We start from the raw sequence: 112,772 nt of genomic DNA on the forward strand, positions 1-112,772 counted from the left end.
ATGCCCATTCCTAACCACGTCAACCAACACAATCTACTCTCAGGAGACCATACGGTACCAATCGTGCATGACCAACTTACTTATGCTATGAATAGATTACAGAAAGCTTGGATGAAGGATTTGGAGTGGACGACATAAATCTTGACTATACGCAATAGCATTCGACAGTCTCGTATGGCTTATCTCCAAAGCATATGGGATTTCTGGCAAGATCTTAGTGGATCAAAGACTTTCTTCAGAACGGAAAACAACTAGTATGAGTGAGGAAAAAAGACAAATTCTGCCTGACCTTTGCCGCTAAATTTCAGCTTGCCTGCGCAGGAGAATCTGCCCTTGAACTTGAAGTTCAGCATTCAGCAACGTGCTCAATGGAAAAGATAGCCTTCAAGATCAAAGATGTTAGAAAACTTCTCAGGAATCTGCAACCAAATAAAACTACTGATCCTGATGAAATCCTAGCAAGAGTCCTAAAAAATTGCAGCACAGAACTTGCAAGACCAATCGGCCTGCTGTTTGAGCTTTGAGGGAGTTTTCTCAAGCCAATGGAAGACTGCATCTGTCATCCCTATTCACAAGAGGGATTCGAAATCTAATCCATCTATGTACTGCTCATCTCTCTGCATGCTCTGCACCATCAGCAAGGTCATAGAGGCTGTTGAACAGAACCAACATCAGAAATACCTCCATGGACATGATGGAAACCAATTTATATCGGATAGACAGTTTAGATTTAGGCCACAGCATAGCACAGCTTATATACCCTTACAAAACTGACACAACGGTGGCCCAGCTCCATGGAAGAGGCAACGAAGTGCGCCTGATTGCACTAGACATCAAAGGAGCATTTGACAAGGTCTGGCATAATGGCCTTTGCTTGAAACTCATGGCATAAGGAGTATCCGGCAAACTGTTCACCTGGATTAGTTGGCAATGTTGCCTCTACAAGAGGAGATTCTGCTGACGACGACAGATATTATAGATACAGGAGCTTTCAGACAGACCGTTCCATCAAAGTTGTCTTATCTGGCCAGGGCTCACCGACTTGGAGATTTGCTGCCTAGTGCCGATTGGCCGTTGGCCGTTGCCGGCGGGGTGGAATAGCGTCAAGTACTTCCTTCATCAATGCATCAGTGACCCAGTGGTCAATATTGGGTCCACTTTTGTTCTCTGTCTTCACTGATGACCTGGGCAATGAGTGTGAAAACCAACTTTACCTCTATGCAGATCCACATTGTTCTGTGAGATTACATCCAGACACAACCCTGAACTTGAAGCTGTTACTGCAAGCCTGAACAGAGACCTGAAGAAAATGAGGATCTGCGCAGACAGCATGATGACAGATGGAAGACCTTCAAGCCATCGAAAATATAAACTAGTACCGGTAAGTAAAAACTCCATTCGGATTATAATACCACTATTACTTATTGGACTAACCAACATTTCCAGGCTTACCTTCATTTTTGCCAATTTCCTCGTGACTGTCACCGATATGAACAGCTGCTTCTTGGTCAATTGTCGATGTCGTAAAGAATGTTTTGCCAATATCTGGTAAGCATGGTAAGAGAAGACGCCGTTCGTCGGCCATGACGACTTTAAAAAGTCGTCTTACGGGAATATTTAGTCGTTTCTCAACTTTTTATTATCAGGTTTGGCTTGTTTGGCTTAGATTGATGTATTTTATGCCAACTGAGTTAAGTCGTTGACGCGGCAACACACATGCACAGAAACGCAGACGCGTAACTCTGATGCGTACATGGCATGCGTAGCATTAGTGACCTCACAAAATCTCGCATTTGACGCGTCGACGCGATGGATTCATACTACAGGTACGCGAAGATGCGGTGCCTGGAAAAGTGCATGGCGGGATATAGGGAAAAGAGAAAGTTCACCAGGGTCATAATGTTGGATTTGCCCGAAATTGTCAGAAACCACTGTTCAAGGCATAGGCCTACTAACAGTTGAGTAGGGCCCTATATATATATACGGGGGGGGGCACAAAGGGCAACCCACCGTACGCGTATCTGCGTCTGAAAGCTTGTAAAGGCAGTCACAATATTTATCATGTTCATGATATTTTTACATTTATAGGATAGGCCCTATACATTAGTGTTACAGCGATACCGTATTTTGTTAGGAAACCCGGTGCGTGGAAAGCTAACGTTACTGACATTTTTATATCCACAGATGCAGATTTCAGCATACAAATCTCAGCTTCAATATGTCTACCTTTTTGAATTTGCATTTTGGTTAAAGTAAAACGGAAAGTAGAATTCAAGATTGCTGTAAAGGAAAACTTAGACTCCATTATAAGAAATGGACCATTCATTGCATTGATCTTTATGCCCCTTCGTATTTTCCCCTTACTTTTTATTGAATTAAATTAAATTTCTCAAGCCAGTTATATGAATTCTGTTCATGGCAGTGGTTGTGGTTGTGGTTTGTGTGTGTAGTGTCTGGGTGTTTTGTTTGTCCTCGTCTCTGTCTTCCTGTTCCACTGTCTTGTGTGTTTTGCTTTGTTGAAAAAATAAAAAGACGAAAAAAAAAGACACCAAAAACCAAACTTAGCTTAAGTAGGCTCTTCACTCCAGAACGGACCAGTCATGCATGACTGGCAGAATATCATGCAGTTGAGTACGATATAGACATTGGAGCTGGAGGTCCGTCCGGAGGGAAGAAAGTTACATCAGGAGCCCCCTGGCAAAGAGTAAAAGAGCAAAATGTCCCTCTGACAAAACGTGAAAGAGAAAATCGGGAAGGTAAAGGAAAAAGAAATGGGGCAAGGGGCCCGTTTTTTACTCCAAACTCACCCCAATAATGGGCAAAAATGAAAAATATAACATTTTTGCGCTCTATGCGTGCACATTGTCCCAATCAGGGTCGTCGCCAGACCACTTTTTCAGGGGTGTGGAAAAATAATTTTTGCTGTTAATAAGATGTGTCGACATGGTCATGATGGTCGAGCGCGGTGTGAGCTCAAACAGTCCAGGGCCCGTCTTGGCCCCCTCACGGTATAGCTTCCAGGGACGTACCGGAAGCACCGAGGCAGGGGGGGGCAAAATTTCTAAATCGTCACATCGATCTTCTACTCTACTGAAACTTTCCTATGACAAAAGCGTAAATGTTACAATTTCGGTGCTATGATGGTCCAAATTAGCTCAAATTGAAGACATAACTGTATCCTAAAATCGGGCCATAGGAAGATCATTTGAGGACTCGTATTTATGATTTACATGACTTTAATAGAAAGGAAAGAATTAAAGCTCTGATTTTAGCCATCGAGATAAAAAACGAATTTTCTAAGGGCCGTCTTGCTGACCTGCTCTCAAAATGAGTTTACTGGGAAAAATACGGAAATTTGGCATGTTAATGCTAAATGGGCCAAAAGGGGGTTAATTTTGGGCCAATAGACCAAAAGGAAGATACAAATCGTAAACTTTTTTTCCCAATATATCTGTCAACTGAACAGGGGAGGGGAACTTGCCACCCTGCCCCAGGGGCCAGGGCGATACTCCATTGGTGCTGATAAAGCGGTGCGGAGGGGGTGATGGGACATACTGCATATATTTTGCCAATTACAAACTCATTAGTTCTTTACCTCTTTCGTACAATAAAGAAGACGGATGCACCTTTCATGGACCACCTAAACGCACCTCCCCCCCCTGAACATTGTAGGCAATCCCGGGGCCCAATATGACCAACCAAATCAAATTGTGGTTGATTGAACTCTTTCTCCCTCTCCTCTCTTCCTTCTACCCCCTTTCTTTCTCTCGCTTCCTTTTCTCTCTTTTTTTAAGGATGGGGGGAGGGGTCGCGTCGTTTTTGGAAGCTCGAAGACTTTACATGTAAATTTTGTTCATCTTCGCCAAACACGACCCTGACTTGCATGTACTAGTATAGGCCTATACGAGCGGATAATAGTTATGAAGATGATGATGGTGGTGATGGCGATGATGACGACGATGACCATTGGAGGCACCTTTCAATGAAAGGTGCCTCCAATGGTTTTAAATCAAGGGGGGGAACTTTGACAAAAATGGACTAAAAATGGGCGGCCAGCATCACGGGGGGAGGGCAGCTAGCTTTCCTCTTTACCACCCACCAGCCCGATCAAGAAGCTTCAATAGAATAGACATAGGCTTAGGAACTGGGGGCTGGAATACCTCTCAGCCCCCCCCGCCATTTTGGCCCTAATCCTGGTGAAGTTAAAAATGGTGATAAAATAGAGGGAAAATGTGTGTTTTCTGACTCCGAGGTGGCCCCGGAGGTGGCCCACCAAAACTTTTTCAATTTTCAGCCCCCAATGTTAAAAATCCTCCTAAAAGTCTATGTCAAGAGCGCGGTATCAAGTTCATGAGCTTTCATGTTTAATTTCATGTTTGTTTATAAATGATTTTTATACTAAGTTTGATTTCCAGCCAGCCTTTAAGCTCCTTTAAAGCGCAAATAAAGCATACTATAATAAATGAAGTGTGAAGTGAAAAGGGCAAACAGGTAAAATCTGGTGGGTAAACGTTATTTAGCATGTTTAGCTTGGGGTCATCTACCATGCACAGATTATAGAAGAATCTGTGTACCATGTCTACTCATATGGTTTTAACAGCGCAACAAGTTGGAAAAGCTTCTGACATATGTAAAATAGTTCTAAAGAGTGCTTTTCTTTAAATATGTTTCTTTCCGCCTTCTCGACAAGCATTAATAGATAAAATGTGAAATATAATGAACTTCTGTTTTCTTTGAGCTTCTTTGCGTTGTCAACATGACACAACTGACGAGTTTTGGTGCTTGGCGAAGTAATATGGTGACGTCATTTATATGCAAAGTTAGCAAAACTCAGTGTGGCGTAAATCAGCCGTAGTGGTACCAGTGGAACCAGTCAGCTGGCATAAACCACTGTTGGTATTTGTGTACAGAGGAGAGCATTGGGATAGCACTGATTTCGTATGATAAAAGGCACTTCGTGCCCAAACTGTGTCAAAGACTTCCTGTATTTCTCGGAAATTGCCAATTGGTTTAATCTATTTCTCTGGTGTGTGAATGGAAAGCATGAAGAGGACGATGAAGATCACTGTGAATTTCTCCGTTGTTTTACTGCTTTTGGCAATTGGTTTTGGTAAGTCATGCACTGAAACGTGCAAATAATAGCTGTAAATCACTGCACTGTATGCCCTACTCATGATGATACTCATACTGTTTACACTGAATCCGGGTATGTTTATTGGTTATACCACCATGGAAGTACTAGTCAACTATATATAGGTCCACAGCCAGTAGCAAAGGTTTGGCCCAGTGCGCTAAAAGGGTGGGGGGTGTTAAGTTGTAGATCAAAATTTTCCATATTGTGCTTTTATGATTATACCATAACCCACTATTGATTATCATGTTGCTTGTGACTGGAATTTTAAAAGTCGGAGTATCAAGAGTCAAGTATATATTAGGCCAAGTAAAATAAAAAAACATGTTTCACGTCCGGGTTTTTGAAAAAATCGGTGTAAATATCCATAATTAGAGCTGTTTTAGCGTATACAATAATGCCTAGACAAAGGAGGCCTCTTTAACCTAAAAGTGTTTCTTATATATTTGCAAGGCTGTAGAAAGCATCTCTACTTCCTAGACATATTTTTTTGAAAAATTATAACTGAATTTAAAAAAATAAAAATAAAATTGAAAAAACCTCAAAAAAGGAAGTGGGAGGGGATGTGAAACATGTTTATTTTTTTATTTGCCCTTTTTGTGATTCACATAGGAACTCTGATACAACAACCTAAGCCTAGGAGCTGGAGTGGCGTAGCTAGGTTTGCTGACCGGGGGGGGGGCACAACTTATGAATGTACCGACAGAAGTTTTGGGCGTGCCTGGACTTTTTCGGGATAGGGGCTAAAGAAAACAAAATTATCCAGGGAGCATTTAGTCTAGTCACCAGGTGGCTTTGCATGCACCTGAATGAAATATTTTTTTTTTTTTTTTCTTCATAATCCTGCAAACTCCCTAGTACACAAATTTTGTTGTTCCCAAAACAAAATATTGTCCCATGGGTGGGGGAAAGGTCATTGAACTTTACATGGGGTCAAATTGTAAACTTCATCAAATTATGTCGAAAATATTCCTGGTCATAAGGATTCAGAAAATGTATAGTTTTACCTATCTAACATGTACTGTTCTTGAGTTATTGCCAGAAAGGTTGACTTCAAAAGGGTCAAAGTCTAAAAACTTGCTCCGATTTTGATGAAAATGGTGTCAAAATCTTCGTATAAATGATCTTAAATAATGCTAGTTAGCAATATGTAGAATGTTTCATTACCTATGTACGCACCAAAACATGCCAAGGCCAATGGGTGTCTATGGTCATTGACCTATTTTGATGTGAAATATTATATTTTGCAGATCTAAGTGCAGGAGCAACAAAGCAGTGGACTCGGGATGTAGGGTATAATAATGCAGCTAACTGGGACGTAGGTCGGGTACCATGTGCACAGGATAAAGTCATCTTCACTGATCAGGTATGTTCAGTGGCGTAACTAGGGTTGGTAGCACCCGGGGCAAGAAACAAAATTGGCGCCCCTACCCCCCACCCGAGAATATCTTAGAAGTTAGATGGGGCGGGGGTTTGAATGGCATCTTTTTTAAGTGAGGCGGTGCCCCCCTAGTGGTAGCGCCCGGGGCACATTCCTTTCCCCTAGTTACGCCACTGGGTATGTTTTATGTTCAGATAGACCTCTGCCTACAAGTTGGAAAACTAATAAAATTACCTATACATTTACTTTGAATGCAGGTGTACGATGAAAGAGCACGTACCTTACTTTATCATTTTAATCATTTATACAGATCATACATTATAGTCTGTTGGAAGTTGATTGTTAGTTTCCCCATCACAAATGTACATTGAAAACTAAATAGGCCTATTATGCTTGGAGTTGGTATGAAAGAAAATGATTCAGTATGTAACTTATTATTTCTCTGCTTTATACCTCTTAGGTCTTGAATTATACCCAAATTGCAAACAAAGTTCTGTACAAATTGGTATTGCAAACTTTATAGAAACATACTATAGTGCTACTGTGCACATATAGGGTGTATTGCTGGGCCTAATTCATGGTAAATTCTAGCAAACATTATCTCTGGTTTTGTTTGCATGAAGTGCATTCATGCATGGTTCATTAACGCCATCATGCAAATTTGCTTTGTTAGTGTTGCCGACATTAGGTCAGTAGCTGGCTACTAGGTTTCACTTCAATATCATGGGCATGCAATGTTCAGAACTTCTTGGTTTGAACTTGGACTCATTTCAAAGTTTTTCCAACAAATTATTATACAAAATATAGCGTCATCACCTTGCATGGCATAATAAGTAATAATTACCAATGATGTGTGTATTATCCAAAACAGATAATAAAAAAGTAGCTTTTTTTTCACACCAATTTTTCACATTTTAATATACTACAATTTTATGTGTAATTGTGCATAAAATGTTCCCTGTTGTATTATTTTAGTCACATATTACAGGTCTGCATAAACACTGACCAGACACCATAAAAGTTAAAATAATTTTCAAGTTGTTTAATATTTAACTTAAGTATAAACTGTTGCTGTACATTTGTGTACAATGAAAAAAAAGAGGGGGGTGGGGGTGAATAACAGTTATTTTTGATTTTTCTTTTATTTCACAAATATCTGATTTATGTCATCATCAAGTAATATGCCTAAATGATACAAATATGTCTTGGTGATGTAATTAAATTATTAACAAAACAATCCCAAAGTAAGAAGGTGTCCCTTAAAAGCAAAATGCACATTATCTTATGCTGTTGATTTACATGTGTATCTATCACCAGACCAGCGTTGTGTTTTTGCAAGTGAATGGTACCATGCGTGAGGTTGTACTACCAACCAACGGGGAAGTGGTATTGGCGAACACAATGACAATTGCTTTCTCAGATTACAGTGATGTAGACCCACAATGCAATGGGCAAGGTATGTAATATTTGTGTAACTCACTGGTGGTGCCAGGAATTTTTCGGGGGGGGGGGGGGGGAAGCAAAATCAACAAATTTTGGGCAAAATTGATGCAAAAAGTGGAAATATTTGTAATTTTGGGCTGGGGGGGGGGTCAAGATTTGGCTATAGTAGCTACTGCTACTCTTACTGGTGTTACTTCATTGTTGTGAAAAGTGTCAACATTGCACACAAGAGATTTTGGCCTACAATTGTGCTCCTGGACCATAAGAAATTGAATTGCCTATGTATGTTTTCATTATTATATATGACTAGATTTCGCGGTTCTCGGGTCGGGCAGTTCTTGTAATAGGCCTATCTCTAATTGCCCAACACCCGTTACCAATATGCCTGCCCTGACCTTTTTAACTACCATGACTACAATGATATAGGCCTAGCGCCTAGGCCTACGTCTTCCAAGGGGGATCCCGAAAATACCACGAAATTAGTAAACGCAATAACGCCTATAAATAATGCCTTACCATAACTGATTATTTTAATGTTAACCATTCTGGATCGGAAATAGTCATGTTTTACTGAAATAGGCCTATGCACGCGTTCCGTATTGAAATATGTGTTTAAAATAGGCCTATTGGTCCGATGAGTGGCACCTGGTAGTCACACTGTTAGGCCTATTGTTGCCGTTGCTACTCAGCGAAAGCGATCCGCTAGCGATCCGCGAAACACGCCGATAGCGCCATGACTCAACGCAAGTGCTATCTGCGCGAAGCAATAGCGCGGACTCAGCGAAAGCGCTCCGCGCGACGCGATAGCGCGAGGACAGAGGTACGGACGGACACGCCATAATTAGTATTAAGATGGGCTTTTTATTGTGCTACTGTATTCATACTAAGTACCGGTATTAGAAAACAAAGGTGAAAGTGGTATAATTTATAAATTATAGTATCATTTGCAATTTATAATAATGAACAGCTGTTCTATGATTAATTTCATCTATGATCCAGGAGCATGGTTGTATGTCAAAATCTCATGTGTGCCAGTTACATGGGGAGGGGTCTTGAAGATGGCTTGGGTAAATACTTATCAACAATTTCAGCTAAATATACCACTATTTTTGGTGAATAGCCAATTCTCCTTGTGGTTTTATATATGTTCCAAATAACATGTGGTACTATGATCAAGAAGGAGTAGACTGTGCTGAGGTTAAGGTAGGTTAAGGTAAACATGTCTGACATTTATATTCCCCTAAAGCTATGCAGTAGTGATAACCTCAGGAGTGATCAGGCTTCACAGGAATGAATTTACAAATTGAGTGGTTCTTCTCTGTGGTTTGTTGCATTTTGGTGCCAAGAGTTGACACACTATGAACCGCATTGGCCTCATCCCCAATGGCAAAGTTTAACAACCTCAATCAAACAATCATAGTGCATAATTTGACCTCAAATTGCAGAGTATGAGTTTTTGTACCCAAATTTTCAAAGGTCAGCCAATGAATGTACAAATGTATTGGGGTTAAAGAATTGTGCCCTGATAGATGAGCATGTTGTGGATCCTAGTGACATAATAGTACAAGCTGTACAAGAGAACTATTATAACTACTGGAAAGGCAGTGTGCACTGTCTTTTTTTTTGGGGGGTGTAGGAGGTGGGATGATGCAAAGTGGATTGGGAGTGAGGAAATCTCCAAATTTGTTAATGGGCACTTGTTGCTCCAAAGTGGACATTTCCTAGGGGAAGGAGAAATGGATTTCATATTTGATGTATGCTTGAATTGAGCCTTCCAATGAGAAATCACAACGAGGTATAAAAAACACATGAAAACTGGGAAATGATATCAACAATTAAAAGTTTGAGCATGCCGAGTGGGGTCTCTCTGGTTGAAGGTGTATAGGGATGTGCCACTGCTTTGGGGTACCTTTTCAGTGATTTTTGTATATCGATAAAGAAAATTGGGCACATTTGTAGCAAAAAGTAGGTATAGAGAAAATAAGCATTCAAAAGTCTGTGTGGCATGGCACATCCCTGTACAACTTTTTTGAAGCTCCCCTGCCCAGGTGGGGCATGGCCCTTCAAAAGAGATTTATTGTATTTTGGAGAAATGTATTTGCATTCCCAAAGTTTGATGAATGATTTTGTAGTATTATTAATGATATATGTGAAACTCCTAACTTAAAAGTCAAGAGATAGCATAATAGGCCTATCTCTCTTACATTTATACAGATGTGACATTTATAGCGGATACCCCAAAACACTGGTTTGACCCAGATAATTGGAAGGATCCAGCCAGCCCTGTTACCGTGGAAACTGAGTTGGTTCCATGCCGATATGATGACGTCAGCTTTCCAGAAGATAACTTGTTTTCTGTGGCACTGAACGAGAGTGTATCTGTCAGATCCATTCAAATTTCTGGTCAGGTAAGTGTGAAAGTGATAAAACATGCAGCCAATATTTTTTCACAAACAAAGAAGTTTTTAAATCATTACAATGATGTGATTTAATCACATTGTGGTTAGTAAAAACAATTTAATAACATTTAAATGTTGGGTTAAATGAAGGTCATGAAAACATTTTATAAACGTTTTATATGAAAAACACAAAAACAACATTTTTAAAAATGTTATCAAAATGTTATTGTAAAATATTTGGGGCAAATGTTTATGTTAAAATTTCGTCAACAATTAATAATATGTTAGAATGTTTTGCATCAAGTTTTCAAGAATGTTTTTCTAAGTGTTGTTAAAAAGTATTATACCTTTTATCTGAGCTGATATTTAAACGTTTTCTGTAAAACCTTTTGTGTTTGCATTGATTTAATAGGCCTAAAAAAAATTGTTTGATTGGCGTAACCCGACCTACCCTAAAATAAGGCCCGACCCTAACTTTTTTTCTGTTTTTTTTGCAAAAAAAAATAATAAAATTAAAAAAAATAAATATAAATTAATTAATTTAAAAAAAAAAAGAAAAAAAGTTCCAAAGCCTTTTTCAAACGAAATTTACAGCTTAAAAAGTAAAAAAAAAAAAAAAAAAAAAAGAATCCCGACCTACCTACCCTAATTTTTTTTTATGTTACGCCAATCAAACAATTTTTTTTAGGCTTTAATGTCTTCAATGGAGGGCATTGACCAAAATATACCTCACATAACAGTGGACACCCAGCAACACAACACATAACAATGGCGTAGCCAGCACTTTTTCAGAGGGTGGGCAAAGTGGGAGGACAAGCCAACATTTGAGAGGGAAAAAAGTGCTACAAAATCAGGATGACCAGCATCCCACAGGGGAAAAGCCTTCTCACAGGGGGGTGGGGGGGCAGCTGAGCTGTCCCCCTTAGGCTATGCCAATGTATGCAAATAACATAAAATTGTATGCAAGACCATATCTTGTTTGGATTATAACTAGGCATCAAACTGGTTCACATTTGATGCCCAGATAGAGTCAGGTGTACAATTTTGGTATTTCGATATGTCCAAGTTAAAGGTAAAAGGTACGGTACTCAGCTCAGTTGGTCCTTGTTTGCCCGAGTCTTCACAAGTAGTATGTGTCGGAGCCTGCACATACCACATACCTGTTCAATATCCCCTTGAAAAGTGTATGTGGGGTACGTGTGTGTGTGTGTGGGGGGGGTGGGTGCGTGGGGTGAGTGTTGGTGTGTATGGGTGCGGTCTGAGATTAAGTTTGAAATCATGACTGCATCTCACATACCGTAAAATGGGGTAACTTTGGGCACTTTTCAAGAGTTTTTAAACCACTTCTTTAATACAAAACCAATTATATTTTAATTAACTCTTTTTTTATGATATCAGGGTTTCCTTCTACACCTTGACGTTGAAAAAGATTTTTTTATGATTTTTAATTTTGGTCAGAGTATTACATTCCATGAAGAAAAAGAATTAAAAATGTAAAAAAATGCTACTTTTTGGTCAAAATTTCCAATTATTTTGTCTATTTCAAGGAAATTGGATATGAGAGACTATTATTTCTTCCAAATATATTTCTTAATAAATTGAAACCAAATATGATAAAATTGTTTGGAAATCTGACCATTAAAAAAAAAATTGACCGACCAAAGTAACCCCGCTGACCAAAGTTACCCCATTTTACGGTACCTCATTATCTATGCGTCTTCTTCCAGAGTTACTACAAGTTATTTAAAGACCTCTAATAATGATTGCAACTCACATACCTCATTATCTGTTTGTTTACTTCCAGAGTTACAACGGGCCAAATATTGCGAGTTATTTAAACACCCCTAATGGAAAGCTACAGTTTGCTGTTGACGATAGTGTGACCATTGGAATTCTAGGATATGACTGTCCAGATAGCACTGGGTGCCAATGCGGCAATGATGAAAAACAACAGGTAGGATATTCCAAGTGGCATTCACTAATGTGAAAGCTACATCTATAATTTGGTTCATCTCAAGTTTGGTAGTGACGCTGCAATATCAAATCTAGCGTGTGAAGTTAAATGCCCTAAGTGTAAATGCATGAGTACATGGGTGGCTTGTTGACACGCTTGCAGCGCAACCGCGAAGTAGCATTGACGTCACTACCAAACTTGAGGTGAACCAAATTATACCAACTTTTTTCGTTTCTTTTCAACTTTTTACTGATTTAGATGGGATGATCAGTCTGACTAAATTATATCTTTCCCCAGCTCAGTTCATTAACCCAGAACTACCAACCCCCTAAGATTGTTTATCCGTCATAAAAAAGTGTCTTTGCGCTCATTTTAGTGATAAAATTTTTATCCCAGCACCTTACCCCGGGGTTGGACCGACCATCAAAGATGACCATAGAGGGGGTTGCAACAACCCCTCCTTTGCAGTCCATGTTATATGAATGAATTAGTCAAACAAGATGTTCCATGTTCAAATCTGAAATGGTCAGTGAATTTTTTGTGTCACATGGACACATATTCACAGAACATTATTTTAGTCATCAATTCTGTATGAATATAATGACCTGCTCCAACGAAACAAATGTTAAGTCGCAATTTAGGATTTCGAGATGTTCCAACTGTTGAGGTACTGTTCTTTGTTCGAAGACACCTGTATTGGCAGTGGTATGTCGTTTGTGAATGGGGACAGAATTTAATACAGAGAACAGCATAGTATGTCCCAGAGTCGGATCCAGAAATTTTCAATAAGGCAAAGTCAGGCGCCGCTCTGCAAAAAATCCTTCCGTGTCCCCATTCACAAAGAACATACCACTGCCATTGCAGGTGTCAAAGAACAGCAACTCCACAGTCGGAATGTCTCAAAACTCCCAACTTGAGACTGTACGCTCATTTTGTGGGAGCAGGCCATATATGCACTTGGGTTAGTATAAGGTTTTTACACAATTGCTCTTGTTTAACTTGGTAGTAGAGTGAGTTTTTAGTTAGCAGTTTTTGTACGAACAACAGGTGCAGTGGTGTAGCTCAGACTTTTCCAGGGGCTCAAAGGGGAGCAAGGCAAATTTCATAGGGGGGGGGGGGGGGGGGAATTTGACAAAATTACAAAAAATGGGGCAGAAAGCACTTAAAAGGCCTAAACGTTTTAATTAAATATCTAGCATCCCACTGGGAGGGCAAGGGGCAAGACATCTCACAGAGGGGAAGCTATCTCCTTTCCCCCCTTGGCTATGCTACTGAACAGGTGGATCCACTTTTTTTCTGCAGGGGTAAGGTGTGGTCTGTGAGTCTGTTTATGCTTGGTTTTGAGGTGATGATTTAGCTTATGATCTTATATGATAATTATGTGGTATCACATTTTCATAAACAATTGTCTCATACCAGTTTGTTTTTGTTCCTGTAGACAATGGACATGATATGCAGCATGGCATCATGCTACCCGCTGATGTGCCAGAACCCTGTAACTCCAGAAGGAGCTTGCTGCGCTAAATGTGGTAAGCCGTAGAAAACTTGTGCCTCTTTTGAAATCAACCATTTGACTTGATGGTGGACACCACTGCTTAGTATTTCACCATTCACTTTAAGTTGTTATGATGTGGCGATGAACTTTGTTTCAAATTCCTTCTGTCATACATGGATAAACCACAACCTACAAAGCTTATAGTATTTTGTTTGATATGTTGTCTGTAAGGACTAAAAAAATTGTTTGATTGGCGTAACATAAAAAAAAGTTGGTTAGGTCGGTCTGCAAATTTTGTTCTTCCTAATTTTTTTACACACATTTTAAGCTGTAAATTGCGAATGATAAAGGCTTTGGAACTTTTTTTCTCTTTTTTTTTTAATTTGAACTTTTTTTTTCTTTTTGGAAAAAAAATAAGAAAAAAGTCTAGGGTCGGGCCTATTTTTAGGGTCGTTTAGGTAACAATTATCAAACTTTTTTTTTTAGGCCTAATCTTAAAACAACTATAACTGAATTTACTGAGTCAGGTAACATGTGAATGCTACTTTTTCACTACTACTAATTAACCAATCTGTTTTGTTATTTTTATTAGGAGCTATTTTGACTATGGACTTTGAGCATTCAAGCTTTAACATGAACCAGTTTAAACAGTGGATCAAAACCAATTATGGGGGCACTGTGAATCTGAACAAGGTTCGTATACTGTGTGTCTGTCTGTCATCCTTTCAGATGTGTTCCGACTGACAGGGGGAGGAGGGGGAAAATTTCCAGCTGACTCGAAATACCGGGTGAAAATTGATCAAATGTTGTTGTAATGCGCCTCTTCCTCAGTGGTGGTGCTTTTGAGGCAAACCCCCCAAATTACAAAATTTTGCACTTTTTGCAGCAATTTTGCGCAAAATTCATCGATTTTGCCCCCCCCTGGAAATTCACTTTGCCCCCCATTCCCCGATATTAGGCCACAATTGTCCTCATTTTGGCCCATTGTAGCAAAATGCAAATTTGTCCCCGTAAAATCCTTTTAGTAGCTGGACGACTTTGGAAATAACTCCCCTCCCGCTTCAGTGGCCCTGGTGCACCCCCAATCTTTTCTGTTTGGTGTTCATATCAAATTTCGTTTTATTTTAATAAGTTAATTTCCATTTCTTTTTGTATTTGTCTTCCATCATTACCTCCTTTGCCATGCCACTCTGTTCCCTGTCACTCTTTTTTCCTGCTACATCGATCATAGGCATAGATCCGGGGGGATGGGTGATAACACCCCCCCCCCACCCCCAATATTTTGCTAGGGGGGTGGTCCATACAATTATCCCCAATGTTGATACCTGTATGTGGGTTTCTGACCTAATTAACATCATATTTGGTCATTTTTGCCCCCAAAGTGCCCATTTTTTCACGCTTCGCACAAATTTATTGCAGTTTTGCACCATATTTCATCAGATTAGCTTCAATATGGCAAAATTTTCCATGTGCTTTTGTACCATAAACTTATTCCGTCACCAAAACATGCTGGATTCACTATACTTCCAAGAAATTTTTTCCAACACCATCCTCCCCACTGTCAAAAGGAAATCTATGCCATTGACATCTATCAAAAGCTATTAACAATCCTAAATTCACTTTTTTCCTTGCAGAGAGCCACAAAACGTCAGGCAGATTCTTCTGTTGAAAGCAACATAATCTTCTACATCTCTAAGACCAAGTCAGAAATGATCCAGCTAGTAATTACAGAAACGGGGTCAGGCAGTGGGAAATCAGCTGTGCAAATGGCCCAGCGAATACAACGAGACTTACGCAGTGGTGAGTATTACAGTACCAGCAAGCTTGTTAGTCATGTCATCATCAGAGAGTCTACCACATTACCTGCTTTTAAGAAATCATTGAAAACACATTTGTTTCCTGCTTATTAACTTTGTTTTTCTTATATATGCCTATTGTTTCTCATATTTGTAGTTTTAATTATGGTTCTTTCAGCGCTGCGTTCTTTATATAGCAGCGCTATATAAGCATTTTGTATGTATTTGTATTGTATTTGTCCAAGATGTCTTGTTCAGCTCTATACAGTACGACGGCAACTTCGTGACCTCTTTTGTTCGATAGAAATTTTTTACGGGTTGGTGAACACGGGTTACGTAACTGAATGTTGAAAATTTGACCGGCAAACATGTTTTAGCGAAATAGCTCCAGAAATGGGAGACACGGGTCGCTTTTTGCTTAAATTATGCGTACCATGATCACGGATAAGATACCAAACATTTGTGCAAAGAACAAAAAACGAGTAAAAGTTGAATAATATTGAAAATAAAGAAGCTTGAACATGTCCAAAGTGGCCGGTAAAATGAGAAAAATTGCATGTCACGATCACCAAAATGCTTATATCTACAACAGTGAGTAAACGCCGGTCGTATGCTTTTCTCTAATGATAGATATTAACCAACGTTAGCTTGTATTAAATTTTCAGCGAAAATGATTGGTGGAATAATCGAGTCGTAGGTTGGAAAGTAACTCTCAAAAATGCCCCGTGTCGCAATCTTGCGTGACCCGTTAGTGACAAGTGTCACTAGCAAAATAGCAGCCGGCCTTGTCATTATATCGAATAATAATCGTCAGAATCGTCCAGTTGACTCCAGTGATATTTATTTATTCAAGCAAAATACTGCATTGACTTACAAAATATTGAAGTCAATATAAAAAGTAGTATCACCTCATTTGACTGAACTGAAAGCAGTTTTAAAAATATTATTGTTGATCGAGTCCCTGAATGAGAAATAAGATTGTAAAAGATACGAGTATGGTATAGCAGGTTGTGATGGTCTAGTGGTTGACGCCGTGGTTTGAAGTGTGAGAGGTTGAAGGTTCGAATCCTACAGCATTTCGATTTTTTTCTCTCTTGTTCTGTTAGGCCTATGGTGTATGTGTGTAGGTCCGTCAGTATTTATATGATCATTTGAAAATATTTCTATGCAACACGCTTGCAATGTTTTTTCTTTATGTGTAGGCCTACATATTAAAAAAAATGAGATAGCGTCAGCCATAATTTACAATTTCAAACCTGATTAAAATTTTGGCATAATATTATTTGTAATTTTTACACCGTTCTTACACCCTACCCAGACATACACAAAATTGGAATCAGCGTTTCGTTGTTTAGAGTAACTTTAATTATAGAACACCACACGGCGGTCAAGATATAAAAAAAATGCTTTCTTTCATTTTACCTCATTATTTCTGCTTCAAATGATCAGAAACCATTCCTGAAAGTTGTTTACTAATATCATAAATATTATAAAAAACAAACAAAAACAAAACCGCAATGGTAGGGTTCGAACTTCCAACCTCTCGCACTCCAGGCACGGCCTTAGCCACTAGACCATCACAACCTGCTAACTTATTCACGTACCTTTTTGCAATGTTATTTCTAATTCAGTGTCTCGTTCAACAAAAATCTTTTATAAACTGTTTGTAAGTTCAGTCAAATGGCTTGAAATTACGTTTTATATTGACTTCGATATTTTGTAAGACAGGGCAGTATTTTGTATGAATAAATAAATATCACTGTAGTCAACTGGACGATCCTGACAATTATTAATCGATATATGGACAAGGCCGGCTGTTAATTTTCCTGGTGACACTGGTCACTAATGGTCACGCATTTATTGCGAGGAGAAGCCCTTTTGAAAGCAACTTTCCAACCTACGACTAGATTATTCCACCAATCATTTTCGCTGAAAATTTAATACAAGCTCAAGTTAGTTAATATCTATCATTACAGAAAAGCATATAACCGGCGTTGGTTCATAGTTGTAGATATAACCATTTTGGTGATCGTGACATGCATTTTTTCTCATTTTTTAGGCTACTTCGCGCACAATAAACATTCATTTTCTCCACAATAATTGGACTTTTACACGTTACTGTTTGCCTTATACTCGTGTTTCATATCTTATCTATGGGCTCAATGTGGAAATGAAGGGAGAAACCACTCGTGTATTCCATTTTTTTGATGTTTTCTGAAAAACTGTATTTGCCACCTGATTTTCAACATTACGTTACGTAACAGCAGAGGTCACGCCGGTAAAAATTACCGGAAGTGAGCTAAGTTGCTGTCGTACTGTATAGTATAATATGTGACACAATCTGGTCCATGGGGGCCTAAGGTGGCAAATTTGAAACTGAGATAAAGGTAAAAATATGGAGTAAAAAACAAAAAAATACATAAGAAAATAGACATAAAAAACTTCATAACTTTAGAACTAAGTATGCAAGACCTTTGGTGTTTTTAGTAAATGATAGCCAATTGTAAGTATAATGTAATAATTATAGTAACTCAATTTTAAAAAATGCCTCCTTTGGCCCCCATGGACCAGATCGTGTCACATATATACATTAATCACTATATAATACCGTAAAAACTCGATAGTTGGCATATGTGCTTACTATCGAACGCTTTTGAAAACATGAAAGTCTGGCGTTTTACCAACTGAGCTAATGGGGTTGAGACACACATTTGCAGGTTTATTTGTTTGTATACAACTATATGTATCGAAGATTTGCTCAAAACTCTTTACACTTTTGTGGACGGGGCTCTTCATGTTTGCAAGTTTTAAAAGCGTGTGATAGTAAGCACATATGCTAACTATCAAGTTTCTATGGTAGTGTGTCTAGTCCCAAGTTGAGAGTAACGCCATGTTGGATTTTGCAGTGGCAATTTTGAATCGCAGCCGCTAACCTAATCCCATCTGGCGTATACACATGCGCAGAAAGGCGATTTGTCTTACACTGTCGGCGCAACCACGTTTAACGTGCTGATGGCACTCTCAACAGCTCTTAACTTGAGATTAGACAGAATAAACATTTCCATCATACAAATGTACCAATTGTTTGTATTTGTTTTAATTAGGTATGGCATCTTTGGGAATAAAAAGTGTGTCGATGCAAGCCTCATCCCAAGGGACTGGTGGTCATACAGGTATGTGTCCAAATAGATGTTGAAAAACATGCCCAGTGGTAGTAGTCGTGCCCTGTGGGTCAATATTTTTTCCACCGTGATCCTGGCATTCCCCAATGATACCAATCTGATCCGACCCGAACAATTTGGAAGGAGCATGCCCGATTCCGACCTTTTTTTTATCTCCACACCGGACCGGTTGATCCGAACTTCTTCTAGCCTCATCCCGATCTATTCTAGCCTTGCCAAATTCGATCTGATCAATGTTAATTGAAAACTAAGAATGATGACCATACGTGGCATTGTAATGTACATTTGCACAGTGTGCTGAATTACTTGACCCCCTGAGCACTACCTGTCGATCTAACTTTGCCTCTGATTGGTCAATTACATGATATTTTTGAATTTAAACACCAATCAGAATGGAGCTTTGCAAATTATTCACCCCAATTTTTTGGCATGGTGAAATTATTCTAACAATGTTGTTGATTGGGCCAATTGATAATGAAAACTTCTTTTTGGCCAATCGGCAGGTAGTTCTCATGGGGTTAAACAATCATGGTATTCTCATTCATCAGTTTTCACATCGTGGATGAAATAATACTTTTGTATTGTTTATACTAATATATATTTATTATTATTTTGCTGATCCCGACTTGGACTTGAAAAAAGAATCTCGCTCCATTTCAACTCAGTGAGAACTCACACCGATCCAGCCCAACCCGTTGATATTATTCCCTGATCCGTCCCGACCCGTAAATTTGGAAATCTGATCCCCTGTTAGGCCAGGGTTTTTCAGATTTTCGGGTTGCCCCAGGGCGCTAGTGTTAGTTCTATGGATAAACAAGATATTTATCTAGTTGTGAGCCAAAATTTTTTTAATATACATGGTGTGTTGCTTAAAACATAGAAGTAGAAGAATAATATTACACTATGTTGACCAATGCTACTTAATTGAGATACTAAAATTACCAGTTTATAAAAATCACTTCCATCAAAACTTTTAGTAATTTGCTCAGTAGTCTAGCAGAACACTCCCTTGACTTGGTGTCGAGAACAAAGGGATGAAATCATGGTTACTACTAGCACACAAATGTACAAAAGATTATTATGAATGGTACACGCGTACACATGTATCACAGTGCTTGGAAGTTAGAAGAACTCCAGGTTGTGTTCAAGATTTTATGTAACAGATTTTATGTATCAGAATTTTATGGCCAAGCTTAACTCCACAAGACTTATTAAGCAGCCCCACCATGTTTGAAATGGGAATTTGGTCCACAGGCTTGATATGCCTATTTTGTGCTCTTCAATTTTTGCCAATACCGCTATTTTTTACATTGCATTTCAGGAAGCGCAGGTAGTGTTTCATCTGGTGGAATTGCTGGCATTATCATAGTAGTGTGTATTGTAATAGCACTGGCAGCGACTGCAATCTTTATGTATGCCAGGCGAATGTAAGTATACATTGTACACTCTTTGTGCCTACTAAGGCCTAAAAAAAATTTGTTTGATTGGCGTAACCCGACCTACCCTAAAATTAGGCCCGACCCTAACTTTTTTTTTTTTTTTTTTTTGCAATAAATTTTTTTAAAAGAAGAAAAAAAGTTCCAAATCCTTTATCAAAAGAAATTTACAGCTTAAAGAGTAAAAAAAAAAAAAAAAAAAAAATCCCGACCTACCTACCCTAAAATTTTTTTTTTTTTTATGTTACGCCAATTACACACTTTTTTTTAGGCCTAATTGTATGTCATATTTTCGGTAAATATTTCATTTAAGACAAACCATCACGATATGCTAATTAAGGTCAGGGGTTACTAACCCTAACTCTTACCATAACCCCCATGATCCTAATTTAAATTAAATTAGCATATCGTGATGGTCTGTCTTAAAAAATTGACAAAAATTTAACATTTTGAAGGTCCTAGACTATAGTATGAATTGACCTAGGATGTCACATGTTATAAATTCAGGACCCGGTGGGGTCACTCCCCTGTAGAGGGTGACGCACATGACTGGTACCAAAAGTTTGAAATACCCCCTTTCACAGTTAATTACAAGGACATTTCATGACATTTAACCCCATTTTACCCCCAAACAGGGACAAAATAGTGCTTTAAATTGACCCTATTTTTACAATTCCAAGGACACTTTTGCAAACTTGCCCCTATTTTAACATCAAGGATAAGGCTTCAACACACATTCACACATTTTTCTTCCATAACATATTTAAATGGAACAACATAATAGGGTGTCACAGAATCATAAAAGTATGCCTTTGTGTGAGTGGGTAGGCCTACCTGATAACCTTTTCTATGTGCATGTGGTAACAGTTGACCAAATTTGCAACACCTTTTTATTCATTTCGAGGACCCCTAATTTTTTACCAATTTTCGTGGACAATTTTGTCCGCAGACGTTCCCTCAAATTGACCCCTTTTTCCGCGATTTGGTAATGATCATGCGGTCAGTAACTCAACTTGAGTGATCCCACCGGGTTCAGGATACCTGTATTGTTTCACACCAGACAGATGACAAAATCATTTCAAAACCCCAACTGTAACTTGCAGTGCTTGTAAGCATGTTTGATGTATTTGGTATTACTTGCTTAGTTGATGCAAAACAAGGTCAACTGACTCCATTTAGACTATTATAGGGTCTTTTGTCCTGCATTATTTTTAAAATCTCAGACCAACAGCCTACCAAATGTAAACACATGTCAACAAAAACGTAGCCAAGGAGGGTGCAGGGTCCCACTATTCTGTCGGTCGGTATGAAGTAACTTGCGATAGATCGCTTCTTCCCATTGGTTGCTTTTGCCGAGACTTGGCTGTTCCATCTCACCCCATCGGATACAAAGGGGATGCTTACCGTTGCACTCAATGAGGGAAATTACAAAACATGCTATATAATAAATACCTCTTGATGAAACAATTCCAAAAGGTTGAATACTTATCAGGGAAATCAAATTTAAATAATTACCAAAGATAAGGCAAATTGGTATTTTCTGTGCTGAGAAGCTTGACTTGAACTGAAAGGCCCTGTACAAACCAATAAGGATTTCGCAAGGGTGTCCCTTTTGATAGAAGTGGGTAAGTGCAATTGATGGAACAGCCCTGACCAAGAATGCTCAAACATAACAGTGCCACCCCCCATTTAAAAAAAAATCTGAAAATAAAATCCACTTTTTTCTGTGAAAAACATTGAAAATCAGCCCTTTCTTGAAGAAAATTTCATGAAAGTTCTGGTTTTTTTTCAGGAAAAACATTGGAATAACCTTTTTTGAAGGAAAAATTCACAAAGGGTCCACTTTTGAGCTCCATGCACCCCAATAAATCCTGACTGCAGGCCTGCATGTCAACTATAAGTCCACAGTAGCATTGAAAGATTTCAGTAAAACCAATCCATTTGTACATTTTTATCGTAGCTCATTTAGAAAAGATGACCCACTGCATGCAGACATAGAGATGACACCAACCCACCTGCAACCAGAGTATATACAGGAGCTACCCATAGATCCAAACGGTGTGAAAGGTTTCGACAATCCAATATATGCTACGTCACCATTGCCATCTAAGGTAATTGCTGTAAAATCATCTTTAGTTTAGCTGCGAAGCTTCCAAATTTGGTACAGTTGTGCACTTTGGTGACGAAAAAAACACTGTTCTACAGGCGGACAGACTTTTCAAGGTCAGACGTGGTTTTTTTTCTGGAGGCTAAAATTTCACCAAAATCTGACATCTTTTTGCAAAAATATTTTCTAAACATTTCCAGCCAAAATAATTAAATTTTTGCCCCCAAACGGCTGATTTTTAGTAACATAAAAATTAAAAAAAATCCAAATTCTCTATATAATTTATCGTAATTGTTTGACTATGAATTGAATTGATGAGCAGTTCCAATTGATAATAAAACAATTCTTAAATATCCCCACTGACTACCAATTAAAGTTGGTCTTAACCCTGGAATTATGAAAATGTCTGAGCCTCATAACTGCTAATTTATTTATTATTTTTTTAATATTTAGAATGGAAAACACTTGACAAATCCATAGTGACTTCCAACTTTGATAAAAATGCCCAGTTTTTGGAGAAAATGCAAAAAAAATATCAAAAAACCATTTTTGACCCTTTCAAATTCTTCGTAATTTGAGGGCTGCCCACAACTGTAGCTAATTATTCCAAAGAATTGTTTAGAGATTAATAACTGCGCATCGGTTATTTGGAGGGCATTGTGAAAAATCTAAACATTTTGCCTTTGGAACCGAGGAATATCCCGACATATTACCAATGCAAAGTTATTAAAACCTCATTCATAACCGTCACTTTTATCTCTTCACCTTACAAAATAACACAAAATTTTGCTCAAAAGTTTATAAAAATATATGATTTTTACATCTTCCCTTTCCAAAAATAGACCAGGCTAAAACATGACGACCAATAACAAAAGTGCGTATCACAATCTGCAAATATGGTAGCGCGCAATCCAAATACGGCAGCCAGCGCGCGCAGTTTGTACGACGCACAACAACACGCAAACGTCGGTCAATTGTGTGCGACATTGGAACAATTACGCATTTTGCGGTCAATTGTGAGATATTAATGACCTCGATTTGCGTTTGCGTTATCACAAATAACTAAATGTAACTGGATCGCACACATCGCTTTTATTCATGAGGTTATGAATGAGTAACAAGTCATGCTTACATATTCCCAAGGGGGTACTTATTTAATTTTGATGTTTAAACTGTGAACTAGATACATTTACTCTTATAATTGGCTTGACAGTACTAATAATTAAATGTATTCCTTAACACAGGATGGTAGCCCAATGTATGCTGACCCTACTAAGGCAGATCAGCATCAAGCTAATGGTCAGCAACAAGTCAATGGTCATCAGCGTAATGGCTCCTATGAGAAGAATTCCTATGACCATGAGTCTGCTGCTAATGGCTTGGAGAATATGGAACAGAGGGATTCTACCATTGTTGGTTTGGCATTCACCAATCCTATGCAATCTGACACCAAGACATAAATGAAGAAGGTAATCATAAGAAGTTAATTTCAATTTGATGTCAGAATGTCTTTTAGACTGCCCTGCATTCCCTTTTTGTCATCTGAGGTCAAATTAGTAAAAACTGTCGTATGGGCATGAAACTTGGTGGGTACAGTCAACATTTTTAAATGTTGACTGTACCCTAAATTCATCTAAAAAATTTGGCTTTAAAAGCCAAATTTTTGGAAGGTCATTTTGAGGTTACCAGGGGTCATCTGAGGTCAAATTAGTAAAAACTGTCGGATGGGTATGAAACTTGGTGGGTACAGTCAACATTTAAAGCCAAATTTTTGGAAGGTCATTTCGGGGTCACCAGGGGTCAAATTTGTAAAACTGTCGTATGGGCATGAAACTTGGTGGGTACAGTCAACATTTAAAACCAAATTTTGGAAGGTCATTTCGAGTCACCAGGGGTCATCTGAGGTCAAATTAGTAAAAACTGTTGTATGGTCATGAAACTTGGTGGGTACAGTCAACATTTAAAGCCAAATTTTTGGAAGGTCATTTCGAGGCCACCAGGGGTCATCTGAGGTCAAATTAGTAAAAACTGTTGTATGTGCATGAAACTTGGTGGGTACAGTCAACATTTAAAGCCACATTTTTGGAAGGTCATTTCAGGGTCACCAGGGGTCATCTGAGGTCATATTAGTAAAAACTATTGCATGGGCATGAAACTTGGTGGTTACAGTTACCATCAGCCAGATAATCATGCCCAGCCGATAACCGCCAAATTCATTTACCTCTCTACCAAAAGTAATTGCAAAAGCAGGCGGTCACGAAAGCAGGCGAGACTCGTGGTTTGAGAACCGCCTTGTTGATAAACAATTCACACCATTCCATGCATAAAACACAACACATTCCCAGTGACTACCCTGCCCAGAGAAAAAAAAGGACTGCTCTAGTTGAATATGACCTGTGTGACCCACTATATCTTAACACATAGACTCAACCTCTTTCATCTCCAATCTGAGATGAATGTTAATGAAGTAAAAATCAATGTGGGTGGTAAATCTTAACCAATAGATAGGCAAGCATACATGTTTATGCATTAACCCCACTCACTGTACACCCAACCCATGTGGTCCAACTCACAGCAGCTGAAAGGAGTATCTGTGGGATTTTGTGTACACTTTCTGTGGGACAATCAGTTTTATAATGGTACCGCAAAGCATAATGGGATACTCCCTTCAGCCAGGTGGGTCCAACTAAGGGTATGTAGCTCTATCTGGGTCAGGTAACATAAACATGATAAACCACAGGGTCTGTGCATAAACAAATAAAGCTGCATTTTTAATGAGGTAGCATCATATCCAGTATTAGAGTGCATAGTTCATTGTATATTCTAAATACAGTAGACCATTTTTCCCATGGATCAGAACAGGTCATTGGTGGCTTTTCCACGGTCAGAGGGATTAGAGGGATGATAAATTAAAATGGTCTACTACAGTAGACTAAATGTGTATCAATTGCCATAAAGTAGAATGTATGCTCCTGTTCAATTTAAAAACGAGCAAACAGATGAACTTTCATCAATTGTATCATTGTGATCATAACATATTGAGTAATAGAATTCAAATATACAGAATAGAATAATACGAAAGCGCAAGATTCGCTATTCATGCTCGCCAAATCGCCTGAAGCACTTATGATGTAAAAGTTTGTAGAAATTGACCTTTCGTGCCAGCTTGGCTTAGACAAGGGATGGGAGTATTACAGTAGGGCGAGCCGTAACCCTCTCCTATTACTGTAAAAGTAGAAATTTTCGTGAGGTTTTTATTTTTGCGAATTTCGCTAGTGGACATAAAATCGCGAAATTAGGTTTCTATTGTATCAATATCAAAACTGCGAAATTTAATTCTCGCGCAATTGACAAAATCTTCAAAATCGCGAAAATATTGACTTTTACAGTATATGTTGTTGTCGAGTTCCTACGGAAGATCATTTAAAAAAAAAAAACTTGTTAGGGAAGGTTTATAGTTAACTGTTATTTGTCTCTCTGCCAAATTCATTGACTGTAAACTTGTTGTTAACAAAATTTGTATTCCTTTTGGTTTTGTTTTTGCAGGTTCTGATGAGCTGTGGATTTCAAGTGCATTTTTAGATGCACTGCTATTAAGTTTGATGTAAAGTTTTAGCATTGATAAAGTAGAGTTTGGATAATTTCATTATTTAGTCATATCTTTGATCCCGACTGTAAAGCCAAGGGGTAGGATATGGTAATGATCGTCTCATTGACTTGTTTGCAAAGCCTAATTCTGACAACTGAAAAAATCCCAGAAAAAGAAAGTCCAGATCTGGGAGGGGGGGGTACTCAAGTTTGGTTTGGGTAGGGGTGTGCTGCTGAGAATTTGAAAGGGGACCCATCAATATTACCAATTTGTCAAGAAATTTGGACCCATCAATATACCAAATTTCAAAATTTTCAGCCAAATTTAACACAAATTGTCATAATTTTTATAAATGTTTCTCAAACTTTTGGGGAAATTTAAATATGTTGGCTATAGTGAGGCAAATTTGGGCTATTTTCCGAAAAAAAATTGAGAAAATTCTGAAAAAAGAATCCATCCATATACCAAAATTATCCCAGAAAAAGGGGTCATTGATATACCAAAGGGCTGAAAATTGTGGCACGTCCCCATATATGGTCATTTGTACTGAGTACCCCCCCCCCCGACCCAGACAAATCAAGTGTTATATGGATCGGATTTCATATTAGGCTAAACAAAACAACTTGCAAAACTAATGTACTTGAACTAACATGCAAAAGAAATCATGTGCAGCACATGGCTTTTTCTTTAGCAAATATTTCTGTGTTATATGGCAAATTGGATTTCACATTAGGCTAAAACAAAACATTTTGCAAAACTATGTGCTAAAACTAACATGCAAAAGAAATCATGTGCAGCACAAAGCTTTTTCTTTGGCAAATGTTTCTGAGTTGTTTGCCTTTTATGTCTGAATAATAATATTAAAAACTTGCATTTTAGAAATGGAAAAAAAGCTATTGAAGGAACATCTGATTTTTTTTATAAAGAGGAATTGTGTGCATCTCAGTATTTAAAAAAAATAATACTTTTCCACTAAATAAAAACTTTTGTTTTGTTAACACTACTATTCCAGTGATGTCAACTGGTGTATAGAACATGGAGTGGTAATTGTTAATTTTATTTAAGGGCTGGGGTATGAACGTTTGGACAGTATTTATTTTGGGACATTAGAGCACATCAGACATATCGAATTGCATTCTGAATACGAAGAATGTCATTCTGATATCAAATAATTTTGATTTTTGAAATTACAATTTAATACACATTTTATGGCAAATCATTAAAATTGATATTTTTGATATTTAACAGTACTTGAAGTAAACTTTATAAATCTGATGATTTATACTTAAAGTGTATGTAGGTGGGATGAAAAGCCGACGATCAATTGAAAACTTTGACCTTTCGTATTGAAGATATGGATTTTTTTCCCCAAAACACCAAAAAAAATGAGGTCTTTTTGGGAAAAAAATCCATATCTTCAATATGGAAGGTCAAAATTTTCAATTGACCGTCGGCTTTTCCTCCCTGCTACATACACTTTAAGAATATATCATTAGATTTATATAATTTACTTCGAGGACTGTTATATATCAAAAATTTGAAAAATATCAAATTTTATAATTTGTCATAAAATTTGTATTATATTGTGATTTAAAAAAATGAAAATTATTTGATATCAGAAAGACATGCTTTGTATTCAGAATGCAATTCGATAGGTCTGAGGTGCTCTCATGTCCCACACAAAATACTGTCGAAACGCAATAAACGCTCATTTTGGATCCCTTAAGAGTAAAGCTGAATTTATACGTTAGCGCTTATGCAGAAAAGCGATTCTCACGCATGCTCAATGTTTACTTCTGTTTTCAGAGCTTCAAGCCGATCAATCGATACAAATCGCAGAGGCAAAAATTACGTCGCTTTTGCAAGTTGGAAGAAATCTCAACTTTCGAGCAATATCCAGAGATGCCAACATTCCCTATTTTTGAGGGAGGCTCCCTATTTTTTTGTCCATTTTGACACCAAAATTTGGCAACCTCCCTATTTCTGGCAAGTTTTGTGCCTTTGAAGTTGCAAGTAATTTTAAAAACCTCCCTATTTTTTGCTTGAATCTTCCCTATTTTCTGGATGTTAATGTTGGCATCCCTGAATATCGCTTGACACATGAATGCATCAACCAATCATTTCCTATCAACTGGATCTATTATTTTGCTAATTAATATACCTTTCTTGATTACTCACTTTCGGAGTTGAATTAATTCAAAACAATAATTATTGACAGCAATGGATGTTCTAAAAATGTATTTTGTGGCATTTAGAATATTTTAATTGTCTGCAATCGCTATCGCTGTGATAAGTATAAATGCAAAAGCGGCTTGCGATGCATCGCAAAATTCGGCAATTGCCCATCGCTTTTTAAAAGCAATGCATCGCAATCGCTCAAGTATAAATTCAGCTTTAGACTACACAGGAATATGATTGACAGATGAGGTGCAGCTTATAGGCCTAAAACAAAACAAAAGTTTGTCTCTGGTCAACCGCACAAGTTATAAAATCAGAGGCGGATTCAAGGGGCAACCCCCCCCATTTTTGCAGAGTGGCGCCTGACTTTGTATGGGCGCCGAGCCGCCACAGCAGTGGCTCGGTGCTCACAAAAGCCTATGGTGCTCCCCTATTGAAAATTCCTGGATCCGCCCCTGAAAATTGTGCATACTGCAGTGCATTTACAACCTGTAAGAACAGAGACCAACTTTTAGTTTTTAGGCATATAAGAATGACATTTTAGCACACCCCAGTGAAAAGCTGTTCAAAATTCGGCCTCACGATCTGCACAAACATTTAAAACTTCCAGAATGTACATGTATAAGGCCAATAGGCATAGTTATAACAAATATGTATGAGAAGTACTATTAAATTTCCCTGCAATAAAACATGGAATAAGTACATAGTTATTTCTTTTGTGCTGACTGAGTAAACTTTTGAGGTGGTGCATATCTTTTGTTGTTCTGGGTTCAAACTTGTTCATTGAGTGTTTGTGTCACTATTTATGTTTGTGTATTGTGAGCTGGGACCTTTTTCTATGACCGCTTGTTTCTTGTTTTTTTTCCTTGGTTTGTTGGCTTTTACCAAAATTGAATCGGTTTTGTTTGCAGGAAAGAACAATTTTGAATCAATGTCACGATTACAACATTAAAACCCCCTATAGAGCTCTATGTGAAATTGCCAAGATATAGCGAGTTTTATTATCTAATTTTATCCCATTATTTCAATTAAAAATAGACAGAAACCCTTCCTGTCAATTATTACCAATTTTATTTCTTCATTTTTGGTAAAACGAAGTAACCAAATTAAAATTTGACAGAAATCATCTCAAGACATATTCCCACTGCCCTCAAACTCAAATGTAACAGTGCCACCAACATGGCCTATAGTCCCACTCAGGCCCGTAACCAGAGGGGCGAGGGGCATATCCTCGCCAAAGGCCAAAAAAATTCCCCCCTTTTGACCCCAAAAGTCCCATTAGCGAGCAAAAAATCAATGTTTTTTTAATGCCTTTTTGGTAAAAAAAGGTCAAAAATGGTCCAATTTTTCAAAATCTCCCCAATAAATCCTGGTTATGGGCCTGGTCCCACTACCCTCAAACGTAACAAAAGACAATGACGAAAGACAGCTATTGTTCACCAGAAACTAGAAATTATGCCCGGTACCCCAGGTCAACATAAAAAGTGGTAACCATGTGTGTTCTTCCTTTTTTCAAAACCCCCCTTTTCACTGATTTTTCATTGATTTTACCCCCTTTTTTTGCCAAATCACTGACAAAATCAGGGTAAAAATACCCCTTTTCAAGGTTTTCAATGAGAAGATTTCCAGACACCCCTTTTCAATGACTCCAAATATTTTAATATATTAAGTACAAAATGTGCAAGTATGAACATTACTTTGTGTCTGTTGTACTCCCAGATGATCCTGTGTTATTGCCCCGGTAAGCTTACTTTGATTTATTTACTTCACGAACGAACCGGCGCACGCCAAACTTCAAGTGCAACAGGGGAAGAGAAACAACGATACAAAATAAAACTTACATGCATCAGAATTGAACAGAATTAAAAACCAAGGAAAAATATCACTTTCGATCGGTCGAGAATTCGCTCCAATCACTGCCAATGTTTCCCGCAATGTTTTCAATTCACCACATGGAAAAGTGTATACGGCAGCCAAAACGGTTACATCTGACACCATCGATGTTACGTCGCTCATTCAGCTCTCTTCAAAACGTATGCGGGAGCATACGTAACACCCACTAGACAACTATATCGGAAACCGCCGTGCCAATAGTAAAAAGCTGCCTTCTGACGCTCTCGCTGTGACGATTGAGGCGGAATCAATGAAATGCCAGAGGATGGAGGCTGAAGACTGGGCTGAAGACATCGATCGAATCGAACCTGTGAAATACCCTTTTTTTTAAATTTCATGGAGACAATGCTCAGAATACCCCCTTTTTTCGCGATTTCGGCGATCCATGATTTCAGTCAACAAAATACCCCTTTTCCGCGAAATTTAGAACACACATGGTTACCACTTTTTATGTTGACCTGGGGTACCGGGAAATTATGTTGATTGTCTATTATGTATCATCTTGTGTATTCCTCCACTTGTGAAATACTAAACCTAACCTAAAGCGGGGAGGACACTTCAATATGAGGTTGACACAGGAGGACATTGGATGAGAACATTTTTGTGTCAGTTCCTGCAGAACTGACACCTTTAGTATAGGTTTGACGATCACGTGACAAATCGAATCTGTGACGTCAATATTAATATCGATATCAATTTAAGGCTGTTCTAGTTAAATTACATACTCATTGCCATTTTGGCTGTTCCATTTAATTTACATACTCAACATTTCCCTGTGCACTTAGTCCATGAATTGATCCTGATTTGCATTGTCGTATAGAGTTATATTTTTGTACACAACAGGGATGTTACTATTGTTTTAACTAAATGAAGCATACTTTTGCTTTTATCTTTCTTTGTCCTTTATTAATTATAAATTAGGTGATTTAATTAATATAATTCTTTGTTTCAGCGACCCAGGGGCAAACAGACAAACAAAAACATAGGTCAAAACCCTTCACTTCTGTGAAAATTGAACAAAAAGTACCCAAAACCCTACTTTTTATATCTCCCTGTGTTAAAGACAAATTTTATACGTCACAATGACTTATAAATTGCCTTATAATGCTATAATGGGGTCTTATACATTTGTATTGTGTGAACTTTGTTTTTAAATGCCTTTGGCTTCCAGGTTAGTTTCTCGGAGCTGGTGAGGTTTATCTGGGTGTAACTTGGTAGGGTGGTGGTAAGTGGCTGCCCTAAGACTTGATGCATTTTTTGGCGCAAATTAGGTAGCTAATTTGCATATTTAAATTAAAAATGTTTTTTTGGTTTTTTGCCATTTCAAGAACTGGTGAGGCGTATAGGGATGTAACTTGATGAGGTTGTGGTAAGCGGCAGTTTCTCGGAGCTGGTGAGGTGTATAACTTGTAGGGTGGTGGTAAGTGGCTGCCCTAAGACTTGATGCAATTTTTGGCGCAAATTAGGTAGCTAATTTGCATATTTAACTTAAAAATTGTTTTTGGGTGGTTTATTTTTTTGCCATTTCGAAGAACTGGTGAGGCGTATAGGAATGTAACTTGATGAGGTTGTGGTAAGCGGCAGTCGTAAGATCCGATGCAATTTTTGTCGCAAGATATGCAAATTAGTCACCACATTTGCCTATTTTTTATTTGTCGAATGCTTTTGGCCATTTTTCGAACTATATAGAAATGTAATTTGGTGGGGTGATGGTTAAGAGCAGTCTTAAGATCAGATGCTATTTTTGTCACAAAATATGCAAATCAGCCACCTCATTTCCCTTTTTTTTTCTATTTTTAAAAACGCTTTTTGCCATTTTTTGGAACTGGTAGGGGGTATATAGATGTAAATTGGTATGGTGGTGGTAAAGGGCAGTTTTAGATCCCACGTGATTTTTGTCGCAAATTAGCCACCTCATTTGCATATTTGTTTATTTTAAAAGGCTTTTTGCCATTTTTGGAACTGGTGAGGCGTATAGAGATTTTAACTTGGTGGGATGGTGGTAAGGGGCAGTCTGAAGATCCCATGTGATTTTTGTCGCAAAATTTGCAAATTAGCTACCTCATTTGCATATTTTTTAATTTTTAAAAACGTTTTTAGCTAGAATAATAGAAGGCTGACGCTGCGCCAAAACACGTATGTAAGTGTATAATTATTTAATGATAAATGAACTACCACTAAATGTTACTGTCAGTGCTGCAGTGCAAAACTTCTCATGCAATTCCATCTTTAACATTACATTCAAATAATAATTACATTGTAAATTGGAACTGACACCAATTTTTTTCAGGAATTCTTGTTTTAAATGGTGCTTATGGGTGAACATGCCTATAATCATGATGCAGTGGAATCTTGTTAACACAAAATTGTCAGGGCCTTGGATTTTATTTGTGTTAACAGGAATCTGTGTTATCGAGTCTTAATAATGCATAAATTATATGCTTGGGATTTGAAAAGCACTTTTGTGTTATCAGGCATTTGGTGTTAACAGATTTTGTGTTAACAAATTTCCACTGTAATTAAAACAATCCATAAATGAAAAAAAAATCCATCAAAAAGTCAGTGTAGACCCTATAAAAAACCACCTTTTTAAAGGTTCTTTCTTTAAAGACTCTTTAATTCAGGGTCAGTGACACAAAGACAAAACTGGGCGATTCCACGCATTACAGTTTTTCGCATCCTCTGGTAATCGGAGTACTGTGGTGTTTTTTTATTAGTTAGCCTTGCTGTTTCATTTTTTGTGGTAACACACCCAACATTCAAGGCTTTGACTTCATGGTATTAAAAGAACTGAATGTTCTCTACTTTGAGCATTGGTGAGAAAATCGGTGAGAAATATAGACTTGATTACATAAGTCAATGTGGACAATTATCTTTAAACTTTTTCTAAGAATGGCCAAAATGGAGTTACGTCTTTGTGTCACTGACCCCTCGTATTATTTAAAATAACATGTAGTACATCATATTGATATGTTGAATAATTATATTAGTATTTGTTGTTTTTATATATCTGCGAACATGCTACATCTGAAATCGTCTATCTAGAGGAACAGGTCTTTTAAGTTCTTCTCTAAGACTCCTCCAGAATAGGAATTGTCCATATCCATCTGCAGGCCATCTAAAGCACTGAACTCTGCAAAATAATTGTCTTAGCAGCAGAGTTAATCTCCTTTGAGGAAGCTCTTCCAAGAGTACAAATATCAGGACATTAGGATTCTCTTCCAAAAGCCTGCGATGTGCCATGTTAAGCTCAAAGTGACACCAATTGTCATCAACAAAATGAGGTGAGAGTATTGCAATAATTTTGCGACTCCTTTGTATGTGAAGTGACAGTTCATTTAAGATTAGCCTGCCTGCACGTATGTCTCTGGTCTTGAGACAAAGCCTGAATGTTTCTTCACCTTCCTCAATATTGGCCAGAAGTTCACCATCAACCCAATCTTCATCTTGTCCATGGTATATAACATACGCATCATACAGAGGTACACCATCCTCATCCTCATCGTCTCCAAGAACATCATCGTCGTTATTATTAATAAGGTAGTTTTGATATTTTCTTCTGTTGAACAAAAGGAAGCGTATATATTGAATATGCCATCGATATCGTATCACTATTATAGTTACTATGGCGATGACAATCAAACATACTAAACCTATCGAAATGTACATCCATAATTTCGGTTCGCAATCCAAGTCGATCTCTGTTACACTCAACCCTTGTTTTGAATCTGATGTAGAGCAACGATAGTTGGTGCAATCAGGAATTTCAATATATAGACCAACTACTTTATCTGTTAGTAACCAGTTCCTTAATGCCATAACTCTGCAATCACATGCTATTGGATTGTTGTATAACGTCAAACATTGCAGTTCATGGTGACTTGATTTGGATAGAAATGATTCTGGGACATATGTGATTTTGTTACCGCTCAAAAACAATTTTTGTATATTATGCAAATTTTCTAGATTGGTTAGAGATGTTAGTTGATTGTTTCTTAAACTCAGTTGCGTCAAATTGCTCATTAACATTGCATCTTGTTTGTCAATTACAGAAATTTCATTGAAACTTAAGTCAAAAATTTGTAAGTTGTGAGATTTAAATATCTTGAGTATTCTTGTTATGTTTCTAACATGGTGTTGTACGATTAGATTGTCAAAAATATGTACCTTTGCCATGTGAAGTATTAGTAGTTGAGGTGCATAAATCTCAGCTCCTTTCACCAGAAGTGTGGATTCATCAAGATAAAGTGCCACAAGTTTTGGACATGTGCATCTACCACCCCATCTGTAAATGTGCAAAAATGTGGCATCCAAGATACTCAGTTTGGGTATATTATGACACATTTCTACTAGATCTACTCTGCTAGAGTCATGTGATATTTTATTATTAAGCAGTAATGTGGTCAAATTTGGGTTACATGGAGAGCTGTATGAAAATTGACGAAACTTGTTCTGTGACAAATCCAATGTCTCAAGTGATGGTATCAAACAAAGCTGATCATGTGTGATATCATCCTGTATATCATTAACAGCCAAGTTCAAAACTTTCAAAGAATTGTATGTACTGAATATGTCTAATGCTTTCGATGCATATACATTGAAGTATAAACTTTTTAAATGTAATTCTTGTAAGTTGACTAAACCATCAAAAGCATTTGGAGAGAAGAGTTTCATTGTATGAGGACTCTGACTATACCCAAATATGCGTAGCAGTTGAAGACTAGGAAACCACATAAATGGAGATCCTTCAATCCAAAATTCATCAGCATTGATTTCAAGCACAGTTAAGGTTAAGTTCCATTTCACCAAGTGTTCAAATGTTGTGGAATTTAAATGGAAAACAGGAAACCACAGAGACAAGTTTTGAAGTGGTGAATTCAGTGAGTTTAAATTCAGCATGCTTGCATTGTTATATGAGTCAAGAGAGAAGCTTTTGAGGTAATGTAAGTCCTTATACAGATAGTAGGTTTTAGATACTATATCAATATTAATGCGTTTCAAAGGAATGTCCATGAAGCACTCATGAGTTAAGTTCAGGTCAGTAGTAGTATCCAAACTTGTAAGAAGTAACGTCTCCAGGGAGATAAGTGAGCATAAATTATTCAAATTGGTACATTGATCAATAACTATCTCCAGATATTTTAATCTATTAAGTCCAGTGAAGAACTCTTGGATGTCACTACAGTCAGGAAATTGCATGATCAACGTAAGGCTCTGCAGAGAGGAGAGGCCAATAAAAGGAGTGTTTGTCACATTGGTCAAGCTCCCAAAATCAATTTTAAGACTCTCCAGGCTGGTCAGTGTTGCAAATATTGAAGCAGTGAGACTGGTAATCCAATTTTCCCGGAGATCAAGCATCTGTAATAAAACAAGATCTCTAAATGGATTACCGCTTAAGTTTTTCAACTTATTGTATGACAGATCAAGTGTTATGAGTTTGTGTAGATCTTTGAAGCTATTGCCATACAGATAAGAGATATTGTTCCCAGACAAGTCCAGGTCAAGCAAGTTGTGAAGTCCATTAAATGCTTCTTCAGGAATACAACTAAGCTGGTTGCCATATAATGTTATAGCTGTCAGAGAAGCATTGCTTGGTAATAGTGGTATGCAGACTAGGGCCCTGAATCTACAATCTAGACTTGTATGGTTGTAGACTTTACAAGGAATACCTCCTGTTGCATAACATGGTGACTTGGTAGCGGTTGCTGAAGTCACTACCAGTCTATGGCACAATAAGAGTATGCTGATGTATTTTAGTATCACAGCCATGTTGAAACTGTTAACTGATAGTGACAGTGCGAAATGAACCAGAAATACTTGTAGAGAAAAGAAGCAATCCCATTTCACAATGTACTGAATTGCTCAACTTAATAGATTACAAGCTCATACAAATATCGGGAAGTAATTTGAGATTCTTTCCTCTAATTTTCGCTTTCAGTTTTCAATGATCTCTGTAGTACTTCCTCTTTTAAACACATGTGGGAAATATATTGTGTGGTATATGCAAACATAGATTAATGCTCTGCATATTAGCCATAGGCTTCAACATAAAAATTTTGAGCTATCTTAAGAACCACTGAACCAATACTAGGCTTGTTTGTGCTCATTTTAATGCATTTTTCATGTTGATTCAAAATATTGTCATGAACATATACATATTTTGCCAGATTTAATTAAAAATCCATAATTGAAAAAGTAAATGACATATTTCAATTTTTCTTTTTGATTTTGAAAACATTAGTCAAGTTACCTAAAGAAATGCAAATTAAATGGGCTCAAATTTAATTGCAAAGGTGGTTTTAGGAAAGGGGTAAATTTATTTTGTTGCAACTTTGCAAAAGCCCTTACCACATCCACCAAAGGCGCAACATAAACGAAATAATTAAATATGAAGGCTTGAAAATTGTACCAACCCTATTATTTTAGTTTCTATTTATCAACCCTTTCCCTTTCCAAACCCAAACTGATTCAAATCAAACAAGTAATACTTGCACAATTAAAAAAAGCTGTTTTTCTCAAAAAGTCAAAAAGTGGATGTAAGGGGTTTTGCAACAAAGCTCTTCATATCTCTCGCTGTATATATATATATATATATATATATGATAACATAGTCTGCTTGGGCATAATTTGATAGCTATGTATTAGACAAAAATGAGACATTTTACATGGTGTAGTAATTATGAGCACTTTTAAAAGTACCAAGCTTCAATATGTTACTTTTGTTATACTACAAATATAAGTGTTTGTTAGTTTAAAAACAATTTAGACACTACTTTACCCCACGTTAGAAACACCGGCCAAGCAAAAAGTTTTCAATGCCAAATGGTAGCGCACTATTAGTAAATATCAATTTTGTGCTGAGTGAAACTTCGATGTAGTGCATATCTACTCCCTATTCCAGAAAAATACAGAACTATTTATTTTGAATTTTAAAAAATGTTATCCTGTTTTGCCACATGAAACATAGCTAAATCCTAATTCTTTAGTTAGTCCTAACTAGCAATAAAAGTCAAATTTTAATATTTAGCCAATTTCTGGAAATAAGGGCCAAAAACATGCGTTTTTAGGGTGTTTTTCGTATGCTGTGACAATCAAGACTTGTACTAGAACTAATTTCAGTTCATGCATTCTGATTTTGGGAAAAGACATGATTCATTCTTATAACCAACCATTTATTAAAGTAACGTAAAAAAAAGTGAAAATTAAAGCAAAATTTCGGCATATACTCAAGATTTTGAATGCTTAGACTTCTTCCAAGTTTGTGATTATTGTGACTCGGTTGCCAGAAATAATACCGAAAATGCATGTTTTTGGCTCTTTTTTTCAAGAAATTAGTAAAATAATGAACTTTTTCTTTTGTCTCCAGTTAGGACTAAATGAATGATTATGATTGAGCTATGTTACATTTGGCAGAACTTGATAATAATTTTTGAATCCCAAATAATTAGTGCTGTATTTTTCTGGAATGGTTTCAATGGGTATACTGTTGGGTTGAAAAGGTTGTTGAACTTTCATCAGGTATGAATTCAGAATGAAGTGATCAGAGTCACACCACCTAACGAAAGGTTGACAACCTTTTACTCATTGTGAAAGCCTCTTTATAACTTCTTACTTAATGCATACCTTTTGTTGAATTGTCCATTATTTGTCCATTAATTGTAATTAAGGTTTTGGTTCAAACATGCACTGCACTTGCAAGGACTAAACAATGAAAGTGGGGTGGTGAAGGTGTTTGTTTGTAACCCCAACACACCCAACCAACTTTAACCACAACTTTAGGTTCATAAAAATAATAGCAGTTCAAGACTTCTCTTGTAATATTTATATGGTTATTTATTAGATCATTGTTCTTACAAAAATATATATACATTAAAAACTCAACAAGAATACTACTAATGGACTGTATGATATTGCTACCACATCCATTGATCAGGATTATGTTCTTAAAACAAATGTTGGATATTGCCTTGGTATTATTTTCCATTCTTATTCAATGGGTGCGTCTTGTAAAGAATTCACGTAATTTGATTGGTTTTCTGGTGTATAATATCTCACAATAGTTGATAGTGATATTAGTCAGGGCGCATACCGCCACGCAACGGCGGCACGCTTGTTGCTCCTCAATGATCACGCGATAATGCGTTCAAGCGTAATACACGTCAGCGAGAACTAAGAACGCGATTCGGCGGCTTAGATGTTCGTGATGGTTTCGTTCATTTAAAACAACGGGATGTCCTCACAAAAGTAACTTTATTTTTGTCTGAAAAAAGGCAGTTTTTCTCGCAAAAATTACATTAAAACTGAATAAGAATGAGAATAAATGATAGGATTTTGTCTTTTGCCTATCCAATATCATGTCATAATGGATGGGCTGGCCAATATTTTATCGTAGTGGATACCGGCTGCCGCGGCATCCACTACTCAAAATATTGGCCAGCCCATCCATTATGACACTGATATTGTATAGGCAAAAGACAAAATCTATCATTTATTCTCTAATTCATAACCTCATTAATATACGCAGCAAGTGTGATGCAATAACAGATGATTTTTAAATACGCCGATGCAAAAGCAGGTTATTGAAAAAGTATAATGACCACATCTCGTGACGTAGCTAAAAGTACACTTTACAATGACCGCGCCGCGTGACATGTTATGCAGTCAAACATTTTACGCGGACGCTGGCCGCCGTATTTGGACATCGCATGATTGCATGCTAGTGTGATTGGTCGCTAGCGGTATTTCCTTAATGGGCTATTCGATTTTTTACAGGGAAGACGAAAGATAAAGTTAAAATTGTTTTCTGTTTTCAAATTAAAAGAAGAAAATGTGACGTAAATTGAAGTGAAAAGTGATGGTAATGAATGAGGTTAATGACTTTGCATCAGTTATTTTTCGGGTATTGTGAAATATCTAAACATTGTGCTTTGGACCTTGGAATATCTCTCAGTTCCAAACCACAATGTTTAGATATTTCACAATACCCTCAAAACAACTTATGTGCAGTCATTAACCTCTAAATGGTACTAGATTGAGCAACATATGCATACATGCAAGTCATCTAACAGTGTACATGACTGGTCTAGAGCAAGGCATTATTAGCAAGGTAAATGCCTGGCTGCTTTGAATGATGATTTTGGTATCAAAAGAACATTGGAAAAACTTACTTTTAAGTATGTTATTTCAGTATATTCTGATACTATTTGATGATATACAGCGTGTCCCAAAAGTAACTTAACATTGTGAATTTGCCATATCTCAAATATTACCTACTTTATACCAAAATGAAGAACATATTCAGATAGATTGATCTTTTAGAATTATTCTGATACCAAAAACAGCATTATTGATGACTCCTTGACCTTACTGTGCGACTGTACATATGTGTGTATCAAACCCACAAAAGCAAGCTCATTATGTTTTTTGTTCAAGCACATGAATAATGTGTTTACCACAACAATAGAGTTGGTTCACTCTCTGCACACGCTACATTTAGGTATGAACATTCATGGGTTACATGGCCTAGCGTACGCGTGACTGCTGTTTTAGATTATAATTAGGATATATTGACAATATTAAACTTTACTTTAAAATTATCCACCCAGACGAAATACAATCCAGCAGCTAGTGCAGGAATTCCTATCAACTGGATCTGTTCATGATCTACCTCGGGCAGGATGTGGAAGAACAGGAAGATCGCCTACAAACATCGATGTCATTCGAAGAGTGGTGGCGAAAAGCCCAAGACGATCAGTACGTCGACTTTCAATGGAGAACAACGTACTGCGTTCATCGAATCCTCAGAAAAGATCTTAAGCCGTTTCCATATAAAAATCCCGATAAAACAGAAAATGAAGATTACGCATTGAAAACGAACAAACAAACAATCAAACAAACATAGCAAAATTAAACAAAACAGATTTAAAAACGATAACACGTTATATCGTGTTATCACGTCTCAAATGACGTGACTTATTTTGCGTTTATAAAAGTGGGTTTTACGGTACGGTAGATATCCGTTAATTACATGCCAAAGGGTCATGACCACATATGAATGTTTGGTATCATAACATTTCTAAAAGAATTATTTACATACTCTGCAATTTTTGTAACAACACTATTAACACAACGCAAGTTATGGCCAATTCACAATGTTAAGTTACTTTTGGGACACCCTGTACAATCACCTAATATTGGGGAATGAGGGCATGATCCTTGTTTACACCCTAAATTATATTAATGAACCCCTAATTAGTGATTATTGGTGTGACTTTTGGAATTTTACAGTCATCATCATGCAAGTCATCTTAATCAATGGTATCCACAAATTACAAATCGGATAAGATATTTGACATGAGGGACTGATTCTCGTCACATTTCTAGGCCTGATGAAAATTCACATCCTCTGATATTTTCAACGCATCCCTGGAAGAACCATGATACTGTGGTGAAGAGGAATGTCAAAAACATTTTAAAATGTTTTTATGTTTTAAGTAATAAATGTAAGTCATAAGTTTTTAAGTCATAAGTTTTTAAGTCATAAGTTTGTAAGTCATAAGTTTTTAAGTCATAAGTTTTAAGTCATAAAACTTATGTGCCAATAAGGTTTATAAAATTTTATGTTATTTTTCCACTTGCATGTGTGAAATTACATTCAGCGACAACACTGGTTGTTACTGAACTGAATGACATTAACAGAACAGAGGTTACAACTCTGATTAGGTCAGCCATATCAATACAGTGAATGCTGTTTGGCTTGCTTAGTACCCTGATTGGTACTGCAGATTTCGTGCTTGTCCAGATGCTCATGTTTTTGGCTCTTCAGTCCATGTCAATTTTACTGTAAAAGAAACAAATGAATGCAAGAAATGTCTAAATACAATGTTATGTAAATATAATATTCTGTATTTGAAATACAGCACCATGATCTATAATCTTACTGCTTAAACAGAAGCAAGAAGCAAGAAGCATACCCATATAGCAATGCTAATCTTCTGGTTTTCTAAACCAGGTGAATTGGGGTATTACAGGGGTATACACCGTACTCTTTAGGAAACTGACTGTGATATATAAGTGTAGGTGTGAGTCTCAGGAAGTTTGCTCCTGGGATGGGCAAAATTAATGCCTTTGACAAATGCTACATAATTGTGCATGTTTAGAAAGTCTGTTGACATTTTTAGTAGACCAGATTTGGACTCTTTGAACTCCCAATGGGCTGTATAAGTCTGGTAAATGTTTTAAAGGTCACATTAGGGACAGACAAATTTATTCAAATGATGGGCAAACCTGAATTTCTAGCTAAGAATCTGCTCTAAGGGTTCATTTACTTAATTCTAATTGGATCATGGAGGAAAGCGGAAGTTTGAATTTAATCAACAGATGTTGCCAATTAAATTAATTTTTTTCCAAGTCAATACCTAGCAAGTTACAACCACAGGGACTTGAACCCAGGACCTCATGCACTAAAGGTAAGTACCCTAACCATTAGTCCACACCGCTCTCCCTCAATATCTTGGGCAATACCTATTTTTTACAGCTTACCTATCTTCAATTTCCCTGCTTTGTGGATAGTACACTTTGAATGAAAAGCCACCTTTGGAAAATGATCCCTGCAATATAAAAAAATTAAAATAAGACATTGCATTACAATTTTACTGAATGGGTTTAGGCTGGTACATACATGTACATACATGCAGGATGCAGTTATTAAAGCATTATTATCGGTCACCTTTCTTTCGCGGTTCATAAATGGCGGCAATTATTTTTGCCACGGTTGAAATGAAACAGTTGAAAAATTGTGTCATTAATTTCGATTTGGACTGAGATTACAAAAGACTTGTTTAGTTTCCTCATTTTGGGACTAAAATTATTGAAGTTTAAAAATATGCAATGTAAGTTGGTGTATTATTATAAACATTACAATAACCCCCTTTGCACCCGGGAGGTACTCAGTACAAATGACCATACGGGGACGTGCCGCAAACATGGGTAGCATTTTCAGCCTTTTGGTATATCAATTATTGACCCTTTTTCAAAGCCTATTTTGGTATATGAATGGGTCCTTTTTTCAAAAGTTTCTCAATTTTTTCGGAAAATAGCCCAATTTTTCCTTAATCTAGCCAAAATTTTCCCAAAATTTTGGGAAAATTTGTAAAAACTAAGACAATTTGGGTTAAATTTGGCCGAAAATTTTGACTTTGGGTATATCAATGGGTCCAAATTTCTTGAAAAATTGGTATATTTATGGGTCCACTTTCAAATTCTCAGCGGCACATCCCTACCAAAACCAAACTTGAGTACCCCCCCGGGTCTTTGCATTTTGTCGTGAGCAGTTTTCCATCTCCCTGGCCTGGATTATTATAGCAGGAGGAGGAAATGGTATTTAGGAGGCTATAAGTAAGTATGATTTCTGTCAAATTTTAATTTTGTTATTCTCAACCCAAAATGCTGAAATAATCTACGTAATGCTGGGAAGAGTCACTTTCTGCCCATTTTAAGCAATAATAAAAAGGTAAAGTGAAAGAAACCCCACTGCCTAGTTCTATGGGGGATTTAATATGTGAATTATGACTTTATGTCAAAATTGCTCTGTTGACCTACAAACACAATGCATTCGGCTGATTCCATTTATTACGTTTCACTACCTGAAGAGAATTAATCAAAAATTGAATTCCCTCCTGAGGTTAGTATCTGTCAATAAGTTGACCAGATCACCAGGCACTCATTATAGCTAGAGGTAGTATATAACACAAATGGGTCAATGAGTTACATAAAGAGGACCTTGTGTGGTGTTTAGTTCCCAGGAAGTGAGTTTTGCCTGTGGCAATTGTGGTTAAATGTTGATCCCTCACTATAAGAGTTACCGTCGATTTGTTTGAAAAAGGAGGTGAGACATGATCAATTCTGTTCAGGCAGAGAAACCTAATGTTTAGGTGACAGTTGGGATTTGTGTAAACGTTACAAATATGCCAAAAAAATAGATTTGAAAAAACTTCAAATTATAAGATAGCAAATTATACTTTAATAAAACAGTACTAATACATATGTTACTTACTGTATTTGTGCAGTTACAGTTGACACTCTTAATGGTGAATGGATCATACTTATCAGCAAACACAATGAGATCTGGCAATGGATACACTCTCATAGCATTATCAAATGCCCAGTAGATGGGAGACACATGGAGGGGTAGGGGGCATAAGTGGGCTTGAGATATCACAGTCTTCACAAACTGAAAAGAGAAGAATTATACATTATATGTTTTGGGTGATGCCACATCATTGCTTTTCATTAAGGGGGGTCGATCTTTTGTGCGTAATTATAGAGGGCCAGGGGATTCACTCTATCATTAAAAACATTATTTGAAGAAGTCAAAGAGCCCTAGGAATAAAAACTGTAGTGTAATTCACGCCAGATACAATTTCTTTATACGACAAAAATTAATTGTTGTAATCGATCAAAAAACAAACGTTTTATATCAATTTTAAATTTAGCCTGAATCCGTAAATATGGTACCTCTCGCCTTTTTTAGGTCAAGGCTATTTTTACCATTATGCAGCGAACCATTGTTGAAGCTATTTCACATACATGTACAAAACATTCTAGAGAAAGAATGAGGACATATAGTGTCAAAATATCTTTTGTTGATTTCGAATGATAATGTCATGAAGTCGCAAATTTTAAGGTCAAATTCCTAAAACCAAAACAAAACATTGCGACGCAGATAATTCCCGACTTACGCAATTTCATCATCACATAAGTGTCTTTATTATTTGTTTGAAACCTTTCCCAAACGTTTGTGCTATTTATGCATAAAACGGCTAATCTATCTTTACAAAACGCGTCTTTTTTTAGTAAACAAAAGGCTAAAGATAGCATTATGAGATTTATCTTTTATCATTACACTCATCCGCTCAACTGCCACGGTGGCCGAGTGGTAAAGCGCTAGACGCGTCATCGAAGGAAGTTTAGAATCGCTGGTTCGAGTCCCAACGAAGCCTGTGGAAACTTTTTTTCCTTCAAAATTCATGATCGCATTCCGAAATGAGTCACTTGTCGGTAAATCATGTATCGTATCCTTAAGGTTGAATGATTGATAAATGAATTATTAAAAAAAAAAAAGTGGCACATTTTTACACAATGTCTGAAATCCAAGGAATTTCAATTTCCTCTTGTCCAAAATTTACTGACAAAAGCTTGGAAAATACATCTTTGACAGTGAAATGTACCTTTTTGTTAACTTTTATATAGGATAAACTAAGTGAAATTTGCTCAAATTAAGAAATTTCATGAAACTGACATCTTTGATTAAGCGAATGATAATGGAACATAATAATAAGTACAATACCAACTGACCTGTATCTACATGTATACATCCAATATTCATCTTAACCCTGTATACCGTATATTGTTTTCAGAACCTATATAACTTACATGGTTAGGGATTTCAGTGCTATCTTCTGGGAAGCGTATACAATTTCTACACATCTTCATCACAATGTCTTCTCTGAATATCACTATCTCCTGAGTACAATACTGTATCCTGAATAGTATAAAAAATAATAGAAAACAGCATGACAACTTTTACGCAAAACATGTATGAAATATATGAAGTAGACAAGACTACATGCAAGATTGAAGCAAGTGACAGGAACTAAAGTTTGTTCGGCTTGAGTAAGGCAAAAATTATTCGCCTTTTGTTACTGCGCGCATCAATAAAGTCCCAACTCACACAAATTCATGTAAGTCTGTGCCAGTCACGCATTAAGCAACGCACAACTAGCGTAAGCACTGCGCCCAACTGTGTACATGACATTCTATATCATTACACATTGTTATGAGCCTTAATTTTTCGCCTTATATAACCTGAACAAACTTCAAACCAGTGATTTTTGATGAAGCAACCAAATTGGGCTATTCCAGTTGAAATCCATACACCCCCTATGTAATTATACCTTAATATTCGACACATGGAGTGTGAATTTCAAACGGTTACCTGAATGGGTGACTCCATTTGAAATCTGCACTCCCTGTGTGAGAGATTAAGGATAAATATTCCACCATAGGGGTGTTTGAAAAGACCATTCAAATTAAAAACATGAAGGCAATCTGATGAGAAAATCTGACGTCAAAACTATTAAAGGTACATCCATTCCATGATGTTTATTTGTTGCAATACAAATTATTGTGTACAGAAAATCACTGATAATTGCTTCAAATTGCAAGATATGTATCTTGGAAATTTGAAAAAATTATTTTGTAAACTCTTCTTATTTACCACAACAAATAGGTTGCATATCATTGGTTGGCTGGTAAGGCTGCCAAGAAAGTTGTGAAAATGAAGCAACACCAATAATCTGAACAGTAAAAAGTGAATAAATCCCAGGACAAAGCATTGGTTGGCACAAAGCTGTGCTCATGAAGGACATACGTCGCTCATTAAAGGGCACTTTGCATTAATCAGAGTAAGAAAGTGCTGTTCTTTTCTGAAAGTTAGTGTTGCTGAAGTGTTCCCTCTCTAAAAATGTAATACTGTCAGTCTCTGTACCTACCTGCATGGGTTTGTTGTGAACATTGCATTGGGTACTCTTCTCCTGAACTCTTCTGTCACACAGTCAGGTATTGCTGGTCTGCAAACAAAACAAAATATCAATAATTGTGTGCAATGCAGCCAAAGAAAAACTGACCAATACTGGAAAATCTACATACATGTTATATCAAAATAATTGGTACCCATCAGTTTCCAATTATTATACACAGCTGGACTACCACATCAAACTGGAATATTTCTCATGATGATTACTTTGTGTATCCCCAAGTGTATGTCTAAAATTTTTGGCAATAACATTATCTTTTCATATGCCAAATACCTGTCATTTGCTAATTTAAGTTGCCTATATTAGTTGAAATCCATACTCCCACATAGTTGGCAGTGGTGATACAAACCCACCCTTTTTATTTCAAACCCACCCTTTTTATTTTATACCCTTTATACCAAAACTCTGAAACCCACCATTTCTAAGCGTGGTTACTAATCATAGATAAGTGGTTATGATGGTCCAGGAAGTGCAGATTTGCATCCAATGAGCATTACATATTGGAAGTTTTAGATTACCAAACACTACAGAATGGGATTTCAATGTTTTTTGTGTTTCATTTTAATAGTGTCATTCAATCGGAAATTACAGTAAGCTTTGAGATTGCAATTGTTGACTTCTAAACCCACCCTTTTTATCAGTGACCATCCTTTATATTTGGACACACATTTTAACCAGAAAGGAGCTAAAATGAGCTCCTGGTTCTAAAGATGGCTCCTGGTCCTACAGTCTACAGTATAATATATAGGGTGTGTATACATTTAACAGATTTTGGGAATAGTCCATTCCTGCAGTTGTTCCTACCTTGGCAAGATGTTTCCTGGTCCTGGATCTTGTGGTCCTGGGATGAAGATGAATCTGCTGTTCTCAAGTAAACTAGGGAATTGGTTGATCATATCTGCTAACACTTGAAATGACTCTATTAATATCAAAATATGGAAAAGGTTTCAATACAATGACTGATTTCAAAGGCACTCCGAATGAGTCAGAATGAAAGTCTTTTTCATCTGATCATGAGTAGTGCTGTGAAAGTCTGTCAGCACACATTTGCAAATGTTGGTAAGATGTTGTGTGAATGGTGTTTGTTGGCTGTCGCAGAATAAAATTGTGTGCGTGAAGTTAAACAGGCTGAATGTACACACACACATACAGGGGCAGTTTGTTGGCATGCTTGCAGCGCAACCACAAAAAAAAAGTATTGACGTCACTACAAAACTGGAGATGAAACTTTATGTATACTTTTAAATACTTTAGATGAACAATTTAGAAGTTATGAGACCCCAAAGTTTCCATAATTCCAGGTTTAAGACCACCCTTAATGTGAATGGTGCATGCTGTAATGGTTCTAATACTAAACTAGGATTTCTGTTAGACCTAGTATACACTTGCTGTCCGCATTTGCGAACAGGGAGGGGCGTAATATTGTTGCCTATTAGCAGATCGTGTGAACAGCCAATGAGTGGCACTGCATAATCCTTGTAAAAGGAACTGTGCTTCAGATTTGGGAGATATGAAATTTTAACTGATTATCTTAAAAGGTAGTGCGTAATCATAAGCTCTCTTTGACAATCTTTTATTTTAGATTCATGCAATAATGGGTGTTGCCATTCAATAAGCCCAATCGCCATTCTAACTTCCGGTTTTTGAGAGCAGTTTTGGGACACTTTGACCTCTGACATATCGGGAAAATTGACGTAATTATTATTAATTTTCTTATTATTGTCATAATTTTGATCATTAAAAATACCAAATAATTAATTTATAAAATACTAATATTTTTCACATTTGTTTTAAATATTGTAAAACATTTTAGATTATATTTTGTACGTACAAAAACCCAATATTTCTGAATTTACTGAAAGGTCAAAGGACAAAGTGTCCCAAAACTGCAAAAACTGTCCTACAATGCATTACAAACTTCCAATGCCGATTGGGCTTATTGTAAAAAGATGGTTTGCAAAACTATGTAGCTGATCAATTAGGGAATTTCAACATATAAAAACAGATGTTATAAGGAATTTAATTAAAACAAGGAATTTAATTAACAAATTGCCCAGAGCTCTGCTCTCTGTTAGGCCTTTCCACAAAAAGTCATAAGAAAATAAAGTTAATGTTTTGGGGAAGCATAACAGAAATACTCTAGTACAGATGTTTAACTGGTATACAATTAATTTCCCTTATCGACCAGTTTCGGCTTCAAAGATGTATAGCATGCCACACTTCCAACAAACCTCTTGTAAAAGACCCCCAGAGTAAAAGATCAACATTCAAAATGATAAACTTTTGCATATACAAATATTTATGTGTATTTTCACTGTAAGCACTCCTTGGCCATGGAATGACCTTTAACTCCAACAGGCCATCAGGCCCACTGACACGGGGGAGTGAGTAATAGGGGGAAGCTCCCAATGGACCAACATCCAACAAACATTTAACCTGCATGTAGTCTTCTTTACCATACACTGACCCAGCACTTAAACACACACAGACACACCTGACCAAGCTGCCATACAGTCTCACCATTTAGAATTGGACAACATAAAAAATACAAGAAAACAATTTTTAGTTCAAATTAGTAGAAGTTTGTTGCTACCTTTTAGAGTCTTCACATGCAGTTTCCCATATGGCTTTGAGGTGTAATTTCCACAGAATACAAAACATGTTGGTGGCATCTCTGAGTATCCTAAAAGTAGAGTATTCAGTTTCTCCCGTACTTCTACTACGTCAAGCCATATTTCCGAGACAAACACAAACATGGCGTCTTCATTTTCTTGTTCTATGGAGAGAAGCTTGCTGGATGCCTTAGCACACGTGTCTGATGGTCCACCAAAGAAGTTGAGATTGCCAAAATAGGACCTATAAACCAAAAACAGCCATTAGCAGACCACAAAATTATATTACCCTTATTTTATTTAAGTTTTAAGATATGAGAAAATGTGTGTACCCAAATGTGACCCACTCTAACAAAACCTGGAACAAGTCGCCAGACATGTTTTTGAGTTATAGGCTTCTAAAGATGACATTCCCATAAAAATATTCAAATTTTGACATTCTTAATTTCATGGTATTTGACTGTAGGACTAAGTGGACTTTCAAATCCTTGAAATACTTAAAAAAGAGGTTTATTAATTAATATTAACAGTTGAACTAAGATAATCCTATTCAACCTTGTGTACAGCAGAAAACTAATTGGCCCATTTCTCAGAATAGCAATCAGGCAAAAATATAAAGGTTTCATTTACAAAACTATCCACATTTTGAAAAGTAATGATGTTATTTATATAATTTTGGTATCATTTTAAAGCCTATTGTCTAGTGCTTACATTTACATGCAAATCATGAAATGTCAAAAATGCAACTTGTTCCTAGTTTTGTAAGAGTGGGTCACAAATGTAGGTTGTCTGGATTTCATTTGTAATAGACAACTAAATCTTACCAGTTTTCAAATTACACACATGATATCAAAAGACGATTAAAATTTTTTCTTTGTTTTTAACTTCAATGGTCACCAACTACTTTATTCCATTTTTAGAGCATTTATGATCCACATAATATATCAAAAATTTTCCTCCCTCAAAATAAATAAATAAAAACTATCCAGGGTCGACAGTATATTGAAACATTTCCGTAAGATATATAAACGTGACTTGATCTCAAAATATGATTAATTCTTGAGCATTGTGTTTCTTGTTTGTTTGTTATGCTTTGTTTTGTTTTGTTTTTACTTCTTTTGATGGTAACATTTCTTTGTTAAAGGGGGTGACTTCCTCTGGCCTTACTAGCCTTCTGGTCATCCCCTCCATAATTCGTTTGTTTGACATTGCCTTTGTTTTTTTAAATTTATTCTTGCGTGATTTCATGTGAATTATGGGAAAATAAAATATCTTGTATCTTGTATCTTATATTTGCCTTTGCGGATAGACCAACGATGTTGTCACACCGATGTGCATATTATTACTACACATCACGGCTTTCAAATGCACAGAAATGATGTGCACATCGGCGTGACAAAAGCTTATGGGATTTACCAAAAAGGTCAATTAGTTTTTTTGGCCTTGGTTTGATGTTTTATCTATGTTCGTCCAACTTGCGCTCAGAGTCAAATTGTATCCAACTGTGTGTGTATCCAGTTCAGTACGATTTCCTTTTAAGATTTTACTCATGATGCATTACATGTGAGATTGGTTTGAACTTGATTTCTAAGAAAATGACATGAAAGGTTATTTTTTCCAGCGACAGAAAGATGCCTAATTTTTTGTACTTCCATGTCAATATGGTCTTATCTCACACATATTTTTTGTGAACATTCCTATAGTGGAAGGATTTGTCAGACATGCAAGCTGAACAAGTCTATGTGATTTTGAGCAATACATTGCATCTTAGAAGCTATGGCGATTTTATGATTAGGAGTTGAAATTTTGTTGATCCAAAAGTGCACTAAATTATATAAGGCAACTTCCTGTGGCTGGAAAAAATAATTCTTTGTGTACTTTAAAAATCCAGTCCAAACATTGTCATTTTCTCATTTTCCCATTGAATTCTGGGTAAACCTCTAGAAGTGAACATGCAGTGCATGGTGGGTAAAATCTCTACAAACAGGGATTCTCCAGGTAAGGAAATCGTACCGAACTGGTGTTTGTGTTTAGTCTGATAAGTCAATAATAAAGGATGTGATAGCACATACATGGTAAACAGACAACCCTTTATCATATCCACTTCAGTTAAAGAGGACAAAGTACGTCTCTTTAAACATAAAATTTGTAAAACATTTCATATTTTCAAATATTAATTTATAACTATATATAATAAAGCAAGTTACAAATTGTTTTTCTTCACTTCACAAATCATGTATATAGATATACTCACCTTCTCAATACATAATGTGAAAAAAACCCACAGATAGGCCTACAGAATAAAATAAATCTGTGATGATGAAATTTATTAAGTAATATAAAATTAACTACCGGTATAGACGGTCATGCACAAGTACACATAAAAAATAATTATAATCCTTGCATAAAAAGCTAATAATAAAAGCAGCCAGTTCATTGTGAGTAGAAGCTAGTATACTACTGTCTATTTGTCCTTAGCACGGATCCGCCATCTTGCTACCGAAACGAGGTTCTCCCTGCAAATGCATGCGCAAAATGTGCATTTTTGTTTCTCGCACTTTTCTAGCAACGCGCCAGAAGGCTTTTGCAACGTGTGCGAGTAATTAAAGCATGCGTTTGACAGGCGTACGCACACACAGCACTCACTTTGCGGGTAGAACCTCGTTTTGTGATGACCGTGCAATCGGCGAATACTACTATCTATAATGGGTACTCCTGAGCACTACCTGCCGATCTAACATTACCTCTGATTGGTCAATTATGTGACATCTTCACTTTAATCACCAATCAGAATGGAGCTTTGCAAATAATTCACCCAACATTTTTTGTGTGGTGAAATTATTCTAACAATGTTGCCGATTGGTGCAATTGATAATATAAAACTTCTTTTTGACCAATAGGCAGGTAGTTCTCATGGGTTTAAGTATTGAACTACTCACCTTGTAGTTTCAGCAGGTTCTGGCGGTGGAAAGCCAAATGCATTGATGTGAAAAACCTGGTCTTCATACCAGCCTTCTGCCAGCACAAAACAATTCTCAGTGAATAACCCGGAATGAAACTGGTGCAATGTTGTCAAGGATCAAACAAGTGGTAAGTATACAACTGGGTTTATATTTCAAAAACCAAGCTATTTTTTAGACCAATCCAAAGTGAATTATATTTCCCTTAGTAACTAATAAATCACTGAGCTCAATCAAATCTTTGTTCACTGATATGACTGAAGTATAATTTCAGCTTTACAAAATACATTTAAAACTAAACAAACTGTTAAGATGAGTTTATTATTTTGGTTGGTATTTTGTGTACGTCCAAGTTTCAAAATTTTGTGACAATGTGTGATATCCCGGGGGTACTCAGTACAAATGACCATACGGGGCGTGCATAAATATGAGTAGCATTTTCGGCCTTTTGGTATATCAATGACCCCTTTTTCAAAGCCTATTTTGGTATATGAATGGGTCCTTTTTTCAAAAATTTTCTCAATTTTTTCAGAACATAGCCCAATTTTGCCTTAATCTAGCCAAAATTTTCCCAAAATGTTGGGAAAATTTGTAAAAACTAAGACAATTTGGGTTAAATTCGGCCAAAAATTTTGACTTTTGGTATATCAATGGGTCCGGATTTCTTGAAAAATTGGTATATTTATGGGTCCACTTTCAAATTCTCAGCGGCACGTCCCTACCCAAACCAAACTTGATTGAGTACTTCCCGGTGTGATATCACCCCAACAAACACAAAACGGTTTACACAGGTTATATTTTGGGTTTTGGTTTGCTAACAATGTGTTAATAACATTAAATGTTGGGTTAAAAAGGTCATGAAAATGTTTTGTATGAAAACACACAACATTTGAAAATGTTATAAAAATGTTATTGTCAAGTATAATTTGTTTGCAAATAGTTTTTACCAAATATTTCATCAACACTTAAAATAAGTAAGTTTTCAAAAAATGTTTTTGAAAGTTATGAAAACAAATGTATTATAGAATAGTACCGTATTTATTCAAATAAACGCCTGGGCGTTACATTTTCCCAAGGGGGCGTTTATTCAAGGTCAATTTTAGAACGATAAAAACGCTAAAATTATAAAATATGAACTAGAAACACTGACTTCTGGCTCACTTCCGGGTTTCCAATCCAGATTTTCGCCAATTATTGACGCTATTATTGACCATGTGGGGAACTTGGTAAGCTTACTACATAAGATGGCATGGAAATATCGGCATTTTTGAAACATCTTGGTTGAAAAAAGTGGTGGGGCGTTTATTTGAGGGGGGACGACTATTTGACAAAATACGGTAACAACCTCTACCTCAAACGTTACCTTGCCCTATCAGACAGGATGACTGAACAGTCAAATTTACAGCTGTGCTATCATTTACTGCCATGGCATGTCATCAGCCTGCTACGCTAATTGCCCAAGTCATTTTTACATGTTTCTCATTTGCAATTTTGATTTTCTGAGCAATAAACCCATAATTAATCAAATTTCCAGCCGCATTCTTCATTAACTTTTGGAACATATCGAAAGAGATGAATTCCACAAGTTAATGAAAAATGCGGCTGGAAATTTGATTAATTATGTGGGTATATTACTCAGAAAATCAAAATTGCAAATGAGAAACATGTAATAAATGACTTAGGCAATTAGCGTAGCAGGCTGACGATGTATTTTCAAATAATATTGTAATATTAAGCAGCATTAGGGATGTACCATTTGACTGGGGAGAGCAAAGTTGTTGGGTTTTTTTTGCTGCCAGAGGTGGCAATTTTTATTTGCACTAGGTACTGGCCAGGATTTTTTTTTTACAATTTACATTGTAACAACAATTTACATTGTAACATACAAAGTACACAGTGGGGAAGTTTTTTTTAGTGATAGTGGGGAAAGTTTATTTATTTTTGGGGGAATTTTTATTTTTCACAAACTTCCAGCTCTTGAGCCACACCTGGAAGTAAAATGCATCCCTTATTATGGTGGCTAAAACTAGAATTAGGCGGTTTGTAATTTAAGTGGCCCCCACACAAAGGTGTGTAAATAAAAAAAGGTTTGTAATAATAATAATATAATAATAATAATATACACCCATCGGGTGGTCATGTGACCGGAGGATTGTAAACAAAACATCACTACGCTGAATGAAGACGCAGTGATGGTGTCGCAAGCTACGCCGCTGCTCAATGAAGACTCTGAAAAAGGTAACTTTTTAAGCAAATAATATACAATATGCAAATAAGCTCATTAATATTCATAAATAAGCAAATAACATGCCACAAAACTATACAGCACGTTAGGCCACTATATACTATCAGAATACCAAGTTAGAAGTTGATCAGTAATTGAGTAAAAGCTGGCAGAGTGGACTAATGAAAATGTAGGCAAAATATGCAAATAAGCTCATTAATATTCATAAATATGCAAATAACATGACGCAAAACAATACAGCACACCAGGCCACCATATCCAATCACCAAACAGATAAAATGATGTCATAGTAACTGTCATAAATTGTGGACCAAACTGCCATTCCAAATATGGCAAATAGAATATCCAATATTTAGATGATTAAAAATCAATATTCAGTTGATATTTTGTGTTCACCTGGGATTTTCCAATTTTGCTACAGCATGCTCATAATATAATGAAAGTGACATCATATAAATCAGACATTCCTAATTTGGTTATGTGAAGTGTTCGGACTTCACATAAATAAGCCCAATAGCCATTATAACTTCCGTTTTTTTTGGGACACTTTGACCTCTGAAATATCGGGAAAATTGCTGTAATCATTAATAATAATTTATTATTGTAATAATGTTATCATTATAAATAATAAAGTAATTAATTTATACAATAACCAAATTTTTGGGTTTGTTTTTATTCTAGCAACACATTTTTAATTATATTTTATACGCACAAAACCCAAATTTTTCTGAATTTTCCCGATAGGTCAAAGGACAAAGTGTCCCAAAACTGCAAAAAGTGTCCCACAATGCATTGCAAACTTCCAATGCCGATTGGGCTTATTCACATAAGTTAAATGTGCGCCAGTCACACAATACACAACCCACATCTAGCATAAGTGATATCAATACATGATACTATGATTTTTTTTTGCCAAATATAAGCCAAACAAACTTTAATATTTTTATTTTCATCACAGGTGGTAAATTGCCATTTGTGGATTCCTGATGTTGATTAGTTATTTATTTATTTGGATAAGCTCTTCATGCCAGCCAGGAGTGCTTTTTAGCATTATATGAATATAATATCAATGCACATTATTGGTCCTGTGTCACAACCTGGGGTACCTTTGTGTTACATAGTAAAAAATTAAATGGTTCAAATATTTTACCTACACACCTACACTGATCATTTTGACACCTTTTTTATTGTAATCGGTTAAAAAATGAGAGAGTGCGGGCAAAAACAATCACAAAGTAAGGAGGATGTAACCCCACCTCTTTTTTCCACATTTACAATCATTCTGAGCAAGTATTGGTCTTTTAAATAAACTTCTGTATTTATTTACTTGGTTTAGATGTATGGGAGTCCATTTAGAAATTTTTTACTAGATTCGAATTTTTAATGGGGGTTTTAAATCAAATTTTCGATATGAATCCCTTCCCCTAATCCTCCTCCCCCTAATCCTCAGCCACCCTTGGCACATTTCATGCCAAACGTCATAGGAAAATAATTAAAACATATTTTAAAACAGGATAAAAACATGAGTAATGTAGAATAAATTAGCCTCAATTTAAGACCTAATTGATTCTTCTAAGTGAAGGAATACTCAAGAGACAGTATTTTGATATCCAAGCTGCGCATCAAATTGTAACAAAGCCACCTTTTTGGGTATCCCAGTATATGACACAGGATCTATTATCATCATAGCAAACTGACAGCTGTATTGCATTCATTCCATGAACCGCCCACGTCGTTTAACAAAGTCATTTTGGATGGGCGCTTATTTTTGACATTGTTTACATAATTGCACACATAAACAATTGATGTCAAATTGATTTTAAGGCAGCTGTGCACTCTAGACATTGTTTCTTTCACAAAATTGAGTTTTTTTGATATGTTTGTACTTTGTTATGTTTTTTATAAATACAAGGAATGAAAATCCAGATTTGTAAACTCCAACTGCAATATTTTAAGGATTTTATTTCACTATTCCACTCGTGTTTGAAATTGAAAAGGAAAGAAAATTTTGTTGTACCAGCAGGGTACACGCGCGCAACAACGCATCGCGTTGCATATCGCGCAATTTGCGCAATATATCGCGATGCTTATCTGCATGCGCGGCACATCTTATGGAAACACCACGGAAGCACAAAAACCTAGTGGTCAAATGGCTCCGTTTTAGCTCATAAAATGTGGGTTTTTTCAAGTTCTTTCCCCCGATTTAAATATCAAGTTATGAATGGATTTCGCTCAAACTTCTCAAGGGGCCGTGGATTTACCCGATGTTTATGTAATGTAAGGTAGAAAAATAAAAACTGCCGCATTCTCCTGCGAGATTCGATGCAAAATGTGACCACTTTAAACTTCAACGGCCATTATTTCAATGTTCATTTTCTCGGTAAAATGACGATTTAGGTACACGATAACTCAATAAATACAGCATCTATAGGTAAGCAAATATGATCATCGTAAAAAGCAAAATTGACTCAAGAAACGGTTTTCTCATTTTTTTATATCTTGGTCTATTTCCGATTTAGGCATCATTTTGTGCAAATAGGCGCTTGTGAATTTTAAAAGTTCAATTTGATGCCTTATATGGTCAATATCTCAAAAAATAAGGCCAATATCAAAAAATAAAAAACTGTTTTTGGAATGGAGCCTCAAGATTGAGCTAAAAACAAAATAAAATATTTTGGAAAGAGTGTTTTTTTGTTATGATGTACCTAACAAATATTGCCAAAAACTCACTTTTTTGTGATTTTCTTCATAATTGTTGTTTTTACCCCCAAATCTGTATTTATATTAACATTTATTGATGTCTTGCCTTCATAAAATGTATACTTTTATATGTCTTATGCGAATAATTACAAAGTTATTGCACTTTTACTACATGCATGTCTGAGAGTACACAGCCTCCTTAATTGCATAGATGGTTCCATGTTTAATGTGTAGCAGGCTTGCTGTATGGTTTGTAATGTATGAATTTTGCTTATGTAATTTTAAGAAGTTTTTAATGTAAAGCGCATTGATGCCATGCTTTATGCGCTATATAAATTCTTGCTTATTATTATTATTATTACATAATGATAGGGGATCATGTGTAGTGTACATACTCTCTAAATGTAAAAGAGTGAAATTTTCACTCCCTGTCAAGAGTGAACTGATTTTCACTCTTATCGAGTAAAATTGGCTCCTATTCGATTGACAAGAGAGTAATATAATTCACTCTAAAAAGATTGATTAGTTTTCACTCAATTAAGAGTGAATTACCACTTTTTTGGAGTGAAAGTCATTTCATTCCACTCTTTTGAGAGTGGGTTTCAGTCTTTTTAAGAGTGAGAAAGCACTCTTTTGAGAGTGAAATATTTTCACTCTTTACAAAGAGTGATTTTCACTCTTCAAGGACTGGTCCCTAGAGTCACTCTTTGTATTTTCCTACTCTCTTTTACATTAAGAGAGTAGGAAAATTAGTTCAAGTATGCTACAAAGTTATAATATAAAGGAAAGGATATTGCTTTGCTGAGATCAAGTTGTACAGCACCAGTTGGATCCTCTAAGAAGTACTTCCCCTGAAAATAGAAGAAACAAGAAGCACAACCTTTCATGTTATTTGATTTTGATATCAACCATTTTTACTGGAATACCTGGCAATCTTTCAGGGATGGGATTCAGGCAATGCTCCCTGTATGTAGTTCTGCTTTAAGATAAAAATTAGCAATTCAAGTTTCTATTATATGTCCCAGTTTGACAGTGACTAGTTTGACATTAATCAACGTTGAAATTGAATTTCTATGTTGCTTCTGATGTGGATGATACCAATTTGTGTGACATGTCAGTCAGAATTAATAGGTAAATTTTCACGGGAAAATTTTCTGGACACGTGACACCCATGGGCGCAGGCATATTAGCATTATGGAATGTGACCCCGAGCACAGCGGGTGTTCTTCCAATGTATTTGAATAGGAAGAATTCCTTCTTTGATGCAAAATAAGTTACTTGTCACAAGTTAATAATATTATGGTAAGAGTTTCCGTAGATAAATATTTTTTTCCGTAGATAGATATTTTTGAAATTACGTTTTGATGATATTGTGAAGAAATTAAGATAACATAATATTTAATAAATTTGCAATGGACAAATTTCTATCAAAATTCAGGTCAAAAATACTATTCCAAATCAAAATTACTAAGACTTGAATAGCGAGGTCACCGCCGGGGGTCAAGGTTCGAGGTTACACTCGCATTGATATGCATTGGTCACGTGTCCAGAAAATTTTCCCGTGAAAATTTACCTATTAATCTTGACTGCATGTCAACATGTCTGTAAATATAAATTACCTCTTTGAGTTGAGTTATCATTCCAAGAACTATGATTTCTCCTAGCTTGGCTGTGCTCCCTAATAAAAATTCTACCGGTTTTAGCTGAAATAAACAGAAAACAAATACGACAGTTACAGTGCATACTGATATGATAATGCTTACAAACCTAAAATACAAAGTAGTTTCAAATTATAATAATTTAAATAGTTTACTGGTCAAAACAAGTGAATTGATGATTCACCAAGTTTACTAAGCACTGTTTTGGCAATCAATATCAGTGCTTTGGTTGCCCAGGAATTGGAATACTAGTTAGACAATAATAACTGCGCACCATCTATATTGAGGTCATTGTGTGTAATCGGAGGGATTTGTTTTGGGCTGAGGTATTTTTCTGATTGAGCGATAGCTCCCGAGGAAAAATACTGAGGCCCAAAACAAAACCTGACAATTTCACACAATGACCTCAAAATAGATGGTGCAAAGTTAATTATTGTCATTCATTACCGTCGTATCTGATATTTTGAACAAATCAAAATGGCATTTTAGGTTATCTTATGTCATAAAACGCTGTTATATAACCAGTTTTAATTTTTATTATTACCTACCCTACAAAAAAAAATCGACCAGGCAAAACAAGAGCCACCAATCACAGAAGCGTGACAGCATCGCATAGGCATGTGCGTTGCCATAACGCTTAGCGTATATACACGCACACCCTCGCAGAAGTCATTGTAGCGCATCAGGAGTCATTGCGAGTTATTAATGACCACGTAATTAGTGCGCGGTCAGGCAATCAATTTCTTTTGATTGGGTCACAGGCTTCGCGTATATTAATGAGGTTATGAATATATTGTAATAACCTTGCAAACAAAACTTCAGTTTGACTCTTACCTGAAATTTCTTTGTTTGTGTTCCTGTACTGCTACCTGGTACAGGGGGTGTGAATAAACTATGTCTTGATGTCCTTTGGTGTAAAATGGTGTAGCGATCTCGGAATAAAGTAGATTTGGCATCAGCCCCTGCATGAAGGATTGGTGCACTGCTATCACTACAAACAAGAATCAAACAGTCAGTTGTTTGCAGTTACCTGGTTACAGAAACTTGACATTTCGGGCTAGTCGGGCTGTTGATTAAGTTAAATAGGCCTGCAGCATGATCCAGCATCACACAATGATTGCAATGCATGAACAAGTTCAATAAAAAGAAAACAAAAAAGGAACACTGCACTGTCTTCCCCAGCCGTCTTTCCCAAATTACCCTAGTACAATTTTAGACCACATTTTATGTTAATAATTAACAGCAATTGAGCATAGCGCGACGGAAAACCTGAATGATCATACGAATAATTATGACCATGATACCGCATGGCAATTTGAATGTCAATAACCCTAAAGTCAAAGCCCAAGCCTTCAAGTCGCTAGTCCATCGGCTACTAGAGTATAGTTGCTATGTCTGGGACCCTCATACTGATCATCTCACCAAAAAACTTGAGATGGTCCAGCGACGTGCAGCAAGATTTACATTAAATAAATATCGTCGCACCGACAGGCGCAACTGCAATGCTCAAAACTCTATCATGGCCTACTCTGGCAGAAAGAAGACGGAATGCAAGACTCTCAATGTTTTACAAAATTCATCACAACCATGTTGCTGTTGATCCCAGTCAGTTTGTCACATTCAAAAACTTCACCACACCAACGCGTTCTGAAAACACACTCGCCTACCACATACCAGACTCCCGTACTGATTATCACCGAACCAGCTTCTTTCCTCGCACTATCCGGGAGTGGAATCTTCTACCCGAAACAGTCATCAAAGCACCTTCACCAGCAGCATTTAAAGAAGCCCTAAACAAGTTAGACTAGTTCGCCCGCCGCACACACTCCGTGTCTGAGCCTTCATCAATGAAGTTGACACTATTTCGGAAGAAGAATCCCACCATTCATGGGCACCATTGATATCCTAGATAAACTCTTGATGCAAACGATTAGCCCAATTCTTACATTGGAAACTGTTGATAATATCTCATAACTTAACATTAAAACCAATCATACACTAACTATATACTTACCTTAGAAATTTCTTTCGTTCTACGTTATAATTAAATCTTGGTAGTGTGAATGCATCGACCACAACGAAGGCCTTTTCGTTATCTTCTTCTCCTCCATCATTGCATTCTTCTACTGCTGATTCAAGTATTGTTTTATCAATAAGTGAACTTGATACTGAAAATAATAGGATTGACAGTTGTCAAGTTATTCAATATCAACATTTAATATATGTATACAATTTTAACACATACATGTACATGTATGTCAGGGATGTAAAGTGGCTGTTGAAAAAAGAACCACACACTGATAAAACCCCTGTACTACATACTGATAAACATTCTGTGAACTTACATGGTTGTTTCTGAATGGCTTCAACAATTTTGTCAATCCACTCGGCTCTGTCTACTTCATTGACTGGAGTCAGGATATCTACTAGATATTTAGTAGCTTCACTGCAATGAAATAATATATGCAAATCATTTAGGCACTGTGCAAGAATTATAAGCCCTATGGGAGGGTAATAGGGGGGGGGCAGTAGCATAACTTTGGGCCAGGGTGCCCGGGGGCGAAAGTAGATCGGGTGCCCCTGAATTGCAGTTAATCTTTCTTGAGCAATCAGAGTCTTGAGTATATAGTTGGTAACTAAGAAAAAACTGTGTATGTGCATGGTGCAGAGCTAATCAATTTTGGTATTGAAAGCCATAGACTACCGAATAAGGCGTGCCATCCAAAGACTTCAGCAATATATTGCTGAAGTCCTCAGTTACTTCAGCAATTTTAGATCCGCAAAATTCAAGTCTAGCTTCCTCAAAAATGGTTTATCACTACTCCATACATATAGTTGAGGCATCCTCAACCATTAATTTCCCGCGAGACATATAAAATCGATTAGCTAAACAGCTGAAGTATCGCCTTTGTTATCAACTCATCATAAAATACGATGTGTATCGATTGAGTGAGTTAAGAAGAAATCAAATCTATTGACTTCTTTAACTAAAATTAGAATTACAACATTTTGATTATCGTAGTAACCGAGTTGCAAATATATCCTGACAGAATTTAGTGCGTGTTTGGTCAAGAAAATATACATCTCAAATCAGCAAACAAAAGTTTAGTAAGTTTAATAATAAAACTCTGTTTGGATTTTTGAACATGATTAAGCTACTCATACTAAATACACCGTCACACAGGCCTACTGTAACTACGGTATTGATTTCCGTCTCGCTATTTGCTTTTGGCAAACCTGTGGTCATATTTCGATAAGTAGCTCTTAACTATGATCGATTTTTCTTACAATATGGTCATTTTCACGGTAAAGGGTGTAACTTTGGATTTTTAACATTTTAATCCGTAGTGTTCTAATAAAGCCACAGAATTCCATGATTTTTGGCCACATAAGTCAACTAGTTAGCAGCTACCTTGGGTAGCATAATCAGCTTTGGGAGTTACTGCGTTCAGTTTTAGCAGGCTTAAATGTACTTAATATTGCCATTTTGAAAAACTATAAAAAACAGTAACATTTTTGTAAAACCATGTGTTTTCTTCAGTTAGTTCATGGATAATTTTTCTTATCCTGAAAGTACAGTCATATGTTCAGTAAACACTGCCACATTAGATTTAATTGTGAACAGCCCTGTATTTTTTGAGAACCGGACTTCGATATTTGTCGCTTTGGAGGCTTCATTTTCCGTTAACAATTGTTAACAAACTTTGTGGGTGTAGCTTTGGTTCATAATTCTTGGTTATTTCTTCACTTCTTCTTGATTCATAACAGTTGTTATCTTAACTTGAAATGGGTAACAAAAATTAGTCGATTTGCAAGCTTTTAAAATTTTTATAAAATCTTGACTTCAAAGAGCCGTTTTTCCGTTAACTTTTTTGAAGCCTCCGAAACAAACTGTTCAGCAAGCTTGTGCAAATATAAATAAAAGAGCTCATCAAATCTATTTATCAAAATGTAGCAAAGTAGATCCTCAAGTCACATGTTTTTAAATCGTGGAGATATATATCACCGTTTGAAAATGGGACCCAATACAAACTTTCCGTTAACAATTGAAGCCTCCAAACAAATGAAGCCTCCAAACAACAATAAGATTAATTATCATCTATGCATATCTAAATTGGTGTGTTTCATACTGATATCTGCATTGTAATTATTACTTGATATGTGCAGAATGTCATAAATTTAAAAAAAAATTTCACATTATGGTTAATGTTTGAAAAATATACTGATATCCAAAAAAGCCTGTTTCGGAGGCTTCACATGCAAAAAACACCATACTTAACAAATGGGTGAAAAAATTAACATGTGATAAATCTACAATATCTGCCGCATAGAATCATTGATTCAATATACACAAGAAAATAACAGCTTAGATGATCCCAACACTGTTGTTTTCAAAAAACTACTTCTGCAATGTTTAACAATTGTTAACATGAAGCCTCCAAACAAAAAAAATGACTTGCTGTGATAATTTAATTTTTGTCACAACTGAAATTCAATACTTAGAAGCAAAGCATGAAAATTGGTAATTGTGATATTTTTTACCTATTTTTTATGTCAACTTGTAGTGGTTAGCTAAATATTTTACTTTTATGATCACCTGTGTTGTTAACTGAAGCCTCCGAAACACAAATCGCTTGAATTGCCAATTCTAAAAATAACTCCAATTTCTGTGAAACTTGGCTGGGAGGTTCCTTTCATCAAGTAGTATTTGTACATGAAGTTAGACATTCAAATTATTTTAGGAACCCAATTAAAACTTAAAAATATGTTTAAGGTTTGGAAATTTCCATTGTAAATGACACTTGATGTTAAAAATTTTCAAAACTGCAATTACAAACATAGCAAAACATGGTATAAAATTTAACTTATATCTGTTGACTTACTTTGGAATGGGATTTCACATGTATTCCAGCTTTCATGTCATAATTTTCTGAGGTTATGTAAAATACATTTTTCTTAGATTTTAACCAAAATGTTATGGAAATGTCAATTTTTTTATTAGAAATCAAAAGGTTTAAGCCTTGAAACATTATTTTACTGGAATTTAAGTTGCTTCTATGCATTATTTCAGTAAACAGAAACATATTTAAGTGGTTTGAAATTTTGACCCAAAAAATCAAAAGTTACACCCTTTACTGTGAAAATGACCATATTCAACTGCGCGGGCAACTGCGGCATCCTCGCTCGGATCCGCAGTTTTATCGTATTTATCACTGTGGAATACATTATTTGATTCCTCAATATTTCTTTTTCAATGCCTCAATAGATTGATGAAGTTAACTGAGGACTTCAGCAATATGTTGCTGAAGTCTTTGGACAGCACGCCTAACTTCATGTTAATAAAAAAAATGTTTTCATCTTCTCCAATGTCTTTACTTTTGAAGATTCGTCACCAGCTGTAGTGACGTAGCTAGGGGTTGTAGCGCCCCGAGGAAAGAATACACAATACCAGTGGTGCGGGCGCGCAAAAATGTGCATACAAATTATAGCCTAATCAAGTTGAATTTTTGTCTTTCAAATGACAATTTATGTGCAATGCGCACGAAGCGCACGAAAATTTTGTGTTGAAAGGGGCACCCAAATGAAGAGTATAATTCTATGCATGGTGGGTAAAGGTTTCCACTTCTTTCCTATAACAAAGTATTATCGTGTCGAAAGGGTATACGGTCTGCTGATGGGTGCCCCCTTAGCCCGGGTGCCCCCCTCCCCCCCCGAGCCCATAGGAGTTACTCAGCGACTCAGGCTAAGCATACCATTTACACGATATCAGGTACCACAGAGTTTCTATTCTACATGTTTTTACGATTTGCGCATGCTCAGTACCCCATATGATGTTGCCATTACAAGAAAATTCGATTTGTTGTCAGGTAAAAGCCAGGTTTTGTTTTCAATACACTAACTGGAAAATCAGCGGCGATTGCTGTTGTCTTTACTCTTTATATGCATATAGTTTACTGCATTTTATACATTATGATTTTTAAATCGTACATTAAAATTGTGATATATTCAACTGTTTGAGAATTAAAATCATATAAAGCTCAGATCCACGTACTACATAGAATATTAAATCACAAGTCTATACAATGCACTATATCGAGAGCTATTGAGACACTATGCAACTTTCTTTATCTGCGTCAATAATAGAATATTGATTTTTATAGAATTGAATACATCTCTACATTTTGAGTTTGTACTTCAGCACTGAGTAATCTAGCGATCGATTCCTAGCCAATCAGATAGGACTCCTTTTCTTGCGTTTGGTGAAATACCAATCGCCCGTGCGGCCCGTCGCTCACCAACGGAGTATTAAGTTGCAGGGAAAAAATATAAATAAAGCTAAATTTATACTCGATCGCCGAGACAACAATTAAAATGTTTGAAATTGAAATGTCACAAAATACATTTTAGAACACCCATTTATGTCAATAATGAAATTGCTTTGAATTAATTCATCACCGAAAGTTAATAATCGAGAAAGAAAAATTAATTATCAAAATAATAGATCCAGTTGGTTGTTGGAAATGATTAGTTGATGCATTCACGTGTCAAGTGATATCGCTGGGAAGTTGAGATTTCTTCAACTCGCAAAAGCGACGTCATTTTTTGCCTCAGCGATTTGAATCGATTGATCGGCTTGACGCTCTTGAAATGTAAGTAAATACTGAGCATGCGTGAGAATCGCTTTTCTGCAAAATCGATTGAGTACCGGGTATTAATTCAGCTTAATACAGGGTGTCGACACTGCATGTTATTGTCATGATTATAAGATTTGCTGAGGAGAACGCCCTCAAAAAAATTGTTAAATTCTGGTTTTTACACGATTGTAATGTACTTTAGTCAATAAAGATACACCTAACATCAAGACTTTAGGTGCTGTAGTTTTGTCAAAATCCGAGATTTTGAAAAAAACAATGGAACCGGCGTTTTATTATTACGATGAAAATGTTAGTCGACACGTATGCACAGTAGGTACATGGCGTGCGGGATACACATATATATACACACACCCAGAGATCATACCGTATATAAGCGTATTACAACCCCAACCGCGGGAGTAACATGTAGGTATGCTAGGTGAATTCAAATTTGCCATCAAACTGCATCATTTTATATATCAAATTAAAGCCCTCGAGTAAACAAAGCCAAAACTGAAAACCTTTTTTTCATAGCACTTTCCGTAGCAAAAGTTACATCTTGTCAAAGATTGACTTTCATCAAAAAGATTCAGCTAGCAAAATTCCCCAAAACTGCATTTCGGGGGTGTTTCTAAATCTTAGTCTCATTATGAAAGCAGCTTTTTTTAAATGGAACTGCTATCAAAATCCCTCTAAAATTCCATGTGCGATTGTCTAATAAAAATAAAAAATCATATATTTGGGTCAAGTGAAGTATAGAAAACATATTTATGTAGGTTTCCTTGACCAGCCTGTTCTTTTAAATTTCTATGTAAAATATGTATTGAGTTCTAGGCGAATTTGGTTGCCTAGCAAATGTGTTAACTAAGGTTGGCCTGGCATACCTATAACATGCATGGCATGCTTTACCTAGCTATGCTTTACCTCACTTGTTCGGCTCAAAATTAAAAGGGGATATATCTGACAGTAAAAGCTAACATTTTATGGAAAATAAATACTATAGTCAAAATATTAAATTCTCGATCATGATAGCCAACTTGGGTACGCACACTTATTTGCGTCGAGCGTACTAGATGCAAAGACCGGCGCTTATGGCGCAAACACAGCTTTTGAGTATTGACCAATCCCACGGTCATTGCCAGGCAAGGTCAAGGTTCAGTCGTACAGGTCGCACGATTGTGTTATTCTATGAAAAGTACGCTGACGCAGCAGAAGGTACATCCTCTCATGATCGAGAATTTGTTATTTTGCCTATAAATCTATTTTTACAGAAATGTAAAGTTGTTTTTTTAAAACTTCCGTGGTCGTGCCTGTGCGTATCGCGTACACGAGCGTAAACGCAAAAGCAATAAACAATCACGCTGATTGGCTGATCAATGCACTTGACTAGTTCACCACGTAAACTTGTATGGCTCAAAATTCGGACCGCTCGCCATTAAGTTTACTGCTATCTGTGTTTTGAAATTTGTTGACGCTTTTAATGATCCCCGATTTCCAGTCGGTTATTTTAGCTGTGTCACGTCACATGCATGACGCTAGTGGGTACCAGCCAAACTTCAGAAAAAAAAATCACGATCGCCGATAACGATGTGATATGGGACTTACATAGGATTACACAGAGATATTTCTTGCCAAAATTTGACCATTTCTAGGTAGCTTGGCCCTACTTTGTCTGCGTTATATGAAAAAGGACAGTCTTAAGTAAGTACATGTGCAACGCTTTTGATGTTTTGATGTTTTGGGAGACTGGGAGGGATCAGAACAAAAAAATGATGGAGCCTATTCTTGACTGTGTAATATTCCTTCAACCAGCTGCCGTGCGGTAACAGTCTTATACGATGGACAGATAGTATCAGTTTGTGAATGAGGACATCGTATAAGTTCCTTGTACTAGCACTTGACAACAAGCTGGACATCTACTCCCTGCCCCCTGCCTGACCCTATTCCCCTCGCCGCTGCCGACAACCTTAACTTTATATATATTTGATTATTGTGATTGTGATTTGTGACTAATGTATAGGAAGAAGGAACAATTCTTCTTTATTTGTGATTGTCAAGTGACTAGTGGATGTTTGTGAACTGAACTTCTACTTCTACTTCTATACTCGGTAGGATCCACATGTGGATGTATAGCCGAGGGACTTTGTCCATGAGCGGTGCAGGAGTGAGTGTGCCAGTGCGTATAATACAGTGTGCGAGTAAAAAACCAACAGCTGCAGACTAGATTGATGCAGCCACAGCTCCCCTGAAAGTCTCAACAGACGGTGAGACTAGGATGGTGCTGGGAAACGAGTTCCACCACGTGACTGTACGAGGAAGGAAGGAGTTGGCGTACAATTGAATTCTGGCTGGAAGAAGCTGGTATTTGCTGGGGTGGTAGGCTCTGGTGTTAGTTGGAAGAGCTGGAGACAGATATTGATCCGGGTTTACTGCAATGATGTTGTTTTGCATCTTGTACAAAAGGATGAGGCTAGCAACTTGACGTCTCTTCTCTAAGGCTAATGAAAGTTAATTCCGAGTTTATCGTCCCTTTTTTTTCCCAGGTTGGTGAGGTGACTTTTTCATTTTTCATTTTTCATTATTTCATCAGATTTCATTATTGACCTAAAATGCGTGTTGATTTAAAGCCACACTCATACATGTTATTTATAAACATGTTTTTATATGGGTAGGGACTAGAAAAGTTAGAAAAGGGCCTGGTTTTGCTTCCAAGTTATGAATTTATATGTTTTACAAACAAAAATATATGTTTCCAATTGCTAAAACTGGTGAAAACACTGATACTTTGAAAATAATGAATTATTTTGGCATTTTGAAAATTTGACGCCTTGGTGTTTGTGGTTTCCAAAAAGTGACGCTGGCGGGGGACGATAAACTCGAATCGACTTTCACTAGCCTAAGGTGTCCCACTGGAGAGTGTTAAGCATGGCAGACACACTTTCTGTACGATGGTACTTCTGAAGGACAAATCTGGCAGCCCTGCGTTGGATTGCTTCAGTCCTTGCTATGACTATGGCTATGTCTTTCTTTGTGTACGGACTCCACACCGGGCTACAGTACTCAAGGTGGGGTCGAACAAGAGATACATACGCTTGCTGGCGAATTTTGGTGGAACACTTGCGCAGATTACGCCTCACTTACTCTTCAAAAAGGAAGAGGTGCTCCTACACAAAAGAGGTGCTCCTACACAAAAGGAGGAAATTCCAATACGAAACGAAACGAAATGCTGGCTGACCCATTGGTCTTCGGCGCAAGCGTAATAGGCGACCTTGTCACTTCTACTGCGATCGCAATTCACCAGCGCATACTCGGACCACGGAAGTTTTAAAAAAACAACTTTATTATGGATTTATGGCTTTAATAATTTAAGCTTACCTCCGCAGTGACAGTCCATTCATTTTGAACGTCGATAACACAACTGACTTCAGTTTAGCAGACATTGCTGTTGCCTATGGTGATCCTTTCCTTCTTTAAATTAATCTTGAGTAATTCTTGTAACAAATAAACCCTAAAATCCAGCATAAAACAACATGTAAACAAACAAAACTTCCGAAGTCACAAATCTCGCGCGAAAGTTTCGGTCAAAGGTCATACAAAGTGTCAAAGGGTCAAAGAAAAGGTCAAACTGTTTGTTCTAGATTTACTTCATCTAGAATTCTCAAATTATGTATAATTTTCTTTGTTTACAGAAAATAATGCAATATTTAAAGATTATATTGATTTCAATACATGTGTTTATATTTCTGTACTAATAAGATAAAATTTCATCCACATAAATCTAGTTTTTATACTTAAATTACACCTTCAACTTAGGTTTAAAAGTTAGCAAACCCGGTTATCAACATTCACTGAAGAAAACAAGTCAGTCAGTAAATTGTGCCAGTAAGCTTAGATTTTTGCAACATCTATCACACGCATAGACGTTGAGAAAGAGAAAATATTGCAGTATTGACATTGATCTCTTAGAAATCTAGTGTCTGATAAATATTTTGAGCTTAATTTGAGTATTTTGCTTGGCTTTAATGCAGAGTGAATTCTTGATGAATTTTAGCCTACGAAGGAAGCGACATGAAGAACCTTGCAAGCGTTCTGGACACGTAGCCGTACATTGCAGTGGTTACATGCTAATGTGGGGTGGATACAGAGATGAAAGGGTAAGAATAAGGCCAAGTTTAACATATTGCATAAAATATCTATTGACAATGCTATGTATCATGAATATATTACATTACAAAAAAGCACCAGTGACCATACACACCGGGCGTCGGCATTGCCGGTGTAAGTTTTTAGTTGCTTGCCTTTAAAATAATAGTTTCTCGATCATGAGAGCTCAATCGGCACGCAATGGCAATTGCGTCAAGCGTACAACGCCTACAACACACACTTTGGGTAGCGCTGCATTTCCTGCCTGATAACATTGTCAACATCGAAACAGCAGAAGTATTTAAGGGGGTACTACACCCCTGCCCAATGTTGTGCCTATTTTTGCATTTTTCTCAAAAATTATAGAGCATTGATGACAAGTAAGATATGTATATTATTGGGGCAAAGACTACAACTACTGCACTGGAAATATTATTTCAGCACAGACAACAGTTGTGGAGTTACAGTCAAAAATGAGGGAAAACCAATATTTGATCAATAATTCAATAACTACTTGCCTTGAGTTCCTGAATTTTCAGTGCAGTAGTTGTAGTCCTTGCCCCTATAATATACATATTTTACTTGTCACCAATGCGCTATCATTTTTGAGAAAAATGCAAAAATAGGCACAAAATTGGCCGGGGTGTAGTACCCCCTTAAGGGGTACTACACTAGTCCGAATAATCAGACCCAGAACAAAATATTAATTTCTGACATGATCTTGTACTGGGTCTGAACTGTTTCCATATGAAACCTTGATGGCAAATTGAACAATAGAAGCACATGGTTCTACGTGACAGCTTTTTAATCCCTATTCATGTTACGTGAATCACGCTATTGTGGACCGTCCTTCTGATACTTCAGTGTTTGGACACGCGAACGCTTTTTTGTCTACCTCTCTGTTTGTAAACAAACCAGGAGGTCGAAATCGCCCTCCTCGCCGAATCACGAAAGTCAGCGTAATAGTACGGCACTAGTACTACACCCCTCGATAAATTTGTGTCTATTTTTGGATTTTTCTCAAAAGCGAATAATACAGTGGTAACAAAAGTTATGTATATTATTGGGGCAAGAAATCCAATTACTACACTGGAATTTCAGTGACCCAAGACAAGCGGTTCGTCATTTATAAGAAATAAGGTACCGCTAGGATGTACATGTACCTCATTTCCTATCATATACTGAACCGCTTGTCTTGAGTCACTGAAATTTCAGTGTAGTAATTGGATTCCTTGCCCCAATAATATATACATAACTTTTGTTACCAACATGTTATTATTTTTTCAGAAAAATGCAAAAATAGTCACAAATTTACCACAGGGGTGTAGTACCCCCTCAAGCAAGAAACAACCAACCACCTAAAGGCTAAGGAAACAGCAAATATTCTCCAATGCAAAATGGCAAAAACTGTTTAGTGACTAAATGCTTGTATTGTCCCCCCCCCCCTTCACCGATTTTGGAGAATTTCAAATATTTTTCTTATTTGCTCCTTTACTTTGTTTCTAAAATTGTGATGTTATTGCAAAAACTTTCTTCTTGAACTTTTAAAAATGAATTGGAAAGCCCTATCCAAATTCAATTGGCTTTTGTTGTATTTCCACATTGCAGGATATCCGTGAGAGTCGTATGAATTCAGATGGTGATGACAGATACATGAAAGGAGAGGATGTGTGGTGTTTGGATATTGAAGCACAAAAGTGGCAAGTAGAACATTTTCAAACCTTCAAGATTTTTTCTTCTTATTCATGTACCTTATTCATTCCAATAAGCGCTTAACAAAGTCATTTTGGGTGGGCGCTTATTTTTCACCTGTTTTACCTAATTTTTTCGTAAGGGTCATTTATTAGAGATGAATTTACGTATGTTATAAAAGGGTCCTGAGACGTTCAAATTTACACAGGACTTGTAGTCTTCCAGCTATTTCACTGTATCAACTCCTTTCTGTCACTATGGTACCCTTAAGCGAATTGAAAATATCGTAGGTGGGCGCTTATTGGGGCATGGGCGCTTATTGGAACGAATACGGTACCGTAATTCTTCTTATTCATGTAATACTTTAGTAGTAGTATGGTAAAAAATGTGTGCAACAAACATGTTCTTTGCTGCTGTCATTCAAGTATAGAAAGGTGTTTTTTTTTCAGATCATAGACTCTAAATAAATGTTCAGGTCCAATGATAAAACTAAGTACGGTACTCAAGAAATATTTTCACTTGTTAGAAATTTTTCTGAATGAGTACATTGTATTATTCAATGTTTTTTTACATTGTATCAGTTTATTGGATCTGAAAAAACCACCCCTTAAACACTTGAATTCAGGAGTTGAATGGATTTGTTTGAAGTGCTGTTGTTATTCAGTGTTTAAACTTTCATGTTGTTACTCAAGTACATGTACATTTTGTAAACATGTTTTCCGAACTTTTCCAATCTTGATTTGAAATGGTCTATTCTCCAAGCTCTTTTTTGTTGATTGCTGAAAACCCCATCATAATCAGGCTTTAAATGGTTCCAGATATGGCCAGTGTTGCTCAAAAATACAAGGGATGTTGAATACATGTATGTACTATTATTAGCTATACATACGTATATCTCAAAATCAATATTCTTGACATTTGATTCCTTTTGCTAGATCACATCGCATAGTTGAAAACATTGTGTTTTGAAAGTATGCTGTCGTGGAGCCAACGGGGGAGCCAATGACCCACTTTTAAACAAATTTTAAAGGTCTACAAAATGTATTTCCTTCATACTCTCTGAATTAAATTCCTGTATTACAATTTTACAAGTCTATAAATATTTGTCCACTAAAAATACTGGTGAAAATACACAATCAAGTACAGTCTGTAGTCATGTACCTTTTAAAGTTCGGTTCTTGCTGTATTTTATATAAACCAGTAAAAATAATAAAGATACCATACATTTTGTTCACCAGGCACAAATGGACATCCAAGCGGAACCATCCAGATGGTATGTCAGGTAGCTGTGCTGTGTGTGTGGGTCACATGATGTACATAATCGGTGGTCACAAGATTGATGGAAACACTAATGAGGTACGATAATCAAACCCCCCCCCCCCATAAAATTTGTCGATTTTGCTCACTCTGAAATTCACTTTGTCCCTCCCCGAAAAAAATTCTGCCACTGGTGATACATTGTAGTTGGGTCAAGGTGACAATGTAACGGCAATTTTCCCCCAGATTTCACAAAATAACCCTGATCGAAAAAATTGACAATGGTAAAAGTACCGAAAATATGCAAAATAACTTCACACAAAACTATACAGTGCATGAGGTTACCATACTCTATCACTCTACCAAGTTGAAAGTCATTTGGTTGTTGTGTGTAGGCTGCAAAGTGGAATAATGATTTTGCTTCTGACCAGCCATCTTCGCTATATAAACACCTCAAAAGAAATAAGTCCCCCTCTGAACATGTTGTCATAACATCGTAAGGTTTCATTTTGTACCAACAAAACTAACTTTGAAATAATTATATGACTGTTTACTAAGTGCTGTGTGAAAATGAGAGATTTCCATGACTTCAGGGCTGAATGAGCCTAAATTGAAGGCAAAAACTGCCCTTTTCAAAAGTCACAAAGTAGGCCTACATGTATGCTTGTCACAAAAGTTGATTCATGGCTTGTCACGGAAAACCCCATGTGTTTGAGTGCAGTTTAAAATCCTCACCAAGTCAACATTTACTGTAATGTGTATCGATTCTTGATCATTCAGCCATGCAAATCCCCTTGGTGCAGAGTTCAGCACAGTGAGTTGTAAGATGGTCAGTTCCATTCCTTGTCCCAATACGCCTTGCAGTTAACAAGCATAGGCCTACTTTGTGACTTTTGGAAAGGGCACTTTTTGTCTTCAATTTAGGCTCATTCAGCCCTGAAGTCATGGAAATCTCTCATTTTCACACAGCACTTAGTAAACAGTCATATAATTATTTCAAAGTTAGTTTTGTTGGTACAAAACGAAACCTCACGATGTTATGACGACATGTTCAGAGGGGACTTATTTCTTTTGAGGTGTTTAGATACAAAAAATTCATGTTGGCCGATCCCGATCTGTGAATCGGAATTCGGTGCCGATATGGACTGCATCGGCCTTGAATCTGAATCGGCAGATGAGCTATCAGCTGCCGATCTAGCTTACCGATCTCTGAACTTGACAGTAATAAAAGTACACAACAATTCTTTAAGCTTACCATTACTTTCTTATGTAACATTACTACTATTGAATGCCAATATATTTCCAAAAAACGTTGTTACCACCGCAAGAATCATGTCGTTTCATACTGTATTTTATAATATTATCCACTCAGTGACAACACTCCCGACTGTACAGTGTGTCCCTGGGAAAAATTTGTAAACATTTTAACACTCGACACGTGCGACCTTCAATGTCGGGTTTCCCAAGGTGAATTTGAGGGCATGTTATTTTTAGAATCGCGCACATTCGCGCTATTCCTCCTCACACGGACGATTTCATCTCTTAATCTCCGAACACGTGAATTCTTTCTGTAAACAACTCTGCACAACCAATCAGGATGGGAATTCCGCGTTATTCCCCAATACGTCATATGCATAAATTATTATAATATCGATATGGAGCTGATTTAGCTGCAGGGTCATCGAATCAATTCGGCGCAGTGATTCGCCTAACTTAGTACACACGCAAATCAAAGTTGATTCATGGAGAAGAAAGAAGAATAAAACAATCAAGAGAAATGGATTAATGATTAAACTTCCGACAATCGGAGGCACTGAGTGAGTAACGCTGGGACTGTATATTTGATTTGATCAGCATCAGTAAAAAATGTTGTTAGAAATTCAATTAACAATTTATTTAATCGTGAATGAATGTACTATCTTAATATTCTGAATTCAAACAAAGTAAAATAAATATTGAAGTTTGAACACATTAAAAAATTAAAATGTAAATAAAGATAACACGCTTCTGTATAGAATGTTTTGTTTACAATAACCACAACATTCCTTGGCTGAATAACATTTTATCATGACCCAATTCCCAGGTCAACTACGGTCCAAGTTGTGTCCCCCTTTTGTTTATGATTCGCCGCTGTCTTCTGTGTAGAGTGTTTGTTTACAATCGTGACCCAATTCTCAGGTTAATTACGGTCCAAGTTGTGCCCCCTTTTGTTTATGATTTGCCGCTGTCTGCACTCATGTCGCGTGCTTGGGCGGTCGGTGCCAAAGTTGAGCTCATGATTGCGACCGTACCACGTGCTCTTCCTGCTTCGACCGCATCAAACAAGTTCATGCACATGCGCAACAGCTAGCTTGATTTAAAAAAAGCATGATGCACGCTACTTGCATTTAAAAGAAATATAAATTCACACAGAAAATCAACAGACACGGAAAGTTTTTGGAATTAATTTTTATTGGAAAACGCAAATGTCAAGCTTTCAACTGGATTATTTTGAGATGGGTTTCTGGAAATAGACAGAATGTTACGTTTTATCTACCAGCTTCAGATGGAACCGCTTTTAAAGCATGATGATGAGGCAAGAATGTAAGCTTTTTTTTTAAATACGTGGTGATCTAAACTTGTCGGCAAAACAACTTAATTTTCCGCTTTGAAAATTAGTCATGTTTATTTTAGGCACGGGATCGCCATCGCATTCGGTATTTTCACACGTGTTTTCACGGTTTTGGTTGAATTTGTGACATCACGGAAATCACGTTTTTGTCAAATGACCTCACGGATTTTGCCTTAAAAAATCACGGGTTTTACCGGGGCCTAGACTTGGGGTGTAAAATGGTATTTTATTTGGGTTGATATTGACATGAAAAACCTCTAAAAACGGTCATCATATTACATAGTTACAGGTTTGGGGAATTAAGCTTTGACCGTTAACATTACTGGGGCCCGACTTGAATGAACTTGTACTGGTTGTAGAATAACATTTAAGGAATCTGAATCGGGATCGGATCGGCCCGATCTGCTAATTTTCAGATCGGAGATCGGCAGATCCGATCTTGGGTTGGATCGGCCAACACTACAAAAAATTAATATAATACATTAAGCCTCTCACAAAACATCACAAAAAAGTCCATCTAAGCAACCTATTAAATAGATATTTTTGCAATCTTTCAGCTGTTCCAATTTGACATAAGAAGAAAAGCATGGACGCACCTAAAACCTGATGGAATGTGGCCTACGCCTAGAGATAAATTCATATGCTGGCCTTATGAAGATAAGTAAGTTCTACTTTGTTACATGTATGTATATGATTTTTGTTGACAATTATTTCTTCCAACTTACTTCACAATTTTGAAAAGTAAGTCCAAGCTTGTGTTTATTCTTCTCTACCCTACCCCTCTTAAAAAGAATTGCTTGACAAGCTTGTGTTTATTCTTCTGTTTCAGATTAATAATATTTGGTGGTTTTGGTCCGCCTCCCGATCCAGATAAGGATGTGAAAGGTGAATGGGTGGGTGATCCTAGCTCAGTCAGATTCTATGAGCATGGCATGGAGGTGAGTGTGAAGCAGCTCTCTTGTGTTCACCTTTACTACATGTATGCCAGGAAATGTCATCTGTGTATGATTTGGTATAAAAACCTGAGTGATGTAAAGGTGTTATCAATTGTCGTATGTGGGGTATTATTGTCGACATGACCATAAATCCGACATGTCAAAATAAACTGTATCTTTTCGGCACTTTACGACACATATTAAAAATGAAAAAAATGAAATTTCCATGCTGTTTTCAGCTTACCGTAGGATTGACCAAATATACACCTTTCATTTGAAAAGTCGAAAATAGCCTATCGAAATTGACCCAAACCCGGATGTACATGTAGAACGAACCAGGAAGTATGTTTACACCGGAAGTCGGCGATCATAACGCATACCGGTGTGGTTTTAAGCTTATCTATTAAAACTTTTTCAGCATTTTTTAGATCTCATTATGAGTGTCGACATGTGTCAATTGTTATGTTTTTTTCCCCGACAAAGTGTTGAATTAGAAATCATGTGTCATAACACCTCTAACCTGATGTGAGATCATCTTTCTACAGAGAAAAGGGGCTGATTTATGTATGTTGATTCTAAAACATTATTAGTCCAGCCGAACAGCCTGGTAAATACAGGGTGTCACAAAAGTGTCTTATGACCAATATGAATGGATTTCCATAAAGATGAAACTTGTAGTAATTGTTTTGATACCCAACTTGACCAGTTTTCTTGTCAATGTTATATGCATAAAGAAACATTTCGTCATATAATTAAGAAAAGCATACAGCCTGGCACGTATACAATTTGACTGGTTCGAACATTGCAGACCCTTTGGCCTCTCTCTTACAATAGTAGCGTGTGTTTTAATATTGTTGGTCACAAAACGATGAATAATTACAGTGTTTGTGATATCTACTCTTAAATATCGCATTTGAAGTGCAACATTGCATATTGGCAAGGCAGCTGTTCATTGCATCAACAATGGATCATTAAAGAAATACATCATAAATTATACTAAGTAAAATGGAATCATTTAGGGGTGGTGCAATAATTATGTGTACCGGGGGTGAATTATGGGGGGCAAAGATTTTTGGCAGGCGGAAGGGGGGGGGCAAGCATTTTTGGCAGGTCAAAAGGGGGGTCAAGCGATTTTTGGTAGGTCAAAAGGGGGGCAAGCAATTTTTGGCACAGATATTTTGGGTACCGTTTCTATATTACGCCCTAAAAAGGCGTAGGAAAACGTTAGGAACACATTCAAATATGCAAAATTTCCTGCTCGCTGTGCTCGCATTAAATGATAAGACAAGTTAAGGTTTTAAATTCGGGTTCCCCAAAATCTTGCATGTGTAAGGGGGGGGGGCAAAGATTTTTGGCACGTCAAAGGGGGGGCAAAGGTTTTTGGCACGCAAAGGGGGGCAAAGATTTTTGGCATGGCCAAAGGGGGGCAAGTGTTTTTGGCAGACCATTTTGAGAATTCACCCCCAGGGGTACACATAATTATTGCACCACCCCTTACTTTGATACATTATTAGATGACCTTTCTGGGCCTCAAATGAACTTTTTAATTTACATGCATGGTAAATGTAGTGCCTAAAATTTGAAGTCTATATTATAGGATGAGAATCCAACATGAAAGCCTACAGAGGTTTTGCCATTGATGCAATTTTTGATAACATTTGATTTTGACTGAAGAGAAAGATCGGGAAATACTCCTGGTCAAAACTTCAAATGTGCAATATCTGGATTAAGATTCAAATAATGTTTCAAAACTAACAACACAGCTACATGTATATACATGTACCATAGTGTGTACTGTGTGATATTTATTCCTGTTCCAAAGTTGTAACTAAATAATACTACTACTTTCAAAAAGCAAGTTGATTTCAAGAGATGCACCATGCTACTATAGTTTTATAATGGTGCCCACTATTTTGTGAGCAAAATTAGTGGGTGGGTATTTTTGGGTAATAGGCAAATTGAATTTACTGGGTGGCAAAATAATTTACTGGGTGGCACTCAGTTTTTTGTTATTTACCTCCCTGCAACTGACTCCCTCTTTATTGTCATATAAACCAAATTCAGTCATGTGAAATTTGTACGGGTAGTATTTTATTATTATGATTATTATTACTTTTTTTCACAGGTGAGAGGCTGGAATAACCATGTGTTTGTGTACAATATCAGAACGAATGAATGGAGTCAACCAGCAATTCAAGTAAGAAATTCAAATGCAAAAAAACATACACAATATTTGTTGCATATAGATGAGTTGACTACGTCATTGCCTGATAGTATGCTCACGAATCATCACAATTCCCATTGTTCCATGCCTGGCAGTATGCGCGCACATCATATTTTGTTCATGGCCTGTGCTTTTAAAAAGACCCCCCACATCACAATAAGGCTATTGAACAGGGTAGAGGCTGTATGCAGTTTACTCAAGCATATCAATATACCAGTCCCTTGCCTTTGTTGATAAACATTGAGGTCAACTCATCTATATGAGACCTGATGGTCGTTATTTAATATGTTTACAAGCCTTGCCTTTGCCTAGTTTGTGTGAAAATTTTGCCTGAAAAGATCAATGGCTGATAAACTTGGTTCCTATATTAGTCCCTAGCCACAAAATTTGTTTTTTATATTGTTTTCAGTCATTGATAAATTGCTCATAACTCGGTAACCATATGTCCGATTTTGATGCGGTTTGCATTTGTAGCATTTGTGAACTGCCAGAAAAAGGTGTAAAAAACTTCTAATTGAAATTTGCTGACATGTGACTCATTCCCCTTGATCATGTCACAAATATGCAACTGCGTATATTCGGTGGGTTACACAATTCAATCGCCCACATAATAAATGAACTGTGATATATGTCTGGAATTCTCCACATTTCTAACCAGGCTCATGAAATTCTTTGATTGTTATTATATAATGCAAATGTTGTGAAGACATCAAGACCAAACATGCAAAACGGAAGGAAATGACATTTTTCATCCCATTGAATACTGTAAACAATTCTAGGCTGTTTATCTCCCATCACCCATCAGGGATGCAAGATTTCCTTCAATTGCAGGATTCCCTACTTCTTGTTACTCTAAATGTCCACACTTTTATTTATTTTCAACCCATTTTGAGGCTTATAGCCAAAATTTGCACACTTTTTCAGGCTTTCCCTGTAAAATCACTTCAGGCCACTGGCATCCCTGCCCATGTACTTTGTTCAGAAGTATAAAAAAGGCTTATTGACAAGTTGGCATCAGTTTGAAACCAATCCTACAGCTTAAAAAAATGTGTTTTATTATTTTTATAAGAATAAAAATATTGCAACTGTCTGTTGGATCTAACCATGCTCAATTCTAACATTTGCTATGTACTCGGATCATGTTCAGAGTTAACCCTCATTTATAAACGAATGTCCCCTATCTATTACTGCGAATACAGCTTAAGATTTTAAAAAGTTCACCATGCTTGACTTCAACAGGGCACTCCACCATGTCCGCGAGCAGCCCATGCTTGTTGTGTGATAGGTCAACGTGGCTATATGTTCGGTGGAAGGAATGGTGATGTAAGAAGAGGAGATCTTCACTATCTAGATCTGGAAAACATGAGATGGAGTGGAGAGTATGTATTGCCTTCATTGCTTTAATAGACCTTTTTCCCTCTTTCCCATCATGCACTATTCCATGGGGGTATGAGTGTCGCAAAATACATCATCTCCCCGCGGGAGTACAGAGTTATGTTCATTACATTCTGGAATACGGACATTTTGGCTGGTGCCTTCATCACAAAAAAGGAATCACAGATAATCATGATAATGGCGCACGATCACTAATACCTTTCGGGGGCAAAAACAACAACATTTCTATGCCTTATTGACATGGTGTCGTCGCGAATAAAAGTTTCCTGTTATTGAAACCTAACTTTGTATACATTTTATAGACCTAGAGGTGAAAAACTAATGACGGGACACACAGTGATATTTTGTCGGCGTCCGTTTCACTTTTTTTCGGAGATGAAAATAAAATGTATACAATAATCTCTTACACAGATGTTCTGCATCGCTCCGTAACTGCATCACTCGTATATTCAATAATTGCATAATTAGTAACATCGATGGCCTTTACGATAATCCGCATATATGGAATCAGTATGCCCATATTAATACAAAATAATTGCAAAGACCATCGGATGCACACAATCTATGATTTTGATGAACTACGTCATACCCCCCTGGAATAGTGCATTGTGGGATAGAGGGAAAAAGGCCAATACTCTGTAAAAGCTATTTTTTATCTTGTAGATTTTAAATGCAACAATGACAATGATGTAGAATCAAAGAGTATTGACTACGCCATGTTTGTGTGTTGCTCATGTGGGCCACTTAATATACCTCAGGATTATTTTGTTATGCGCCTGGCAGACTTTGATTCACAGAGTGTGGTTGTTTGCGTTCTGCATGTAACATGTTGTGTCAAAAACAAGTGCTAAGCACTGCATATGCAAATCTTTGTAATGTTCAGTTTTAAAGACACAAATTATCGTTCAATTTTGGGCTGCGTTCCATTAACCACCCATGCCCCTATAAGCACCCACCCAGCAGCTTTACAACAAGCAAAATGTGATATTATTAACCGCCCATCCAGTACTGTCAAAACACTTCCTATCAAGTGACTATACATGCATGCAGATTGTTAAAAATATCAAAAATGTGTGCTAAAATTAAATTATGAAGCTATTTCATAGTGGGCAGAAACACATTTTTTTTTTCATGAAATAGAAACATTTGTACTGTTTAAAGGCAATAATGCATCTATATGTTATGGTGTGATTTGGTGACAGGTTAGATATCGCAGGCGTAGTACCCGATGGTAGATCTTGGCATGGTATGGCTGCTTGTAGTGATAGACATTTAATGATATATGGCGGGTTTACAACAAATAGAGAAGCATTAGGTAAGTAACCTGTGCATGATTTGTTAGCCACTAGCGATAGAATGATCAGGCCTCATCAGTGGTGTAGCCAGGACATAAGCCTTTTTGAAATATGGCGGGCACAAAAAGAGAGGATGTACAACAGGAGAGGGTGTACTGTGAAGTGAGTAATCTTTTGTCAGCTGAGAAGCATACAAAAGATTACTCACTTCAAAGTACGCCCTCTCCTTTTGTGCCCGCGATATTTCAAAAAGGCTTATTGTCAAGGGGGTCAGGGTCAAGGCAACGTTTAGGGTCGGGTTGACGAAAATGATCAAAAATGGGTCAAAAAGTGAAATATTTAGGCCTTGAAACTCCAGACTTAAGTTCCTGTATAGGCAGGCTAATTTTTTTGATCAAAAAATATAAAAAAACCACTCTGTTCTGCTTTGATTTTGTGTCTATTTGATATCATCCTGGTATGGCAGAGTATCTAAAACTACAAGTATAAAATTGCAGCGTGCCCAGAACAAGGTTATTAGGTTTATACTAAGTAAAGACTCTTTTTATCACAATGATGTTAAGGACTTCCAAGATTTGGGGATTTTGAACATTTACAATAGGGCAAAACAATTGCGGCTTAATCATATTTTTAATATCAACCATAGCATACAATAACAGCCATTTCATGGTATTTTATAGTTGTGCATAGTTTAAACATTACAGACATTTTACTTAGAACTTATAACCTTAAAAGCCTGCCAAATGTGTTTGACCCATGAGTTGAATTAAGCACACTGAAAAACTGTTCAGAAATTTCTGTTCTGTCACAATACTTTCTAAAGATATTTTATAAAATTCTAAATTTGTAATTGTGTGTTGAAAATTTCATTACAGCTGATGTTTGGGTGTTTGATACCATATCTGAAAGGTGGACTCAGCTTGAGCATCAGTCAACACAAAAACCAAGGTAAAAATAATAATATCTTACACTTCCCATAATGCATTTCTCCCATTTCAATTTTCTGAACTGATTTGCTTGTCTAGTGCAACTTGAGTCATTCCGATTCCGGAAATGTAAAAAAAAATGGTTTTTTTTTTTACATTTCTGGGATTGGATGATGATAATTCATCATAAAAAGAGCCAAAAAAATTTTTTTGAGAGGGGTGATACTCTGCAGCCTATTCCCCGGACAAGCCCCCTTACACTTCCAGAAATTTGGCGAGGTGCTCGCCTTTGGCTCGCATGATTTTCAGGGAGTGGATCGTTACCTCACTTACACCTCTGCAATGAACAGAGCACATTCATAAAATTTTCGGAAAATATGTTTATTTGTTGACTATCGACCCATGTGTAGCCAGTTTATTCATAAAATGAAAACAGAGAGAACCTGTACAAAGTAATATGAGTGTCATATAATAAAAATGAGGTGAGGGAGTATGTTGCAAAGGATTCTGGGAAGGGTAAGACATCTTCCCTTAAAATAATGTGTGGATGTGTTTTATAATAATATGTGAACTATGTGAAAGGTGGGGTGCCTTTGTAAACACAAAGGTGGGGTGCCTTTGTAAACACAAAGGTGGGGTGCCTTTGTAAACACAAAGGTGGGGTGCCTTTGTAAACACAAAGGTGGGATGCCTTTGTAAACACAAAGGTGGGGTGCCTTTGTAAACACATGGGAGACACATGAGAAATGTGTGTCTATGCTTGCTGATGGACAGTGTTGATAGCAATAAAATAGCGGAAATTATGTACGTAGCCTTGGGTAATGCTCTGTGTAGTATGTCACGCTGTATTGGATTCAGACGCAATCATGGCACATAAAAGACTCTTATGGCACGTTTAGACAAATCACAGTGTGCAATTATAAGTAATGGACGGTGGATGGAATAGAAAATCACATTATTAAAGATTGAATATAACCATGTATTGTAATGTATTGTTTTCAGGTTATGGCATACGGTAGTATCCACACACAGTCCTGGTGAAGTAGTAGCATTTGGTGGTTGCACAAATAACATCTTAGATCCAGAGCAGTTTGATATACAAACTAATGAAGTAGTCTCATTGTATTATAGTCCCAGATCACTAGCAAGGTAAGCCCTTCTCATAATAACATCTTAGATCCAGAGCAGTTTGATATACAAACTAACGAAGTAGTCTCCTTGTATTATAGTCCCAGATCACTAGCAAGGTAAGCCCTTCTCATAATAACATCTTAGATCCAGAGCAGTTTGATATACAAACTAACGAAGTAGTCTCCTTGTATTATAGTCCCAGATCACTAGCAAGGTAAGCCCTTCTCATAATAACATCTTAGATCCAGAGCAGTTTGATATACAAACTAACGAAGTAGTCTCCATGTATTATAGTCCCAGATCACTAGCAAGGTAAGCCCTTCTCATAATAACATCTTAGATCCAGACCAGTTTGATATACAAACTAATGAAGTAGTCTCCTTGTATTATAGTCCCAGATCACTATCAAGGTAAGCCCTTCTCATAATAACATCTTAGATCCAGACCAGTTTGATATACAAACTAATGAAGTAGTCTCCTTGTATTATAGTCCCAGATCACTGTCAAGGTAAGCCCTTCTCATAATAACATCTTAGATCCAGAGAAGTTTGATATACAAACTAATGAAGTAGTCTCCTTATATTATAGTCCCAGATCACTAGCAAGGTAAGCCCTTCTCATAATAACATCTTAGATCCAGAACAGTTTGATATACAAACTAATGAAGTAGTCTCCTTGTATTATAGTCCCAGATCACTAGCAAGGTAAGCCCTTCTCATAATAACATCTTAGATCCAGAGCAGTTTGATATACAAACTAATGAAGTAGTTGTATTATAGTCCCAGATCACTAGCAAGGTAAGCCCTTCTCATAATAACATCTTAGATCCAGAACAGTTTGATATTCAAACTAATGAAGTAGTCTCCTTGTATTATAGTCCCAGATCACTAGCAAGGTAAGCCCTTCTCATAATAACATCTTAGATCCAGAGCAGTTTGATATACAAACTAATGAAGTAGTTGTATTATAGTCCCAGATCACTAGCAAGGTAAGCCCTTCTCATAATAACATCTTAGATCCAGAGCAGTTTGATATACAAACTAATGAAGTAGTCTCCTTGTATTATAGTCCCAGATCACTAGCAAGGTAAGCCCTTCTCATAATAACATCTTAGATCCAGAGCAGTTTGATATACAAACTAATGAAGTAGTCTCCCTGTATTATAGTCCCAGATCACTAGCAAGGTAAGCCCTTCTCATAATAACATCTTAGATCCAGAACAGTTTGATATTCAAACTAATGAAGTAGTCTCCTTGTATTATAGTCCCAGATCACTAGCAAGGTAAGCCCTTCTCATAATAACATCTTAGATCCAGAGCAGTTTGATATACAAACTAATGAAGTAGTTGTATTATAGTCCCAGATCACTAGCAAGGTAAGCCCTTCTCATAATAACATCTTAGATCCAGAGCAGTTTGATATACAAACTAATGAAGTAGTCTCCTTGTATTATAGTCCCAGATCACTAGCAGGATAAGCCCTTCTTGAAAGTCCTGGAAATTTGCACAAGGTCCTTGAAAGTCTTTGGGGAGTTGAGAGTAGCTGTCACTTTCATTAATACATGCCGCATGGGGAGCTGCATCATGATTTTTGTTTTGTGGTAGGTCCTTGAAAATCATGCTTTTGGACCTTGAAAGTCCTTGAAAAGTTCTTGAATTTTAAAGGCTTCAAGGTGCAGGAACCCTGTCACTGATTTATGATAACAACCATGTTGCAGCGGCCGATGCCCCAGGGTTTTAATTAGAGAGAGTATGCAGTGACCATGCACAGCTTTGCTGATGACATGTAAAAGTTTATTTTGTTCTGTTTGTCATACAGGTTGTGTACAGAGGCCATAGTGAATTACAGAGACACATTAGGCAATCAGATATCATTGTTACCCAAGTCTTTGGTACTGAGAGTAGAAGATTTTATGCAAGGAATGTTATCGGATGATAATCACTCTCATAGCTATAATCTGAGATCAAGACGCGGTGAAGAACAGAGAGAAGAAGCCATGGATGAAAGGTGACCCAACCCGTCTGGACGAGTGGAAGACTTGCAACTATAAACTTGCCAGAGAATATGGACAAGAGGATAACTGAAGAGCCACTCACACATTGCCGATGCTGCAATACTTTCAGTGTAAAATTCTGTTTAGAAATATGTGGAGTGGATTGCTTCGCTATGTACAAATGAGAGATTGCTATTTTCTACAGCTGTCATTATACCTTCAGTTATTCACCCTTTGCAGGGATCCGCCATCTTGCTACCAAAACGAGGTTCTCCCTGCAAACGCATGCGCAAAATGTGCATTTTTGTTTCTTGCACTTTTCTTGCATTGCACCAGAAGGCTTTTGCAATGCGAACACAGTAATTAAAGCATGCGTTTGACAGGCATACGCATACACAGCACACACTTTGTGGGTAGAACCTCGTTTTGAGATGACCGTGAGATCGGGGAATTGTCATCCAAGCAAGCATGTACATAGTGTGTCATACACCTACACACCCTCCTACCGTATTTCCTCAAATAAACGCCTCTGGGGGCGTTGCATTTTCCAAACGGGGGGCGTTTATTTAAGGTCATTTTTAGACCAATAATTCCTGTTAAAATCATTAGGTAAGCTTAAAACTCACACTGAAATGACGAACTATGAACTAGAAACACTAACTTCTGGTTCACTTCTAGGTTTCCGATCACTATTTTTGCCGATTATTGACGCTATTTTTGACCATGTGGGCAACTTGGTAAGCTTACTATACAAGATAGCATGGAAATATAGACATTTTTGAAACATCTTGGTTGAAAAAAGTGGTGGGGGCGTTTATTTGAGGGGGGGCGACTATTTGAGGAAATACGGTATGTGTAACCACCAGCATCCAACCATGGACACGTACACTCATTTGAGTTTCTTTTTGCCTTACCGTGGATGTGGTTAAGTTTTTACTCTCCAAGTGCGGACTCGACCTATACGCTCTCGTATAGCGTTTTACATCTAAAAAAACTCTCTTTACTGTTATACAGAGATTTGTCATGCATGTCTTTGTTGGCCTATGTGTACAAACAAACCCCACACACTGAGAATACTTTCTCATCTGTATTTCAAGATTTTTTGACTTTTCCACATCAATGTTTTAGTCTGATTTGAGATATTTTTTTGGTCATTTGAGCTAATTAATATCCCATCTCGGCGACAAGTTACCTGTATAATTTGATATGTGGTGCACATTTCAGATTTCTATTCTTCTGTATAACCTTGTAGTATTTTTTATCTATATTTTCTAGGATTGTTTCATACGTATTCTCTCTATGAGAGGAAGAAGCATATGTGACGAGTCACAACGAAAGGTACCTCTTGTCGGTTCCTACATATAGCTCATTTTGGTAATGCCCGTCATACACCTTTTAAATAATCCTATTGTTGGATAGGATAATAGGATAGCTAGGATTTCTATAGGATTATTATATAGCTCTGATATTTGCTTTGGATAAACCTTGCTTAAGTGGTGGACAACATTAAAGCATTGTAATTTGTATAGGTGCACATATTAGCCAACCGTTAACAATGGAAGGACATTCCTGAACCCTCGTTGACTTGGGGACGATTTGAATTGACCGCCAATTAAGATGGTCTGATATTTATTGATTTTGCTCCTTGCAATGTGGAAAAAGAGACGCAAGTATCAACCGACAAGAAGTACCTTTCGTTGTGACTCGTCACATATGTGACCATCCACCACGAAGTGGTAGTAAAGTCGGCTCTAGATCATTTTCTGTTTATTGCAGATTTTGAAAGAATTCACTTTCAGCTTCAAAGTGACACCTCAACCAGCTTCATCGGACATCTGGAAGTGAAGTTATAGTTCATCAAAGGTCAAATTCCTAGTATATTCAACATAGAAATCCAATTACTGTTTTTGATTGTATCTCAAAATGGAAAATGCAGACTTTACGACCAGTTTGTGGTGGATGGGCACATATATGTATCTATCTAATCAAGTTTGTGTGCCATGAAGATGAAATCCATCTTTTAGAAGGGCACGCAGAGATTTGTCATCACAACTATAACCAACAACTCTTGGTCTGATGCAGAGTCTTAGCTAGAAATTGAGGGTTGCCCGTCATTTGAATAAAATTGCCTGTCCTAATTTGACCTTTAAAACATTTACCAGACGTCTAAAACCTATTGGGGGTTCAAAGAGTTAAAATATGTGCTGATATGGCCTTGTTCTACAAATTGGGTTTACTAAAAAGGTCAAATAGCTTCTTAAAACATACAATTTATAATATAGCATCTGTCAAAGGCATTAATTTTGCCCGTCCTAGGAGCAAACTGGCCGTCTAAAATGACGGCCAGACGGGTGACTAGCTAACACCCTGGTCTGATGATATCAAATTAAAATCAACCTGGGCAATTCCTTTTTGCAAGTAATATCAAATCTCTCTTGTTATACAATGCTTCAGTGGTTTTACCTGTTTGTGTGTACATAATATATGAAGATAGAGCAACAGCATACCATAATCATGAAATTATACTAATAGGTCTCTGCGGCCCTGATTTGGTAAAATGATCTAACTTGAAAATTGCTGTTTTGAGAAAAAGAGCTTTTAAGTTTGAACACTTGATGTTTTCTTTTTGAATAAAATAAATTATTAAGGGATCCAAAATTAGCGTTTATTATGTTTCGACAGTATTTTTTGTGGGACATGAGAGCACCTCAGACCTATCGAATTGCATTCTGAATACTGAAGCATGTCTTTCTGATATCAAATAATTTTCATTTTTTTAAATCACAATATAATACAAATTTTATGACAAATTATAAAAATTTGATATTTTTCAAATTTTTGATATATAACAGTCCTCGAAGTAAATTATATAAATCTAATGATATATTCTTAAAGTGTATGTAGCAGGGAGGAAAAGTCGACGGTCAATTGAAAATTTTGACCTTTCATATTGAAGATATGGATTATTTTCCCAAAAAGACCTAATTTTTTTTGGTGTTTTGGGGAAAAAAATCCATATCTTCAATACTAAAGGTCAAAATTTTCAATTGATCGTCGGCTTTTCATCCCACCTACATACACTTTAAGTATAAATCATCAGATTTATAAAGTTTACTTCAAGTACTGTTAAATATCAAAAATATCAATTTTAATGATTTGCCATAAAATGTGTATTAAATTGCGAATTTCAAAAATCAAAATTATTTGATATCAGAATGACATTCTTCATATTCAGAATGCAATTCGATATGTCTGATGTGCTCTAATGTCCCAAAATAAATACTGTCCAAACGTTCATACCCCAGCCCTTAAACACATCTAATATCTTAGAAAATATAACAATCTTGTTATTTGCAAAGTTTTGGCTAATTTGGTTGAGTAATCTTGAAATAACAACCATTTTTAGGGAGTTAGATTCTTTTACATTGTTTTTCCTCGTAACAAAAATAAACATAACGAGACTCATTAATTTGGTAAAATGATCTATCTTGAGATAGGTTGTTTTGCCATGTTATCATTAATGTGTGAGGGTTTGTCTGGCGCTCTCATAGAGGGTCTTGGCTAATGCGGTAAAATGATCTAACTTTGAGATAGCTCATTTTACCACATTAAATACATGGAAAGTGACAAAAAAGTGTCAAGATAGGTCTTGCTATTTTCAAAATGAAGCATGGTGCTGATTTGAGGATGTCACCAATGGAAAGAGCACCCTCACATTACCCAAGATATGGATTTATCTCAAAATGTCCAAATTTCAAGTTAGATCGTTTTTCCAAATCAGGGCCGTCTGGGTTGTTTATCGCAAATGTCTGTAGTTTACACAGAAGTTGATTTGCGAGAATCAAATGATTCCCGCAAATTTATTCTGCAAGAATCAAGATTGATTCTCGCACTGTGAAACGAAATTCTAACCCTGTAAATCAAAGCTGAATTTATACTCCCATCGCTGAGGGATGAACAATTGGTTTCTAGCCAATGGGATTGTGTGCTTTTCCTTGCGTTGGGAAATCCCTCGTCACTCAGCGATCAGGGTCAGAATTTCGGCGAGAATCCGTGAATCGATTTGCGTGAAACAGATTTGCGTGAATCAAAGTTGATTCTCGCAAACTTTTGTAGTTTACACAGAAGTTGATTTGCAAGAATCAAATGATTCCCGCAAATTTATTCTGCCAGATTCAAGATTGATTCTCGGACTTTAAAACGAAATTCTGACCCTGGCAATGAAGTATAAATTCAGCTTAGACTGACAACTGGCCTGATCAATTTGAAGTCCAGTTAAATTAATCTCTATCACAAATTTTTATTCTATTTTTAGTTAGCTATTAAAGCCATATTATAACATTTGCTGAGGAGAACGCCCTCAAAAAAACATTTTTAAATCAGGTTTTTACACGATAGTAATGTACTTTACCAAACAAAGATTCTCTGCAAAAATCAAGACTTTAGGTGCTGTAGTTTTGTCAAAATCCGAGATTTTGAATAAACCGCCTGAATCAGCGTTTTATTATTACGATAGAAATATTAGTCGAACGCCAGTATGCGATGTCAACACAGTACTACGATTACGGCGTATGGGGACAAACACACACACGCCAAAGGGTCGTACTAAATTACAACCGCCGGAGTAACATGCATTGGCGCTTAGTTGTAAATTCCTATTTTCTTTGCTTTACCTCACTTGTTCGGCTCAAAATTAAAAGGGGACATATCTGACAGTAAATGCTAATATTTTATTGAAAATGAATACTAATCTATTTTTAAAGAAATGTTATAATATGGCTTTAACTTATAATGAACACAATTCTAACAAAAGTGTTCAAGAATGAATTCAAGCTTGTTTTTTCGACATCAAAATGTTATCCACTTATTGTTTTTGTTGTATCTGACAATACAAGCTGTATCAAAATGATTGGTACCCACCAGTTTTCATCAATAATGGATGGGCCTGACACATCAAAATTCAACACAAGATCCAGATAATTTGTAGATTTAATTGTAAAACAAGTCATAAACTATACATTCTGGACATTTCAAGCGTATCCAATATTGTATTAGGAAGATACAGGCTTTTCAAAAAACATCAACATTGATGGGTACCAATCATTTTGATACACCCTGTAGATGCACAAATGGCTAAAACAATTCTTTCAGTATCTACTTGATGTAATAACAAGTCTTAAGGGGACTCGATCTTTTGTGCGTACTAATTATAGTGGGCCAGGGGATTCACTCTATCATTAAAAAAAATCATTTGAAGAAGTGAAAGAGCCCTAAGAATAAAAATTGTAGTGTAATTCACGCCAGACACAATTTCTTTATATGACAAAATTAATTTTAGTAATCGATCAAAAACAAACGTTTTATATCAATTTTAAATTTAGCCTGAATCCGTAAATATGGTACCTCTCGCCCCTTTTTAGGTCAAGGCTGTTTTTACCATTATGCAGCGAACCATTGTTGAAGCTATTTCACATACATGTATAAAGCATTCTAGAGAAAGAATGATGCCATATACTGTTGAAATATCTTTTGTTGATTTCGAATGATAATGTCATGAAGTCGTAAATTGTAAGGTCAAATTCCTAAAACCAAAACAAAACATTGCGACGCAGATATTTCCCGACTTACACGCAATTTCATCATCACATCAGTGTCTTTATTATTTGTTTGAAACCTTTCCCAAACGCTCGCGCTCTTTATGCATAAAACGGCTCATCTATCTTTACAAAACGCGTCTTTTTTTAGTAAATAAAAGGCTAAAGATGGCATTATGAGATTTATCATTTATCATTACACTCCTCCACTCAACTGCCATCGTGGCCGAGCGGTAAAGCGCTAGACGCGTAATCGAAGGAAGTTTCAAATCGCTGGTTCGAATCCCAACGAAGCCTGTGGAAAGCCTTAAAAATTCATGATCGCATTCCGAAATGAGAATGAAAATCATGTATCGTATCCTTAAGGGATCTAAAATGAGCGTTTATTGCGTTTCGACAGTATTTTTTGTGGGACATGAGAGCACCTCAGACCTATCGAATTGCATTCTGAATACGAAGCATGTCTTTCTGATATCAAATAATTTACATTTTTTGAAAATCACAATATAATACAAATTTTATGACAAATTATATTGATATATGTATGCATCCATATCAAAAGCGATGCACTTATCGGCTGCTACATGTGTCTCATTTCACATAATAACTAGGAATAAATACCAGGCTCATCTCAAGTGGAGGTCACTTCAAATCATCCCTAAGTCACATGGGCTTGGAATACAGAGAATATTCTTTAACCATGTGACTTGGTGATTATAGGAAGTGACCTCCAATTGAGATGAGCCTGGTATTTATTCCTAGCTAATATGTGAAATGAGACACATGTAGCAGCTGACAAGTGCATCGCTTTTGATATGGATGTACACATATAACAGTCCTCGAAGTAAATTATATAAATCTAATGATATATTCTTAAAGTATATGTAGCAGGGAGGAAAAGCCGACGGTCAATTGAAAATTTTGACCTTTCATATTGAAGATATGGATTTTTTTCCCAAAAAGACCTAATTTTTTTTGGTGTTTTGGGAAAAAAAATCCATCTTACTATAATTCACCAGAATCTGTCTGTTTGTTTGTGTGTTTGTGTGTCTGTTTGTCTGTCCGCCTCTTTTCTCGGAGACTGGGGGTCGCACATTCCTCAAACTTGGTGGGTGGGTGCAGCTTGGTATGAGAAGGAAACCGGTTTATATTGGTTTGTGGATCAAGGTCACCCAAGGTCATCCAGGGGTCAAATTAGTAAACACTGTTTTTCTCGGAGACTTGGGGTTGCACGTTCCTCAAACTTGACGGGTGGGTGCGTCTTGACCCGGGACAGAACAAGTTTGTATTGGTTAGTGGGTCAAGGTCACCAGAGGTCATCTAGGGGTCAAATTAGTAAAAACTGTCATATGGGCATGAAACTTGGTGGGTAGGTGCATATTGACCTAAGACAGAACAAGTTTGTATTGATTAGTGGGTCAAGGTCACCCAGAGGTCATCTGAGGTAAAATTAGTAAAAACTGTTTTCCGCCTATTTTCTCGGAGACTAGGGGTTGCACGTTCCTCAAACTTGGTGGGTGGTGCATCTGGACCTCAGAACAAGTTTGTTTCTGTTAGTGGGCCAAGATCACCCGAGGTCATCCAGGGGTCATCTGAGGTCAAATTAGTAAAAACTATCGAATGGGCATGAAACTTGGTGGGTACAGTCAACTTTTATAGTCAAATTTTTGGAAGGTCATTTTGGGGTCATCCGGGGTCACCCAGGGGTCATCTGAGGTCTAATTAGTAAAAAATGTCGTATGCGCATGAAACTTGGCGGGTACAGTCAACTTTTAGAGTCAAATTTTTGGAAGGTCATTTTGGGGTCATCCAAGGTCAAATTACTAAAAACTGTCATATGGGCATGAAACGTGGTGGGTACAGGCAACATTTAGAGCCACATTTTGGATGGTCATTTTGAGGTCACAAGGGTCATCTGAGGTCAAATTAGTAAAACTGTCCTATGGGCATAAAACTTGGTGAGTACAGTCACCATCAGCCAGGTAATCGCGACAGCCGAGAACCGCCAAATACGGGTAACCGCCTAGTATCTTCAATACGAAAGGTCAAAATTTTCAATTGATCGTCAGCTTTTCATCCCACCTACATACACTTTAAGTATAAATCATCAGATTTATAAAGTTTACTTCAAGTACTGTTAAATATCAAAAATATCAATTTTTAATGATTTGCCATAAAATGTGTATTAAATTGCGAATTTCAAAAATCAAAATTATTTGATATCAGAATGACATTCTTCGTATTCAGAATGCAATTGATATGTCTGATGTGCTCTAATGTCCCAAAATAAATACTGTTCAAACGTTCATACCCCAGCCCTTAAGAGAGATTCTGATTCTGGTCGATTCATTCAGATCCAATTGTTCATTAGGAATTGGCAGTGTTTGTAGTGGACATAAAAAACTCATGGATACCAATCGTTTTCATACTACTATGATGTGGAAAAATGATATTCCAATTTCTATGTGAAAAAGGAACAAATCTAAATCAAATGAAATTGTGTAATTACCAGTATTTGGGCTTGGTTTTATATATCCTTTTTCATAGCAAATTCCAACTACATGTATACTATCTCACAAATATGTAACCTGTTGTTTGTTGCCTGCAAATAAACCTCCAACTCTCACATTGAAGCAGTGAAATAAATGCTGGATTGAACGTAATATTACAAAACATGGTTGTATTGAGCATCTCATTTCTTGCTTCGTCTCCAGGTTGGTCTCATTAGTTACAATAAATTTAATTTAAAGGAGGATTTCGTGATCCTAGCATCCTCTTTTATGACATTTTTCAGTACATATCCACGAAAAAAGCATGTTCCCAAAATTTCAGTTGATTCCGATATTGCGTTTGAGAGTTATGCATGATTATGTGTATTACACTGCTCCATAGACAATACGTTGTAATTTAGAACGAAATTCAAATTTGGCGATATTTTTGCTAAACGAAGTAATCTGCAAGAAATATTTGGTACATAAACATTATGTAGCCACGGGTATCCAGTGGTGTAAAAATCTCAACTTTTTTTGGGAAAAGTGGGGGGATGAGGCTGTGGATCACGAAATGCCCCTTTAAGAAATAATGTTTTAACCTACTGGACTGGTTGATAATTTCTATACCAAGATATTAAAATTAACAGCTTAGAAATTATGCAAAACCACACATACATCCTTTGCTTTTACTTTTATTTCTTTTATTTAATCTGTATAAAATATAATTGTATATTTACATCACATGACACCATTTCTTGTTGCTTTGGAAATGAAAAAAGGTTTGGTAATCGCAGATTACAGTCTACAGATTGTCATATGAAATCAAGCATATGGAGAGTATGTCAGACGACATTAACTTTTTTAACTTGCCATTATCACTTGGGCGCCAGAAACAAATTTGTTCGATCTTTGGATCGACCGTCGGTGCTGCTTCGATGCTTGTCATTAATGAACTATCAACTAATTAATCAAAATTAATGCTAAATTTATACTGTACAATGTCACTACAGGCACAAATTACTATTTTATCACAATTAAAAATAGTAAATTGATTGATTTCATAAATCGTAAGGATCGACCAAGCATCAATGATCGATCGAACTAATTTGTTTCTTTTGCCTTAATTACTATAATTATGTACTTTATTGCACCATTATTTATCATGCTACAATAAGCATAAGCTGACAACCCTGTCACAATTGGACATCTTTGGACATCTGTGCCTTGATTTTCAAAGCTGTCTCATGATATATATACAAACATTTTATTACCAATTTTGCTTTAAATATCATAGCAAAATCACAAGGTTTTTTTCTTGTGTATGAAATGGGTTAATGTATATTCCTTGTTGCTCAAGAAATTGTACAAATCAATGCACTTGTACTGAGATATTGTCCAATAGAATATATGCATCAACATCTCAGTATACTTGGATACCTAGTATAAATATCAAATGTTGCATTTATGTACAATGCCATTAAACAAAGACCCATCTAGCTGTACTCGTTCTTTGAACTTTAGAAGTATGAGTACTGTTTAATATAAACCCACAAACTTTTAAGTAAATAAAATCTGGGGACATTTCATTGGTTTCAATTCAGATGATATAATTGGGAAATTTAAGTTGGCATACATCTTGCATGAATCAGGTTTCACATGAGGTCTTGCACATACATCTGCCACACATAACCTACATCCCTTGATTTTCAGCAGAAGTATATCCATTAACTAATTAAGCTCCATGCTTGAAGATGTGGAGATTTACCTGACAGACTTACCCACTTTCTAAGAATCCTTGAAAACTCATGAAAATGTCACTTACGACTTTTAGCATTCAACTGATGATTTTTAGAATTCAGTAACACAACTTTCATACATACATTCAGTGGTACCAGGGTTGCTGAGGAATAGCATTTTTAAAAGTATATGGTAAGATTTAAGAATGGATTTTAGCATCTCAAATGAGACTATTCATTCAGTCATAATCCTTTGTTCCTCTGATCCCTTCAAAATTATTACATGATATAGAATAAATGAGATGAGTTTCCATCACAATTGAACATAATTTGGCTTATCAAAGAACACATTAGGTTCTCTTCCTGCCAGTTAGACAAAGCTGTACCGTAAAGTCTCATTTTAGTGTAGCCTTCCATGCATTAATGGCTGCCATCACAACTGACTCTGTTGCGGCTGTGCATACTGACTCCTACTAGGTCCGGCTGAAGGCACATCTCGCTCATTCCAAAGACTTACTCCATCGCACTGGCAAATCTTTTTCTCATTCTCGAATAGACCGGATGCCCTGGCTATTATTCCGCATGCAATGCTGTCATGTGTAAAAACATAAATTTAAAAAATATCAGTGATTAAGAATTAATATCTGGAATAACAAGAGCACCAATGGCGCTGTGGCTCTGCGCTTTTTCGTAACAGTGAAAATAATTGTTCTTGGAGTCGATTGTGCAATGTGACAGATCACATTCAATGGGTACATCTCATTTGCAGAGCATATAAGAATACATCAATCAATTTAGGGAATTACTATTTGGCGACATGAATCGAATCGGGTGGAATTGGATAGAAATGGGTCCAAATGGACCTAAACTGATCAAAATAAATAGGACAATGTCAAGAATAGTGTTGTCTGTTTATACTAATTTGATCTCAGTTGACCCCAGGTGACCCTGAAATGGCCTTCCAAAACTTTGGCTCTAAATAGTGACTGTACCCACCAGGTTTCATGCCTATCCAACAGTTTTACTCATTTGACCTCAGATAACCCCTGGTGACCCCAAAATGACCTTCCAAAAATGTGACTGCAAATGTTGACTGCATCCACCAAGTTTTATGTCCGTCCAAACGTTTTTACTAATTTGACCTCAGATGACCCCTGGTGACCCGAAATGACCCTCCACAAATTTGACTCCAAATGTTGACTGTACCCACAAAGTTTCATGCCCATGTGACAGCTGTTACTAAATTGACCTCAGATGACCCATGGTGACCCTGCAATGACCTTCCAAAATTTTGGCTCTAAATGTTGACTGTAAGCCCTACCTACCATGTTTCATGCTCATATAACAGTTTTTACTAATTTGACTTTAAATGACCCCTGGATGACCTCAGGTGACCCTGAAATGACCTTCCCAAAATTGGGCTCTAAATGACGACTGTACCCAAGATTCATGCCCATCCGACAGTTTTCACTAAGTTGACCTCAGATGACCCCTGGTGACCCAAAATGACCTCCAAAAAGTTTGACTCCAAATGTTGACTGTACCCACCAAGTTTCATGCTCATCCGACAGTTTTTACTAATTTGACCTCAAATGACCCCTAGTGACCCCAAAATGACCTTCTAAAAATTTGACTCTAAATGTTGACTGTACATGTACCCACCAAGTTTCATACCCATATGAGTTTTTACGAATTAGACCTCAGATGACCCCAAAATGACCTTTTAATAATTTGACTCCAAATGTTGACTGTACCCACAAAGTTTCATGCCCATACTGACACAATTGTTACTAATTTGACCTCAGATGACCCATGGTGACCCTGAAATGAACTTCCAAAAATTGACTCTAAATGTTGACTGCACCCGCCAAGTTTCATGCCCATACGACAGTTTTTACTAATTTGACCACAAATGAGCCCTGGTGACCCTGAAATGACCTTCTTAAAATTTGGCTCTAAATGTTGACTGCACCCACCAAGTTTCATGCCCATACGACAGTTTTACTATTTTGACCTCACATGACCCCTGGTGACCTCGAAATGACCTTCCCAAAATTTGGCTCTAAATGTTGACTGCACCCACCAAGTTTCATGCCTATACAAGTTTTTACTAATTTGACCTCAAATGACCCCCAGTGACTCCGAAATGACCTTCGTAAAATTTGGCTCTAAATGTTGACTGCACCCACCAAGTTTCATGCTCATCCGACAGTTTTACTAATTTGACCTCAAATGACCCCTAGTGACCCCAAAATGACCTTCTAAAAATTAGACTCTAAATGTTGACAGTACCCACCAAGTTTCATACCCATATGAGTTTTTACGAATTAGACCTCAGATGACCCCAAAATGACCTTTTAATAATTTGACTCCAAATGTTGACTGTACCCAAAGTTTCATGCCCATACGACACAATTGTTACTAATTTGACCTCAGATGACCCATGGTGACCCTGAAATGAACTTCCAAAAATTGACTCTAAATGTTGACTGCACCCACCAAGTTTCATGCCCATACGACAGTTTTTACTAATTTGACCACAAACGACCCCTGGTGACCCTGAAATGACCTTCTTAAAATTTGGCTCTAAATGTTGACTGCATCCACCAAGTTTCATGCCCATATGACAGTATTTACTATTTTGACCTCACATGACCCCTGGTGACCTCGAAATGACCTTCCCAAAATTTGGCTCTAAATGTTGACTGCACCCACCAAGTTTCATGCCTATACAATAGTTTTTACTAATTTGACCTCAAATGACCCCTGGTGACCCCGAAATGACCTTCGTAAAATTTGGCCTTAAATGTTGACTGCACCCACCAAGTTTCATGCCCATACGACAGTTTTTACTAATTTGACCTCAAATGACCCTTGGTGACCCCGAAATGACCTTCCCAAAATTTGGCTCTAAATGTTGACTGCACCCACCAAGTTTCATGCCCATACAACAGTTTTTACTAATTTGACCTCAAATGACCCCCAGTGACCCCGAAATGACCTTCCCAAAATTTGGCTCTAAATGTTGACTGCACCCACCAAGTTTCATGCCCATACGACAGTTTTACTAATTTGACCTCAAATGACCCTTGGTGACCCCGACATGACCTTCCCAAAATTTGGCTCTAAATGTTGACTGCACCCACCAAGTTTCATGCCCATACAACAGTTTTTACTAATTTGACCTCAGATGACCCCGGGTGACCCCGAAATGACCTTCCCAAAATTTGGCTCTAAATGTTGACTGCACCCACCAAGTTTCATGCCCATACAACAGTTTTTACTAATTTGACCTCACATGACCCCTGGTGACCTCGAAATGACCTTCCCAAAATTTGGCTCTAAATGTTGACTGCACCCACCAAGTTTCATGCCCATACAACAGTTTTTACTAATTTGACCTCAAATGACCCCCAGTGACCTTGAAATGACCTTCCCAAAATTTGGCTTTAAATGTTGACTGCACCCACCAAGTTTCATGCCCAGACGACAGTTTTTACTAATTTGACCTCAAATGCCCCCTAGTGACCCCGAAATGAGCTTCCCAAAATTTGGCATTAAATGTTGACTGCACCCACCAAGTTTCATGCCCATACGACAGTTTTTACTAATTTGACCTCAGATGACGACCCCTGGTGACCCTGAAATAACCTTCCAAAAATTTGACTCCAAATGTTGACTGTAGCTACCAAGTTTCATGCCCATCCGTCAGTTTTTATTATTTTGACCTCAGATGACCCCTGGTGACCCTGAAATGACCTTCCAAATATTTGACTCCAAATGTTGACTGTATCCACCAAATTTCATGTCCATCCGGCAGTTTTTACAAATTTGACCTCAGATGACCTCTGGTGACCCTGAAATGACCTTCACAAAAATTGGCTATAAATGTTGATTGTACCCACCAAGTTTCATGTCCTTACGACAGTTTTTACTAATTTGACCTCAGATGACCCCTGGTGACCCCTGAATTGGCCTTCCAAAATTTGACTCCAAATGTTGACTGTACCCACCCCAGTTTCATGCGCTTACGACAGTTGTTACCGCTAATTTCCGAAAGCAATCGGGTCAAATTATTATTTTTTTTGGTAACTTTTTCTGATATTGGGGAATATTTTTTTAAAGTGATTTCCCCTCCCCATCCACCCCCTGGCTGTCATTGATTGCTTGACATTCCTTTTGATTTCTCTCAAAAACTTGGCTCATGATTAATATTGCACAGCCTAGAGTAAAACATTAAACTTTGCAACTTTCAATCAACATGATCAATGATTTCTGAAACCACTAATTTCAGTCACATTTGAATTCAATAATTATGTACATTTATTTCAACTTTTCTATTTCTGCCACCCCCCCTTATGAATTATTCATTCTTAACTGTGATGACCTTGGGACCGTCCAATCAGAATCAACATGATCAATCAATGCGCCGTAAGGTCATGACCTCAATGTGGTGAAACCAAAATAAACAGTCAAAAATGGCGAGATTGGTCGGCACAGTCGATGTAACATCGATCAAATAAACAAATTTCTTAAGAAGGCTTGGCCTAAAAACTATGTTGTTTTTCAGGAGAAAACATATTAATCTTTGATATTCTGAAGTATAAAATTGTTGGGCAAAGTGGAACATCATTTATTTAGACTGTTTTTGCTATGGAAAAATACGAAAAATTTTCAATTTTGCGAAGAGGGGTAAATCAAATTGAAAATATAATTTCTCCTCAGAATCATGTCCACAATATGGTTTAATTGACTGTTTCTAACAATTGAATCTACAAAGAGCGTGATGAAATACGAAGAGCTTGCATGACTTTCGGTCTGTGTTTTGATAACAGGTGCACTTGACTTGCCAAAGAAAAATAGTGCAATCCGTCTATTTCCGTCATCTTCTCGCAACTTAAATTATACAGATCAAAATAATCTCTAGCACACACAGGGAACCAAGCAAAGGGATTGAAATTGCTCGTTTCTCATGACGATTTCGGACTTTTCTTTCATAAAATAACTACTTTCCCCATCTCATTTCAACCCAATATGGAGTGCAATCGATTGAAAAATAACTTATAGAAAGTCAGAACTCAATTTTAAAAGCACATATCGCACACAGAAATAACCTTAGCATAAAAAGCACCATCGGAAGTGGCCGAAAAATGAAACAAAATACAATGTCCACTTAGCGCAATCACGATGGCTCGTCAAGCAAGCTTGGAGCCAAAAACCAACCCCATACTTGCTAGTCACTTATCACAAGGAGGTTGGAGTATAATCATGTGTACCAACTGTGTGTATCAAAATGTTTGGTACCCATTAGTTTGCAGTGATTGTGAACAAGACTGTATGCAACATTCTATCCACTTCAATTGTCCTCTTTTATTTAGTATAATAAAAAGTTTAACTATGAATCTTGTACATAAGTTCATTAAAATGTTCATTAAAAAAACCACAAAGTTAAGGGCTGGGGTATGAACGTTTGGGCAGTATTTATTTTGGGACATTAGAGCACATGAGACATATCGAATTGCATTCTGAATACGAAGAATGCCATTCTGATATCAAATAATTTTGATTTTTTGAAATTCGCAATTTAGTACACATTTTATGGCAAATCATTAAAATTGATATTTTTGATATTTAACAGTACTTGAAGTAAACTTTATAAATCTGATGATTTATACTTAATATGTAGGTGGGATGAAAAGCCGACGATCAATTGAAAATTTTGACCTTTCAGTATATTGAAGATATGGATTTTTTTTCCATAAACACCAAAAAAATTAGGTCTTTTTGGGAAAAAAATCCATATCTTCAATATGAAAGGTCAAAATTTTCAATTGACCGTCGGCTTTTCCTCCCTGCTACATACACTTTAAGAATATATCATTAGATTTATATAATTTACTTCGAGGACTGTTATATATCAAAATTTGAAAAATATCAAATTTTTATAATTTGTCATAAAATTTGTATTATATTGTGATTTTCAAAAATGAAAATTATTTGATATCAGAAAGACATGCTTCAGATTCAGAGTGCAATTCGATAGGTCTGAGGTGCTCTCATGTCCCACAAAAAATACTGTCGAAACGCAATAAACGCTCATTTTAGATCCCTTAAGGGTACCAAGATATTTTGATATACAGTTTGTAAGCCAATATCTTATTTATTTATTTATTAAAACCATATTTATACAGGGTTACCCTTCAGATAAATCTGCTATTACTTGGTAGTACTCCAGCAGTGTTCTGAAGCAAGCTGAACAAACTTCATCTTTCCAAAAATTTCACTTCTCAGGGATCATCAAAGACCTTGGCACTGCTTAGCAATGGAATACCGAACAACTTTCACCTACTATGCCTTATAGGTTTTTGTAAAATCAGACATAATGGGCATATCCTGGGGTCCAGGTACGGAGGGAGCATACACACCCAAGGCTATGTTTCAGATCATGAGTGGCACCAAAATGAGTTGTTAATGAAGGCAGCCCCTGGACTTCTGGCCAATAAAAATGGTACAGTAGTTAAAATAAGATTGAATAAATCCTCAGTGCTTGGAAGCAATAAAATGGTTTATATTGAAATCAAAATACACTTTTGTTCATGATATTTTTCTCATTATTTTTTTTTTCTCCTCTGTTTTCAATACAATTCTGGTTTACCCTGCGTACCCTATTTGTTAGGGTTAGGGTTGGGGTTAGTGCTATACTTGTGTGCAGGGTATACCAGAATTATTCCGATATTAAAAATCATCAGGGGTTGGAAGCAATAAAATGGTTTATATTGAAATCAAAATACAAGTGTTCATGATATTTTTCTCATTATAATTTGTGAAATTTTTGGTACAATTCTGGTTTACTCTGCGCACCCTGTGTTTTCAATACAATTCTGGTTTACCCTGCGCACCCTATTTGTTCGGGTTAGGGTTACGATTATATTAGGCTATACTTGTGTGCAAGGTATACCAGAATTATTCCGATATTAAATGTCATTTGAATCCAGTAATGATATTGATTACTCACCCTGGTCCACTGTTACCATCTACGGCAGATGTTTGCATATTGCCTTTCCCCAGATCATCTTCTCTACTGTGTACCACCATGGATCTACCAATCACATCCCATACCTGCGGGGGTTCAAATCCATGGTAACATCATCATTAGTAGTGGAGCAAATGAAAACTGGTTTAACTGTTGTAGAGTTGGTGTATCCTTGGTGTAAGACAGTCATGATTTAGACTAGTGTAAAGACTCCATAATTTACTAGAATAATAATTGTGACCGTTCACGGCGAATGAGCCGTAAATTCCTCCCCCGGTCAATTTTGTTTTATTTCGTGTTTAAAAAATAAACATCATAAACTTAAAAATGGTATATCATTTGACTTCAAACGATATCCAGAAGCGGGGTTATGGTTTGTTAAACTTTGTTCCTTCAACAAAATTATAGCTTTTTTTGTTTCTACGTGTGTCTCTTTTTCCACATTGCTGGCAATAAATATCAAACAGTCATAATTGGCGGTCATTTCAAATCATCCCCAAGTCAACGAGGTTTAAGAAAGTTCTCTCATTGTTAATTGTTGGTTATGCATACCTATACAAAATACAATGCCTGGTAACCCACCACTTGAACAGGATTTAGCAAAAGCAAACAAAGACTAGAGCTATTAAAAGTTCTATAGCCATCTAAGGTAGAAGCTTATTATCCACTTCAACAATAGGATAATTGATTAGTGTTTCACTATCAAAATGAGATCGATGTCGGGCCAGCTTAAGTTACCGATGAATACGACCTTCGTACACATTTTACACCGTAACTCAGAATACAATTTAGGGAATTTATGGCTCATATGTGCTGCCGAGTCACAATTAAGCAAAGGTACTGTTGTAATCTTGCAAGAAGAGTGTTACAGCTAAAACTTTGTATCATTTGCAAGTCTTACCTTTATTCTGTTGTCCACTATCCGGAATCTGGCTCTGCCATTAGCCTCAGCTGTTACATTACCTAGATCACCAGCATGCTGGAAATTTAAAAACAAGCAATTAATGAAGTCTTTGTAAATTGCACATTACTAAAGTTTCTTTGGCTTATAATACTAGCAAAATTATAGTGGGGTGCAACACTTATGCTAGTTGTGAATTATGTAATGAGTGACTGGCACATGATTATGCGAATATATGCGAGCATTCACATAACCCCATTTGAAATCTACACCCCCTGTGTGGGAGATTAAGGTCATGTCTTCCATAGGGGGTGTATGGATTTCAACTGGAATAGCCCATTGTGGCTGTTTATTTCTTGTTACTGCTTACCCTTTCTGCATCAAGTGGTCCTCCATGTCTGGCACTCATAGGATTGTAATGATCACCACAGCTGAAATATTACAAGATCAACAACAATGAATGAGTTTCACTCGAGTCGCACAAATAATTTATCGTTAGGGGGCTGGCATTTTCTTCGGAAGGGGGGGTCCCAAAAATACAGGGGGTCATAGAATTTTCAGACCCAAAATAGGGGGGTTATAATTTTTTTAACACCCAAAATAGGGGGTAGGGTGATTCACAATAAATGAAATTGGTATTTTTCAACGGGACACCCCCTCATTTTGTTCATTTTGGTAATAAAATCATACCTGCAAAATATGAAAAAAAAAAAAAAAAGTTTAGGGGGTGCTACCGGTCAATGAACTTTTGTACACAAAGTCAATGGGATTTATGAGCCATTTTCTTTACAACACAAAAAAGCCATGTTAATTTTCCCTGATTGTGCCAAAAATATTTGATCATAGTGTGAGTAATGTCCTTAAAATAAATGCTAAAGAAAATTGTAAAAATGATACCCCGCTTTCCAGAAAATTGCATTTTTGTGAAAACTGTTACATTTGGGGCAAGGCAGTTGCTGGAACAGCCAAAATATTATGGTACTTGGCTAATATAAAGTTGTGTTTATGGGGCTCTAGTTCTTTCTTTTTTTTAAAATCTTTTTTGTTGTTGTTTCTTTGTTTGTTTTTGCTTTGTTTTGTAAATTATGTTATTCAAGTGTTGAATGTGTGTAGGTTTGTAATTTTATGTAAGTGTAGTGTAATGTTTAATGTGTAATCCAGTAGTAAATGTGTCTTAGCCACTCTAGCTCTTGTCACAAGTACCTTGCACAAGGTGTAGTTTTGAACTGGCCACTATCCAATGTTGTGACCCCAATTTATATACATTTCTTTTCAACCATGGTGAATCTAATCCTTCCTGTGGTCATTCAATTCAAACAATACAAATCTTCATCAGGTATGGCCATAATGACCACCCCTGATACAGATGTATGGATTTTGATAGTTACTATTACATAAGATTTCAAAAGCTGGTATCACCATTGGGGTAAACTAATATGTGAAGAATTTTAATCTTTTTTTTATCAACAGTTCAGTTCAATAAGGTATAAATTTGGGGTGCCTGGTGGGATTCCAGGGGATATCCCAGGGTATTCTTTTCTTGAGCTACACTCCCTCTGTCACTTTTGAAACATTTTTTATTATTACAGTCAACTATGAACTTTAATTTGGTAAAAATCCATGTTTTCACAAAGTTAGGTATATCATTGAACATTTACTTCAGTTTTGCAAGCCTGGTAGACTTTTTAGGCCCTGAAATAAGCGCTTGAAATTTTTGACAAAAAATCCCATTGACTTTGTGTACAAAAGTTCATTGACCGGTAGCACCCCTAAACTTTTTTGAATTTTTTCATATTTTGCAGGTATGATTTTATTACCAAAATGAACAAAATGAGGGGGTGTCCCGTTGAAAAATACCAATTTCATTTTTTGTGAATCACCCTAATAGGGGGGTTATAGAATTATTAAGGGCTGGTGACTCAAAATTTTTACACGCTCCGCGCGCCTTCTTTACACTTACAATAAAAATTTAAACGCGCTCCACACACCTTCTTCACTTTTAAGTTTTGACGCGCTCCGCGCCTTAGTTCCGGCAATGAATAATTTTTCTTGAGTCTGTGTAGTTGGAAGGGGGGGTCATAAAATTTTTCAACCCGCGAAAGGGGGGTCGTAAAAAAAAAATTTGCCCGCGATAGGGGGGTCATAAAAAATTGACTCTGGTCACCCGACATATTTGGGACCCCCTTCCGAAGAAAATGCCAACCCCATGGCCCAATTATAATAAATGAACAATGAGAGCAGTCACATGGTCAGTACTGACTTTGTCATTCAATTGACCTTTCTGGTAAATCCCATAATTCCTTGCAGTTCGACCCCAGATGTCGTCATTTAATGTCACGCCAATGCACGCATCATATAGCGAACATTGTTACTGTGCATTGCAAGTCGGAGTGACATCAAATAACAACATCTCAGGTCTAAACCGCAATGAATTATGGGATTTACCAAAAAGGTCACTTGTGATCCCTTGAGGTCACACACCAACCATAGCAAAATAATACAGCATTGTTATTCACAAAATCCTGGAGTATCAGTTTCCTGTACAGGGAGGCCAACATCACAGTTCATTGAATAAACATGATACAGCAATACTAAATTGGTTAATTATGGATCAGAGATCTGAAAGCGGAGAATAATATGTTATCAACTGCAATGAAGGCACTATAAAAGTCACATATACGACAAGGTACTTCAAGGAACAGCGCACTCTGGGGATGAGAGTAGGATTTCCAGAGGAGTTGCAGTGGTGAAATTAGTGATGAAATCTTCCACAAGATGATACATCTAATCTGAGAGTAAATTAATTCCCGTACTTATTATTTTTTTCAGGTGCTGTGCAATAAATTATGAGTCCCCACTCCCCACCCCGAAGTTAAATTTCCAAATGGCATGCCAAAATGCTTGCCCCCCAGCCTGCTAAAAATTTCTCCCCCCCCCCCACCCCCCTTCGGCCTGCCAAAACAACTTTGCCCTCCCCTTGCACATGCCAAATTTTTGGGATCCCAATTGACAAACCTTAATGGTCTAGATATTGTCAGCGCAAAGAGCAGGGAAATTTGCATATTTAAGCATTACCATACTGCTTTGCATTTTATTTAAAAAGGCACCCCCAGCTTGCCAAAAATTACATTGCTTCCCCCCTCCCCTTGGCTGGCCACACAATGCTCTTGCCCCCCCCATTTTACCCTCCCCAGGACTCATAATTACTGTACAGCCCTTTAATTATTGCTGAACCATGAAATGGTATCAGCCTATATGTGTGTATGTTACTAGGTCCCTAACTAACCATTTGGTCTGAAATGGATATATCTCTAAATGCCACGAAGGTATGACCCCATGAGTGGTGTCATATGAAAGAGGAAAACATAAAGAATATAGTAAAAATATTTCCAAACGTCAGAGGTCATCCAGTGGTCACAGGGGTCAAAAAAGGTCATTTTGACCAAAAATGCTCCGATTGAGCTTAAATTTAAATGCAATGATCCTTATGACATTCTAAACATGTTGCAAATATTGTAAAATTCATTTAAGGTCATTAAGGGGTCATAAAGGGGTCAAAGGTCAAGTTGTTCAAAATGCTCCAATTGAGCTGAAATTTAAACGCAATGATCCTTATGATATTCTAAACATGTTGCAAATATTGTAAAATTCATTTAAGGTCATTAAGGGGTCAAAGGTCAAGTTTTTCAAAATGCTCCAATTGAGCTGAAATTTATATGCAATGATCCTTATGACATGCTAAACATTTTAAAAACATTGTAAGAATCATTCAAGGTCATTGAGGGGTCATAAAGGGTCAAAGGTCAAGTTTTACAAAATGCTCCGATTGAGCTGAAATTTAAACGCAATGATTCTTATGACATTCTAAACATGTTGCAAATATTTTAAAAATTCATTTAAGGTCATTAAGGGCAATAAAGGGGTCAAAGGTCAAGTTTTCAAAATGCTTCAATTGTAGGTATAGGCCTACCACAATATACTGCCGAAGCCACATGGTTCAGCTATGGTGCGGTTATCGCTCTAGTTAAGTATGAAATTCGGGATGAAATTATTAGCAGTCCTGATAAACTTATTCAAAGAGATATTACAGAAACAATATGTTCATTATCTACAAATTGTTGTTAACCCCCTGAGCACTACCTGCCTATCTAACATTGCATCTGATTGGTCAATTACATGATATCTTCACTTTAATCACCAATCAGAATAAAGCTTTGCAAATAATTCATCCGAATTTTTTTGTGTGGTGAAATTATTCTAACAATGTTGCTGATTGGTGCAATTGATAATGAAAATTTCTCTTTGTCCAATCGGCATGTAGTTCTCATGGGGTTAATTGAAATTACACCCTGACCCCTTACCTATTACAGGCTTGCGATAGATCACCATATTCATGAATATTAAGTCCATGTTTACCATGAGGAGTAAGCCCATCAATAGTACCATCTATAACACAGCTATCTTGAGTTGCTTGAACCATTCGTATCACACCCATTACAGGGCCTGGCAGCTCCAGCTGAACCACTGCAGCACCTAGATGAGATGTGGCTGTGATAGAATGGAATACCATCAAGAAACTTGGTTAATTATTTGTATAGTCTGTTCACTGTATCTAAACAGAAGTCATTTTGTATAGTATGTTTACTGTATCTAAACAGAAGTCAATTTATATAGTATGTTCGCTGTATCTAAACAGAAGTCAATTTGTATAGCGTGTTCACTGTATCTAAACAGAAGTCAGCAAATTTGCTAATTGTTCACAAATTGATAATTGCCCCCTTTTACTCAGATTCACAGCTCGGGAAATTTCTGGCACATTTTGACCCGATTTAGTACACTCAGACTAATGTTGGCAAACACAAAACTGATGAGATATAGTCAGAAATAGGTTTAAGGTTATAGTTAATCATAGTATTAAGACTATGATTATGTATGTTGTAATGTTGTAATGTTATACAACCAGATTAGCTATAAACATGGCGTTTGCACCAGATAGAAAGGTTTTTTTTTTTACTTCATACAAACCTGGTAATAACTCGATTTTGAAAAATATGACTTTAGCCTGAGTGGACTGGATCTGTGCACAAATGTTCTGCACAGTTTACTGTTGCCTTGTATGTCAAAGGGGTACAGTTTAATTGGTCAGTGCCTCAAGGGGGATGTTTGGGCACTTGTGGTTGGGCATTCACAACAGGATTCTCAAATCTATTGAAAAGGCAATTTATATCTGTTTAGCTACCTTAGACAAGGCTCTTTTGAAACCTCTCTTGTCTCTCTCCACCCACAATCAAAGAAATTAACTCTCTTCACGCGGGTTTCGACTGCAGATGACAAGTTTCAAAATTTTTTTGAAAATTCAAAAATTTCAGAAATGTAAATTTTCATGACCATATTTGGAATCAGCATGAAAAATGCAATAAAATGAGTACAAACAAGCCTAGTATTGATTCAGTAGTTCTTAAGATATTGATATTTGATATCTTGATATTTTGAGAAAATATTTCAAAACTTGAACTTTTTCCATTGAAGTGCATGGCTAGCACGCAGAGCATTAATGTTGGCACACTCTGGCATAATAACTGAAAATCGCTGCCCCTCTCCTCCAATTCAATGTTGATGAAAGAAATTTTGACATTGGGCTCTCCAGTCCCCCCCAACATTGGTTGAGGGGAAATGGGGGAGCTAGGGGAAAGGGGAAGGTTTGTTCCTTCTCATTAAACATAGTTCCGTAGATTGGGGTGAATAGGGACAGTTTTGGCACTCTCTAGATTGTAGTTTTTTTCCTGTAGCCCCATGAGCCAAACTTTTGAGGGCACTGATATTATGTCCACCCATTATGCCTTTAATCCACCATTATAAAAAATTGAATATATGTGGGGGGTATATATTTTTTTAATAAAATTTTGGTGTCCCTATTGACCCCGGACTTCGGGGTCAATAGGGACAGCACTGGTTTTGATAAGGAAAGTACAACTTTGAAGGAGTGTACTTGCATTTTTACCCCCACATGGAGGGAAAAGGGACACCAAGTGAGTTTTAAAAAACAATAGAAACATGTCAAGGTAATTCATACCATCATAACTGATTAAAATCTGATTTCTTGACAACGTTGATCAGGCTCGTCAGTACAAGAAGAGGAGGGGTAGGGTGTGGTGGGGTAAGGATGGCTGGGGTAGGGTTCTGGTGGTAGGGAAGTAGGTGGGTAAGGTAGGGTGTTGGGGTAGTGGGATCAGGGTGGTGGGGTATAAGAAAAGGTATCATGGTGGTAGAGGTAGTGGATAGGATGGTGGTGGTGGAGCAGTGGATAGGGTGGTGGGGTAGGGGATAGGGTGGTGGGGTAGATGGGTGGGGTAGGATGGTGGAGTGCTGGGGTAGGGTGTGGGGTAGTGAGTTCTGGCAGTGGCATGATAGTATTAGGGGTGGATGAGGGTGGTAGCCTGGGTAGGGTGGTGTGGTAGTGGGGTAGGGCAGTGGGGATGGTAGGATTAATGAGGCTAGTGGGGTTAGGGTGTGGCATAGTGATTTAAGGGTGGTGGTGGTAGGGTTAAGGTGGTGGGGTAGGTTCATGAGGGTAGTGGGGTTAGGGTGGAGCAGGGTAGGGTGGTAGTGTAGGGTGTGGTGGGGTAAGGGTGGTTGTGGCATGGGTGTCCCTATTCACCCCGTATTAAGTGACTTTTACCTGAAAAATATTAAAAAAATTGTTATAAAATTCCTGTCAGAATTAATAAATAATCTTTTAGAGAAAGTTGTAAGACATAACAGGCTAGGTCCTGGTGAATTTCCAGCTCATTTTCTAAAATTGTGGCCATGGGAGCAGGAAAGTTTTGACCACCCCATTTTTTAGAACTTTTTTTAGATAATTTTATTTTGGACACCCTGTATCCTAAATTTATTCTTTAACATCTGCTGAACCATTTTCTAAACACTGTTTGATTGCTCTTTCAATATGTGGAAATTAAAAAAAATAAGTGTTAACCAAATGTGAAAAAATGAGATTTCAAAAACTTTTCTCATTTTTGTCCCTATTCACCCCTGCGTCCCTATTCACCCCAATCTACGGTTATACTAATTTCACTGAACTCTCAGAGCAGCAATGAAGGGTTCCAATATATTGTCAAAGTGTGCCAACTATTTTCTTCTTTGATTGCAGGTGCTCATTGTGCAGGGGGAGAGGTGTAGTGGACCCCATGGAGCAGTCTGGCTCGAAAGAGAGATGTGCACCGGCCTGCAAAATACAGGCATGAACTTTGACCTTTTACAATAGACTTACTTGCTGTGCCTTGTCCTTTAATGACTACCCTTCTACCGGTAGCTTCAATCAAGTCTTGGATTTCCGCTGTTGGAAGTGTGCTTTCCACTATCACTTGTTCCTGGGCTAGATTAATGGACACTGACTTGATTCCTGTGCAAGTATAAAAACAACCAATTAACATGCAATCATAATGCTGAAAATCAATAAGAATGAGAAAACTGAATTTTGCAAGTTATACTTTCATAGGCATGACTAAAATAACTGCTGCTACCAGTCCCTGCAAAGCTATTTTATGAAAACTTTAGAACCGTGGTTCCCACCACAACCCTAACCCTGATTTCACTCAAGGGAGCCATCTATCCATCCTCATGCCATAACTTGGGGTTATACGATATACACCACATGTCTAGCAATTTGGTAAAAGATGTTAATTTGAGGTCATTTACATAAGAATGGACTATGATTCCAACACACACTCTGATGCTTATACTATGCCTTAAAGTTCTTTCCAAATTCAGATATCATGGCCATATCCAAGGGCTGCGGAGCAAATATGAGCTTTCAAATTGAGAAAAAAGGTTAATTGTGTATTTATAATCACCTTGAACTCCATCCAGTGAACTTTTGACTGCATCCACACAGCTTTGACATGTCATCTGCACTGCCAACTCTACCTGTAAACATGGTAAAAGAGAAAGCAAACATTTCCAGACTTTTCATTTTATTCAGCTGAATGCATTTTTAGTTCAATGCCTGCGATGTTTTGGAAACTTTGTAAAATATGTTTTACTAGGCGGTTACCCATATTTGGCGGTTCTCGGTCGGGCGCGATTATTTGGCTGTTGGTGACTGTACCCACCAAGTTTCATGCCCATATGACAGTTTTACCTAATTTGACCTCAGATGACCTCTGGTTACCCCAAAATGACCTTCCAAAAATTTGGCTCTAAATGTTGACTGTACCCACCAAGTTTCATGCCCATACGACAGTTTTACTAATTTGACCTTAGATGACCTGTGGGTGACCTCAGATGACCCCAAAATGACCTTCCAAAATTTTGGCTCTAAATGTTGTCTGTACCTACCAAGTTTCATGCCCATACAACAGTTTTTAGTAATTTGACCTCATATGACCCCTGGGAGGGGGCCCCGGGTCAGATAACTTAACGAACATAAACTTCTTCTTACCAAGACAGAACTACACCCACCCACAGAGTTTAGGCCCCGTAAGACCTACGACTGCCTCACACGACAATTTTTAGTAATTTGACCTCAGATGACCCCTGGGAGGGGGACCCGGGGTCAGATGACTTAAAGGTCCGTAACCCGATCGACAGCATCATCCCCGATTTTTTTCATTGTTGATGAGGTTTTGGTATCACATAATAGATACTATTTTTCTCATTACTATCCTGAAATTTGACGCTCCAAGTCAATGTATTTCCGGAGAAATCATGAATCACATCGGTTTTTACAGGTTACCAGTTTGTAAACAATGGTAAATACTTTGGATTTCTGGGAGGAATTATGAACGAAATATCAGTCACCGCAACAGCTACTTTGGTTTCGCGTCATACACATTCTGTGAAAAAAGCGAACCACACTAACTGCTGAGGAGACGGTGCGCCGTATATAGTTATGAAAACGGCAACAATTACCGTGGTGTGCCAAATAGCTCAATTGACTAGCGCGTTTGTTTTTACCCGAGAGGTACCCGGTTCAAAACCCGGTAGTAGGAATGTTGGTTTTTTTCCTCTCCCTTTTTTAACCCAAACTTTTTTATATTCATTTGAAATGTACATATTGCAAGGGAAATATATTTTGTTTCCTTTTTTCTGAAACGGTGCGAAAAAAAAATAAAATTTCCGTTCAATACGGGCCGGGCATTGTACAGCATGTCAGCATTCGTCATTGCCTGCCCAGAATGCAATTCACGATACCAAGGTATTGGATTGCAAATTTGGCTATTTATTCACATTTACGATGAAAATGCTCTCGTTTTTTCACAAAGCAGCATAAAGGAGGCGATATTTGATATTATTAATTTTAAAGACAATCCATATCCAAAACCAATCGGGTTACCCTAGACTCGCTGAGTCTCATGGACGCCGTTCCTATGTCCATCAGGTTACCCCCTTTAACGAACATAAACTTCTTCTTACCAGGACAGAACTACACCCACCCACCAAGTTTGGGCCCCGTACGACCTACAACAGCCTCACATTAGCAGTCACAGACAGACAGACAAACAGATCTACAGACCTACAGATCTACAGAGAATAGCGTATTATTATATAGATGATGATGCATGCAGTTCCATGTTCGCACCTAACTTTAAAGCTGGATATACATGATATATGAGAATCAGTAAGTCTCGCCAAAAACAACTAACCTTACTGGGTGTTTCTTCCATGACGCTGTTCGTTCAAAATTCAACAACATAAACAGTGGAATGGAATGGTGTCATTTGGTAGTGCTTGGAGCCTGTTGGTGCCGAAGTCGATGGGCGAATGGAGACGAAGGTAAAAATAATACTCTCATCCCCCAGTCACTCATGCAGTTTGATCCACGGTTTGATTTTATACGTAATTCAGTACATTTGCATTCTAACAAAAAGAAAATGCGGTTGTAAAGTTGCCAGCCGAAAATAATATCACTAATTGTTAGTTACATGAATCTGATTTCAAGAGCAACGCAGTGCGTTTTGAGTAGGCCTATAAAAATGCCAAGAAAAAAATTGTTTGCTTGCCCTCAAATGAATTTTAACAATTGGGTCGGTCGGTCGGTCGGGATTTCTTCTTTTTTTTTCAATTACGAGCAAGTAGCAAACTCTATTGTTTGTATTAAAGCCATATTATAACATTTGCTGTTGAGGACGCCCTCACTGATTTTTTAAAATTCATTTTTTTACACGATTATATTGTACTTTATTAAACCAATATACCCTGCAAAAACCAAGACTCTGGGTGCTGTAGTTTTGTCAAAATCCGAGATTTTGAATAAAGCGCCGGAACCGGCGTCTTATTATTACGATGGAATTATTAGTCGAACGCATACACGATGTTCATAACACACAGTACGTACACGGCGTATGGGACGGTGATCTACACAACAAAGGGTCGTACCATAACATGACCGAAGGAGTGGTACGTATTGGCGACATACGCGCTGGTAGTAAATTCCAATTTTCTTTGCTTTGCCGTAGTTGTTCGGCTCAAAAATAAAAGGGGATATATCTGACAGGAAAAACTAACATTTTGTTTGTTTGTTTGTTTACCCAGGTTGGTCCGTGAGGAACACATGCTAATCCATGGAAAACCATGGACCGTTCCAAGCTCATTTTATGTCAAAGAATTGCTAATCTATTTTGTATGATAATGTTATAATATTGCTTTATTAATTAAGGCTCAAAATATGAAAATCAGACAATTTTGGTGTCAAAATGAATCAACTATAGGCCTAAACATTACAAAACAACTGAAATGTTGAGCACTCTAAAATACATTTTTTACATCTTCAAAATGCAAAAATGTGAAAAGGAAAAAAAAAAACCTTTTCAGGAAATTCCAAAAAAGGGTCGGTATTCTTTTGTACAGTAAATAGAAAAGAAAAACTTTTTTCTGATTTCCAAAATTAGGGTCGGTCGGTTGAGGGCAGACAAACATCTTTCTTTTTTTTTGGCCTAATGTTACCCAGTGATAGGCCTAATATTAATTTCATAATGAGGAAGGTTCCAAACTTTTCCACTAGTCCGTTTATAACGGGCCTATAA

General features: G+C 37.0%; 4 protein-coding genes and 1 long non-coding RNA gene across 5 annotated transcripts; 3 read left to right on the forward strand and 2 right to left on the reverse strand.

The window, feature by feature from the left end:
* The first annotated feature begins 4,881 nt into the window (after positions 1-4,881).
* Positions 4,882-27,087, forward strand: LOC140153618 (protein amnionless-like). The gene is made up of 13 exons (XM_072176409.1): positions 4,882-5,110; positions 6,382-6,497; positions 7,830-7,968; positions 10,170-10,363; positions 12,159-12,308; positions 13,747-13,837; positions 14,396-14,496; positions 15,438-15,603; positions 18,704-18,772; positions 20,103-20,208; positions 22,178-22,328; positions 23,569-23,793; positions 25,871-27,087. The coding sequence occupies exons 1-12, from the start codon at positions 5,035-5,037 to the stop codon at positions 23,782-23,784; spliced, it is 1,575 nt and encodes a 524-aa protein (XP_072032510.1). The 5' UTR covers positions 4,882-5,034; the 3' UTR covers positions 23,785-23,793; positions 25,871-27,087.
* A 13,183-nt stretch (positions 27,088-40,270) lies between these two features.
* Positions 40,271-67,971, reverse strand: LOC140153620 (DNA polymerase epsilon subunit 2-like). The gene is made up of 14 exons (XM_072176412.1): positions 67,766-67,971; positions 60,101-60,201; positions 59,770-59,923; positions 58,590-58,746; positions 57,717-57,800; positions 56,892-56,948; positions 51,132-51,253; positions 48,174-48,436; positions 46,385-46,499; positions 45,536-45,613; positions 44,418-44,526; positions 43,039-43,215; positions 41,526-41,593; positions 40,271-40,824 (listed from the first exon to the last, which is right to left on the reverse strand). Exons 1-14 carry the CDS (start codon positions 67,828-67,830, stop codon positions 40,806-40,808), a joined length of 1,569 nt encoding a protein of 522 aa, XP_072032513.1. The 5' UTR covers positions 67,831-67,971; the 3' UTR covers positions 40,271-40,805.
* Positions 43,281-92,259, forward strand: LOC140153621 (uncharacterized). Its single transcript, XR_011859128.1, has 2 exons — positions 43,281-44,067; positions 91,911-92,259. It is a non-coding gene; the product is annotated as an uncharacterized lncRNA (long non-coding RNA).
* LOC140153619 (kelch domain-containing protein 2-like) lies at positions 68,218-84,457 on the forward strand. The gene is made up of 11 exons (XM_072176411.1): positions 68,218-68,544; positions 70,142-70,233; positions 71,464-71,581; positions 74,651-74,754; positions 74,923-75,031; positions 77,154-77,225; positions 78,492-78,631; positions 79,850-79,962; positions 80,818-80,890; positions 81,871-82,017; positions 83,818-84,457. Exons 1-11 carry the CDS (start codon positions 68,413-68,415, stop codon positions 84,008-84,010), a joined length of 1,293 nt encoding a protein of 430 aa, XP_072032512.1. The 5' UTR covers positions 68,218-68,412; the 3' UTR covers positions 84,011-84,457.
* A 1,830-nt stretch (positions 92,260-94,089) lies between the features above and the next one.
* LOC140153623 (copper chaperone for superoxide dismutase-like) lies at positions 94,090-111,577 on the reverse strand. The gene is made up of 8 exons (XM_072176415.1): positions 111,393-111,577; positions 109,602-109,674; positions 109,019-109,150; positions 106,110-106,296; positions 102,119-102,179; positions 101,749-101,826; positions 100,830-100,933; positions 94,090-94,404 (listed from the first exon to the last, which is right to left on the reverse strand). The coding sequence occupies exons 1-8, from the start codon at positions 111,411-111,413 to the stop codon at positions 94,248-94,250; spliced, it is 813 nt and encodes a 270-aa protein (XP_072032516.1). The 5' UTR covers positions 111,414-111,577; the 3' UTR covers positions 94,090-94,247.
* Between the last annotated feature and the right edge of the window lie 1,195 nt (positions 111,578-112,772).

The sequence above is a fragment of the Amphiura filiformis genome, chromosome 5 (genome assembly GCF_039555335.1).
Source record: "Amphiura filiformis chromosome 5, Afil_fr2py, whole genome shotgun sequence".
NCBI classification, from domain to species: domain Eukaryota; kingdom Metazoa; phylum Echinodermata; class Ophiuroidea; order Amphilepidida; family Amphiuridae; genus Amphiura; species Amphiura filiformis.

Bases quoted from the DNA above. Each gene is read 5' to 3' on its own strand.
- LOC140153618 (XM_072176409.1), top strand. From the start codon at position 5,035: ATGGAAAGCATGAAGAGGACGATGAAGATCACTGTGAATTTCTCCGTT. The intron at 5,111-6,381 runs GTAAGTCATGCA...TATATTTTGCAG, and splicing joins GCTTTTGGCAATTGGTTTTG to ATCTAAGTGCAGGAGCAACA. The intron at 15,604-18,703 runs GTGAGTATTACA...TGTTTTAATTAG, and splicing joins ACAACGAGACTTACGCAGTG to GTATGGCATCTTTGGGAATA.
- LOC140153620 (XM_072176412.1), bottom strand. From the start codon at position 67,830: ATGTCTGCTAAACTGAAGTCAGTTGTGTTATCGACGTTCAAAATGAAT. The intron at 57,801-58,589 runs GTAAGAGTCAAA...TGTTTATTTCAG, and splicing joins CACAAACAAAGAAATTTCAG to CTAAAACCGGTAGAATTTTT. The intron at 45,614-46,384 runs GTAGGAACAACT...TTTTGTTTGCAG, and splicing joins CCAGGAAACATCTTGCCAAG to ACCAGCAATACCTGACTGTG.
- LOC140153619 (XM_072176411.1), top strand. From the start codon at position 68,413: ATGCAGAGTGAATTCTTGATGAATTTTAGCCTACGAAGGAAGCGACAT. The intron at 75,032-77,153 runs GTGAGTGTGAAG...TTTTTTTCACAG, and splicing joins TCTATGAGCATGGCATGGAG to GTGAGAGGCTGGAATAACCA. The intron at 82,018-83,817 runs GTAAGCCCTTCT...TTTGTCATACAG, and splicing joins AGTCCCAGATCACTAGCAAG to GTTGTGTACAGAGGCCATAG.
- LOC140153623 (XM_072176415.1), bottom strand. From the start codon at position 111,413: ATGGAAGAAACACCCAGTAAG. The intron at 109,675-111,392 runs GTTAGTTGTTTT...CCATGTTTACAG, and splicing joins TGGAAGAAACACCCAGTAAG to GTAGAGTTGGCAGTGCAGAT. The intron at 94,405-100,829 runs GTGAGTAATCAA...TACACATGACAG, and splicing joins GATGGTAACAGTGGACCAGG to CATTGCATGCGGAATAATAG.